Source organism: Melanotaenia boesemani, chromosome 2 (assembly GCF_017639745.1).
Source record: "Melanotaenia boesemani isolate fMelBoe1 chromosome 2, fMelBoe1.pri, whole genome shotgun sequence".
NCBI classification, from domain to species: domain Eukaryota; kingdom Metazoa; phylum Chordata; class Actinopteri; order Atheriniformes; family Melanotaeniidae; genus Melanotaenia; species Melanotaenia boesemani.
The window spans coordinates 26443682-26585526 of NC_055683.1; the positions used below are offsets into that span (position 1 = coordinate 26443682).

At 38.4% G+C, this 141845-nt stretch overlaps 9 protein-coding genes across 20 annotated transcripts; 7 read left to right on the top strand and 2 right to left on the bottom strand.

The window, feature by feature from the left end:
- Positions 1-1146: 1146 nt before the first annotated feature.
- Positions 1147-4398, bottom strand: cenpx (centromere protein X). Of its 2 annotated transcripts, XM_041997795.1 has the most exons (9): positions 4297-4398; positions 4133-4218; positions 3898-3993; positions 3658-3798; positions 2570-3492; positions 2034-2085; positions 1899-1952; positions 1734-1822; positions 1147-1339 (listed from the first exon to the last, which is right to left on the bottom strand). In XM_041997795.1, exons 5-9 carry the CDS (start codon positions 2603-2605, stop codon positions 1325-1327), a joined length of 246 nt encoding a protein of 81 aa, XP_041853729.1. In that variant the 5' UTR covers positions 2606-3492; positions 3658-3798; positions 3898-3993; positions 4133-4218; positions 4297-4398; the 3' UTR covers positions 1147-1324. The 2 variants fall into 2 exon arrangements, with proteins under 2 accessions (XP_041853729.1, XP_041853722.1); XM_041997788.1 differs by lacking the exons at positions 1147-1339; positions 1734-1822; positions 1899-1952; positions 2034-2085 and having other exon boundaries at positions 3107-3492; positions 4297-4393.
- Positions 4399-5263: 865 nt separating this feature from the next.
- Positions 5264-16871, bottom strand: LOC121647761 (transmembrane channel-like protein 6). 4 transcript variants are annotated; one of them, XM_041997456.1, is made up of 21 exons: positions 16598-16871; positions 16417-16476; positions 15947-16062; positions 15670-15798; positions 15451-15582; positions 15243-15360; positions 15048-15132; positions 14674-14949; positions 14373-14575; positions 14137-14281; positions 13624-13767; positions 12932-13086; positions 11958-12048; positions 10288-10385; positions 10115-10210; positions 9952-10027; positions 9740-9873; positions 9147-9323; positions 8936-9014; positions 5696-5781; positions 5266-5583 (listed from the first exon to the last, which is right to left on the bottom strand). In XM_041997456.1, the coding sequence occupies exons 2-20, from the start codon at positions 16470-16472 to the stop codon at positions 5701-5703; spliced, it is 2391 nt and encodes a 796-aa protein (XP_041853390.1). In that variant the 5' UTR covers positions 16473-16476; positions 16598-16871; the 3' UTR covers positions 5266-5583; positions 5696-5700. The 4 variants fall into 4 exon arrangements, with proteins under 4 accessions (XP_041853399.1, XP_041853390.1, XP_041853373.1 ...); XM_041997465.1 differs by having other exon boundaries at positions 5264-5583; positions 9011-9014; positions 16417-16871; XM_041997439.1 differs by having other exon boundaries at positions 5267-5583; positions 16417-16871.
- A 2197-nt stretch (positions 16872-19068) lies between these two features.
- On the top strand, positions 19069-22069 carry syngr2a (synaptogyrin 2a). The gene is made up of 4 exons (XM_041997715.1): positions 19069-19279; positions 20293-20530; positions 20620-20756; positions 20832-22069. Exons 1-4 carry the CDS (start codon positions 19181-19183, stop codon positions 21030-21032), a joined length of 675 nt encoding a protein of 224 aa, XP_041853649.1. The 5' UTR covers positions 19069-19180; the 3' UTR covers positions 21033-22069.
- A 630-nt stretch (positions 22070-22699) lies between these two features.
- Positions 22700-29330, top strand: cant1a (calcium activated nucleotidase 1a). 4 transcript variants are annotated; one of them, XM_041997540.1, is made up of 5 exons: positions 22703-22832; positions 25026-25155; positions 27345-28013; positions 28106-28309; positions 28395-29330. In XM_041997540.1, the coding sequence occupies exons 3-5, from the start codon at positions 27368-27370 to the stop codon at positions 28763-28765; spliced, it is 1221 nt and encodes a 406-aa protein (XP_041853474.1). In that variant the 5' UTR covers positions 22703-22832; positions 25026-25155; positions 27345-27367; the 3' UTR covers positions 28766-29330. The 4 variants fall into 4 exon arrangements, with proteins under 4 accessions (XP_041853456.1, XP_041853474.1, XP_041853448.1 ...); XM_041997522.1 differs by lacking the exon at positions 25026-25155 and having other exon boundaries at positions 22700-22832; XM_041997514.1 differs by lacking the exons at positions 22703-22832; positions 25026-25155 and adding an exon at positions 25528-25685.
- A 1241-nt stretch (positions 29331-30571) lies between these two features.
- LOC121647789 (galectin-3-binding protein A-like) lies at positions 30572-34127 on the top strand. The gene is made up of 6 exons (XM_041997490.1): positions 30572-30676; positions 30885-30988; positions 31215-31418; positions 31528-31680; positions 31804-32077; positions 32171-34127. The coding sequence occupies exons 2-6, from the start codon at positions 30907-30909 to the stop codon at positions 33270-33272; spliced, it is 1815 nt and encodes a 604-aa protein (XP_041853424.1). The 5' UTR covers positions 30572-30676; positions 30885-30906; the 3' UTR covers positions 33273-34127.
- A 6336-nt stretch (positions 34128-40463) lies between these two features.
- Positions 40464-46600, top strand: LOC121647911 (metalloproteinase inhibitor 2-like). Its single transcript, XM_041997729.1, has 5 exons — positions 40464-40847; positions 45635-45735; positions 45842-45950; positions 46076-46200; positions 46320-46600. The coding sequence occupies exons 1-5, from the start codon at positions 40718-40720 to the stop codon at positions 46515-46517; spliced, it is 663 nt and encodes a 220-aa protein (XP_041853663.1). The 5' UTR covers positions 40464-40717; the 3' UTR covers positions 46518-46600.
- Positions 46601-49175: 2575 nt separating this feature from the next.
- On the top strand, positions 49176-68426 carry usp36 (ubiquitin specific peptidase 36). 3 transcript variants are annotated; one of them, XR_006011885.1, is made up of 21 exons: positions 49176-49276; positions 53004-53269; positions 53368-53589; positions 55353-55463; positions 57927-58029; positions 58116-58183; positions 58695-58765; positions 58873-58955; positions 59058-59169; positions 59268-59408; positions 59506-59606; positions 59690-59828; positions 59945-60307; positions 61030-61254; positions 61669-61793; positions 61878-62558; positions 62868-63076; positions 63367-63379; positions 64263-64335; positions 64899-64983; positions 65822-65908. XR_006011885.1 is itself a non-coding variant. In XM_041997405.1 (20 exons), the coding sequence occupies exons 2-20, from the start codon at positions 53017-53019 to the stop codon at positions 66458-66460; spliced, it is 3444 nt and encodes a 1147-aa protein (XP_041853339.1). In that variant the 5' UTR covers positions 49176-49276; positions 53004-53016; the 3' UTR covers positions 66461-68426. The 3 variants fall into 3 exon arrangements, 2 of the variants coding, with proteins under 2 accessions (XP_041853339.1, XP_041853346.1); XM_041997405.1 differs by lacking the exons at positions 63367-63379; positions 64263-64335; positions 64899-64983 and adding exons at positions 66118-66233; positions 66329-68426 and having other exon boundaries at positions 65822-66010; XM_041997412.1 differs by lacking the exon at positions 64899-64983 and having other exon boundaries at positions 65822-65905.
- Positions 68427-69316: 890 nt separating this feature from the next.
- On the top strand, positions 69317-105906 carry cyth1a (cytohesin 1a). Of its 3 annotated transcripts, none has more exons than XM_041997583.1 (13): positions 69317-69513; positions 93622-93704; positions 95497-95561; positions 96772-96838; positions 96933-97051; positions 98208-98288; positions 98525-98637; positions 99474-99622; positions 99701-99813; positions 103040-103118; positions 103195-103263; positions 103428-103582; positions 104555-105906. In XM_041997583.1, exons 1-13 carry the CDS (start codon positions 69495-69497, stop codon positions 104631-104633), a joined length of 1191 nt encoding a protein of 396 aa, XP_041853517.1. In that variant the 5' UTR covers positions 69317-69494; the 3' UTR covers positions 104634-105906. The 3 variants fall into 3 exon arrangements, with proteins under 3 accessions (XP_041853517.1, XP_041853498.1, XP_041853507.1); XM_041997564.1 differs by lacking the exon at positions 69317-69513 and adding an exon at positions 75834-76162 and having other exon boundaries at positions 99701-99812; positions 103042-103118; XM_041997573.1 differs by lacking the exon at positions 69317-69513 and adding an exon at positions 82018-82273.
- A 12355-nt stretch (positions 105907-118261) lies between these two features.
- socs3a (suppressor of cytokine signaling 3a) lies at positions 118262-121058 on the top strand. The gene is made up of 2 exons (XM_041997739.1): positions 118262-118474; positions 118945-121058. Exon 2 carries the CDS (start codon positions 119065-119067, stop codon positions 119668-119670), a length of 606 nt encoding a protein of 201 aa, XP_041853673.1. The 5' UTR covers positions 118262-118474; positions 118945-119064; the 3' UTR covers positions 119671-121058.
- The last annotated feature ends 20787 nt before the right edge of the window (positions 121059-141845 follow it).

Below are 141845 nucleotides of genomic sequence, written 5' to 3' on the forward strand. Positions count from 1 at the left end.
CATGTATGTCAAAAAGAATCTAGAAAAAAAAAGAATCTAGAATTTTAGTTTTCAGATTTTTGTTTTTATTTTCTAACTTTAAATGGTTTTTTAATGGAATTTAGCATTTGAGCACAATAGTACTTATCATACGTACTGATACTAACAGTCATGAGGACACGTAACATTTATTTGTATCACTTATTTTTCGATTCTGCAAATTAAAACAGGAGGCAATGCATTGTATCCTGCTACCGATTATCAGTCCAACAAATTATTAGCTAAAGTTAGTTTTCTTCTCCAATAACACTCACATCATTATCAAACTAAACATCACTCAACCAAACTCAGCTGCTCCAGATGACCTGCTCTGAAAGTCACCCCTGGGAAAACTAATCCAGCCTGGGCCTTTCTAAAAAAGGTGCTGGGTCAAATTCCAGGTGCTGTGTCCTTGAGCATCTATTTGAGCCTGGATTCATGACTTTAGCTAAAGTTACTTCCAGCTGTATGTAAGCATGGCAAGTCACCCAAGGGCCGCACACAGAAATAGTGCAAGGTATTGTACAACTATGCTGACTCATAGTCAAGTCACTTTGGCCAAATACACCAGTGGTGGAAAACCAGCAGAGCCACTTGGGTTAGGAAACCCCACATTATCCTCTCCCTTGTAGGCCCAACTCCCCTCTTCTGTTGTGATGAAAGTAGAGAGAGCACCTCTGCTACTCGCCTCTTTTGTTTATTTACCTTGAAAATTACACCCTGCTCTTCTTGGACCATGTTCCAATGTGTTTTGTTGTGTTTCCTTTCAAACAGAATATCTATGCGTGTGGTCTCTGGCCATGTTTGGCTAACACGTGCACACATTGGTGCACACACTCTCTCATTCAGTTTTCCCCCTGTGCTAGAGATCCCCTTTGCCCTTCCCCCTACCTCTAACCAAACATCGCAGGACAGCAAAAGGGAACTTCAAAGTGGCCGGAGGGGGTACTCCTTTTTTCCTGGCACTTGTCATCATCTAAGGGACTGGCTGCTCCCCTTATTACTCTAATTGCTTCCAACTGCTCCTGGAGGCTTTGATGAAGGCGCCATGGAGCATGCTGGAAGCACCTGTTGTTGCACAGAGGAGCACAGGTGGCCCTTATTGGTGGAAGCAGTGGAGTAAGCTTGTGGAAAACATAGTTTCTTTTTATTTTCATGTAATCATAAATTTAACAAAGAATACAGAACAAGAATCCTACTGTAAATGTAGATATGGGTACATATGAAATTGTAATGAAATATTACACATCTGTAAAGCAAAAGAAAGTGGAGGAAATCAGCACTCTGACTCCATCTTGTGGTTGTGCTAAAAGTCCAGCAGCTGCAACAGAGAAGAGATGCAAAATGGTATCTTAATAAAAGCATGCTTTTTTCCCCTGAAAAGAACAGTTTATTTTCTAGGTTTAATTATGTTTACATAAAGGTTAGTAACAAATTTTTTCGTTTCCAAGTTTTGATGTACTGATGCACTTGTACGATCTGTCTCATGTCCACGCTACCTTCTATCACCATTTAACATGACAATATTAGCAGTTCAGCCATTGAGATTGTTAGTAAATTTTGTGAACATACATACATATGTGTGTGTGTGTGTGTGTGTGTGTGTGTGTGTATTATGTATGTAATAAAATGACTTAAATCTTATGCTCTAAGATAAAAAAAAAAATAAATGGTTCTTTTAAAAAAGTCAAAAATGAAAACGCTGTACTACATACAAGCTGAGGTAGGATCTTTTCAAAATGCTCAATCTCTACTTGGTCACAGTCCTCTGATTCAGCTTGTTTCAGTGATCTCACCACAGCCTCTGGGAACAAAACAAAATGATCATAATCATACAAGCATGTTACAAAATGTACAGAAACCCACTGATAACTCTTTACCTTGTACAAACACTTTCAACATCTCTGCCATGAGCAGTGCAGCATCACCACTTACTGTAATCACACAGAGATCTTTTAAGCCTTAGCATCACAAAAAAGCTAGTCATGACAACACAGTCCAGTTACCAAACTCACGTTTGGTTTTGTCCTCCTTGAAAGAGCTCGATAAGATTTTTTGTATGGTTTCCTGTATGCATAAATAGAGCAGAATGTGAAACACTTTTATAATGTGCCTTTTGCCAAGAAACTGGCCACATAAAATACTTGTTCTTCAATTTTAAAAACAAAGATATAATTGTGTTTACAACTGTCTAATTTATCTTCCTTTCACCTACCAATTTGCCTTCAGAATATTTAGAATTTTAGAATATCTTAGACATTTTCATTTGTTTGAAAAAAAAATGGTAATTGTAACGCGCGTTTATGAATAATTACGACGCACTCTTTAATTCGGCGTACATACTTGTGTATTAATCGACTAAATATACGAATATTTAATACGTTAATTTGTCGTCTAAAAAAACATGCATTTAACTCTTTGGGCTTGACGATGGCGTATAAACTATACGACGTAAGTAAAAGGAAGAGGCAAAGTTTGTTTTACATGTTCACAGAGAGAGACAACTAAGCGCTGACTAGCTTAGTAAAGGTTACAATGTTGTTGGTCCTACCTTTTTAAAGAAAATTTCTTCCTCGTTCTCCGCCATAGTTTGACGCTGGAGTGCAAGTTGGCGCTCTGCGCAGGGATTGGCTGTTAATATTTGACGTCACTACAACCGCCCTGTTTCGATTACGGCTTCCTATTTAATCTGAATCAGAAACACTTTAATAACTGCAGTGCAGTGCTCCTTAACACCAATAAACATATATAGACATGTATGTCTATACTTAAAACAATTACATACAGTGAGAAAGAAGGAAATAGAAAACAGAGAAATAAGAGTCCAAGTGAAATTAGAATAAGGTGCAAATAAAAAATGAAATAAAAATGAGTTTTTAAAAAAAAGTAAAAATGGTGGTGCTATGATTTGAATTGAATAAAAAATGTTTTAGTTCTCTCAGACTAATTTAATAATTACCTAGTTTCCCCACATACTATTTTCTGCTTAAATTATATTTGTGACTGTAGTTCATTACGTCTTCACATTTAATGAGATGTTCCTCCAAATGAAGACGTGCTTTAAGACAAACTAACGACAGTCCAAACAACTTGTTAAATCTATTTTTATTCTTAAGAACACAATTATGAGTCAACAATGTGGGCAATTTTTACACCTTTCAGCAGTGTTAGTGTGATTTTGTAAAGAAACAAGTCACGGTGTAGCCACCATTAGTGGCTGTGCAAAAGTCAGAACATGTGATTAGTCAATGGCATAAGCATGTTGTCAAAGTACATGCAGAATGCAACGTAGAAAACTTTCATAAAAAAGAACTGTGAAGTGCATAGTAAGTTTTTGTACACAGTTATATTGTATTTATTTTACTCATTCTCTAACCACTGTGCATCTTCTAGTATGTAGCCCAGACCCATGGAACGGCGTGGTGCAGCTTTAACAGGGACTGCATGCGTCTCAGTCTCTGATGTCTCCTCAATCTGCAGAAAAGATTTGCACATCAGCTGATGAGGGATACAGACCACAAATCACTGTTTAAAAATCAAATACTACTAATATATATTCTTGCAAGCTGATGATTTCTGTTTAATGTCCAGTATGAGAATACTCTTAACGGAAACAAAGAAACACCAACTTCTATTTACCTTTTCACAAACAACTCGTTTCACTATCACCTCTGTCCCCCCAATATCGTGAGGACCAGCCCAGTCTGCTCTGTCTGCTTCGTCCTCAGTAGAAAACCTCACAAAGGCACATGTCCTTTTTTTTGCAGATTTGGGGTATTTCTTGATTTGGGGACAAATGGAGAACAAAAATCTAAACTTTTTTAAACATCATCAAATTAGATAAAGTACTAATAAAAGCAATATTTTTTCAGTGCTTACCTCACACAATGTGACGGTGCCATATTCTCTAAAGTAAGCCTTTAAATATCCTTCATTTATGTTGGGATTTAAGTCTTTGATAAACAGTCCATGGTCCTGTTAAATGATAGAAAACCCACATGTAGCTATATTAGCAAAGATACTTAAATAAATTGAAAGAAATCATAATGATAATACTAATTAGGATGAGATTAAAAAGATCAAATTGATCCTCGGAGAGTTGAGGAAATCTCACCAGTGGTGTCTTTTGGAAATAATCAACCAAGTATTTTTTTGGAAGACGTAGAAACACTCTTCTATTAGGTTCTGTCTTAATGTTGTCTGGAAAAAAAATATATTTTTAGCACTGTAATGAGAAAATAATGAAATGTGAAATAAAGGACAACAGTTTTTACTTACCAGATGTCATGACTGACAAGCAGATGTAAGGCAGGCTCCCTCTTCAAAGTACTCCAATTCAAAGGAGAACAACTGCGTGTGGAGTGGGCTCCCATCCATGTTTATATACACTAACAAATCTCCTCCTACTTCAAGTTTAGTTTCTATTTCAAGTTCATTATAAGACGCTGTCTAGCTGAACCAACCAGTTCAGCAGCCAGCAAAGAAATTATTTGGAATTAGTGGACTGATTACATTTTTTTAGGAACAGTTCTACAAACCTGGTCTTTGAAAGTATGGAATTACTTGGTAATACATAGGAACAAGCCATTTTGGTTTTTGCCAGCCATTATAATCTGGAAGAGCTAATTGTCTAGATGAAGCAATACAGTTTAAGACATCATAGCATTTTTTTTTTTTTTTTAGCCAGTGAAATAGTTCATGTGAACCTGTGTCATCAGTTGCGTTGGGAGCTGCATCACAGTAGACAACTGCAAAAGTAAATTATATATAAACAAAAGGTTTTGAAAGCCAAATGTCTCCACAGGCCTATCTGATATGGTATTTCAGGTACTTGGAAATTTGTATGCATGCCACTATCTCAAGAATTCTATCTTTTTTCCAGACTTTTCCCAGTTTTCCCAATGAAAAACAACCTTCAAGATTACACGGGACTTTAAACGTGTCTGGCTCATTTAATCATCACTGATTTACTTTTTCCAAGACGGTCACGGTTAGAGAAGGAATGCCATTGGACCACATAGTTTGTTTTAGTCATCTTATGTTTTTTTTTTTTTTTTTGGAAATGATTGTAGTTGAGAGGTTGACAATATGTAGGAAAATCATTTCAACATTTTAAATTCTAGATGTCATATTAAAGTAACTTATTGTTTTTTGCTATTTACAGAAAAATAAGTTACTACTATCACAGTACAGGCTGTCATTTGTTGCACAAGTGACCTTGCCATGTTTTGGCTCATCAGTAGCGTTAATGTTCCCAGTCAGGTTTCCTCATTTCAAATACACAGCATGTGTTCAGAGAGATTTATTATATTTTCTTTTAATTCAACATATTTAAGAACATAGTTTACAAACTATACAAGAATTGTGAAAAAGCAAATGCAAATACCTTTGACACTTAACTACTAATGAACATTTTTTTTTTTTTATTATAGAGTCAGGTCCACTGCCAAATGATAAAAGGCTCAGAGAAATTCAAAGTAACCAATCAATTTCTTTTGCTTTCATTCTAGACACTTCTGCGTGTGATGAGATTCCATCTGGCATGTTTGATGCGATAAGATCTTTCTGTGGGGAGGAAAAAGGAAATGTTTTGTTTATGTAGGAGTTTTTTTTTTTTTTTTAATCTAGATGCATTTTTGTGTGACAGATGAGGTAATTAAAATAACAAGGAACCTACCTACCTTATCTCTGAGGAGAAGTCAAATCATTCTGAGTGTAAAGATATTGCAGTTGCGTGATGAGGAACTTTTTATCTTTGCCCTCCTGTATGACATTTAAAAAGAAAACAAATAAATGAACAATATACTTTAAGATTGGTATCAACATACTGCAGATGTGTCATGTATTTTAATGGCTCTAAGTTTTTAGTTGGTCAATACCTTTGGCAAAGATTTAAATATCTCAACAACTGGAGTGATTTTAATTTAAAATTCCCCTGGGGAAAAAAATTACTTCAATGCCTGGATCTCTAGGCAGATCCAGATAAATCCAGAGTCTACGTCTATGTCTTCCATGTTCAAAGTGTTTGCAGACTGCGCAGTCTAGCCTGCTCTCATTGGTCAGTCCATGAAGCCCCTCGCTGATTGGTTGTAGTGCCATGCGACAGCGACAAAAATTAAAAATTTTTCTATTTTCTTGGACAGAGATTTTCACCTCAATAAGCAGGTTCCATAGGAAATGAATGGAGAAGGAGTGATGTCGCCTCCCGTGTGTCGAGCCCATTAGAAGCTAGAGTAATGCCATCAAGCATATGTTGAGATAGTGTCTCTGGAAGGTTTTTAGGGCCAATAACCTTAGGGTTGCCGGAATTCAAAAGCAAAAATTTACAGGTGATCCAGGTCTTTATGTCCCTAAGGGTGCATTCAAGCTTCTGATTCCATTCCTAGTTCATTTGCATGCAAATTCTACTCTGTTTGGGCACGTGTCCAAACAAACTGATTTGGATCAAAGCAGCAGACAGGTCTGCCTACAAATACAGGTCTCAGTCTGTTTCAAGTGAACAAAATAAAGAAAGATGACAAAGCAAAAGGTGATTGTGGGTTCAATGCACGACATTGTAGATAAACACAACCAAAACATGTGCATGAAGTATGATAGACAGCTCTGGCCTCAAGAACGAGGTCAAAGTTCTGCCATGGTCCTTTCCCACTAGTACCAAATTAGGCCTACCTTAATTCAACTGACACTACACCACAGTGTTTTTTTTTTTGTTTTGTTTTTTTGTTTTTTTGGCAGGCATCTCAGTTTTAGTCTTAGTTTTAGTGTTCAGGACGAAAACACTTATTAGTTTTAGTCACATTTTAGTAATTTCTAAGTTTTATAGTTTTAGTTCAGTTTTAGTCAACGAAAACTCAAAAAGGTTGTGTTCTAGTTTTAGTCAAATAAAAAAAGTGTTTTTTAACAAATTAATTTAGGTCAATAATATGTATTAAAAAGTGGAATCAAGGTTGACAGGTTATAACGAGTAATGCAATTCATAAAACAAGTTAACCTTACTGCTTGTGCATAATAACCAGATCCTCTACCAGACTGATAGCTTTAGCTGAGACTTTCCCATCAACAGAAATGCAATGCTGCCATGCTGTACTTAACTGCTGTTGGGCAGAAACCTTTTATTTCTATATTTCACCTTTTCTCATAAATTGATGTCCCACTTCATCATACAAAAATAATTACAAAATTTAAAAGGAATGGTTTTAGACTTAAAAGGTTTCCCAACCAACAGCAAATACTTTCTGATCTACTTAGGGTCATGCATTACACATATAAAGTGCTAACCTTGGAATCAATTACTCCAAAAAAGCAAAGAGCAACAACATTCTTACTTTGGTAACTGTGGCTTAATTTCTGAGAATTTTCTGAAGTACAGTATTACACCCTGAACATACACACGACCAAAATAGGAAATAGGATGATAAACACATGTTGAACTTTACCTAGTCTGTCAGTGAAATTATGATAGATTATAGTTAAAATATGTCTATATGTCATTTCGTCACTTCCAACCACCAAACCCCTTGGTCGACGCTGCCGCCATGATTCATCTATGAATGAATAAACTGCTTGTCTACGTGCGCTGCACGTCTGGTGGTGGTGGCCAAGGTGTAGCAGCATTGCTGACTAACAGATTGCGCTCACAATAGGCAGAAATGTTGTGCATTTTTAATGTCGGACAATCAGCCCTTGAACATTTTCGTCTCATCAACGAAATCTTACAAACATCTTATGTTTTCGTCATCAGAGAGCCATTTTTAGCTCGTCACCGTCTCATTATCATGAAAAAAGGGTTTGTCAACAAAATAATTTCGTCATCGTCATCACTGACGAAAACAACACTGCCACACCACCCTGGTTTTGATTGTTCCCATTACAATAGAGGACAAATGAGGTCTCAATAAGTGTGGAAGGGGTCGTCTTAGTAAGGTGGCTAGTAAATATCGTGAAGTCATTTGTTTGCGACACACACGGAACAACAATGGAGGACGTCAAGCTTGTGATTTACGGGCAACATGCAGGGTCTACAACTTTGTGTTGGACCATGGTGATTGTTTTTGAAATGCTATCTCCGCTGCCATTGCTGCCAATGATGTTATCCACATTTGGGATTTTAAAAGATGGTGGGGTCGGGAGTTGCTGTCATGACTCATCCCATGAAGTCAAATTCTGGCCAATATTAGCCTGCTATCTTGACACATCACAATTTTCAGCCCGGCTCTGTACCTTTACAACCCTGATGGAGTAGGTGCAAAAATGTATCTACTCGTTCCTGGAAAAATCCTGATGGGAACACCTACAAATTGGGAGGGGTGGTGTTGTGCTGGGCTAAGTGGGTACCAGTGGGAAAGGGTCAATAGAAATATGGTAAAATTGAGACCACTAAGATTTGACGCAGCTTCCCAATCATACTGAGTCCAGTGGAATACCCTGGAGTGATTGCACCCCAATAACTAATTAGTTTCCGCAGGTTTTGCTGATAAGTAGAGCTGGATGTCATCAGCATAACAACAGAGGTGTACATTTGCTTTTGATATTGCCCAAATGAAGCATATTTAGAAAGAGATAGGTAAAAGCATAATTAAACAGTAAGTACCTCCACTGTAAAGAACAAGAGGATCAGATAATCTTGAGGGTATTTTGATGAAACTAAAGCTTGTAATCCTGAATCCACATGAATGTCACTCCATCTGACAATGCCATGCTATACCTTTAAGAGCTGGTTCAGAAGGTGCCAACTTTGTCAGTGAAGAAAACATAAGATCTTGAGCACACCTCTACACTGTGAAAGGGCTTTTATGGAGAAAACAGAATCACCTGGATCTCCTGACCTCATACCTACAAAATTTTTCAATATCTACTATTGTCAAACTGAATAGAGAGAGACTTCAGCACCTACTTTGAAAAACTTAGACATGCATACATTTTCTATTTGCTTTTCTAACCGCACAACGATTTTCCTTTGGCCATCAACAACTTGTGTGTGAAAATAGATCACCAGTCTGTAAGGGAGAAAACAAAGCAAACATGAGATCAAGAATAGAACAGAAGAATAGAACAATATCAGATCAAGAGACAGAAAATGAATCCCTTAAGAAGAAAAATGGAATAATATTTTGGTCATAACTACTTACAGAAGGACTCCAGTGGCCAAGAATAAAAAGAGTGGGTTTTCTATCAGGGAGTCATAGGCTTGGGTGAGCCACTGCAGAAATGTATGAGATTTCTTCAGCTCCTTGGCCCACAGCTGCCCTGACTCATACATTCTAGTTAGATTCCTGAAAGGACCACATGATGACGAGGGTTTAATCCTGGATGGTGACAGATAGGTAGATTTAGTTGATCTTTTTATACTTTCCAGTTTTCACAGCTTCTGTGCCAACTGCTAATCAGCTCACAGAAATCAGCATCTACAAACATTAAGCTGAGGATTGTCACATTAATGACCATCAATGCTAGATTATCAAATTAAATTATGTAGAGATATGACTTATACAGCTTGTTGATTGTGCACTTATGTACATAAAACAGTCTTTTATTCCAATGCTATTAGAAAAAGAAATATGAGCCATAAATAACTTCTTTTTCATTAATGTTTATTAAATTGTCATTGTGTTTAAATATTTTAGAAAGATTCATTTGTGGTGGTATGCCCACATGCTTCTGTAAGCATCACAGTCAAGAAAAAAAATAAATAAATAAAAAGGAAAAAAAGTATTGTACTCACATCCAAATTGTATACGTGACAGAGACAGCAGCACCAAGAAATGAAGGAAACCACAGAAGAGTGATGAACAGTGTTGACATCTGAGTGGCCCTCCAGGGCTTTTTGGATGCCTGACAGTTGAGCATCAAGCTAAACTGCAAACAAATTAGACAAGAATGTTTCTTGTAAAATTCAATGAATCACCATCAAGTGACAGAAAATGCTATACCAACCTTCTTCATGTAAAACAACACGAACAGCTTTATAATTTGAACTGCAGGCAGCAGTGGAGCAAACAATACACCAAGCCTGGAAATAAAAGACCATTTTTTTTTTCATGTTTATTCTTAAGTATGTGATATTTATGAAACAATGGAGTTAAATGAGCATATTTACCAAGTCAGAGTTTGTCCGTATATCAGCTCTAGCACATTATGAGCAATATCAAACACTGGCTTCCTGTTCCTTTTCAATATGTTCTTAGATATCAGCCTTTTGGGAAGATGGCAGTAAATGGTTTAGTGTAAACATTAAAACTAAGTTACATGGCTGATGAAGAATTAACTTGCCTCCATAAAAATTCCCCCAAAAGCGTGTAAAGCACTGTGACGATGAAGTCCATCAGGAGTAGCTGATAAAGTTCTTGGCCCACAAAATTCTCCCAACACTGAAAAATGAAATATAAATCTAAAGATGGGATATTGATAACATAACCAAAACAAATAAATTAAGTTTTCAAGCATTTTATGCTGAACTTTATAAATCAGAAGTAGTAGGTAATAAAACAGCCTGCTAAAATTACCTTGCTTATCTGAAGAAGAGGCAAAGAAATTGGTTGAACCTATATCATTAGAAGAATTACAACAATCTGAGAGAGAAGTGCAAGTAGGAAAATTACCTGGAATAGATGGGATTCAACCTGAATTTATTTTAACATTCTGGAATATTCTCAGTCTATTGCTTTTAAAAATGATACATTATTCTATAGAAAAGGGCTCAGGAACAGCGGCTCTACTCTGAGCCCCTCCAGGATCACCGAGCTTCTCACCCTATCTCTAAGGGTGATCCCGGCCATTCTGTGGAGAAAACTTATTTCGGCCGCTTGTATTCGCGATTTTGTTCTTTCAGTCACTACCCACAGTTCGTGACCATAGGTGAGGGTAGGGGCGTAGATCGACCGGTAAATCAAGAGCTTTGCCTTTTGGCTCAGCTTCTTCACTACGACAGACTGATGCAGAATCTGCATCACTGCAGATGCCGCACCAATCCGCCTGTAAATCTTCCGCTCCATCCTTCCCTCACTCGTGAACTAGACCCCAAGATACATGAACTCCTCCACTTGGGGCAGGACCCTATTGCAGACCCGGAGAGAGCACTCCACCGTTTTCCGGCTGAGGACCATGGTCTCGGACTTGGAGGTGCTGATTCTCATCCCAGCCGCTTCACACTCGGCTGCGAATCGCTTCAGTGAGAGCTGAAGATCACGGCCCGATGAAGCCAACAGAACCACATCATCCGCAAAGAGTAGAGACCCAATCCTGAGGCCACCAAACCAGATCCCCTCAACACCTCGGCTGCGCCTAGAAATTCTCTCCATAAAAGTTATGAACAGAACCGGTGACAAAGCAGCCTTGGCGGTGTCCAACCTGCACTGGAAACTATTTTGATTTACTGCCGGCAATGCGGACCAAGCTCTGACATCGGTCGTACAGGGACTGGACAGCTCGATTCAAGATGAGGTACAGCTAAATAATAATGTACGCTGGACTTAAATGATAAAATCTCAAATTAAATTAACTTTAAACATGCTTGCTTAAAGATCAGTAAATAACTAAAATAAAATAAATGCAAAGCAACAAAATATTCTACTTTGGCATATAGCAGCAGATAAAATTAAAGGCAAAATTGAAAGATGAATTTAAGATTGACTTTCCATTTTGCAGCTGTCCTAATTCCATTTATTCAATCAATATGTCTTGTTTTCTTTATTCATAATTATGATTAATTGTTTATGATTAATTGCCCAAGGTCCGAGGGGTAGGTTAGGTTGGGTGGGGGGTTTACAGTTTATGTTATAATTATTAATGCCATTGTTCTTTGTTGTGAAGAAAATATTAATAAAATATATGATCACAAACAAATGAAATAAACAAAAAGTGGGTTATTATTTGTGTCACATGCACTGTTAAATAGCACACAAAACTAGACTAAACAGACATGAAGGTTTCATAAATGTCACCTGAAAATGTGAATTTTCTTGTTGCTCTGCAATTCTCCCCAGCCAGCGGTAACACAGCACTCCAATAAGACTGACCTTCAACAACAGATTCCTAAGAAATTTAAGTCAAACACAAAACATTTCCATTACCAAAAACAGGTTGGAGACTCTGTCAATTACAAAACATGTCTGTCTTGTCAGTGTGGGACAAAAACTTTGCAAGCTAGCAGACAAAGAGTAAGAAAAAAAATAAATAAACAAACATTTCTAATGTGTTCTCTTTTAACTGTCTTTGTTTCAAATTATTCCTGAAGGTCCTGATTGTTAAGGGGGTTTATAGTGAAGTCACTGTTCATATGATATACTATCTTGGGGTTCACTGCTCATTTACTTTTTAGCTTCTACTTTTGCACAGTTAGTCATGAGACATTACTTGACTTATACCTAGATTAACTAAGCTGCTATTCTCTTTTTTTTTTTTTTTTTTTTTTTTAGGAGGAGATCATTAAATTTTCATCTGTGTTCCAGGTGAAATTGCTCTGACATAGTTACACATATCTTGATTCTGACACTTCTGTAGTGTTTTAGCTCTCTTTTCAAGACTAATATTATACATATAGCCCTTGTAGTTGTGCACATGTACTTAATTTATTTTGGGTAAGTCATTTTAAACAAGAGGCAAAAAAGATAGGTCTAGTCAAGAAGATGTTAATTTACTGAAGTATGGTATTTTTTACTTTAAAATAAAATTTTAAAGAAGGTTACAAGAGTATTATTTCTATGTAAATTATTTTAATATTCTATATGTTTTATAGATTAAATTTATTTAATTGACAAGGCTGGTTGTGAATTTGGGAACACACCAGCTATAAAATAATTACTATGCTAATTCATATGCTCATATATTCGTAAATTTAAAAAATCAATTTCCAATGGGATTATTACTGTATATATATTTGTTGAAGTCATAATTGTATTTTAATACCGCCTCTTACCTGAAGATGGAGACATACACGCGTGTTGCAGGTGAGTCGCTACTCTCTATCCAAGTACACAAGTTGAAGACACCAGGGAGTAAAACATTGAACCCCGACACCATTGCACCCAGCACCGGCAGTTTCAACTCCTCAGAACTGGGTTTGATGGTCTCCTGTGAAGGAAAAGAGAAAATATACCCATGAGACCTGCCAAGTACCAACTAACATGTGGCAACCAAAGTGAAGAGAAAATAATCTTAACTTACTGTTAGCCTGCAAACAAATGTGATAATTGTATTTTTGTTGAAAGGAGTTAAACATGAGTGCTGGGGTAAAAATCTTTTCATCAGATTCCTTATGAAAAAGCAGAGTGCTGCTGGTTTGGATTTACCATATTTTTCCAGATATTTGTTCCAGATGGAGACTAAAACTCTGATGCTCATCAAGCAAACATCCATCAGATCAACAAAAGCAAAACAACTTATCTTGTTCTGGTCACTGTCAGTATGTCAGAAGAGACATTTGTGGGGAAACTTTATGAAGAATTAAAACAGCAGACAAGAAATATGTTAAACACTTAGCAGGAAAGAAATAGCAGAAGTAAATGAATGTGGTAGGAAGTGTATTTTGTGGTAGAGGAGATAAGACTCAGTGGTTGTCAAATATATCCTTTTCTGTCACAGGGCAATTTCTGAAGTTTCCCCTCTTACTTCTGAAAGCATGTGAACTCCTGTCGCACCAAGTAAGATACTCGTCAGACATATTAACCATGCTATCCCATTGACGATAATGCAGCAGAATCTTTGCATGCAGCTCTTTTCCTCCTCTCCACTGATCATCTCAGACAGCTGTTCCTGTTAAAAGAGAAGTCTTTGAGAAGTTGGAACAGTTAAATAACCCTGATATTGCTGCATGTTGATGATATGCAGCACTGCACTTTTCTTCCTTTATTTTCTAAAGAACAGTTTTAAAAAGAATCTCCTAAACATGAAAAAAATCTCCTAAACATGAAAATGGTCATATGTGCAGACATGCACATGCTGAGAAGAATGCAGAAAAGGGAACACAAGGTGTTAACAGAATAAAAGAAAAAAAGAAGGCTGAGTGTGAAACTGTGAGCAAACATGTGAACTTGTAAAATAGTTCAGTCATTTAAAAAACATTCTACATTTAAAAAAAAATTCCATTTTAATATATCACATATTATTAAAGTAATTACTTACTTTAAGCTGAGTGCTGATTTTCTCACTGTGAAGTCTGACAGAAGATTTCTTGCTGACTTTAAAGTCCCAGGTGCAGAAAACCTTTTCAGCCAGATTCTCGTTAGACTTGAGGACACGAAAACTTTGCCCAAAGGACTTGGACATGCTGCAAGAGAACAATATGACCGTAAAAATAAGATACATAACTGATGTATTAAAGACAAATGAATGAACAATTAATGAGTTTGTTCTCCAACCTGTACACCAGGATGATGCAGATAATGAAAAAGGCAATGGCGATGGTGGATAAATAGGCTACAGGTATGCTGTACGGCACCATTTGTGACTCATCACTGCTGCAGATTTGACCATCAGTTGATTTCAAATGATCAGCCTGACAGGTTTTAATGGTGGCATTTGAGTAGTAACCATAAAACATCAAGCTCTGAGAAAAGTAACCCTGCAAAGGACAAGAAGTTGAAGACAAATCTGAATTAAATTAGTGCTGTAGAATTAAGCTTGTAAATACTGCCGAGGTTTAGCAAACAGCCACTTCACCTTGCCTGTGAGAAGTTCAAGGCCAGTAAAAGTGTTGAGGTGCAACTCAGGAGAAGGAGGAGGAGGAGGAGGAGGAGGGTAAATAGCTTGGGGGAAGATCAGAAACAGGCCATTGATAACAAAGAGGAGGAGATTCAAGAACAGGAGGGTGCGGAGAAATAGGAAATAGGAGAGTACTCCAGTTCCATAACGTCCGCTCAGCCTCTTCAGGGGTGAATACCACAGCTTGACAGAGCTGAGGACTGGGAAGCAGCTGAATGTGCAGTGACTCCAAGTCTGAGATGAAGAACAAGAGACAAGAGTAAATGTTACACAATAAGAAGCTGAGAAACAAAAGTTTCACACCCTTTAGGATAGAAACTGTTTGAACTCACCTTTGAAATGTATACGCAGAGGTAACAGTTGCACTGGCAATTTCTGTTGCGTGAACTTTCAGACACAGAACTGTAGACAAGATGTCTGCGGGGGGGTCAAATGGAGGTACAAGTGATAGCACATTGAAAGGTCACAAGATGCTTCTTACTGATCATACTGATTTTTATTTGGGCTACAAAATCTCCTGCCAGTACCTGATTTCCTTCTTGTCTGCCAGGCTAAGCGGCATTGCTCTCAGCTTACGTAGGCCCTCATTCATTGAAAGGCCCCGGAGTTCTGACACTAAGTGCTCCTTATCATTTTCAGCAAATCCTACACAGAAATATAAGCTCTTAGTTAAGTCATCATCACGTCAACTTACTGTATGTAGCAGTGCTACTTGGCTTAGCATCTCTGATTCACCTTCAGTACTCATTTCCTCCACCTCTGCCTGGAATCTGGAAGTATGGCAGGAGTCATGGGGGGAGATCTGGGCTGGAGGTGGCAGAGGTGAGCGTCTGGCTCGCACAGAAATGCCTGCATAAGTATGTAGCCCTGCATAGATGAGGAGATGTAAATGTAAAAGTTCACATGTGTGTACAAAAAAAGAAAATACTGTTGAACAAAGAGATTTTAACTCACCAGCTGTGCGACTTGGCATTGAGGAGAGCACTTTCAGTGTAGCAGCTGACCAGTTTTGTCTCTGCAGAGAGCTGCGTTTCCCTCTGATAACTATTTCTGACATTTCACTGCTACTAGTTGACTCACTGTCTGCAAGAGAGAGTTAAAAGTCTCAAAAAAACTATAATAATTGTGATTCAGCTGTTAATGTTCTTGGCTTATCACAATAAAAATAGCTAATTTACTCAAACAACCAGTTAAAGGAAATAAATTTTGCTGTATTACATCAGAATTTTACCTGAGTTTTCTGCAAATACATCCATCTCTATGGCTTGGGGATACCTCTGGACACAAACTGCTGGCTCTGTAAAGAGCCTGAAAGAGTCCTCACCTGGCTCATCTTCTCTTGTGTTCCTGCAAGGAGTAAATGACCCTAAAGTCTAAAGCATTTCAACCAAGCACCCTTTATGCAATGGCATGTGCATAAAGTATGTTAAATGTTTGTTTTTAATACCCCTATTTTCTAAAAACATGATTTACTTAAACCCCAGATGCTTTCAGTTTCCCCATCTTTAGAAGCAAAAGGATTCAAAATATTACTAAATATATTAAAATGGCTCTTTCCCATCATCTGCCTCTCTAGAAGCACAGAAAAGGGTTTTCTAATCAATCATAAGATTTCTTTTAAAGCCAATCCATTCCTTCAAATGTTCTGTGTAACTCACAGAATAAAACCAATTAACAAAAAAAGATTAAAAAAAAACTTACTCATAGTCAGAGTCCATGTCACAAATGTTGATACTGAAGCTCCCACTGTACGCCATGGCTCTATAGCAAATACACACCTTGATTCAGATTGTCTCTCATTCGCTCTTTTGTGGGGCAAAGGACAGTGACTTATCACTGACACTGAAACTAACTAAAGCTGTGAAAGCTGTCTGTTATTTACCCTCCCACAGAGTAATGCCACTTCTTAAAAGAGACGCAAGCGAAGGCTGCTTGATTTCCTGTGAAGCTGTAGGACAGAAAACACGTTATTTTTGGTCTTTATCACACAGCTGTTATGGGCATTAGCAACTTGATCACAAATTAAAAATGTGTCAGACAAAAAAGTATAAAAAAGTCAGATGCACATGAATGAAAAGTCAAATTAAAAATAGTAACAATCAAAAGACGTTAGTCTTCCAAATACACCATCCCATACTTCCTCTTTCTCTTGCACAGCTGAGCCTTATTTGCAATCAGAAAAATGGTGCATGACTAATGATGTGCAATATAAGCATCTCTCATTATTTTATGCAGTAAACAAATACACATGTGTAAATTATGTATAATAAACAAAATCATAATCATATTTTCAATTAAACAAGCACTGAATGCAGTTATTTTCTAGTGGCTCTGTAGAATAGCAGTCATAAGTGTTTGCTTTCCTCTAGTGGTCAGAATGTGAGACTGCAACAGCAAGTCCGAGACGAAGAGTTGAATTGTGGTTAATCTGAATACTGGAATCACACAAAAATGTGATTTGAGAAAAGCTATGGTTATTTCCTTTTCATGTATATTTACCATTTTTTTATTTAATCTAGAATGGATTGAGCCATCTACAGGTGATGTGCATTTGTGAAATAAGAGAAGGTGTAGATTTAAGTCATTAAAACTTTAAATTAAAATATCCCTTATTATAAAGAAGACTGATTTTGTCAGGTTAAACTGGGCCAAAAAAGATATTAAACTTTCAATGAAAAGTTTAAAATTTGTAACGTGCTTTTTTAGGTGAATGCAACACTCTTGAAAGAGCTAATTGTAATTGAACTGACCTATAATGGCTCAGTAATGGACACGTGGCAACACTTTGAGTATGGTTCCACCTAGTGGAGAATGACAGCGGTAAATGTGACCGTGGAATGTTTTAAAATGAGAATAAACTGATAATAAGCTCAACAACTGGGTGGCTTTTTTCGATAGAAATGTTCACAAACAATGAAATTTTGCTGCAAGTCTTTAATCTTTATGCAGGACAATGCATAATGCATCAAGCTTCTCTGCCACTTTGCTAGGCAACAATAGCCTCAAAGATTAGTGAACAACCCTTCTTAATAGGAGTTAATTGCAGTGAAGGACATTTTGAACTGATTGAAAACTTGTTAGAATCTGTAGAGGAAAGGCTCATGGCAGTTAAGAAAATTAATCAATCATTAAAGCTATGACCAAGATTTATTTAGTTGCCATTTATTTGCTGTTTCCTGAGACGTAGAAGTTCTTTCTTTTTTTTTTTTTTTTTTTTTTTTTTATGTGGTGAACAGGAATCTAGGACCTATCAGTCAAGTAATACTTGTGCAGTCTAAACTCCACTGTTTAAAGATGACATCCAGGCTGTGTTTAAGTACCAGCAGACAGTCCGCAGTCTGGTCTTGATCTTTATAAACTTTATCTAACATGTCACTGGAACTCAACATTGCCAAGACCAAGGAGCTGTGCTGTGGGGGTAAAAACAACTCTTTTTAGTTTTTAAATATATTGGAACTGAAAATCACACTTGCCTGTCCTTCAAACAACACGTTCACACAATCTACAAAAATCTTGGGGAAACTCTGTGATTTCTGTATCAGCAAGGATGTTTTAACTATGGTGTACAAATCAGTGACTGAAACCATACTCACCTTTAGTGTTTCCTCCTTGTTCAGCTACCTTACCATCAGACATAAAACTCAACTGTGTAATAATTAAGGCCAATAAAGTAATCAACTCACAACAAACACCTCTGTCTGAACTGTACCGCAGCTCTGTGATCAGGAACGCCATCCTGATCATCAAGGACCCATCCCACCCACTCTACATCGTCCTTCAGTTATTACATTCAGGTTACAAAGTCCCACTGCCCCAAAAAGACGTCTAAAAAAATCTTTCATTCCCTCTAACATAACTATCTTGAACAATACACACACACACACACACACACGCACACACACACACATATATATATATATATATATATATATTACCCTTTTTGTATGTTTAAAAGAGACTTTTTTTATAATATACTTGTTTTAAATGTTTTTCAAAATTTAAAAAATGTTTTGTTTTAAAGGTTCACAACATCATGTTTTGAGGAACCTCACCAGAAGCAATGTGATGAATGTTTGACATCTATTTATCCTGTTGATTCATATAGTTTCTCTTTTTTGTAATTTACGTCTGGGATTAACAAAGTATTTTATGTAGTTAACGGTATTTCTTCTTTCTACATTAATTCATCGTCAGTTACATTTTGAAGATGAGTGTTTTATGCAGGACACAACCATTAAGACCAAAAGCTATAACGACTAAATGAGGAGGAAGAAAGAACAACAGTAAACGAAAAACAGATTGTAAAGTTACTATCCTTTTCCGAGGTGTACTTGAACGCATCGTAGCAGGGGCGGTCTTTGAAAAGTTTTCAGGAAGTTGTTTAAAAAATCGGAACTTCCCGAACTGTCACAGTAACAGTGTAGAAATCGTCTTTAGTGTCAGATAGGCTTTTTAGTGTGTGAAAATGCAGGGCAGTGCTTATGGTGCCTCTTTTGCCGGCGGTGCCTTTGATATAGGGAGCTTTGTGAAAAGGCCTCAGACTATTTTGCGCTGCCTGAGCTGGGTGAGTCACTCCACTGAGACCTTACTGCTAGCATCAGTTAGCCAGCAACTGTCACATCACTTTCTCTTTAACAGCTGTGCGCTGCCAGGGTCCACATAAACATGTTAATGATGAATATTTTTAGCATTATGTGTTGCTAGGACGGAACATTAAGTGAGAAACAAACTATAAACTCTAAATGAAATGTCAGTTAAGTATATCAGGTACAATAATTAACACTAGCTTGTGGTAGCTAGCATGTCCACTGCTAAGTCACTGCAGGGCACCTACCACATGACCCAAACGCCTCCTAAAGATGGGAAATCACTCTTTTTAATTCACTTTTAAAACACTGGACCGAAAGGGGAGTAGAAGATATGGTTTTGTTTTCTGGATAAATAAATGTGTGCTCTACTTGTAAATACCAGGAAATGAAACTTTTCCAGCGTCACCTGTTGCTGTCGTCTTTGCAGAGGTGTCTGACAACACGCAGCATTAGAGTTGGGGGTTAAATTTAGTGGTACTTTACGGTAAAATTTAATACAGCATAGCGCAGAAAAAGAGAAGTAACTACGTTATAGTAGAGTATTTTTATAAAGTAAAAAAAAAACACAAAAGACTCAAGGTTTATTTTATATTATTTTAAATTTCAAACGTCTTAACTTGTGCAATGTGGATGTAGGACAGCCACAGTCAGACAGTTACTGATACGTTTTCTTATATATATATATATATATATAGATATATATATATAGATATATATATATGTATGGGGGGAGGGGGTCACCTGATGCAACTATTGGTATTAGAGCAGTGTTTTCTCTTACTTTGACCCCTCCACAACAGTGCTTAGAGATATTCACCAAAGTTCAATTGAATATTTGAAGTGAAATAAGCAATGAGATAAGCATGAAAACAGGGAAATGGTGGAAATAGTTTTTATAACACATTACTGCTGGATAAAGTTTTCATTGAAACTGGAGAGTTTTAACCACTTACTCCTGAACGTAACACTGTGTGTCCCTTCTCTGCAGTTATTTTCCATTGTGGTCTTTGCGTCCATCACAGCAGAAGGCTATGTCAACACAGAAAAAGGGGATAACGCTAAGTGCATGTTCAACGAAAACGACAGTGCTTGCAGCTTTGCGATGGGAATCGGAATCCTGGCTTTCTTGGCTTGTGTTGTTTTCCTAATCCTGGACGCCTACTTTCCAAAAATGAGCAATGTCAATGAGAGAAAATATATTGTCATTGGAGATTTGGTTTTCTCAGGTGAGAAATGATTCAGTTGACTGAAGTAAACTGAAGTAAATGCCATCTTAGTCCTCACCTTTTGCTTTTTTGCTTTCAAAACTGTGCAGCTGTTTGGACAGTCCTGTGGTTCATCTGCTTCTGCGTCCTGGCCAACCAGTGGTCCAAGACCAAAGGCACTGATAGTATCAGTGGCGATGCTGCACGGGCTGTCTTGACCTTCTCCTTCTTCTCAGTCTTCAGCTGGGTGAGCTTCTGATGACCTCCGTGTGTCACCAGTTGTGTAATAACTCCACTTAGTAACTTAAACTTTTCTTAACAGGGTTTGTTGTCCTACTTTGCGTATGGGAGGTATTGCCAAGGAGTGAGTGACTCTAACCAGGATTACACAGACCCGGCCACTGACCACACCACTCCATACCCACCTGCCCAGTATGCCAACAGCAGCGGCCCCATGGGCTATCAGCAGTCACCTTTCTCCAACCAGGATCGCCCAGGAGAGTACCAGCCACCATCTTACTGAAGGACTGAGATTCAGACACGTGAATCCAACTGTTTGTTTTTTGTTTTTTTTGTTTTTTTAAATAAAGACGAGTGCCAATAGTTTTCTTCACAATTCTGGGCTATTCTCCGCGCTCCCATTTTTCTCCCACAGAAGTTTTTTGTACATTTTTGGGTGCACTGATTCTTATTTTGCTGCATTATCACATCGTTGGGTAGATATTTGCTGTGTTGTTTGAATTTTCCCACAGGCGCCCTTTTTCATGGTCGGTGATTGTCTTGACATAAGAGGTAATAACGGTGCCAATGTTGTCTCTGTAGGAGTTTCAGTATCCATTTTGTTTAAACTTTGAGTGGGATTTAAAGGTTGTTAACATAAAAAGCAATGATAAAACAGGTTAGGAGTTCATTTTTTTTGGGTAACCACTTTAGCGTTTAAAATATGCTGATTTTTTTTACTTTATTTTTTAATGTACATGTTACGGTTCAGTAGGTTAAAGGCTTTTTCTCTTAATAATTTACAGCAAATTCAGAACTAACTTTTCTGTCTTCAGCAAATGTTTGATCACACAGCAAACCCATTTTTAATTAATGGGTTTTGTTATAACTACTGTGTTGCTTTTTTTTAATTAACCACTTAAAGCAGGCTTTTATGCACTGAAAACAGTTAATATCTCTTTGGCCATTAATGTTTTGATTCTGCTTGAGCTGTGGTTTAATTTTTGCAGTTGTGGTGTTTTTGATGTAGCCAGAACTATTCATTGTTTCTAAAGTTCAATATCCCTTTTTGAGGTTCACACAAATTTTTACACATTATTTTCAGAATTATTTTGATATTGTGATAAATCTATATTTATTATCTTACATTGTCTTATTAAATACAAAGGCACATGACAATCAAACTTTTTTCCCTCTATAGCACTTTTTCTTGTTTTTCCTCCTTCTTGGATTTCTAAAATTTCACTGTTTGACTTGGCTTTATAATTCCTCATTCAAGTGCCTAATGCTGTGTCTTGTATCAGCTGGGGTTTTTCCAAATAAAAGCTGTTCCGGTTCCAATCCTCTTTGTCAGCTCGTGATTTATATCCTCATTTGAAGACAAACGCACATTCTGTGTGGACTCCTTTGGCAAATATTTGATCTGGAATTGTGTTTGTGCATGTGAAGGAGCTTTAAGTGTGGAGCCTAATAGTCGTGTTTCACATATTGTAAGCATTACATTTAGGTTATTGAAACCATCATGCCAAGTAAAATGATCCGCCAAATAAAAGGAAAACCATTTAGCACTTGTACAACATCTACTGAATAAAAAAAAAATCCTGGTTTAATTGACAGCACAACTAACATGGCTTGTATCAATGTGGGTAATACATGAACCAAAGAAAATGCAAGTATTTGTCTTAACAGCAATAATATGTGCCATACAATAATTTTATACATGTTACTTGCACTTTCTTTTGCCTAAATAAGCTAGTTGACAACTAAAAAAATAAAATAGTTAATTTCGCTGGAGCCCCTGGATGAATACCATTGAGTGTATTTAGAATTTAGTCAAAAATGGTAAATAAAAAACTGCATTTGTTAAGGCTACGAATAAGTTCTCATATTTCCGACAGCAAATAAAGGCAGCATTGATATGTCTTCGCAATGACAGCACGCTGCCACGACGCGATGATGTCGTCATCAGCATACACAGGAAGAAATGGTCGTGTGTCCGGGTATCTCAAAGGGAGAGGGAAAAGAGTGATGGAGGATGAAAAATGACAACTGAGCTGCAACCACTACCGGACAACGGTAACCAGCTGAAGATCTAACATCCGAGGTGAGTTCGAAGCCACTCGGATCAGAAATATTTTCCGGTTACCTCTGAACGCAGCCATTTGTGAAGGCATCTGCGTGTTAACCTCTGACAGGACACGAACACGATCCGAATTCACTCATAGAGGCTTGTGTACCTTTAAACACGTACACTTTAAATCGTTACCTTTATTATTCACTCTGCTCTTCAGACTTCTTTTCTTAGATTAAACAAAAGTGTTGGAGCTCAGAGGTTTAGTGATTACATCTTAAAGGCAAGTAAATGAAGAGGGAAACCTCTCGGATACACATAAGGCCCCAAGGATATGCAGGATACCGGCGTTTCCTGTTCTGTCTTTTAAAGCACTTACTTTACTATTTTACAAGCCTCATACACTCCCTAGCTTTCCATCTGTTACCTTTGGAGCCCACCTCCCCAAATGGAGGCTTATTAGAAACATGAAATCTCAGAAGCTGCTTTCTTACACATGTATGAAAAAATATCTTGTTGATATAAATGTTTTTGTGAATACCACTTAGTTTGTATGCTATCCTGGATCTTTTCAAATTTGCTATGGGCAGATTCTTGTGGTTTCAAACTGAGGATCAGGACGCCAAAGTGGTTCAGACAGCATTTGCTCTCAAACGCCTATTTTATTTATTTTATTTTTTATTTAAAATTTTATTTGACAGGGACAAAAGAAGGGCTAATTCTCATCCTCCATAATTCTTGGCCAGATCTTACAAAGGCTCCCTGTAGTAATAATAATAATAATAATGATAATAATATAACAATTGTACATCAATTTAAAAGGTTAGGAGGGCAAAAAGACAGGAACAGAGATAATTATATTGTTAAAAAGGTTCTAAATCACATAGAAGGACAACAAAATCTAAAAAAGTTAGTCAGTAAACTAAAACTAATCAGAAGATGATAAATCAGACACACTTGATAAAAACATTATCAAAATTTACACACCACTGAGACAAAGCCATCAAACCACAAAGCAAGATAACCTCACAAAAAACTTTCCAATCAGCAAATCTGGTTTTAGGTGGGCCACTAGGGGTGTCTTGTGGTCTCACTCGGATACTGGAAGCCAATTCATTGGGACACGTAGGTTCCAGGGGCCTCATTTATAAACCTGGTGTACGTGTAAAAACTGGCGTACACCAATCATCGTTAACTTTTGGGATTTATAAAAACAAAACTTTGCAGGAGAATGTTCCTCCACGCCAACTCTGACCCTGCCATACGCACAAAATCTGGAGAAACTAACAAACAATGGTACATTTTTTTTCTTTAAGAACTGTGAGACATTTGTGCAAAATCAAATATTACCTTTCACATCACATGTTATATATTAAAGATATTTGCAAAAATGAATAAAGAGGCACATGATACTCCTAAGAGTGCATGTTCACAAAAAAAAAAGTCAGGGATGTTATTAATAAGGACCCTGATCTCAGTTGTGTCTGTACATATATATTTTATCATTTAAAATATAGAACTAAATTGCCGGCATCACCCGGTGCCTTTGGCGTGACTTGCCCTCTGACATGACATTGACAGCATCTGTTACCTGCTGCCGCCCCGCTGCCTTTCTGACACCGTCCAATAGAACATTTTTACGTTTTTTAACGTGGTCCATCTGGATCTTAGTCTCACATTCCCACGAAGCCCGCTTCCTTCCTCTTTTCCCCTCCTGAGCCAACATAGAAATGATATCGATGAATATTTATTAAGGTGTTAACCTGACTTTTATAGCCACCATAAGGGCGTGCGTGGCAAGGCGCTCCCTCATGTGCGCCAGCTTAAGAGTTGATTCTGATTTATGAACTGAAACAGGCGTGGGACGTTTGTGTGCAATTTTTTATAAATCTGGCAGTTTTTTCCTTTTTTCCCCACGTACACCACCTGCTGCTTTGTTACGCACAGTGTCATAAATGAAGGCCCAGGTCGGTTCACCATGAATGTGGGTCTGGTGCTTCGGACTCTTTCCTGAGCTGGTTTGATGTGGCAGGGCGGGCTGGGCTGCTGAATGATGAACCAGAATTTCCAGACATATGATAAGTGTGAATTTGAGGCTGTAAGTCAATATTTGCTATAAGATTGTTTCCACTGGTTTGTTAAACTGACCAAGGAGCAATAATTTTCTTCAATATGAACGTATAATGTCTAATCTTAATCAGCTTGTCTTTTCATATCATCCAACAGCCTGGTACTTGACACCTCTGCACTGTCGAATGTTATCAAGGGACACTATCTGAAACTTGAGGTGACTGCATGAAATACCTCTCTGAACTAAAGCCAAGGAGGGGTTAGTCAGTAATTAACCAATGACAAGGTAAAAACGTCTTCCAGCTCCTGTAGGTATCAGGTTTACTGTGTAACTACTCCTCCATGTATTTAAAAAAAATAAAAAGGCTGAACTCTGGCCTTGGTTGACTTAAAGGACTCAATGTACTGATTGCATCACAGCAGCACCCCTCTTATGTAAAATTTATGTTACTGTCATGACTAAGCATTTGCTGTTATCTTTTGTTCATTATGTACAGTCTCGCCATTATGCAGGTAGCGTTATTGTTCAGGTTTTCCCAACTCACAGCCACTTTGGGTTGCTGTTTATTAATGATAGCTCAATGAGCTGGGTTGGCCTCCTGCACCATTTGCCCCTTTGGACTGGATGATAATCCTCCAAGTGTAGGTAAAGTTCACAAGCATTGTACTCGAAGAGTTTCTAGTTATGGTTGTTCTGCTCATATGCACATAGCTGGTGAGCAGAAGGAGTGTTTGGAGCTCAGGACTGATTGTGGGGATATTGTGAGGTAGACTTAATGGCAAAAGTTGAGAATTCTGGCAGGAGGAGACGGAGAGGTAGGCACAATCCTTTTCAGTGTGTGTGTGAAGGTGATGCAAAAAAAAAAAAAAATGAGTGTAATTCAGAAATGTTCTCTTAGGAGTGTGAGCCCTGATTTTGAGGCCATAGTAGACTCCTTTTTTATTTATTTTATTTTTTGGCTCGAGGCCCTCATATGAAAGAGTCATTCAGTTCTTAGCCCCCTCTCAGGAAAAATCCACCATGTTTAGGTTGACTGTGAAGCTCCTGAAGTAAACCTGAGAGGTTGCCGTTAACGGTGTGGTACTAGATCCCGGAGTAGAATCGTGAGGTTAAGCGTTAACAGACCCCACTGCTGCAGTGTTTGAGTTTTGTTGCGATTTGTTGACTCAACTGAAAGCTTACATTAGTTTATTGGGTCTTTGAGTAAATGTCAGTGTATTTAAATCATTTTCTAGCTGCAGCTTGACACATGGAATTTTACATAAACTTTAATAAAAGTGCATAACTGAGCTAAAGCTGCTGCTTAAGATTAGATTTGTTTTCATCTGATGTGTTTAATTTAAAAAAAAATCTTTAAAACACTTAGAATTTCTTAGAGGTGAAAGTGACTTAATCATTAAAGCAATGCAGTAAAGTCTAGTACATGGATCTCAATCTCAAGTCCTTGAAGGGCCTCAAACAGCAAGCTTTCGGAGCAGGGAAGACCTGCAAGACTCTTGAAGACTGGAATTAAAGATTCCTGATCTAATGCAAGACAAAAGTAGATTCCAATAATTAGAAATATCCTTATGTTTGACAGATTTGCTTAAAAGGTTAGTGTGTTACTGCTGCAGTAATTATCATAAAAAGGACTGTAAATGTAACAATAGCACAGAAAACCTTGCTGGTGGTGTATTTCCAGTTAAACCTGTTCTTAGCCTCCACCTCCTCCACCTTCCAGAGTAGTGAGGTATACTAGTCAGGTAACATTCACCCCACCTAAAATCAGGCTTCTTCTTTCTTACTCCTTTTAGTTAGGATACACATACGCTTGCTTGTATGTCTATCATTGAACGATAGTTTTAGTTTGCTTTTCTTTAGTGTTTTTTTTTGTTTGTTTTTTTTTTCTTGGTTTTGTTTCTTCTTTTTTCCTTCTTCTTGTCCACCATCTTGTCTAAACCTGTTTCGTAGAACGAGAGGCTCATTCTGGAGAGTAAGTAATTCATGCTGTCATGCTGGACAAATCTGCTTTTTTTGAAAATCCCAAATGTTTCTGTTCAGCTGAATTTTCAAAGAATTTTAGCCACGCAAAGGTACAACTGTGGAAGGAAATATTTCAGGGGATAGCTTTCGTGTAAAACAGGTTTTAGGGCTATTTCCTTCATAGTGTACCAGTGGAAGTGTAGACTTGCCTTCTCTGTCTAGCCCGACTTTCTTTGGTCTGTTAGAAGAAAGAAAAAACTTTTACAACCCACTTTTAACACCAGATGACTGAGGGCAGATCATTCAGCTTCATTATTTCCTCCTCATGCTGCTAGAAGAGCTCTGATCAGTCAGGGTGTGTGGTTTAGAGAAGGTCTGAGAGAATCTGGTTGTGGGTCATTAGCAGTTAATTCTCTGGGTTGGAGACACCTTAAGCACAAGCTACTATGATCCCTTATCATTTTATGACGGCCTGTCGGCACTTCTCACTATCTTTCTCTGGTTTTCTGTAGGTCATGCCAGGCCTCTGTCCTCCATGCCTGCCTCCCCAGGCTACAGTCGACTGGAGCAAGATGAGTCTATGAACCCGCTGCGTATCTCTGTAGGAGGCCTCCCCATGCTGGCTTCCATGGCCAACACCACCGACCCTCGTTTCCGCCTCAAGTGGAGGCCCATTGTGGCTGTGGTGCTCTTCTTGGCTCTGATCCTGTTGATTTACGTGAACTTCAGCTCAGGCCTGCACTACCGCTCTTACATCTCACACAGCTGGAGAGCCAGCCACGGAGACACCCAGCAGTCCGATTCCCTTTACAACGACACCTACCCTCTCAGTCCACCTGAGCGCACACCACATGGCACGCGCTACCGTATCGGGGTCATCGCAGACCTGGACACAAACTCTCAAAGTGAAAAGAAGCTGACTTGGTTCAGCTACATGAGGCGGGGTTACCTGCTGGTGTCACAGAGTGGCGACAGGGTGGCAGTTGAATGGGATGCGGACAGGGTGGTTCTGGAGAGCCACCTATCGGAGAAAGGCAGAGGGATGGAGCTGTCTGAGCTGGTGGCGTTCAACGGAAAGCTCTACAGCGTCGATGACAGAACGGGGGTAGTCTACCATATAAATGAAAATAAGGCTGTGCCCTGGGTTATCTTGCCTGATGGTGATGGGAGCGTTGCCAAAGGTTTGTTTTTCCTACCTGTCAGTAGCAAATTAAAACAGTGGTGGACTATGACTTACCATAAAGTCCATTTTTAATGTGCTTTCTCGTGATAGGGTTCAAAGCTGAGTGGCTGGCAGTGAAGGATGAACACCTATATATTGGTGGTCTAGGAAAAGAGTGGACCACCACTGAGGGGGAGTTTGTCAACAACAACCCTGAGTGGGTGAAAGTAGTAGGCTTCAGAGGGGATGTACAACACGAGAACTGGGTTCCCAGGTACAGAGCTATGAAGTCTGCTGCAAGGATTGAGACACCAGGTGAGGACGCAGATTGTTTCTTACAACACCCTCTGCTTCTCTCTCTATGCTTTAAGCCTTACTCAGCTTCTCTGCATCTCCACAGGTTATTTCATTCATGAGTCTGCAGCCTGGAGCGACACCCTGCAGCGCTGGTTTTTCCTCCCTCGACGAGAAAGCAAAGAACGCTACGAGGAGACTGCAGACGAGCGTCGCGGTACAAACCTCGTCCTCAGCTGCTCGCCAGATTTTAGTGACATTCATGTAAGCCGGGTGGGCCCGCCTCTCCCCACTCATGGTTTCTCATCCTTCAAGTTTGTCCCGAACACGGACGACCAGATCATTCTGGCGCTCAAGTCAGAGGAAGACGCTGGAATAATCGCAACATACATCACAGCCTTTACACTTGATGGGCGCATCCTTTTACCTGAAACCAAGATCGGGGATGTGAAATATGAGGGCTTGGAGTTCATATAGAGGTCTCAGAGTCAGAGAGTTACTTTTGAGGTCACTGCACTGTGGTTCTAATTTGTTTACAATCTAGTCACCATTAAACCTACTGCACTTGTTGTTTCCTGTAAAACATATAATTCCATCCTTTAAAGGATCATCTTGAGTTCAAACAGAAGAACCCCAGCACAGAAACTGGAAAATATTGGCTACTTATGAGTTTTACTGCAAGTCAGACTCAGCAGTGCCATCGTGTTATGGTGGAACATCACCTTTTCAAGCCAAATGTGGGCTTCAGTAGTACTGTAATATTTCTTATAATGAATGTACATAGAACTGATTTATTATACTGTGATTAATTTTTTCCAGTAAAAGATGCATTTTCATGCCATTTTTTTGTCCCACCCCTTCCCTTTTTGGTCCATGTTGAACATCCTTCTCTGTACAACAGCGCTGTTTTTTTTTATGTCACCATGACATGAAGGGTGTTTTGATGAAGAAGGACAATGTGTGCAATGATTCTCTTTATTTTTGTGTTGTTTGTGGGGTGGTTTAGGGGAAAGGAACTGACAATAAAAGGATGATTACTTTTTTTCTGGGGCTTGACTTTTATTTCACGTCAAAAAAAAAAGATCAAACAGTATGGGGGGCTGAAACTAAAATAAAAATAAAATAAAAATTAAATACAGAAGAAAGAAATTGATATGCCAGTAAATAGTATTAAAAATATTTTTCCATTATTTTATTATTAAGAAGCCTATAAAACGTGAAATGAATTTTTATTGATATTGTCATTTTGAATGTTTTAATTTTGCATGAATACTTTTTGTAATAATTACTTTTCAATTTATACATTTATATCCTTCTTTATTTTGATGCCTGTATTTATATCTATATTTTCCTTTTACAATTTTTATATCCTCGAAATGGTTAATTTATATATTTTATTTTCACATTTTATTTATTTATTCATTTATTGACACTTTTTTAAAATTCACAGTCATGTTTACGTCATCATTTCCAATCCTGCATTTTCTTCCTATATTTCTTCAAGCACATTTATTTCTCTGTTTCCTTGTAGAGGTTTTGTATTAAATTCTTTCTCATGATGTAAATAAGGTGTTTCAAGGTCTTTCAAGGTGTATCTTGAGAGCAGATCTCAAGCTCAAACATCAGGGAGGACCAGGCAGTCCAGTCTGTCTGGCTCTGCTGCTTGTAGCCTCAGGAGCGAGATGAACTTTGAAAAGATAAATACAGGAAGTAAATGCAAAATTGAAAATAATGAGGACGTAAATATGACTGAATAAAAAAATAGTCTTAAGAATAAATAAAATAAAATGTCAAATGAGAATAAAATACAGAAATATATCATTTTGGGGATCAAAATCTAAAAGGAAAACATTATAGAAATAAATACAGGCATAAAAATAGAGGAGGAAAGACATTTTAAAAAGCAACAAACAGAAAATGACACGGAAAAGTAAATAAACAAGAGTATTAAAACAAAGTTATATAAAAACGGTTGAAAATGACAATAGAACTATAAATGTCACATTTTATTGGTTTCATAGTGGGAAAAATAACTTTTTTGTATTATTTATATCAGTTTGTTTATTGAGCCATTTATATATTTCTGTATTTAGTTTTGATTTTGTATTATACATCTTATTTTGTGTGAAACCAAGGTATTGTGATTTGGAGGGATTAAGTTTCAAATAGAGCAGCTGATCTTCACTGTCTCCAGATACCAGACAGTTGTGCAAGAGATTTGTCCTGTTTTCTCCAAAAATGAAACTTAAGGAAAGATGAGAAGTGGAAAAAGGGAAGCTTGTCGTTATATTTGACCCCCTCCTTTTCTGAACTGGACAAGTGAGGCTTGCGTGCACAGGGTAGGGAGCACATTTGAGGACAACACAACTCAAAACCAGAGGGAAGACGGTAGGTGGCTTTATTAAATGCAAGAATGCTTAAAAAAAGAAATACATTTTTTTAAAAGCAATAAAAAACAAAGCAAACATACAGTTTTATATTCAGCTTTTTTAAAGTAGTATATTTAATATATTTGGGGAAAAATTACTTAAAAGATTATTTTACAAAGTAAATGTCAACAGGCAGCGTTTGATTTTAACATTATTTTTTGAGTCAGATTCCTATACTGGTGGTTGAAAATGCTCACATATCGAAATCTAAACACTCTGGGGCTTCTGCTTCTGTGTGTATCTGGAAGCGCACTGAAGTTCAACTTGTTCAGTAAGTCATCAAAAATAAAATTTGTGTGTAAAATTTGAAAACCATTTGAAAATTTCTTGCAAATTTAATGATGCTTATACTGAAATACATACTATAAATATGCTAATCATTAATAAACTTGCATCTGCTGTAGTCTGATTGTAGAATTAATTATAAATTCTGAGTGAGCTTTAGGTTAAATCAATGATTAACATCTCTGTTGTCATGAACTTTGCTCCTCATACAGACAAAATCAATGATCGTCAAGAGGGTAATATAAGGTTGGTGGGTTCAAAGAGTGTTTCAGAGGGCCGTGTGGAGGTTTATCATGATGGAAAATGGGGAACAGTCTGTGACGATGAGTGGGACATAAATGAGGCTCAGGTTGTGTGTCGTCAGCTCAACTTTCCCGGAGCCAAATCTGTTGTCTTTGGGAAGGACTACGGACAAGGTACCCTTTAGTTCCATCAGATGGCAGTGTGGGGTTGTGACTTAAGTCCACCACTCCAGTTGTTCACTTTCTTTGTTTTATTTATTTATTTATTTATTTATTATCTCAGCACCTGGACCTATTTGGCTTGATGACATTGCTTGCAAAGGCACAGAAACCCAGCTTGTGTTATGTGAATTCAAAGGCTGGGGGGTAACTGACTGCAGCCACAAGGAGGATGTTGGAGTGATTTGTGAAACAGGAAGTAAGTTTAAACTTAGAAGTAAAATGGTCCCTTTATGTAAGACACATGATAAAAATTTAATGTAGTAAAAAATATATATGTCAGCACTGCATATTCCCATTTTTCTGTCAAATATGTATTTCAACATTCATGTGATTCCAGGCAATTCTACACACTCACTTGACCACAGCATCAGCCTGTCTGATGGATTCGGCCAAATCTTTGATAGCGGGATTGGCTGTGACTTCCAAATCTTTCTCCAGAGTCCCACTGGAAAAGAGCATGAAGATGGCACCCCAGAAATAATTGAGGAAACGATCTGTGCACACAAAATGTTCCTCTCACTGTTCCCATTCTTCGGTGCTTCTTCAGGGATGACGAACATCACTGTGAGTTTCAGCATTTCCTGCCAATCACACTTCACCTCTTTTATCAGGTATGCTGAAACTAGAGTGAAAGGCTTTGCTGCACATACAGAGGCTCTTTTTGAAAATAATCTAACCAATATTGTCAATCTGCTTCTTAACAGGTATTTTTACACCTATAAGATTGATGTGACCTCCTCCTCTGCAATGTGCCTCCATCAAATGGCTTCTAAGTTTGGAGTCAAGCAGCTGAAGGCGGACATAGGCCGGCTGTTCACTCAAATCCTCCCAGAAGACACCTCCTTTTCCACCCAGGTGTCTCTTTACCAATATGCAGTAGAGTCTGAGGACTTAATCCTTGAGGAAAACTGCATTCAGTTCTTTGCTTGGAACTACCAAAAACTGACCAGCTCTCCAGCGTGGACCAGCCTCTCTGTGGAACTCCTTCGGGCTCTTCTTACCCGCTCAGATTTGGTGGCACCAGATGAGTACTTTGTGCTTCAGACTGTGGAGAAATGGATCACAGAGAATGCTAGCTCCATCAGTTTGGAAACCCAGGCAGATCTGTTAAGTCACATTCGCTTCCCCATGATCCCCGCGGAGAAACTCTATGAATTAGAGTCCAACTCTCCACTTTACAATACTCATAAGAATATGTATCTTGAAAGGGTCTTGAAAGCATTTCACTTCAATGTTCTACTCTTTAACAATATTTTGACCAACCCAAAGTTTAAAAAAGAAGATCTTGACTACAAACCCAGGATCTACACTGCTACACCTTGGAGCATTGAGCTTGACTTCCCAAGAAAAATGTCATCAGATCAAGGACAACCAGTTCATCAATACTCTTCATACAACAGGCGTCGATATGATTATGGCTATGGCTACTATTATGCCACTGAGTCACCGTACATTAGATCCAACTCATTTGTAACTCCTGTTCATAACAGCTTGATCTTCCAGGGAAACACGACCACTTGGGAGGCGGAAATCCTCAGCACTATGAATGCATGTTCAAGGAAAGGTCTGAGGTGTGAGTCCGTTCCTGCAGCAAGGCTGGATCAGAGAAGTTACTACACTCCACAGAGCAACATCCTCTTTCGTAATCGCCTCTTGCTGATGTGCCAAAACAGATACATCTGTCAGGTTCAGGGTTTCAAAGACAACCTAGCCTATGTCTCTACAAATGGTACCCAGGCCTTTGCCTACCCCTGTCCTGATGATAACTACAAATACATATTTGTAGTGAGGCCAGAGTACATCTGATCCAACATGAAAGAAAATAATCACAAAACAGCATAATCAGGTACTTTTCCATTACATGGCATCATATGGCTTGCTTTTTCTTTGTTTGTTTTCCATTGTATGAAACCAATACTATCTTTTTTTTGTACTACCTCTGCTATGGTTCCAAACACTGCATAGCATTGATTGATCAGAGAGCCAACTCTCACCAACACACTTCCTTATTCCATTAAGTGGTTTAAAAGTCCAGCACCACATTTTGCTACATAAATTACAGATATTTGTGCACATGGATTTCATAGGCTACTATGAGCAAAACTAATGACTACATGAGCATGTTTGGATTTACAGACATTTTTTTTTTTACTCTGATGGAGCTGAGCTCTGCAGTGCTCTGTCGTTATGATCACTGCCAACAAATACCTAAACTCCTCTGAACTAAAACCCGGTTGCACACTCATTCAGTACAATAACCGCTCTGTACCTCTCTCTACTGCTGACTTGTCACTTTGGATAAAAGCATCTATTGAGTCAATGTAATGTAATATACACACACAGTTAATTTGTGCTTCTTGTCACACAGCGTCACACATGCAGCGCTGATGAACAACTGAAGATACCCACAATGAAACAGTACTGGCAAATGAAGCAGGGGAAAGATATACTGAGTCAAACATTGTATCATAAAATGGAAAAGAACACAAATTGTCAATTTTTTCTTCAATAGATTGCAATCAAATATTACAGCTATATTCCATTTAAGTGATTTGTTTTAATGATTCTTATAAATTGTGGAAAATGTTATCTGTCTTAATGAATATCTGTAGACTCCTTTCCTGCATATAAAGAAAACAAATAAAATGATTTTTAAAAGGATGTGGCACTTGTTATTTATTTACTTATTTATCCAGATATGAGCTACATAAAATCTACTAACTACTACTAGCTAGCTTTGGCTACACTACTAGCTACTACTAGCTAGCTTTGGCTACACTACTAGCCAAAGCTAGCTAGCTAACAAGTTGACCAGCTAGCTTCAGCATGATTGGAAAAAGGTTAATCGTGTTTGCTAATTGGAAAGTTTATCCACAGGGCCCAAAGAAGGACTCCTATCATTTTAATCTGTACAAAACAATTTTTTGAGTTTATAGCCTTGTGTAACAGTTTTGCATTTGCAACGTGTATAGCCTAGCCAAACTAGAGAGGAACTATACAGGCTGACATTTTCAAGAGACAAGTTAAAATGTCAAATTTATCATTGCACTTTATCTGAAACTTAATGCATGCAAGTTGTATCTTACTTTCAGAGAAGATATTGAGTGTGGACAAATTTGAGTTGACTAAGGATGATCACAATTTCCTCTTTATGAATCACAGAATCATTTCAGTGATCACACTATTGCCACACATCAGACTGTCTTCAGCACTCTTTACTTCTGCCTTGCACACACTCACGCTTTGATAACATGCAGGCCTACATGCCTGGACAGGTGGATTCATTTGTAGCATGCACTGACTCAGTGTCTGTCTGCAACTGCACCAAAGCAAGAGGTGCATTGCGTGATCAGTGCGTATATTTATAAATGACTCCACATGAATCTTCAACTTTCCCAGAGAAACTCATGGAAGTGGCTCAGTCAGAGAAAGGGAAAAGACTGTTGGATTTGTGCTTTAGTATGAATCATTCACAAGTATGGCAGGCTTATGTATTTCACTAGGAGGAAAAAATCTGAAATTTCATCACAGGCTTAGACATAATTGTTGGCTGCATGCTCTGTCTTGTGTCATTTCACCAAAAATGTTTTTTCCACAAGTCATGAAACATGTTATTTGTTTACCTCAGAATTTTGAAATTTCATTGTGTGGCTTTTAAGAATAATTCATCCTTTGAGTTCCAAAATTTCCCAAGTTATCATCAAGGCCGAAACAATACAAGCACATTGCTACAACAAATAATGCACTAGAATAGAGTTGGCAAGCCTGAGAAAAATTACATTTTTGGTGCTGTCCAAACAAATTTCTTCAAAGAGACAATAAACTGTTTAATTATCATGTGTCATCTTGTAGACATTATATAGAACAGTTAGACATATAAGTGAGAAAGAAAATCCAACAAATTGAGCAAGGAACATGGCAAAATACCTTCAAAAAGTTGCATCAGTTAGAATTTTTCACTTCAACAACCACATTACAATGTATCTTGTGAAACAGATTACTTTTAGCAATGGAAAGACAAGAAAAATTGTACTACATACCTTTCTAGCAGACAGAGAAATTAGCAACAAGTTGAAAAGCATAGGCAAGACTAGGCCAATTTATTTACATAGCCCATTTCACAGGGACAGACAATATGCTGTATGATCAAACTAAACAGACAAGAGAAAAAAATACAGTTTAAAATAATTAATAGACAAGATAACTAAAAAACAAATGCATGTGCAAGATTTTTTTTAATCAAGCTGAGCCATCAGTTCCTTTATTCTAGATATATTCTTCAGGTGGTAAAAGGCCGATTTGATTGATATTTTAATGTGGCTGTTAAAATTTAGTCCAAAATGACACAAAGATTTCTGGTTATCCATTGTTTTTAACATTGCTTACTGAAGCTTAGCTGTCATCTTGGGCTCTCAACTTTGGTATCAAACACAATGATTTCAGATTTATCTTAATTTAGTTGAAGAAAATTTTGGCACATCTAGGTATTGATTTGATTGAGGCACACACTTGAAGCTTTCTATGGGACCAGAGTCCCTGCTGAGGCAGTAATATAGAGCCAAGTGTCATCAGCATAATTATGATGAGATACTTTGTTTGTTTTCATAATTCACCAGAGCATGTACAAGCTGAACAAAATGGAGCTTTAGGGAACTCCACATCTTATCTTTGTTTGAGTAAATCTAGTTACCAATTAATATGAAATAGTCCCTGTCTTTCAAGAAGGATTCAAACCAATTCAAAACCAACCAAGATTCCCACCAAATCTTGCTGTTGGTCTAATATGATGTTATGATCAATAGTGCCCAAAGCAGCTTTGAGTTCAAGCAGAACCAAAACTGAATTTCTGTCGCTGTCGGTTACAACACATAACAATTATAAAGTACCAAGATATTTAAAGCTTTTTTAATAATTTTGGGCTGGCTTGGCTTATTGGGTAGATTGGTCGTCTTGTAGTCCGAGAGTTTCCGGTTCAGTCGAGCTCATGTCGTGGTGTCCCTGGGCGCCTTGCATGGCAGCTTCCGTCGTCAGTGTGTGAATGGGTGAATGTATAATGTAAAGTGCTTCAGGTATCGTTTCAGGTATAGGAAAGCACTATATAAATATTTATCATTTTTCTTAAAAGGTAAGGTTTAAGATGGGCCTGGAGTTGTTTGTTGCTGAGGTGTCAAAATTGCTCTTTTTTTTAGTAGTGATACCATCGTTGCCATTTTCCAAGTTTGTGGAAACAGCCTAACAAAAGAGAAGTGCTGATTATATACAGAAGGTCAGATGACATGCAACACTGTTTAATAAGGTTGCAGGGAAAATGCCAAGAGAGTAGGATAAAGACTTTAATTGTATAATTTCCTGTAATGTTTTTTGGTTGATTGGATTAAACATAAACAAAATATTATGGAAATTGCCACTTTGAATTATTTTAATCCAGTTTATATTTTAGAAGACATACAGACAGACAAACAGATAGAAAAATGCATATAATGAATATCAAGTGGAGGAAAAAGTTCTGAAACCATTTGTTAAGGGATGATGATTAGTGCAAACATTAATACTACACTTTGCTAAATTAGTTAGGAAATTAGTTTTTGCATACTTCAGTTACCATAAGATGTTTTTTTTTGTTTGTTTGTTTGTTTTTTTTGAAGAAATGTTTTACCTATGCTTTTTGGCAAGATGCATTATCACCACCAAAAAGTTCTTCATCATCACCAAATCTACTTTCAAGTCATAGAAAGAGAAAAGTGTCCAAATGCTACTTCACCCTCTAAAATGAGGAAAATTAATTACTGTTTAAGTGATCTCCTGAAAAGTAAGCCCATATCATCAATGACTGGCCTGCACCAGCCAAGTTCAACATCATCTCCAATTCAGATTCACGATGAATTTCTGCATATCACTTTTATCTAATTTTCCAGCCTTGACTTCCTACTTTAGCCCAATCTAAGCTTGTTTTTTTTTTTTTATTATTTTTTCATTTAAAATTAATTTTTCTTCAGCCAAATTCTCACAGTAAAACAGTCTGATGTTAACTCTTGTCCCATTGCTTGTTTATCTTTCTTTCTTTTCCTCACTTCCTCATAATAAAGTCCTCTTGCATTTCTTGCTGAATAAGTTGTGGTATGCATTCATTGTGATAATATCTATCACACTGGTGATATAACACTGATGATATCCAGTTGCTGGCATATTACATGGTAAATGGTAAATATTAATGTTCACCCTAAAATACGTTTTTAATCTTGTTTTGTAAATATTAGGGGGTCTTTGAGCCATGGTTGAAATTAAACACCATTGTCCTGTATTTTCTTTCTTTGTTAATATAAATATATAGTAGAAGAATATGTCTGTAATTTTTTTATAAGGGTCGATAGTCCTTCAAGGGTTAAATATCGGGCATGTCACATTTAGGTCGATCTATGTGTTGATGATGATCAGATGAGTTTTAACATTTGCACAACACCAATTGTGTTTAGGTTATTAATTATATCAAGGTCTGCCCACAGCATTACTGTAAGTCCCTGTTAACATAATTATCTGTAGTGGAAATCAGGGGTTAGGGTTAAGTCAAAGTGAAAGTTTTTGTAAAAGCATGTGTTACTCAAACAGCAATGACTCCATTGTGATTTTCTGATAGTCAGGAAACTCTGTGGGCATTTTCTGCAGACTAATGGTGACTAACTGGCACATTGTGACACCACCCTGTGGAAAGCTGAAACCATTTGACCTCAGAGTCTCCAGAGTTGTTTTTTTGTTCTTTGTTTTTTTTTCCTCCCTGATTTTAGGGTTTTTAAGCATATGTTTTCCATCTCCTTATTGTCCCTAAAGTTGATTGTTAATCCTGATTCACCAGTGATATGTGAATAGTTGCACTGATGAATGGAAAGATCTTGGGAAATACCACTGTACTGTGGCTCGGTGTACCACAGGGGATGGATAGTTGAAAAGTTGCATGGTGGTCAGGTCATATGCAATATGTGCAGGCAACCAGGCACAGGGGGTAGGTGGGCGTCAGAGGATGTGGGTCACTGCCACAGCACCCACCAATTCCCACAATGAGACCCTCTTTTTATGTTGTACCAGGCACTTCCTTTGGAGAGTATTCCTGGCCTTGCAAGTCTGTAATTTAGGGGATGGAGGTTCAGGCCTCTCTTAAGCACCTTTTTGGCATTTTTGGTAACTCAGCCGGGGGAGGGGGGGGCGAACTGTTGCTTACATTGCACTTTTCAGACCCCCCCCCCCCCCAAACAAATTAAAACCAAATGTGGATATCCAGCTCTTAACTAGAAAGGAAAAATTTGTTCTAAAGATAGAGTGGCAATGTGGGAAATCGCTCAGAATGATCATGCTTTGAGGTAATTTAAAATGTGCCCAGAAGCTGGGGACACATCACAGAGCACCACCTCAGCCAGCACCTCGGTGCAAAGGAAGCTAACTGTTTGAACAAGGGGCGGCAGGCTAAGCCCAAAAGAAGGCATCTGCTGTTTCCCGACTCTGGTAAACTGCAGAAGGAGACGGAAACATATTCCCACTTAATTTCATCTTGGATGTCTCACTTCCTTACTCGTTATTTGTCTCACGCCCAACATCTACGTTCTTGTGCCTGTTACGCCTTTTGTTTCTGGTAACTTGCACTCTGCTTACGAGACATACCAGCTTAATAAACGAACTACTGAAATTGTTTTTTTCTCTCCATCTGGCACCACTTTTACAACCCAGCTAAAGGCAAAGATAAAAACGGATACATTTCCTGTCAGAAAAAAAGGCACAAATTTGACTTTTTTCCTTCTTCGCTTGCATTCTCTTTATCTGTTTTTACTCAAACAACTAGCAAGAGACATGTGGAAAAGAAACCAGGAAAAACTGCTTAACTGTGGAAAAGAGTGGAAATAATTTTTAGAGTGTCCACATGACTGACAGTCAGTGGCCAAATATGATGTCAGGGAGTGAAGCGGCTAATTCCATTTATCATTTCAGTCCTTTTTTTTTTATCATTCATCAGCACTAATCACTTAACACACTATGCCCTCCCTGTGATCTGTCTTCTCTAAGCCAGAATCAACACATAAGACCACAAAGCCAAAACTCATGAGATCCTCAGCTTCCTGAGGTGGTAAAATTTCCTGTTAAAGAGCCATCTTCTGTGCATGAGTGACAAAGAGCTTAGGAATTTAACTGTACAGTAAAACTGCTTTCACAGAGTAATGGAATTTTGGAGAGTTCATACAGAGTAAATTGTTGACAGACTGAATCCATTAGGTGTGAAGGCATGATGTCACTCCTATTTTCTCTAACATTACTCCTACATACTTTCTCAGTGTTTCAGTTTTTACTGAAAGTGACTGTTCATGTAAACTCTCACTGAGACATGAATATCTATACAGAGAGGGATGAGTACGAGGTGGCATGATCTGTATTAGAAATGATGATTTAAGTTTAGCATAAATGTTAAAACTTGCAAAGCAACTACAGATTTTTATGTAAAAAAGATGTTGTAATAAGGAGATGCTATCCCTCAGAGCCAAAGGGGAATAAATATCATTAGTGACTTTAAAGGTATAATAATAAAGTTCTCAATTTCTTTTGCTAAGGTGTGTCATATAGCACATATCCAGTTTATTCATTCATTCATTTGGATCCAGTTTATTTATTTATTCGTTTATTTTTCCCTAAATAGTATGACACTTAGCCTTGTAACAAGAAAAGATATTCTGTAAGTAGTTTACTGAAATTTGGGATATTTCAGATAGGTCAATTTCAGTTTACAAAAGGCTCAATTCTTACATAAAAAAGGAAGAATAGATCCGTGAGTGTCTGGGTGTTCACCAGTCTACAAAATCTTTATTGGAAGGGGGGGCATTCAGTCGCTCATTTTGCATCATAGGTGAGTCAGACACTCAGTGACGAAGTTCTCCGGAATATGTGAAATGTAGGCAGCCCCTGACCCCGGATCGCTGCTCAAAACTCTGTTAAGCTCAGTGGGGGCGGGGCCATCTGCAGCAATAAAATGCGCCTCCTTCTCAGTGTGGAGGAAAACACATTTCAGGGTGAGTGTGTGCAGTCTGCTACAGGAATGATCTGTTGCTCGTGTCTTGTGCATCTTTGACAGCGGAGCCGTTTTCATTTAAAGCTTCTGATCCCCCTTTTGATAACATAACAAACTGCTCTACTGCACAATTTCTTTCATTTCCCTCCTGCACACATACTCGCTCACAAACACACGCACTGTCTCTTTTAGCTAAAACTTTTCAAAGATGACCTGGACGATGAACAGCTGTTTGGCCACTCTGGCCGTCTTGTTCCTCTGGCGAGTGGAAGAAATGGCAGAAGCTTGCAGCTGCTCCCCTACACATCCTCAGCAGGCATTTTGCAACTCAGATGTCGGTAAGTTGATTCACTAACAAAGATTCTACTGTAGTTTAGTTTAGTTGAGTGAGTGTTATCATCTATAGATGATGTGTTTTTTTGCTTTTTTTTTTTTTACTAAGAAACCAGAAAACTACTAGCTATTTCCTGTACATCTGTAAGGAGGAGATGGAATTTTCTTTCTCTCCACCTCCCTTTTAATCATCTGTTGAAACTCGTGAAGCTTAATAGACAGCATGTGAGCTGCATGTACTAAAATACTGTAACTCTCCATTTATAGGTTTGACTTTCACTGTCACGTTACTGTTCAGGAGATGAGTGGGTAGTTTAGTTTTTTTCATTGCCCTACTTATGTATAATTTTTAATAAGAACACTATATAATACTTGTAATATTTCTCAGTGGGGTGCTATGCAAAGTAACTAGCTCCCCTCAACATTAACTGAGTGGTCAGGATGTTTTGAAGCACATGTTGTATGCATGGCAATTTAAGTTAGATCTTCTCAAAGTTGCTAGAATATTTTGCCGTTTTTTTAGACCTTAAGCTAACAAGAGTCAACAGTGACCAGCTTGTTATTAAATTGAGGTTTTCTCAGGATCTTTTTTTCCCCCCCTTGCTTATGAGTTGCATGGGTGTGTGGCATTTATACAAAAGGTGGCTTATTCAAAGATTTTTCTTTGCCATGGAATAAATTTACTTGGAAGGATTACAAAACTTTGTTCTTCTGTTGGAGAATGGACCAAATTTTAATGTTTTGTTTTCATTTATTTAATTTATTTATTTTCATTGGCATTGCATGGTAGCAGATAGCAAATAACTTAAACATTTCTAAACCATTATATGAAAATAAATTAGCTCACCAACATGTTATTTTGTGCTTTTTTCCTCAGTATGGGAAACATTTTGGAGTTTCTTAATATTTTTAAGATGTTTTCTGTGGTGGAAAATCTGCTCGTGTCTTTGATAACAGGGAGAAACTTGGCAGTGTTTTCAGTAGTTAAAGCTGGCATTGCTAAAAAGGTAAAATGACACAAAGTGAAAGAGTGATGCCCACATGGCCTTGTTTTTGACACCTTTTGAGCTATTTCCCAAAGCAGACTGTGCAGAGCCATGACTAAGCCAAGGGGCTGGTAGTCTTCTGAACTTCCTGACTGATTAATTTCAAAGTCTGTAAGGTCAGGTCCAAACATGACTCTGACGCCTCTTCTTTCTACTTCAGCACCATGGATAGACCCTTTTACTAACAAATAACCAAGAAGTCAAAGGGTTCTGTCTTTCTTGCCAAGAGATTTATTGATTTTTTTTTTTTTTTATTTATTTATTTTTTCATCAGTGTAAGAGTCTGTGGAGATCTCTGCCGTGTCTTGCAGGAGAGTTGCTACTCCTTTTTATTGCTCATTTTGTTACTTTTTTTTATATAATGTTGTTGTCTCTTAAAAACTTTGCTTTTAATTCACATCTTCAGTCTGTATTTTAAGATCTGGGTTACCTCATCATTTAAAAAATTACCTAAAAGCACCAACTCAAATAGTTTTGAAAAGTGCATTACCCAAGTCACGAGTTGTCATGGTTACTGTGTTGCAGAGATGTCAGTTATTTGTGAACTTGCACAACTTTTCTACAACTGAAAATCCATAAGAAATCACCAGTTTTTGCAGTCACATACATGTAGAGTCAGTGGCTACTGCAAAGAAAATATTTTTATCAGACAGTGCCTTTTTGAGTGGATGCTCAATTTAGTTATTGCTAAATTTTAAACAGCTGTCTTGCAGATTTCCTGACACTTTGCACAGATGTAGGTATGTAGAGTCAACAGAAAATTATGCAAAATTAATTACTCCAATATCTTATGTAGTTTGTCCAAATGTGATCTTTTAAATGGAGAGGAACCAAGAACTGCAGAGTTTCCACATTGTAAAAGCATTGCATTGGTGTGTCACTTAAAGGTGAACCAGTGTGCTTATGGTGAACCATTTGTATTGGGCAGGAAAGATAAAGTAAAAAAAAAAAAAGAGGTTTTATTAAAAAAAAAAACAAAAAAAAACTAAGAGCACAGAAGTAAAAAGGAAGCAGACCGTGCTTTCTGCTGATTACTGTTTTTTCTAAGCTTCTCTCAGTAGTTGACTTTTTCTGGTGAAGTCTGACTCATTTCTCCCACCATTACCATAAACAAAATACGAGGTTTGGTTGAGATCTATTCTTTGAGTTCCATTTTTCTTATCAAAACAGAAGCAAAAGTCTTTCCTCTTAAAATAAAATCCATCCCTTGAGTCTTGGCTGAGGCAGAGGAATGTTATGCAGTCATATGCTGTCCTCATTATATGTTAGCTTTATACTTCAGTACTTTCAGCGATTAGAGGGTGTCTGTGCTGGCTTTTGCAAAAGAAGGAAAGTGAATCATGTCAGGCCTTGAAAGGCAAAATGGGCTTAATGTTGATTTCCAGGATAAACACAGCCCCACAGGCTGTTTTAACTGAGCTGACACTGAAAGCAGATTTGTTTTTTGTTTTGTTTTTTTTCTTCTGTTTAGATAGCCTGACTATGTGCAACAGCTGCTTTACACTCCTGCATCACTGGCAATAATGTGTTGCAGTGATCTGCTGAATCAGATTCAGTTTAGCCATCATGTGCAATCCAGAAATGAGAAATATTATGTACTTATTTATTTTATGCAGGCAATCAGCCTAAAGCAATCAGGCCTGACTCAGCAAAAATTCATTTTTAGCAGGTTCCTGCTCTGCAGAAACCAACATGCAATACATCTACAAAGACAATACTATCACACAATCATGAATGAGGTCATGTTATGCTCTTTTTATGATTCACTTTCTTCTACATGTAAAATGTTTACAAAGTTTTCTGTTTAAAACATCATGTTAGTGGCCTGGGCTTTTCTTCTTTTACAAAATTACCTTAGTGGCAAATTTAGAGCAAACACACGCTTGCGCTTTTTAATTTTGGATCAAACAAACTTGCATCATGTCAGGATGCTGACAAGATTATCCGCTTCTGCTGAGGGGTCCATTTCAATTTGTATTTAAGTCTTTCTTATTCAAACTCTGACCACTTTGTGGTTTCTCAGAGGAGAAAGGATATACAGGCTCTGCAATTACATGGCAAGCTTTTCCTTGTTTCCTCTTTGTTTTTTAAAGCACTCCCTTGACCACAGTAGCTCGTGCAAAGCGTGTTTATTATTTGAGTAACTGGAAAATTAAATGGCTCCCTTCGTTTTCAGTTTTGTGAAACTTGGTTTTTAAAGGGCTTTGTCAGCCTGTTCCATTTTAAAAAAATAAAAAAATAACATTGTGGGAGAACTAGGCATAAAGTTTATATCAGCAACAACACTGAGAATGTCACTGGAATTGGCATAGCTAAATTACAGTTTTCTATTTTTTTAATTATGGCTGGGATATATAGTTAATAGATATGAGATTATGTTATTTTTTTTCTTAACCTAAACTGAATGAAGCTCAGACCTCAAAGATTCCATGTTCTGTTTACTCACTCACACAATCCCCAAGTTGCAATGTTAGTTTATACTTTTATTTTTTACATATTTTCACCTGTCCCACTTTAAAAGCGATCTGTTTTTCTGCAAACTTGAGCAAAAGGGGATTACCACTAATCCTCTGCTCAGCCAGAGACTTTAAAGAGTTTCTCAGCACCTTGGTGTGTATCAGAGAGCGCAAAGGATTTGTAAGCTAGAAATTCTTGACTGGGACTGGTGTAGATTATCCTTCGGAGCTTTGATGATTCCACCGCTTCTCCCTGTCAGCTTGAATGTCTGTGACAGTACTGCAGTGCAGGTTTTGAAGTGCCTTCCTCTCTCTGTATTTGAAGTTTGTAATACATCTGCAGTGTGACGGCCACTCCTGTCTGTTTCCATGTTTGCTGAACGCAAAACATCACTCTTTCGCTTGTACACACAATATGTTGCTATCAAATTGGACAGCTTTGCACTGCTGCAGCTTTATAACTGTATAAATAGCCAATCTAAAGGTTAGTCTGGGTAAGGAAGCAGGTAAGTGAAGGTAAAAGACAGGTAGCAGCTGCCACTGTGAGAAAGCAAAGAGTGAAGTGTAACTTGAGAGGGAACATCTGGTTAGTATTAGCTCTGTTGCTAGGCTTCCACTTAAGATCTCAGTTTAATCTGTAAAACCTTTTCAGCTTGGCAGCATTATGAAGTTACAGTAAACCTTGCATCGTTCTGGTAATTCATAGGTGTTTAGTGCTCCTGTGAAAACAAAAAAACTGAAAAAACAGCTTTTTAAAAAAAATTTATTTACTGATGAGGATGCCCATTCAGCTGAACATTTTACACTTGGAACAGGTTTCTACTGTATCTCTGAATTTTTAAGCTGGATCTTCAGAGTGCAAGAGTCTCAAATAAAAGTAGGGAAGCATCATGGGAAAGAAAGGAGTCGATTTGCATGTCAGCACCTCTATCCAGACAGAGCGGCAGCCGGGCAGAGAGAGGCCTGGAGGCAAGCAGGAGATTTCTAGTTCAGCTTTTTCAAAGATTGCTGACTGGCTTCCTCCTGTGTCGGCCCAGGAACATGGGACCAGGCAGCGCACATTCCTCCCTCTGATTGCAGCTGATGAAACACTCATGTGCTTCTGTCTTCCCAGCACCTGACACATGCAATCTTTTTAGATTCAAGCCACAGCAATTTGCTGCGGCCAACTCGTGCATGCCAAATCTGGGCAAGACTCATATCAAATACAGACTGATCCACTTTGGCTTTTAACATAGCAGTGTATTCAAAAACAATCAATGTTCATTTATTTTTTAACTTTACTTCCAGTTATCAGAGCAAAAGTTGTTGGAGGGCAGGAAGTTGATGCTGGCAATGACATCTATGGAAATCCCATCAAACTGGTCAAATATGACATCAAACAGATCAAGGTATCAAATAATTCTTATTTATTTATTTCATGACCGCTTAAAAACTATCATGTACCATAAATCTGAACAGAAGTCTGGTTTTTTTTTTCTTTGTTTGAATGATCAGATGTTCAAAGGTCCCTCTAAGGATTTCGATGCTATCTACACCGCTTCCTCCTCTGCAGTGTGTGGAGTGACCCTGGAGACTGATGGCAAGAAAGAGTACCTTATCACAGGTACTACTTTTGTCATATTACAAACCATTCATTGTAAAATATTACAAATAATAGTCCTTAATGTGTGTTGTTATCAACTTTAACATCAACTTGTTGCTTCGTCCTCCTTCTCCACCCTATTGCAGGCAAGATGGAGACTGATGGAACATTGTACGTCACACTGTGTAACTTCATTGAGCCGTGGGAGGCCATGAGTGACACCCAGAAGAAGAACCTAGTTCAGCGCTATGAGACAGGCTGTGATTGCAAGGTAGAAAAGTTGGTTTGAATAGTACTAAGAGTTGGAATTCGTAGTAAAGTTAAAACTTTTCAAAGTGGTATTGTTTGGTTAACTTTTTTTTTTTTCTTCTCTTTGTCTTGAAACTTTAGATTACTCGCTGCATCTCAATCCCCTGCATGATCAGCGGCCCAGCAGAGTGCCTTTGGATAGACTGGGTGATTGACAAGAAAGTAAATGGAGAACAAGCGAAACACTATGCTTGTATCAAGAGGAGTGATGATTCATGTGCCTCGTACAGAGGTAGCGAACCACCCAAAAAGGAATTCCTGGACATCGAAGACCCATAACTCCACCACTGTTGAGAAGTCTGAAGACGTCTTCAGTTGAAATGTTTTAACATAAATATTAAAAACAGAAATGGAAATTTAAAGCATTATTTTTTTCTTTTTTTTCAAACAGCTGTTGTGTGGGCACTCCTTTGTGAGGAAAAGTTGTTTTTTTTTTATTATTGTTATTGCAGGTCTCATGTTTTTAATTAACAGTTTTGTGAACTCAGCACTTTCTGAAACTTTTTCCCCTAACTCCAAAGCACTTCCTTTTAAACCACTTTTCCACCTGAAAAAATGGATAATCATCAGATTTCCACAGTACTCTTCATGGTATCACTGCAGCGCAGCTTTCTGTGCTATTTATTTGTGAGCATTTCTATATTTTTTTCCCCTGCAACTGTAGCATTTAAAGTGAACTATAAGTCTTTAATGCATTAAATGCCATTTTTTTTTATATTGAAGTTATGTGAATCTGTATGGGTAACACAGCTTACAATCATTTGTGTCTGTGAGAGATTGATCAAAAGTAAAAGTGCCTCCTCTTGCCTGTTTCAGCCAGCTTCAGATTTTGTGCAGAATATGGAAATCCCTCCCTCTCTCTTTTTTTCTTTTTTGAATGACTTAATCAAACCCCATCAAAACAAACTGCCACCATCATTGACTTGGCTGTGCTATTGCTTTATTCAAATAATCTTAAAAGGACAAGAATGCACCTTGAACACAATTGTGACAACAGTATCTTTTACAGAAAATGATAGATTGGAAGAGAGGATTCCTTATATATATATATATATATATATGTGTGTATATATATGTATATGTGTATATATATGTGTGTATATATATATATATATATATAAATAAATAAAATAGTTAAGCTTATATCTTTATAATGCTGTAGTGCAGTGATTTTCAAACTGGGAGTCGGGACCCCCATAGGGGTCATGAGATAGTTTTAGGGGGTCACCAAATCATTTTAAGAAATGTATAGCCTAAATTTGTCATGAATTTAGAATTTTTATTTTTATTTTTTTTTACCAGGGCTGTCAAAATTACACTATCAATGAAAGAAATAAATCTTTGAAAATTAACACATTATTTTTTTCTAACAAAATTATGCATAAACAACAAAGTCAGTAGACCTGCCATATTAAAAATCCGAATTTGACATTATCTTTACGAAAGAAGCTGATTTGGGGCTTGTAGGTGCCTTGTTCCAGTGGTGAACCACCAAAAACCACTTTATCCTCCTTATTCATGAAGATTCTAACAGTTTTCCAGCCTTAAATTTAGAGAATGGCTGCAAGCTGACCCATTAGATAAATGACACAATTAATCACTAAGTTGTCACGTTGGGGTGGGGATCGTGAACACCAATGCATCTTATCTTTGGGGTTGTGTCTCAAAAAGTTTGAAAACCACTGCTGTGTAGGAGTATATTTTATTTAAGGCTTTATGATTCATCATTAATGGAAAAGCCCACATTTTTGTGCATTTTTGTGACAAATGACACCACTGTTATTTTATATGGAGAAGACCAATGATAGTAAGAGTATTGGCAAAGTGCATACATTATGTGTGCAGGAAAGGAGAAATTGTAGGATTGTTAGTTGTCTCACTGGCTGATCTTTTAGCATAGTGTAAAGAACATATTGTAAGAGACACTGAAATGTCAAACAAATGTCACAAAACCTGAGTGTAAAAAATGCTTAATTTGAAATGGTAATCAAGTATGATGTCTTGTGCTGGTTTAATATGGGACTTTGGAGATAAGATTTTTTTATGTATCTCCATCAGAAACATTTCTGTACACTTGACTATTAAATGCCCAACTCTTCTTTTTGGTGTGATTATTTTCACATCTATACTGGAAACAAGAATGAACCAGTCATTACAAAATCCAAATGACTGAATTCAGCAGAGAGTGTATTAGACAGTTTCGAAGAAAAGTTATAATCACAATACAGTGGCAAACTGCTGCCCCCTAGTGGAAATAATAGCATACGACACTCACAGATCCACGAGGCAGTCCATGTGCACAGATAAGTAGTTTATCAAACATAATACGTTCAGGGTAAGGATTAATAACGAGTCGGTTCAAATTCTAGTGCTTTAAATTATTGTAGGATTTTTTAACATTAAAAGAAACTACATGCAACCCTTTTACAAACTGTGTAGTTCTGTGAAATGTTGGATTTGAAATATATATATATATATATATATATATATATATATATATATATATATATATATATATATATATATTGAATCTCGGAATTTCATCTTTATTTGACGTCATGTTTAGTATTCCAGTATAGTGAAACAAATATATAGATTCAAGGGTGTAATGTGCTGATATTTTAGTGACTTTGGAATTTGGAAGAAATTTTGAAAACGCCTCAGGAAAGCGACTAAAATTCTTAAGAAATCACTTTAGTTTCAGTTCAGCTATGTAAATCTTGCATATATCGGCCTTCTTTGTTGCCACATTAATAACTGTTTAACATTAATCATACCGATTGCATCAATGGTAAACAGCGCTGCCTGAAAGTCACGTGTGGTTCTCTGGCGACAGCGCAACGTCACTTTAAGCGCCAATTGGTTGAATCTTTCTGTTACGGCATGACCTGTTCTGTGATTGGTCCACTATACCTGTCTGTTATTGCTGTTGCCGCCCTCTCATAATGCAGCATGGGCGAAAATACCAGTCTCGATAGCTTCAGCTGAGGGAGCAGACCTTTCTATTGATAAAATAATTTTGCCTGGTCGAACGCAAGGTGGGTATATAAACGCATGTTTCCATAAAAAATAATATTGGTTGTGTGTGTCCAAACTGCTGTCGTCAGACTGAAAGAGATAAGATAGTTGGAGATTGTAAGCCACCTGTATTCGGATATGCTAACCCCACATTGCAGCATTGAAGAAGACTGTCGCCACGTTAAGTTAGCTTGCGGGCTAATTGTCAATGCTGTTGTAAACCCTTTAGAGGCATATTGTGAAACAGTCGACAGTAGAAATGGTCAAAAATTGAGGACTTTAGAATTGTAGTGAATATAAATTGACTGTTTTTCGTTTAAAAAAATTAAGTATTCCAGGTCTAAAATGCTATGACCAAGGTTAGCAACCTAGCATGTAAGCTTTAATGACTGCTTCGTAATGTCTTCGAATCCAGCTGCTCAGGCGGCCAAGGGGGTGACGAAAAATTAAATGAACCACGCGAACTAAAAATCAGTGAAACAATGCAGCATGCTAGCTTTCTAAATAAACTAACTGGAAAAGATAACGGCAGCGGTGCTGCTTCAAGAACAGCGTATAAAGATCACCGTTTTTAGTTTCCGGTTAAAGAGTAGTTTTAAATGCATTGGGGTGCTTCTAAAAGCTTCTAAAGGATGTAGCCTTTTTTTGTAGGAGACTGTTGCTATTTCGATAGTAAGTAGGTAGTCCTCTTAACACTAGCATGGTTTGTTTCAGTAAACATTGCATAAGACAATAGCCATTATAATTTCTAAACAGTTGTAGGCCTGTTTCTATACTTCAACCTTAGAGCTAGACAGTCTGGCCTACTGTACATGAAACATCCAAAATCTCTGCACGTTCATTTACTGTTCTACATTTGCAAGTCATTTTCTAAATTAAGTTTTAAAACGCACACCACAATTTGGATAGAATCAGATTTTTTCTCAATGTCCAACTCAGACAGAAATCTCAATATTATTATTTATTATATGCCAGGAAATCCAAATGTATAAGAAAGTGTAAAAAGTGTTTTCTTGGAAATTATCAGCAAAATAGTTGCAGATTCGGTGTTTCATCCATTGTCATAATATAGTAATAAACAATTCATACTAGGTCTAATCCATATTCTACAATTAATATATTTATAATTTGTGGAAAATATATGCTCAATCTGTAATTTCATTTATTGTTTACATTACCTCAGATGGAAAGCTCATTGTTGTGATGTAATACAGGAGAGCAGAAAAAAATTTCAGGCTTAGTGGTTTGATCTTTGGCCCCTAGCAAAGTGTTTTTGTGCCAGACTCTGAATCCTAGTTTGCTCCAGGTGGCAGACAAGCACCCTGCATGACAGCTGCTCTGTTATTGGTACAATAACAATCAAAAACATTTTGAAAACTTGTTTAAGTTACACTTTTAACTTTAGCTATTCTTATTTTAATCAAATGTTAGCAATAATAAGATTTACTAGATATACTCAAACATTTCTATAAAACAGGTTACTGTATGCTGACAACATAGGCATGACTTACAACTGCTAGAAAGATAAAGAAAGAAAATAAATGTTTGGATCCATCCTAACTTGAACCATAGAAAATTCTTGTGTTTTTAGACACAATATGACTTGAGATTTTATAAAGCTACAATGTTTTTGTATGTGTTACATAAGAATTGCTTTTGATTTGTGGGTTATGACGTGCCTGTAAAGCTCTTCATGGACAGGCCTGTCAATCTGTTGTGTAAAAGATGTTAGACAATTTTGTTGAGTGAGTGGTGTGACATACCTTTTTCATCATACTATCTGCTCCACATGTATAAGACATCCTCCAAATCAGCATTGCAATAAAAACTATAAGCCTGTTGTCCTCAGTTGACCTGTCACAATTAACAACATAACATATTAATATTAATTGTAGTTATTTGGAATAACCATTTTTAAAAAATCTGTTTCCTTCATTTGCCTGCATTAACAGCCGGATGAAAAATATGTCCCATATCCACATTATTTTCCACCATTTGATAGAATTTATGCCTAATAGATGTGCAGAATATATTTAAAAAGCCTAAAATACAGAAAAACAGTTTTTTATAAGAAATGTACACCATTTGTTGAAAAGTTTATACTAAAGAAGTGGCATGAAAATATTTGTATGACTAGGAATTGTGAAGTAAAATTTAAGTGCAGCAGCCTTAGTCTCCATAGGTCTCTAAATAACAAGTTCTTAATAGTGGTACAGATAAAAATGGACAGTTGCTTACATAGCTGATGTGAATATTATGCTGCACAGTATAAAATAAGTGACTTGTTTTATTTTGATTCCCTGTTACTGAGCCTTCACATCAAACTTTTACATATCTGAATTTTAAAGGCATCACTTCGATAAGAGAATACTTTAGCTGGACTGTGTAAAGAAAATTTATGCAGTACTCAATGTGGGTAATTTTATATGACACACTATGTTGATATTTTGCTTTGTTTTACTGATCACACCGTAATCTTGCATTTAAACGTGGATATGAATAGTTAGCTTCAGGAAATATTGATTAAATTTATAAACATCACTACTGAGAAACAACTGTCTTCATTTTATACATGAAGAAAAAAGAACCAGACTCTCTAATGAGATGAACTGAAATGACTTATCCCTGTGAGTCATTACAAACACCAGCAAACAGTGGAAAGTTTCAGTGTGCTGTGTATTCAATATATGGTTAATTATTGCGATATAATCTGATTGAATGTCATGTTATGGTCCATGTATCTGCCTGGTATAGCAGTTGCATCCCTGCAGTTAGCTTCATCCCTGTGGGCTTCATCGTTCTTAGTAGTATCAGTATCAGCAGCATGGGAAGGTCAGTGTGTCCTTGTGCATACAATGCATGTGCAGCCCCCCTTCCTCTCTCTGACGTCACTGCCCACTCTGATTAGCGTGGAGATCTGTGCCTTTTGCTTCTTTTATTGTAGCCCTGAAACATCTACATCTCATGTTTTTATTATACAAAGGTTTGCACTTAAAGCATCTTAGTTACATGGGTAAATAGAGCAAATGGGAGCATGAATGAAGGATGACCGCGGGTTTCAGTCAGCAGCTCTGAACCTATATTTGTGGAAAAAGAAACAATCATTCACTTACTCTGATAGATCAGTGTTTGTTCTGGAAGGTACACGTTGTGTCTGCTCTCAAACTGTCTTTTTAGTTCACTCAGCCACTCTGTCTTTAAAGTAACACCAGACAAAAAGTGCACATGTTTTTATTATTTTAAAGCAGCTAATGCCTTCTGGGATTTCTTTTGGATACCTCGTATCACTCAAAAATAAAAAATACTCATGAAGTGTTTCTTTTTTTTTTTAATGTTTTGTTTAGGGGGACTTGACAGCAGCTGCTTGCATCTTTTGATGCACTCTAAATGCTCATCCTCTCTTATTCTATACAATCCCCAACCCTATGTTACATAACTGTGGGGACAGCTGCCAAGACTCAGCTGGCTCCTCAGATGCGCTTTGTCCTCATCACTTGTGAGGCAACGTCAAGAAATGCAGCCTGGAGAAGTTCCTATTGAAGCACGCCCAGACAAACATGTTGATAGGCACTTAATGTTTTTAGCTGAGAGACTAATTTAGGATTTGTTTGAACCAAAGATTTATTTATTTCCGGGCTTGTTAAGCACAAAGACAGTCAAAGCGCTGCAAGGTGATTTTTGAGCGGAGTGTTTATGTAAGAAGATGACACGTGCTTGTGAAGTTACAATGACCGTCTCTTTCTGCAGTGATGCCCCAACAATGCCGATAGTGGATAAACTCAAGGAGGCGTTAAAGCCTGGTCGAAAGGAGACGAGTGATGAGGGTGACCTCAACAAACTGTTGGCCTCTTCAGCCAAGAAGGTCCTTTTGCAAAAAATAGAGTTTGAGCCTGCCAGCAAGGGTTTCTCCTATCAACTGGACAGCCTGAAGAACAAATATGTGATCCTCAATCCCAGAACTGAGGGTGCTATGGGGCAGAAAGCTCCAGAACCTGCTCAAATAAAGAGGCAAGGTAAGCTCTCAAATATAGACATTTAACATGGTTTGATATTTTCAGTGTTTTCCCTTTTTGTCCTAAGATACTATCTTTGTGTGTTCCCTCTCCTTCAGTCTCAGAAAATGTGATTGGAGGTCAGAGTGATGGGATCCCAGCCCCTCAGAAGATGCTCTTTCCAGGGAACAAGCTTACTCTGAAATGGGAGCGTGTGTACAGGGTGGGAGCTGGCCTCCACAACCTTGGCAACACCTGTTTCCTCAACTCCACCGTGCAGTGTCTCACCTACACCCCTCCACTTGCCAACTACTTACTCTCAAAGGAGCACAGTCGTGCCTGTGAGTACTTAACTCGTGCACTTGAATGTTGTTTCCAGATTTACTATCATTTACCATTTACATGCATTCTTCTGAACACAACATGCACAGCTTAGAAAATAACTCTTAAAGGGCCCGTGTGTAGATAAGGACCAAACAGCTGTTTTTTCAATAACTTTCTCTTTTTTTTTTTTATGACATCAGTCTGATTTTAGATTTTTTTTTTATTCCAGTATGAATGAGACACATCAAAGACAAGTGATTAATTTGTTATTTATAGTGATGCTTATTTTTTTCATGAGAATATAAATTAATTATGATGTTAATATTCGCTTAGTAAGTGTTAGGTTTATGTACCTGTTTGAAAGAAATAAGTTCAGCAGTGGATTTTCAGCATACAGTGTAGTTGTCGCTGCTCAGAAACATCCTAGAAAAAGAAAGATCAAACAAATTTAGTTCACACATCTATATATGATGGGAAAATTGAGAACAATTTATTTATTATTTTAATCAAAGTCAGAACTCCATAAAAATAACAACACAATCCAAATGATGCAGCAAAAATATATGAATAAATATCAGGAAAAAAAAAAACATTAACAGCTTAATAAATGCATTATTTTAAAGCTGTATTAGTTTGTGCAGAGTCTTCATACAGTCTTAATAGTGTTGTCGGACTGTTTGCTCACTGTGGTGCAAAAAAAAAAACTAAACTAAAAAAAGCCACTTCAACCACTAGTTAGTGTCCTTATTTAATTACAGTCCTTTACTTCACAGTACTTGAGATGAGATCAAGTTAACAATAAAACAAACAAGTTAAGACTATCTACTTTTTAAAACTAAATTAATTAAAAATATTTTAAAAGATTAGCTTTTCTAATGTTTTTGTCTAAAGTCTACATTAAAAGGCATTAATATTTGACTGCAACTGAGAAGTTTGACTGAGAAGAGTAAACAAGTGCAGATTTCAAAGTGGCATTTAAATATAGATACACATGCAAATTAATATCTAACTATATCTAATTATATACTAAATTTTAAAATCGATTTAGTATCTGAGAATCGTGTTTTTTTTTAGTTTTTTTTTTTGACAACACTGTTTGTTGTCTTTGTTTGGAACTGCTACGGTTTAATTACTGCAAACCCAAATTACAGCCTAACTATAATAGCAGTCGGATTGTCTTTGTAGCACAGCTGAACTTAATGCCCCTTTCAACTTTTCCCTAACTCAGTGATGCTTTCCACTAACGGTAAGGAAATGTTTAGGAACAGAGAGATCAGTTGGAAATTATTGATTTTGAATATTTGGCTGTCCTCTATGTTACTTCTGTATTAGTGAAAACAGCTGATTGTTACAGTGACCACTCATGGGTTAATGTTTAGGTTAGTGGGCCTGCACAATATATGAAAAATGATTATTTCAATATTCATATGTGCAAATTCAATATCGCAAAGAGATTTTGACTCAAAATAGGAAAAGCATAGGTGTATTAATAAAGGCTGCATTCCAATTAGTGGAAGTTCTGCTGCTGTGCACATGTGCAGAAGTGGAATACAACCCTTGGTTACATACCCGAGATTGCATCATATATTGAAATGACCGTTTCCCTTTGGCAAGTCATCATCATTGCAGTATTTAACAAAAATACATATCACATGTTTTCCTAATACAATGCAGCCCCAGCTGTAGTTTTTCCTGTGCAGTAGTTTAAAATTCACTTAGGAAAAGAAAGAGTACTGATAGAAACATTATGCTTCCGTCCTCCCTCTTGTTTGTGTTTCAGGTCACCAGTCAGGTTTTTGCATGATCTGTGTAATGCAGAACCACATCATCCAAGCCTTTGCCAACACAGGCAACGCCATTAAGCCTGTCTCCTTCATCAGAGACCTCAAAAGTAAGACCACCTCCCTTCAGCACCACATGATTTTGTCTGTGCAGTTTGACTCATTAGATTGGAGCCAGATGGCGTCAGGAGTCAGTAGAACCTGAAGTTTGAATAAAGAGCGCCACAGTGACGCCACACTTGTCACTGTTTCCCATGTGACAACAACCACCAGTAACTGCAGTGCATAAGTGGAGCAGTGAGACTGCAGGTAGTGAATGAATATTTTTTTTTATCCACAGTATGGATGAGGTGTGAGCTGCACCTTGAAGCGCTGTGCTTTAGTCTCGTTGCAGCTTGGTCCCTTCCCTCCATACCTGCGTACTCTTTCCTTATATGCTGCTGCAATCATGTCTCCACCTTCTTGTGCCTCATTTTCTGGTCCTCCCTCCCTCGTTCATCTCCTCCCTCCCTCCTTCCCCAATGCCCTCTCTGTCTCCTTGTGACTGCGGGTTTAGAGGAGCAGCTTTAGCACAAAAATATTTGAGCTACCTGCCTCTCTTTTCATTCACCAGCACTCAGAAGTACTCTCTTGTGTTTACTTTTCTACACCCTGCTCATGTCTTCACCCAAAGCTAGAAATGTGGAGCTGTCTAAAGGCATATTGTATAAATTATGATCTTATTCACAGAAAAACATCCTAAAAATATAAATATAGCCTTAAATGAAAAGAGCTCACTGCAGCCGATTGTTGAATTGCCCCAGGACCACACAGCCAGGGTTTCATAAACTAAATTAAAGCACAGCACATAAATCAAATGCCCACAGATTTTATGTGCTCCAAGGAGATGTCGTCTTCTTCTTCTTCTTCTTCTTCTTCTTCTTGTTCTTCTTCTTCTTCTTCTTCTGACTGCCTGGAATTGCTTATAAGTGCATGGTGTCTTATTCCTTTTCCCACACCGATGTGACTCAGTTATCTCTGGTGCGTAAGGATGCTGTGCTGGAAATGTGGTGATGACCACATCAGAATTCTGCCAGCTTACAGTCTCTTTTTCCATTAGGAAATCACAAAGGGACTGCATTTGCTCTAATGCAAGACTGTCGCTGATGTTACTGACCATAAGCTTTTTAAAGGATCATCATTCAGCTGCATGCTTGAGATTGATGGGGTACTGATATTAGAGGTCAGCTTTAAGTAGCCATTAAAGACTCCTCTGTGAACTTCGGCATATATTGTCTGGATAAAAGTTAATTTATTTTACTTTACTGATATTCCAGCATGTAATATGTAGCATTTCACATAGTTCTCCTCGGTTAGACTGTTTGATTAGATTAGAATTTTTTTCTGAAGGAAGTTTGTTGGTCATTATTTACTACTAGGGCCGGGTTTAAAAAATCGATTGATTTGAATCGATTCAAATTTAATTAATCCAATATTGATTCATAAAACTTTGAGATCAGTTATTTATTTATTTTATTATTTTGACATATGATCTTAGCATATATACACACAACTGGTTGCCTGTGTCGCTTCCATTAAAAATCCGAGATAATGTCAGATTCAGATGTTTTCAATCACCAGTGTGGATTACATTCACCTGTAAACTATTAGCAGTGTATTACCGCTCACGTTAGCAGCTAACACTAAGACTGCGGATGCCCCCACATTCAGCAACAGGAAGTGTTATGTGTTAGTGTTATAAATGTTGCCACGCACATACATACTTCGAAATTAATCCATTATGCTAATTTAAAGTCACTTTTCCTCTGGAGCAGGTTTACACTTCGTCCTTTTATCAAAAATAAACAGTCTGTTTTTTTTATTTGATTTACATGACAGCATGTCATAGGTGCTGTCTCTATCTACGGCAGTGAGCGCACACACACAGGTGACCCCATTTCCATCAGTGGACGGAGTGCTCGCGTTGCAAAACACGTCAACCAGCTGAAAATCGGACAAAAAATGTGAGAGTTTAAAAAATTCTGTCAGGCAGCTGAAGATGGAAGCATCTTCTCCAGTAAGGAGCAGATGGAGCATTTCTCCTGTTCCAGTGTTACGCAGATAGCGGTCGTCGTGGGAACACGCACAGCTGAACAAGCTGAATCTATGTCGTATTACGGCTTAAAACGGATCCAGTATTCTTTGTAGAGTTTATTACCATCGTTACATAATAACACTGCATTGTTGTGGTATTTCAGAAATGCATGATGATAAAAAGTTATCTGAGAAGGTCTTTAATATTCAAGAAAAATAAGTGTTACACAATGAGCTGTAAACGAATGGATATCGAATCAAAACAGATTTAATCAAAATCAAATTGAAACGATTTAGGAAATCAGTGATGATACCCCAGGCCTTCATACTACATAACTAAAGGTTTGGGTAGTGTAATCAACATAATCCACTGAGCAATAAATAACATGCTGTCTTCAGTTTTTAAAAGATGTAACCTCACTCTTAAATGGCCTAAAACATTTAATTTCTTTCAAACTGAATTGGTAACAAAATCTAACTTGCACTTTTGTCTCCCACAGAAATTGCCAGACATTTTCGCTTCGGGAGCCAAGAGGATGCCCATGAGTTTTTGCGCTACACCATCGATGCCATGCAAAAAGCCTGTCTCAACGGCTACCCCAAGTTAGTCTTATTTTTTTTGTGTATACTGAATTTGTTGTTCTTATAATTTTGTGATTAACAGCCTTTTTTCTTTTTCCTCTTGTTAGGCTCGATAGGCAGACACAAGCCACAACACTGGTCCACCAGATCTTTGGAGGTTACCTCAGGTCAAGAGGTATCAACTTTTTTTTTCTCTATCATACAGATGTCAGCCTCCAGCACTGTGTAAAGTCTCACATTTGTTCTTTTTATATTGCATTATTAACCTATTTCTCCTGTAGACAAGCCATGTCACTGTCAAGGAAATGGCTCATTGGGTCTAATATTCTGAGATATACTTTAACCATGGTAGTGCTGTTTATCTGAGGCTTTTCCCAGCTACAAATGCCTCCATATTAAAAAAAATCCCACTGCCTGTTTGCTTATTAGTGTTTATGATCTTCTAAATTGTGTGCAAAAGCAATTCATGATATCAAGTTCGGATTAAGAAGCAAATTATAATCTCTACTGTATGAAGTGTCACATTGTCCTCTTAACTGGCAGTCAAGTCTGAAATGAGTGATTATTAAATGTGAAAGGATTTCCCCTTCAAGCTTTTTCTGACAAACATGTTTGGCTGCACAGGCTGCATCTATTTAGCATCATCCACAGAAGCCACACATATCTTTTTTCATCTCGTCTTTCAGTGAAGTGCTCCATTTGTAAAAGTGTGTCAGATACATACGACCCTTACCTGGACATTGCTGTGGAGATACGGGTATGTCGCACAATATTTATTTTTATGATAAAAAAAACTGATATTTTGAGTGAGTTTGGTGCAGCAACATCATGGTGATTTTCTGTTTTTTTCTTTTCATTTTGCAGCAAGCAGCAAACATAGTGCGAGCCCTGGAGCTGTTTGTTAAACCAGATGTTTTAAGTGGAGAGAATGCCTATATGTGCGCCAAGTGAGTTTAATTTATTTACTCTGAAAATATCCAAGAACTGATTATTTTTCAAAAGCAACATTTATTCAGATGTGAGATGATCTTGAATCCTTTTTTCCTCAGGTGCAAAAAGAAAGTGCCGGCCACCAAGCGTTTCACCGTCCATCGAACATCTAACGTGCTAACCCTTTCATTGAAGAGGTTTGCCAACTTCAGTGGAGGAAAAATAACAAAGGTCAGAGATGAATTCTCTGCTTGGTTGTTTTATAAAAGACATGCCATTCCTCTGCATTTCTTAACTTTCCCTCTCTCTCATCTATTTTTTTCTTCCAGGATGTAGGTTACCCAGAATTCCTGAACATTCGGCCCTACATGTCTCAGAGCTCCGGTGACCCTGTTATGTACGGCCTGTATGCTGTCCTGGTGCATTCTGGCTACAGCTGCCATGCTGGCCACTACTACTGTTACATAAAGGTGACTAAAATTATGCAATTTTAATATGTCTACTAACATTTAATATGCTTTTTCTGGGGGTTTACTTTGAATGTTTCTCATCCTTTGTCCATTCTAGGCGAGTAACGGGCAGTGGTACCAAATGAATGATTCGATGGTGCACTCGAGTAATATCAAAGTGGTCTTGAACCAGCAGGCTTATGTGCTTTTCTACCTGAGGTGAGATGTTGTTGCAAAAGATCAAAAGAGATGTCTTTCCCTCCTGGATTTATTATTAAAGTGGTTTCAATTACATGATCAAGGATCCCAGAGACAAAGAAGAATGCAGATGGGCAAACCACCAAGCAGGGGATGTTGCATTCTGGGAAGAATAGTGCTTCATCAGAGCAGATAAAGAGGGCCAACCTGAATGGACCTCTCTCCTCCCCGCAGGTCACAAAGGTAGAAGAAGAGCTTAGATTCAAGCTTAAAACATTGTTTGAAATTGTGAAACTGTTTATTTCTGCACCTTTTGATCAGTTGTTGTATTTCTAGTCAAACTCAACTCTGATTGACAGAAACTTGAGCCTGCACAGCTGCGCAAGATCCAGTCTATGGACGGTGGTTTGGGTTTACCCGTTTCCAGGAACGGTGTGAGCACTCAACCACAGCCCAGACTTTGCAACTGGACATCATCCTCCAATGGTTCATCCAAGCTGCTGGGTGGACCCACGGTTATCGAGGAACCTTTCAAGAAGGTGAAGAAGCCCTCACCCCAGAGCCAGGTGCAGCCTCGCAGCACCACGCCGACCCCTTCCAATAACGGGGTCAGCAGGACGGAGGGGGATAAAAAACAAAGTGGCGAGGGCAGAGGCATGGCACCTTCTACCTCATATAAGTCTTTGTCTGACTCGTCCTCTGCTGACACCACAGACTCAAAGGTACAGACGCCATAAAAAAACACAACTTAATTTATTTTAATCAAGACAACTCGGGCATCTGCTGTCTCAAAAATGTGCTGAAACTCAAAGTCAAGTGGAATATAAATCCTAAAGCTTTTAGCTAACCTCACAAATTTTATAGCCAGAACACTGTTTATCAAAGTATTAAATTATATTAACATTAATATAAAGGTAATTTATTATATGGGACACTGGTACTGAGGAGTATTTTCTAAGGCTGTGGATTTTTTAAAGTAAAGTACATGTAAAATCTAAAGTGGAATTCTATCTGATGTACAGTGTTAAATATCAAAAGCTGAAATCTTACCATGTTTATCTTTCAGCAGGAAAAAAAATGCATTCAGACTTACCAAATGTGTGAGTTTAGTTTTTATGCTTTGACTTTGTATATAACAATATTGTTTAAGTATGTCTTCTATGGCGGGTAAACGTAAAGAGGTATTTTTATTTTTTAATGTGGGATATTTACCTAAAATGCTGCAGCATCTACAATAGTTTTGGCCTGAATGTTTAGTCCAGTAGGTTGGCATCTGGACTTTAAACTTGTTCTGCTTATTTTACCTCTGGGTTTGTTTTTTTTTTTTTTTTTTTGTTTGTTTGTTTTTTGTTTTTTTCCCATGGGATTTAAGCAGGTGTATAACAGCCATTTTCAGTTCTGTAGAAGCACAAAGCGTATTCACAGCCCAAAATCTTTTGTACAGGACTCTGTTGGTCCCAAGAGTGCTCCAGTAGGAGAAACTCCCTCCACTCCTCGGAAAGGCTCCAGTGTCCTGGCTTCTCCAGCCAGGAGCGTGGAGCGCTCTCAGAGCACAGAGGAGCAGAAGACGGCAAAGATAAAACCACCCGCCATCAACAACATCACTTCTGAAACCACCAGCACCATGTCACCTCCACCTGCCAAGAAACTAGCCCTGTCAGCCAAGAAGGTAAACTTCTCCCCACAGTAGACAGACCACTTCCTGTTTTTGTGAAAGCTCGTGATAATTTGGATTCCAATTGTGTCACTCCTCTTTGCAACCCCAGATTTTAGTGTGTAGTTTTATGACAGCAAGTAAACTTCAATTTCAGCTAGTTTTTCTGCTTTGTGATGCGTTATTTCTCCAGTGTACCCGTCTAATCAACCACGTTAGCACTTGTCTTCCTTTTCTTTTGTTTCTCTTTTTTTCTAACCATTTCTAATTCTTCTCTGCCATACCCTTTCCTCTTTATTTTACTCCCTCCATCTTTTCCTGCAATCCCCTCAAATGTCCCCTTTTCCTCATGTGACTTTCCTTATTTTTGTCTCATTCATGGCTATTTTCTTTAGACCACCAAGTTTTTATTTATGTCGATAACTGCAGGCTCGCAGCCGGAGTCCGAGCAACATTGATGTTCTGCCCCATTCGCCACACCAGCTGTTCAGTGACCCCATGCATCAAAATCAGTTTAATCCTCTCACTGTTGCTACGCCCACTCCCACTTGCAGGTATGAAGCATAAGCTTGATTTTTTTTTTTTTTTTTGTTTGTTTTTTTTCTATCACTCTTAATCTTTTCTTGCTTTCTCTCCAGATTCAGCCCATTCCATTCAACTAAAGCTCAGTCATCACCTTCTATCCACTTCCTACAGCAATCTCCACAGAAACAGTCCCTTCTCTCCACACTGCAAAAACCAAATGCCAGCCTTTCTCATAAAACCAACGGGCTTCACAGCCCAGGCCCAAAGAGTCCCAAGACCTTCCATACCTTCAGCTCTGCGACTCAAGAGCCAGACTTAGGCTCTTCACCTGAAAAAGTCGGTCAGAAGAAGAAGAAGAAAAAGAAGCGACGGCATTCTGAGGTGGAAGGCGACACAGAGTCAGTTACACCCTCGGCTCCCTTCACACAGTCCAGCGCCATGGAGTCGGCAAGTGAGAAGAAGCGCAAGAAGAAAAAGAAAAAACGAAAGAGGGAGAGTGAAGATGGAGAGAAAATGAAAGAGAGGGATTGCGTCCCATCACATTTAGACACATCAAGTCAGGAGGAGGATTGGTGTCAGGGTGGCTTATGGAACCTAACATCTCATTTAGATGCCGAACTGTCGAAGCAAAAGCCTCAGTTATCTGCCACGAGCCCAACGCAGTGCGAATCAAATCAGAAAGAACAGGAGAAGGACTCTGCAAAGAAAAAAAGGAAGAAGAAGAAAAAGAAGAAAAAGATGATTCATCTAGAGAAAGCTCCACAGGAAACATCTGCATGCTCTGTACCAGAAAAGTAGGCAGAAGTTTATAATTCTGTTTTCATGTGGTCTTTTTATTTGAGTTATCTGGAGTAGCTGTTTGTTCACCTACTAAAGCTTGAAGCAAACTTGTGCTAAATACCGACTGCAGTGTGTGAAAGAAGTGCTTTCTTTACTGTGTTTTTATATATATATGACTCTTCATAAAGCAGTGTACATCAGGTATTCTTTTCAATGAATATTTTATTTGCTTAGGAAAGTGCAGGCTAAGCAGTTGCATTAGCTTCATGGCTTTTTAAACCTCTACTTTTATCCAATGCCCCCCCCCCACCCCCCCCCCACAGGAATCCTGAAATAACGACTGCAGACATTAGTAATGATAGGGGAGATTTGACAATATGTAAAAAGAAATTAAAAATGAAAAAGAAGAGGCTAAAAGAAGAAATGCAACTTCAAGAGGAGAGCAAGCCTGCTGATAATGAGCCTGTGACAGCTGACCGACCGTCCAAAAAGAACACCACAGAAAGCAATAAAACCGGCAAACCAAGCACAGGTATGTGAATGTGGACTTATTGTACATGTTTAGATATGCCAGGGAAACTTCAGTGAAGAGCGTGGAGCCCTGTAACAATGCTATTGTTGCACATTATGGTAGTAGAAATGTGCTGTGTTAACCTGCTGTTGCAAACAGTACATATTGTCAACACTGAAACATTTATGGTAACAATGAAAGGCATGTCTGCAAATGCATGCAGAACATGAACGTCATACATGGTCAACAGTCAGGTAAACCCAGAGATGATGCAAAGTGAATTTTTGTAAAAGATATACCATATTTTCCAGACTCGCTCTGGAGTTTAAAGGTCCCATATTATACACTTTATTCCCAATCTGAGACCATTCATTAATATCTAAATGAAATATTTCCGCCATGGTATGGACAAATCGACCCTCAGTTTGAGTGCAGCGGCTTCTCTTCACCTCCCTCTTTTTAGCAGCTTCAGAAATGTGCCGTTTATGGTGGGCGGAACCCTGGTGGAGCAGCTCAGCTGTTGGCTCCGCCCATCGCATCGCCCGTCATGAGGTGATTGACAGGTTAATATATTTTCAAGCTATCAGACTAATAAGGCCGAAACGATAAAATAACTGCCAGCTCTTACCTCTCCAGCTGTGTCACGGACAGTTGGTATTGAACCTGGCTTCAGCTTCAAACGGTTGGCGAAGCCTGCTTTCCATGGCCCCATGTTGTGGAAACAGTCCTCTTTGAAATGCTGGCCACAGACATGCAAAACCTTTGGAAGTTTTCCGGGTACATTTCCTCCAAAAATAAAATTAATCCACTCAGTCCTCGTGGGTTCAGTGGATGGAAGTAAAAAAACGTTTTCGTGTTCATTTATGCAGCCACAAACAGAACAGTGCTTCTGTCGCTTAGCCATGTCCGCTAACGAGGGTTGCCGAAGAGGGAAAAACACTGGGCGCTAGGTGATTTTTAGAGGGCGGGCTTTGAGAGCCGGTAGACGGGTCCATCGCTCTGTGGGGAGTGGTTATTGTCCCTTATGACGTCATAACGTACACGCTTTCAAACAAGCTCATTTCAGCGCTTACTTCCCTAGAGGTGGAGCAGGGGGGAGAGAGAGCGCCTGAAAGAGTTTCACACTTACGGGTCTCCTACACATGCGGGGGGACCAGTATGACTGTTCCAAAACCATTAAAAAGGGAATTTTGCATAATATGGGACCTTTAACTTGCATCAGTCATAAAATGTGTCATGAAGAGGAAAAATAAAAGTCACACTGGACTTAATCTGGAAAGGCAAGTTGTTTAACTGTACAATACCACAGGAAACAACAGGCTGAATGTGTGTCCAGTATGTTAATGTAACACCAGGGTTTCCTCCAGAATTATTTTTTTTAAACTGAGGGAGAACCATTCTCCTTATTACACTTTAATGATCAGCTGATTGAGATGCTGAGAAAGTATGAAAATGTGTACATCACATTTGGCAGTCTTTCTCAGTTGTCTTTAAGTTAATGTTTTAGTTCATTTTTCAATGGTACAGGAGCAGCATATACCATGGTTATCACAGGCCTAGAGCACCTCCTTGGCTGTAAACGGTCATGTTTACACCTTAGTTCATGTCAGTCAGTGTGAATTAACATTTAAAAGCATGTTAAATTTAAATAAGTCACACCTGACTAGAAGTGGCAGGACCAGCCAAACTATTAAAAAAAGTGTGACTTGTAGTGTTCAACCCTGCAGTAAGAAAGCCAACAGCCATGTAAATTGGCTGGTTGTTGAAATTAACTTACCAATGATACAAACATCTATATGTAAATACATTTATGATAATAACATTTATCTTTTTATCATTTCAGCCTCTACTGCAACATAAACGTGCAATAGTAATGTGAAAAATCTTAAAGGACCTCTGGTTGTATAAAGAGACAGCAGACTTGAGAAGTGGGTCAGTTTATTAATCTGGTGCCAATGACGGCAGAATCTCAGGCTAGTTCAGACTCCTTGAATGTGCAGGAGTCAGTCAACATTTCTTTTCAATCCTACTTTGTTCCTCCCCACAGCAAGAAAGACAAGGCAATTTGGCCCATCCCATCGCCACTGGCCTGGCCAGTCACTTCCTGTCAGTAGGACCCTGCCTGCAGCCTTTTTTCCTCCTGGTTAGACAGGAAATTTAGAATGGATTAGAGATATGTCAAGCAGCCTCCATCTCTCAGCAGCATTTAAAACATTGCTCCTCTCTACACTACTGACAGCAGTGTTGCAAGAGGAAATGGCTTCACTCCTCAGGAAGGGAGCAGTAATGATGATCCCTCAGTCAGACACAGATGGAATATCTCTGTGGGGTTTGGTGCAGTGAATTGAATTAAATGGCATTAAACATACAAACTATATCTACGCAGCACCAGTCAGTCCTGAGTGATTAATCCTTTCCTAAACAAACAACAAAGATCTAATATAAGTCGTCTCACGAGTCTCATTTTTCAATGGAAATAATGATCTGGCAGTGTCTGGTTTTTCTACAATATCATGTCCCCGTTCACCCAGTACTCTAGTCTTTTTTTCTTTTTTCTCTTTTTTGATTCATTCATTTATTTTTTCATTTTTAAAACAAACTTGAGGTTCTCAATTACTGAAATTACTCAAGTATCAAATTGAGTTATTTTACCCTAATTAGTCTGCAGCAACTTTTTGTTATTTTACTAAAAGATCATTTATTACTTTTTGTAAATTCTGATGAAGTCTCAGCTCTGTTTATTTCTGTTTTTCTGATGGTTTCCAGCCCCGGTAGTAGTGTGGGACAGCCAGGTGAAGGACGGCTACAAACGCAGCCAGGTGCCAGCAGCTGATGGAAGTGCATTAGGAGATGCCGTGAGACATGCAGCTCCTGTATCCTGGGATGGAAAAAAGACCAGTGAGGTGGTGGAAGAACTACTCAAGAATGCCACAGATAAGGCCTACGGAGCCAACGGTGAGAGACAAAGTGATGTTTGAGTCTGAAAATTTGCGTGATTGCCCCTTAAAAAAAAAAAAAAAAAAGGTTTTGAATACATAAACAAATTAATGCTTTTCGTTCAGTTCTCAGTTGGGATGGTGAAGTCTCTGCTATTAGCAGAGATGCCATTGAAGATGTTCGTAGTGCCATGTGTGATACTGTGATCGATGAGTGGGATGAAGACTTTGACAGGGGAAAGGTGAGGGGGAAAATAAACACAAGACGTCTTAATTTGTGGTTCTGTGAATCATTGTTTTCAGTGAGTTTCACCTGAATACCTTTTTAAATGTTCAGGTAAAGAAAGTGAAGAACTATAAAAGAGAGAAGTGGCGAAGTGGCAGCAGCATCTTCCAGAAGATCCAGGACAGGAAGAACAAGTGGTCAGTAACACCCACAGGGAAGAGAGTTTTTGGAGTTCGACGCTGAGAGTCAAGACTGCTGTTGTGGTCTTTCTGACTTGAAACCAAGACAATACTGTATACCACACTTCTGCTTCTTTTCTCTTTTTCCCCATCACTGTATTTTTTATTTACTTCAGTTTCTCAGAATTAAGAGTAAGATATGTGCCATGAATTGTACGCTGGCAGTCTGACCAGCAGCGCCTTCATATATGACATTAAATTGCATACTAAAACAGCCTCATTGACACTGGATTTGACATGTTAGAGCTCTGTTTAATCTGTCACAATGAGTGACCCAGTTTATTCGATATTTAACCGAAAACCCATACACATCCATGTCATGTTTACTGTACATCCTTTAAGCCTTAGTTATTGCTCTAAAAGCTATAATGAAATAAAATGCACCATAACTGTGAGGAGCTTGCCTGATTCAGAGCAAACTGCTGTATTTGCAGGCACAAAGGCTTGCAAGTTAGTGCAAAAGTGACCTTTGTTTTTTTTGTTTTTTTAATTTTTTTAAACCTTCTTATGTTATTCTATACCAAATTATAAAAATCCAAGTTCATTTATTCACTAACATCTATATTTTTAAGTTTCATAATATTTTTATTTTATACCCTTTTCTTCCCAATCTTGTTTTCATCTTACTGCAGCATCTGTGCCACATGGCTTTTGTTTAAGGACCAAATTTTGCCTGCATATTGTTGGTAAAATTGAGGTTTAATTTGCCACTTTCTGAATATGCATACTTACACAGCATAAAAAATGAGTTAGCTTAAAAATAGACTGCAATGAAACGGTCTAATTCATACAAGCCTTGACACATGTATATTTATGTGTGAATGATTGTTTTCAGATAGCTCCTAGTGCAAGGTGCATTTACAGTGTAGATTTTGGGGTTTTTAAAGGGGAACCGGAACCGGGGAAATTATTTTCTACAGTGCAGCTGTTAAACTGAGCATCACATCGGTTCTTCTTCACAAGCTTCCAGTCTGGGGATTGGACCTTTTCTTCATTCTCTGCAACAAACCTCCCCACAGACTTTTCCCCAGTGTACTGAAATAAAAAAGGGTTTGATTTTTACACATAAGGCACTGTGTCAGAAGGGGACTGCCACACAATTATTTCTTTTCCCTGTGTAATTTATTTTATTTTTTTATCTCTATGCAATTTTCTGGCCGTCATGCTGGTCATCTAGAAACTGGGCTGAGACTCAGGAACCCAAACCTCCTGTATTTAATCTTTACCTGTGTTGAGATCAAACCCCTGTTGTTTCATTTCATTGTTGGCCTTCTACCTGGACTACCATGTTGCATCTTGTACATCTTGTAGAAACTCTTTTATACCAAGTATTTTAGGTGTGGGAACCAAGGAAACATCCGCCACCAACTCTGGAAACAGATGCTTTGAAAATCAAATGTTGTAAGTAACAAACTGCTTTGCCACTGCAGAAGACTGTACAGTCCATCCTGTGCTACCTGTGTTTCCCTCAAATGCTGTAAAGATTTGCCCGTGCATTTCTTTTCATTCTAAAGATGTTGCCTTGAATTGGCTGTTAAAAAATTTAGGATTTAATGTTATAAATATGTAATTTAAGGAATAAAGACAGATCTTTAATTTGCTACTAATACTCAGATTAGTTAGTGAATGTTAACTCAAGAATTTATCAGAAAATGTGTTTGGTTTGTGTATAAGAGAGTTGTTTGTTTTCCCTTCGACACCTTCCCTGTGTCACTATTGTGTGTACAGTACAAGAGGTTACAGCAGCAAAAATTCTGTGGGACGTGTTTGTCGGCTGTGAAAACTGACTGTGACTCTGAAGGTGGCACAGAGGAACTCCAACCAGGGCGAATGGACAGTTCACATGTTTGCATTGATGATTCTGTATTTTGCACCACTTTTCTGAACCAGGAAAGAGAGCTTTCATAATGAAAGTGGCTCTTACATTATAGTTAATGAAAAAAGGTGCAATAAAGTTGTGACTTTTGTGAGTTGACTATTTTTTCTGCCTTGTTTTGCTTTTAACATTGCACAGTTATAGAATTGAGTTAATTTAGTTCTTTACAACAATGCAGATTAAAAAAAAAATCAGATTTCTTTTTAATTACAGAGAGCTACAGCAAGAAAGCTACCAAGCCCGTCTTATTTCAAGTGGGGGAAAATCATTACATATACTCCTGTATGTTTAAGTTGACCTTGTTATTGACTGTCTAGAAGTCTTAAAAGATTAAAAATGTTTATTCTAAAATATATTAATTTGGTTAGTGTTTTGATGAGAGGGTAGATAAGTTTGGACACCACTGCCCTGCTGTCTGTGATTGTTGATGGCAAACAGAATATCCTCACCAGCACCCTAGTTTGTTTAGCCCCCTCTCAAAGTTATATAGATCTCTTCTGATAGCCAACAGGAAACATCAGAATCGGCTTAATCTGCCTCTAATTTTAATTCATGAGTGGATATTAATTGTTCTATAACATGTGCAGAGGCAAGGTTTCTCTACTTGCTCATTCAGTTTAGTCCTTTATCACCTGGTAGCCGAATTTGGTCTTTTGCAGTTAAGACCTGCATTAAGAATTTTATAGAGATCACAAGTAATCTTAGGAGAAAAAAATTCATGTACTTTTTTTTTTTTTCTTTAGACTTAAAGTTGGAAGTTTTTTAAACCATCTTCTAGTGATTCAAATCGTGTTCTTATAACTCGTGCTTATGGGGACTGGGCGTAAATCTTACTTGTAAAACTACGGAGCAAAAGTTAACGCTGAGTTGATGCGTGACATCACATCAGGGACGGGAGGGGCTTTTCTGAATGCGCTTAAGCGACCGGCCAACGTCGGCAACACACTCGCTTCTGAACCTTAAACGGCAAGTAGACGCAAACAAAACAGCAACAAGCTGAAAAGTAACACGTCTAAGTGAACCTGCATCAGAGGAGCGGCTGGGAGGCGAGCGGAGGCGGTCGAAGAGACGAGGAAGGGAGGAGGGTTTCCGGATTGCTCCGGGCGCTCGGTGAGAGACATCCCCGGATAGCGAAGCCTGCGGCAGCATCAGGACCACCAGGATGGAGGGGGACAGTCACGGTTTGTTTCAATTATCAAACGCTTTAGGACACTAAGCGTATGTGCATGTTATTTTAGTACTAACGTGTGCGCGTTATGCTGTGCCAATCAGAGGTGCCAGTTTGTGGTCTGAGCTGTGATACTGCAAACAGTCTATTGGAGTTAAAACTGAGCTTGACTAAAACCTGGGTCTACTCCCGATTTATCACATTTTAATTAGAGTGTTTTCAAGTGAGGTGCATATACAGGATGTTGAGTTTTCATAAACTGAGTTAAAAAAAAAATCAGGTGGCCTCTGTGGTATTCACATGAGCTAGCCTATAAAAAGATGTGCATGTTGAATTATTGAGCATCACAGTACAGAAGTGACAGCATGGTGGACTCTGGATTTACTCTTAAAAACAAATGCAATGAGAAACAAAAAACTTGCATCATCCAAACTGAGCTGATGTCACTCTGAGGCATGTTGGCTTATTATATGACAGTTTTCCAAACAGCCTCATTGCTATTAAATAAACAGTCTACTGGAAATTCAAACCTGACATCATCGATAGGATGACTTTCCTGATGATGTCAGGCCGTGATGAGCCCACTGATGGCTCAGTGAAGACTATGAGGCTTCGTCTCAATTATTTAGCAATTTAGAGTTTTTGCAAGCTTAATGCATCTCAAAATAGATGCTTCAGCTATGGCCTCATTTTAAGATTTCATTTAATGCTCTGGTTAAAAGAGGGAAATAATCAACACTTCTTTTCACAAATAAGAATAAACTAAGTGAAATTTAGGGAGATGTGTTTTTCTCAGATAACAGATTTCCACATACATACTTGTGTGTGTGTGTGTCTTCTTCTCTGCTACTGTATAAACAACAAGCCAACCAGCTACAGTATGTTTGGGATTATGAATGACAGCATATACAGCATATTTTCTCTTGGCTCCAGTACAGGATGATTCTTCATTTGCAGGCTTGGTCCCTTTCTATTTGCAAAGCAACATGAGGAATCAGTTGGCGATTATATAATTTCCAGAGAAAGTGTGAAGTGCGAGAAAACTGAAGCTCTCAGGATGTTGAAATCACTCTGTCCCTGACACCCTCCTTTGTCAGATCTGAATGAGTAAGTGCAACTCCTATTATCTCTTCTGCCCCTGCACCATGACTGCTTAGCATATTTAAAGTTTGACAAGGAGAGAGCATGGAAGTAACACTCAAGACTCACATTTAAAACTTCACAAAGCTGTTTTTTTTTTGCAGTTTACACTAAAGCAAGACTTACGTTACAAATGTGCTAGTTGATGTTTGCAAAATGCATATGGATAATCTGTTCATTTTACAGCCTGGTAGACATAAATGTGCAGTCACTGTCTAAAATCTATGAGAGGATTATTATACTATGTTTTTGGACTCTCCTAATGTTGCCAGGTGCTGGTGCCCCCAAAGCTTTTATCTTGGCCTTTGTTGGGTGCGGCTCTATGTCAAGACTCACTTCAAAGGCTTCGAGCTGCAGGGTGTCGAAATGTCTTTATCTTTTTCGTGCATTTTACATCTACCTGCACCTCTTCGTGCAGCATGCTTTATCTTTGCATAACAAAATGTGCACCTACAAAGGAAATTGCATCTGTTTTATAGGCGAGATCTTCTCTGTGGGTATGTGTGGTTACTGTGGTTATGGGTGTAATCTCTTTCAGTTTGATCCTTCCTCTTTGGCTAAATGACTGGCACATGAAAAATATAGATTCTTCTCCTGGCCTGTAATATGATGCCCTCCTACTGTCACAGTCTATCTTTGTGATAAGAAAGGTTTTCTCCAGCTCTGGGCTCCTCTAACATTCAAACATGCTCAGACTTTCACAGCAACAACAAAACCTCAGGGGACTCATGCAGACACATCTTGTGGGAAAAAATGTGGGACATGAAAATTCAAAAGATTTGAAGCTTCAAAGCTGAGGTGAAGTTTATCTAATCTTTCTCAATCATACTAGATAAAACCCTAAAAATAAACTTGCTCATCATCAGGAATTAAGCTGAGTGATGGAACCAGATAAAAACAATCCCTTTGTTTTCCATTTATAAATCTAAACCAATCACAAAGAAATGCAGATAAAGACAAGCAGACTAAAGCAGAATATTTAAGCTTTAAGGCAGCTGAAATTACAATTAGTAAGATGTTGTAAAGCTCCTCTAGTTAATATTTGGGTGTAAAAGCTTTATCCTTTGTGATGAGCGTATATTGTTAGGTGCATCAGCAGAAGTGCCGGTTCTGCCTCCTCTCAGCCAGTTGTTAGTCACCAGAGGAGATGCTAACATTCAGCTGGTGTGTAGGAGTTCCTCCAACACAGATCAGTGAGCTACTGTAGATTTTATACTCAGCTGGGGAAAGTTCTCTTCCTACATTCACTGATAGACAAATGCATGGCTGGTTTTCATCAGAACCTCTTATAGACAGACTACTGATGCAGCTGAGAGTTTTCTACATGTAATATTTGCTCATGAATGTTGTTATAAGATGTTCAGCCCACTTAATCATTGCTGGATTAAAGTTCAGTCTGCTGAACTCCAGAAGTCTTTTAGAGTGCTTGTTGTTGCATGCCACATCCACCTGGTGGCATATGCAGCTCAAGAAAGCTGATTTTTGTTTCCGGTCCAGTTCAACTAAAGGCTGTCACACTGGACCCAGAATTACAACAGACCTTAGTCACCACTGTTTCAGCTAAGTGGTGATGTTTGTCTCACAGTGCAGCTACCCATGACTCATTAAGGTGTGTCCACATCATGAGCAGAGATGCCAGTAACGCGTTACAGTAATCTGACTACATATTTTAACAAAATATAATCTAACGCGTTAGGATGTCCTACAATGTAATCAAATTACCGTTACTCTTCATATTCTTCCTGCGTTACTTCGGCACTCCCCACTCCTTTCACATATGATTTGAAATTAAGCGCCGTGGACGAAAGTGTATTTATCTAACTCAACACACCTTCTCATTAACGGTGGTACAGAAATTTTATGTACTCGTAAGCATGCAGCTACCTTTCTTCGCTGAAACTTGACCTTTTTTAAATCGACAAACACAAATCATTCACTGCACATGACTTTAGAAAAAAATATGATATAGAAACCTATTACCCTGGTGCATGATGGGAGGTCCGCCTCTCCACTTCCCTCATCAGAACCTATTCCAAACCGAATTGATTTTTTTTTTTTTAATAAGTCCGTTACTATTTCATTATTTTCTCATGTGTAAACTTAAAACATAATGCAGATTTGTCTTATGCTTAACGAGAGATGTTGCTTTATTTTATTGTTATTCATTTGAATTAATGTATATGATGGTAGGGAAGAAGCACTGAATGATTTACAAAGTTAATAAGAGACTGACTATGTTCATAGAAGGTGAAAAACAATTAAAAGTTACAAGTTGCAAAACATTGTAAAGTCACCATTCGTAACTAATGCACTTTCAGTAAAGTATATGCGAAAAAAAATCGATTGTCATTTTTTTGTTTGGGGGGTTTTAACTAATAAAGTAACTAGTAATCTAACTTAGTTACTTCTAAACCTTAGTAATCAGTAAAGTAACTAGATTACTTTTTAAAGAAGTAATCAGTAATCAGTGGTCAGATTACTTTTTCAAGTAATCTGTGGCATCACTGATCATGAGTTACCTTTAATGTGAAACCCCTTTACCCCTTCTATCTGCAAATAGGCTGCAGAATCAATTACCTTTAGCAACAACTTTTTAAAAGGTTGGGCTTTGGGGAGTTTATTGTGAATATGGCATGAAAGTGAGCAGACAGACTTTTGAATTTTTTGTTTCACCTGAGGCTGAACTAAAGCTATAATTATTAAAAACTATGTGGTTTAAAATCAGTTCACATTAGATTAGTTGGGCAACTTTGGGCTGATCTGTATATGGCCTCTAAAAGCTTCACATAGACTTAGAGTCAACTTGACAGTTGATTGTAATATCTATATTTGTTATAATCTTAATTCTGATTCTTATACTCTTAAGAGAGCTGTAATTTGCTGACGCTTTTTTTGAGCAGTATGCACCCTAGAAAAACGAGAAGTGTTACTGCTGACTGCTGCTCCAGTGACAGGGTTGTCCTTACGGGTGATGTGCAGCTGCAGCATTTAAAGTTGTCATGACTGATGTTGCATTTACACGTTCGGGTAGGTCCGAAGCATCGACCCTGTGGCAATGAGCTGGGTGCTGCTTGTTAGAGCAAAAGTGATGTCATAGACATGCAAACTCTACATATATAAATGTCATCCTCACTAGCTGCCACCTAACAGGGAGTTGCGGCCATGCCATCCATGCCAGAAAGATGACTGAAAGAGATGGATGATTTGAAGAATAGATTAATGACTGACACTGGAAGAGGAAGGCAGTTGTGAAGGAGCAAAACACACTTTGCATAACTGACAAGTGGACTAAATCAGAATAGCAGGCAATGCAATGCCAGGTCATGACCGAAGGTAACCGCTTTAGCTTTGCAAGAGGAAGTAAAAAAAATCCAAAAATGAAAAAAAATTCTTGCTGACCATGAGCATATCTGTCACAAACTCAGTCCTGTTTGTTTAGTTTGGAGTGTGTTAGTGAACGCCTGTGTGCCAAGTCCCTAACATGTGATTGTGATGGGATAATTCGTTCACTAAGAGTGGTAATGATCGAATCAATACAAATTACTTGTGATATTTTGCCCAGAAGCAAGTCTTTTTCTTCTGCCCTGTTGCCAAGCAACAGTATAATCTTGATTTTTTTTTATTTCTTTTTTTATTTTTCTTTCCTTGATAAACCTTTTGAAGCTAAAAACTATAAGCCTATATCATAGTGGCTATAAGCTCAATGCAACAGAGGATAGAGATGAATTGTGTTCATCAGAATTCAGCAGTTTATAGGGATTCTGTGTAAAAATCGTTACCACATTTATGTTTTCATTCACCTGGATTTTCTATTTGTGTTCACAGATGGTTAGGTTGAAGTGTGGCTCCTAATAAAGTAGCAAAAGGGTGTATGTGAGAAAGAAAGAGAGAGCAGAAGGGCGATGAGACGACAGCATGAAAAGAGGAACAGGGGCGAAAGCAGAAGTGATTTCAGCATCCCAGCAAGTTGCACGATCTAATTGATGGGAAGAGAAAGTAGGTGCGTATGTGAGATTTTCCAGGGAGTGGAAAAGTCATCTAACTGGTGGGAATCAAACTGACTCGAGGAAGCAGGACCTCACACTTGGAGCATGTGTGTCTGAGTGACTGTAAACAGCCACACTGGGGAGTCTGGGATTCTGCAACTTCCCTTTCTACCATCTCAGGCTGGGTCATGAAGGGGAAGTAAAAGCTGTTACATTCCAGTCTTGGTTTTGTCGTTCTTCAAGGGCAAGGACAGAAGGTTGGTCTGGTTGGCACAAGACGCCCCTTAAATCTGACTCCCAACCCCCTCAGATGCCACTTCTAGAATAGACTATCTAATTATAACAAATATTTTGTATACCTTTACCTGGGTAAATCTCAGTTGTCCAAGTACAACTGAATGCAGCTTGTAATAAACTTCTGTAAGTTGTTCTATGCTGTTCTACATCAACACTACCAGTTTCTTGATCATAATGCACAATTTTTATAGCATCATTTCTCCAACTGCCTACATGGCTAATATTTGTCTGTCCAAACTGTTTACTGGGGACTTTTCATCAACATGGATGACAGCTTATTTATCTTCTTCTCTCCCAAAACCTTAACTGGTGGGTCCAAGTACAGATTTGTTAGCCCTACCCAGCTGTCATGGGGTCTGTTTTGATTGATAAAGACAGGTGTAACACGGTAACCAGTAGCTTTTAGCCCATTTTAATCATCTTGTTACCTTGACAAAGCAAACTTTGCTTTCTCGAGATAACGAGATAAATTATCCTGCTTAATGAGAAAGTGGTCCTTGTTTTTTTTAGAGATAACAAGAAAATTAACTCATTATCCCGAGACAACTGTTTAAAAGAAGAATTTTTCAGCACAGCCACTCTCGGCTTCTGTAACAAACCCTCTAATTTATCTATGCTACCCATTTCCAGGTCTGTGCCCCCTTAGCCCCTCAACAATAATGTTCTAGACTCGCACCTGGTGTTCTGACCGCTTGTTCTCGACTCACCCGGGCAGAACTTTTTCCCGTGTGGTGTCCGACAAGTATTAGGCCTCTGTGATTGGTCCGAAATTTGAAGTGGGCGTGGTTAATGAGACAGGCGTGAAGCGTCCGAGTTGGCATTTACGCTTTTTCCGCTGACGCAAAAGATTCAAGAAGGTTGAACGGATTGCGTAAGGAACAGCTGTTCGAGGCGGTGAGGAAGTATGAAAATCTGTATAACGCATACAAGGCATATAAAGAAACGGACACCGCCTCGCGCAAGCTTCCGCCCCGACACGGTTTCCCGTGAAGTATGAAATAACCGTGTCAGAACTTTGTTGTTGCTGTTGTCACCTCGAGACAACCAGTATGTCTCTGTTCATGCGGAGTATGTGACGAACTTAACGCAGCATCTTTACACGGAGGCGCGCGCACCTTTAAACGCAGATACAGAGATTCCTCTGTAGAGCCGGAGCCATGGGGACAGTGAGCGAACTATGCATCTCGAGCTTTCAGGCTTTCTTGCGTCCAGAAGTTCCCACACCCCAACAAACACCAGGTAAAGTCATAGTTGTTAACCTTGAGTCTCATGCGGTGTTGTTAACATGTCTGTCACTGAAACCTAAAATCAATCATTTTGATCTGTAAGATAACTTGTTGATTGACTACATGCACGTGCAACCACCGGCATGAACACATGACTTTATCAGAGATGGAAACTGTCGGACGGAAATAGAAGCAGCTTATTGTGGTGCTAAATGAGAGCTGGTGAAGCAACTCTCATTTAGCACCACATAAACCTTTGCCCTAAACACATACCAGTAGAGTGTGAACTGATGCCATTATAATATAGAGCAGATCTAACCTCTGTGTGCATGATAACATGTAGCAGACCCTCATGTGTGACAACTCTTAAACTCCATCATTCTCTCATTCTCATCTCTATGATAAAGAGCTAAACTTGGATAAAAAAGAGCTAAACTTGGATAAATATCTTCTTGGTGCTTTCCAGCTTATTTACAGATGGAGGACCAAGATGTAGAGCTGTAATAACAATATGTATGTGCCTTGTTTTGGATTAGTTGTTAAGTGTTGTAGTTGTGTTAAATTTCACTGCAGGGTGGTGCACATGTATCCAGTGGGAGTGTTTAAACTCTGTGTTGGCGTGACTAGGAGAGCTTTGTTAGGTTATGGTGAATCAGCTGACTGAGTGTGTACCAAGGGGACGTGGTGCTGTCTCAGTGAATTTTAAAACTCCTGAATCAGCATCGGGGTTGTGCATGAGAAAAGGTGATTTCTTTTTATTTTTTTATGGCTTTGAATTTTGAAGTGAAAACATCATCTAGATTTTTTTTGCTCTTAGAAATGTGATGATGTCTGAGTTTCAGGGATTTTTTTTTGCCAACAAAACTGAAAGACTGTCAGGTCTTTTCAGTGACTCACTGTAGAATTAATACAATGTTGTCATTTGAATATTCAGCTTTTTCTCAAATACGTGGGCTGGGAATGAAGTTATATAATGCCACGCACCTGTGCTGTGTCACATTTTAGCTTAAGCCATGATTGCATCCATTAAAAATGGGGTCCCTTGTGGTGTGATGAGGTCGTGCTGTAAGTGAATCATACAAATGATTCATGTGTGACTCATCATCATTTGTATCAGCGATAATATTATATCATTTAAAATGCATTCAGGCAAGACACAGTTCTTGCTGTGAAAGTTGGAAAGAGCAAACATAACCATGAAGGTTAAAAAAAAGTTCACTGAATGACCTCATGCAGTAACGTCTTATTTTACAAAGGAAGTAAAAATCAGTGTCCCAGTCTTTTCTTTCACTTCCCCTCTCATGTAATGAAATAACAATGTAAATGAGTTTGTCCATGTCCTTTCTTTGTCACTGTAAGTCCAACACAGCTCAACCTGCTTTGTTAATCTTCCCATTTCAGAGAATGAGTGTGATATGGGCCATTGTACTGCTTACAGCAGATATGATAGTGATATAGCCAAGTAATACCAGCACAGTTACCATCTGCGCTGTGAGACGGGTGCACCCAGGACTTGCAGGGATTCTTGTGAGCTGCAGGGGCATCTCAAGACACTGATTTGTACTGATGCACAAATAATGCTGTCAGCAGCAGCGAGAGTTGGAGAATTTTTGCCTCATCAGCTTTTTTTTTTGCTTTTTTTTTCATCAGTATTTGTTTTTCACTGCGATGCTGTGTTTGGAACCTCTTTGGACAGTTTTTGACAATTTACCTCACATTATTTTTTTTTATTAAACTTTATTATTTACATTGCTGTGCACAGGTTAGACAGAAATTATGTTCTCACTTTATTGTTCACTTGTTGTTTTCCAATAAATGTTAAATGTCAAAATGACTATATATTTTACTCGTTTGTAATCCTTGCAACGAATAATTGAAAGACTTTTTATGCTTATGTGCACAGTACTACATATCAGGGCTACTTAATTCGGTCCTCCAAGGGCCGCAACACTGCAGGTTGTCAATGTGTCCCTGCTCCAACACACCTGACTTAAATTAATGAGTCATTGTACAGAACTTCATAAGCTGTTGGATCCATTTAATTTTATTCAGGTGTGTTGGAGCAGTGACACATTGACAGCCTGCAGGACTGTAGCCCTTGTGGGACTGAATTGAAAAGCCTTGCCATAAATGTAGACAGATCTTTCTTGTGAAACAAAGCAAAGAAACATGCTGTTCTGTTAATGTTCAGTTTGACATTTTTTTAGATGTTGAATGGAACAGGAGGAGGAGTGTACGGGAATCTGGATAATTTCCTCTCATCTTTGGCAAAATGAAATCCTTCAGTTGGCATGAAACTATTTTGATTAATTCAATGAAATCAACAGATAAAGAGGCACAGTTTGGTTTGTGCTTCAGTGTTGTTTTTACTGTAAATATGTCGCAGTTGATATATGTTGCCACCAGACTTGCAAGGTCTTTGTAACGGTACAGAATCCATCTGCAAAAAGCAAATTGTTTTAGTTTGTAAGTAAAACTTGTGAGTTGTTTTTATTAAAGGCGAATAATTGCTGGGTTAGCTGGTAATTGTGGGTGTAGGTGTGATCATTCTATTGAGATGAGCTCTCAGCAGCTTTAGCAATAGCTCTCTGTATTTCACACCCTTTCTAAATACCTTTTACACAACTATTAGCTACGTACTTATGACCCAATACCTGTGTACTTCTGTATATTTGTGTCATGGAGGTAAGTTATGCTATAAGATGTTTTGAGATTATATTTAAGTTAATTGCAATGTGATTTTCTGTGCTTTTCTTACTCATGTAAGCTCCAGTAATAATGCAGTTAGATAAATCCCCCAATTTTAGGTCTGTCCTCCCTCTCAACCAGAAAATTATAGGATATACTGATCACAAAGTCTCATTACCACCACCTACACCTACAGATACAGAGCAATGGTTTCAAAATCAGGTTGTGTAGTGAGTCATGCATGGGGCAGCATAGTTTCAGACTGAGCTAATGCCAAGGAATGTCTGCAATGCTTGCAGTAATCTTCATGGTAACAGGTCTATTTTTCATGCCTGGTGTTAACTTGTTTCTCAAGCAGCTGATTTTGTGTTAATGGATTTAGTTTGTAAGCTATAGACAGAGAGACAAAAAGAAGGAAGAATGCCAGTGTTTTAACATCCTTGCTAATTATTTTATTACTTTTGATCAATAGAGTATCTTTCTGAAATAATAAACTGACACACCATAATTTCTCCTTGGGAATTAATAAAGTGCAATTCCAGTTAATTATCCTAAAGATACTTCTAATGTTTGAAAATACTCGGCAGATATATATGAATGGTGGCCTTTTGGTCATTTATGTTTTAGTGATTTCTGTCCAAATGGTTTAAGTTTAATTTAATATGATTTTTTTCTTTTTCCTGCAGGTTAACTTGCAGTTGCAAAAATGATCAGCAGGGGTCACTGTTGGCATCAATTTTCATTGGATAGACAGAGAACATGTTCTCTGGGGACAATATTTAAAACAAAAATAAAAAATAGGAACAAACTATACATGTTTCTTTGGAGATAGATAGAGAACTCCTGTTTTATTAGATTCAGCTGTTACTCACAAACACAATGTAATCCAACTAATTTTAGGTGGTTTTTTGGTGAAGTTTAGATACTTCAGAAATAATTCAGAAATCAAAGCTCGTTGGGGATTCCCATGCTGCTGCAAGGTCTCAGACAACACTTTATTTTTTCTACAACCAGCATTTAGTGTATTCTTGTTTTTTCCAGGAACAGTGGAAAGGTGTTACCACATGATCTCAGTGTCACAGTTCCAGGTTTTACTGCCTCCAACTACAAGGTGTTCCTTAAGTTGATTTAAATGAAGTGCACTTGTAAAGGCAAAATCATTGACTAATCCTAAAAAAAAAATAAAAAAATAAAAGAGTTATATTTAAGGAATCCCTCCAGGTCATTTAATTTTCTATCCAGCTGCATTCTTTCACCATGTTTGAACAAAACCCTCTTTACACTTAATGCAGAATTATGTTGATGTGATGCTTGCATAAACACTCTATTAACATCACATTTATTTGGGAGTTGGATCTGTGTGAAGCTCAGGAAGCTGCAGACAACAGTACACTTCCTGTGTTGATGTCAACTCGTGATCTTCTTATTTAAAGGCCAAATAGATCTCTGGTTTAATTTGTCTTGAGATCTTAAGCACAGATGTACAGCTCTGCTCGGGGGAATGGATGAACTAGAGACAATGAAACAAAACTTTGTGTGAGTAGAGTTCATTTTACACAGGCTGCATTGTCAGTTGTTGACTTTGTGCCACACAATTGAGACATTCATGGGCCACAGCTTAAGGATGCCATGCTGTGCTTTAGTATTGTCCTCAGACTGGGTGAATGGGTTGACACAATTAGATTCCTCCGGAGCAGCACCTCTATCCATCACATAAATGGAGAGAAGAAACATAACAGAGAGGACCCATTTTCTACCTCTACCTGGCCTCATATTGGCTGTGTGAGCTGTGTGAGCTGTGTGAGCTGCATTCCTGCGTTATTCATGAACAGACAAGGACAGGCTCAGCACTTTCCAATCAAAATACAGTGGTGCAAGCGCAACAGACCAGCTTATTCACTAATAAGAAGGTGGAAAGCCCTCACAATTTTCCCTTAAGAATAACAGACAAGAAATGTTTCTCTAACAGAATAAAACACACCAAACTTGGTTACAGGCAAAATAAAATGTGTATACTATGTGTTTATGGCTGTGATGAAGCACTGTTGTAAGGCTGAAGTTATGCCAGGCATATATGTCACCACTACAGAGACAGCTACTGGTGAATAATACTGAGCTAAATCTTAAAGCTATGTAATAACTTGCATAAGTCTTTGGATAAACTTGGAATCATCCCTGTTATTAAAATAAATAAATAAATAAAGGAATACATACATAAGTAAAACAAATGCAGCAGCATTACTTCTTCAAAACCATTCAGGGTGATGGGGTTTCAAAAACAATAGTTTTATAATGTTTCTCTTATTGGATTAGGCTGTTTATTGAGTTATAAAATTCAACAGGTGTTCAAATGTGTTAAGTATTATGTGCCATATCTGCCCAAACACAGGTGTTGCTAAGTGTTTTAAACGACGGTTTACATTTTGTTTCTGAGGTAAAAGTTTGACTGCACCCTCATCTGCTCTCGGCGGATGTGGTCACAACACGAAGAGCGAGATCAGCAGTAGTGAACTGCTCCGTCAGTATCGCTCGATCCCTGCCCCCACTTCATCCCGTCCCATCTGTGTGTGTGTGTGTGTGCGCGCTTGGGTGTGTGAGGAACCCCAGGCAACAGGCTGCCTACGCGAGCACGTCGGTACTGATGTTAGCTACGCGTTTTACGTAAAGTTGGTGAAAACGAGACCGCCACCGGAAGTAGAAAGGGCTTATCTTCTAATAATCATCACAACAAAGTTTCCCCTAATTCCTTTATCTTTTCTATTGTGAAGTAGATTGTATACTTTATTTTTCTAAAATTGTCTTTTGAATACACACAACTCAGAATTTAACTTCAGCTTGGAGTTTACATGTTCAAACTGCAGAATCACATAGTCATGATTCAGTTCAGTAATTATCCTCAAGAAAATTAAAACATACTCCATGCTTAAGAAAATCAACACATTTTAAATAAATTTTTTTGTAAAATTGTATTCTAAACAATGTGTAAAAATAGCCCAGTTATCACTAAAGTTATATATATATATATATATATATATATATATATATATATATATATATATATATATATATATATATATATATATATATATATATAATGTGTGTGAGTGTTTCTTTTGTTGTGAAAGGGAAATCGGAAGTACCTTCTTTACGTCCTGTTGGACTTGACAGCAGCTCGCGCTCCGGAGGGCAGCCTGATTAAAGTTCGAGCAGTCTTTACACCACTCCCTTGTTCTGACGGCAGAAACAACATTAATTGCTGAGGCAATCATTACGCTGCACATCTAGTTTATTTAGAGGTTAATAATTTTGAAAGTCAACAAATTGTCGCCGGTTGTTTGCTGTTAAAGTTTTGGCTCGAGGAAACCTCCGAAAACTATTTCTTTTGCGGACTTGTGAGACGCCGACAGCATGGTGTTGAAATCTGAAGACGGCGTAGGTGAGTGAAATTGGAAAGGAAGGACATTTTTACTTTGCTAGATATGTTAAACGGTTTCTAAGCGAAGTTTGTTGTTGAAACACGTCGATATGTTGAGTTTTTATAGGCTCGGTAGAAGTAAATCTCCAAATGTCTGGACTGTGCTGGATCGCTTGTCTGGCCTTGTTTACAGTCTTTATGTAAGTAGTAATACTGGGCCAACTTATCACTGCTGCTTTACTAACTCGGGAAGCCATATCCAGTCTAGGGGAAAAAAAAAAAAAAAAAAAAAAAGTAGGATGGTGTTATTCACGCTGATTCTCCCAGTTAAATGGTTAGATTTCCACATTTTCTAAACTTAAAACAAGAGTTAACTATGTTTTAGAATTGGTGTGTCTTTTCTATTCCACACAAGACTAGTTTAACAACATGTTTTTAGATTAAATCAGGACATGTTTGAACAGCTCGAGGCTCCTTGAAGGCCCCTAGTCTAAATTTTCACTGAATACTGAGCAACAGGTGTGACAGCAGACATCTCCTGTGTGTCAAATGTTTACACTTGAAGTACTTCCCAGGTTAAATGATCATATTGCCTCAGAAGCCCACAGCTCTGATATAACTGTGGTGCATATTGCTTGTTGTTCTGGCTAGGATTATAATAGTGTGTTGGTGTGTGGTAATATTGACTGAGAGTGTGCAGCCTATGATATGAAACAGAAGGCCTTTGTTGCTTAGCTTGATTCTTTTATCTCCTTAGCTTGGTTAGCCAGGCAGCATTAATTAGCACCCTTGCGTCACTATTAATCATGTTGGATAACAGAAAAAGTCTGGCTGGTTGGTCTGTTGTAAGGTACAGCTCCTTTGTTCTACTGAATTTCTTTTCCTCAGTGGTCCTGTCTGAGCCTGGCTGGCATACAGCTGCCTTGTATTTACAGGCGATGAGAGAAAGAGAAGTCAATACTTTTAAAGTCCATTTGTCTGTGCCACTTAGAGGTGGGTGGTCTGGGAAGTTAAAGTAGTTGTCAGTAATGGTTCCCTAATGAGCGGTGCTGAAAGCTCTAATGGGCCATGTGGTACGGTGTACCCTGCCTGGCACTAATGCCCTGGTAGTTTGATAATCGTCATCATCTTCCCATAATCACATTGCAGCCTCCTTTCTGCATCAGTTGTAGTCCTCCTCTCCACTCAGGCCATCATTCATTCTGGATAGTTACTGCTATAATGGAAAATTGCCTTAACATTGCAGAGCAGTGACATATTGTTTTATGTTTCATATTTGGGAGCTCAGCAATACTTAGTTGATCGTGTTGCTGACATTTTCTGAGAGGAAAACATGGATATACTATATTTGACAACATCAACATGTCTGTTGTTAAAACAAGTATTTTCTTAATGTTTTAAGAATACTCGCTAAAAGATCAACATGTGAGAAACCTCAACGGTCCAGTGCTAAGAAAGCCTCAGATTACGTAATATAATCCTGAAAATAGCCTGATCTGAAAGACTTTGGGAGTTGAGCCCCAAAAAAGGTTTTAGGCACAATAAGTTTTTATATTCTACTCCAATTTCCACATCCCAAATCAGAGCTCTTATGACATCTTGACTTATTTATTTAAAAGAAAAAAACAGTCTCATACTGTTTTACACCTTCTACACAAAAAAATAAACAATTTCTGTAATTGGTTTTAGTATTTAGGTTATATGTAAGACACAAAATATACAGAATTATTTCTTAAATTCTACCTTAACATGATTATTATCTCAAAGTGGGAATTACAAGCTCTGTAGGCCACATTTTTGCAGATGAAGTCTTGACTCCGGCTTAAATTTAGTAGCATCTGTCATGAATTTACCTGCCAAGATTTAAACATCACTGCATTTACTGTTAACACCTGGTTAATTTGTGCAGCCTTGTGGACACCAACAAATTAATCATTATGCAGACCTGATAAAAGTAAAGTCCACCTGTATCTGTTTTTTTTAGTCAGAAATGGTATAAGTTGCAGATGCACCTAAGTTTTGCTTTGCTATCTTCAGGAATTTAAATCGCTCAATGTCACATCTGTATTATTCTTTCAGTCCCACACCTTTCTGCCTACAGTTTATTACTGCACTCTTCCTTCCCAGCATTCGTAGATATGTTTTTCAGGTTTGTCAGTAACAGGTAGAGACATGCCTTTTTTTTCTTTTTCTTTATAAGAGACCAAACTTTGAACATTCCTGTTGATAAGATCTGGAAATTCAAAATAGTGGCATGTGAAAGCATTTAAAAGGAGTTCTCTAAATTATTGATCAAACAGGAGATGAGACTTTAATTAGGCAGTTCAACATGATTGTTGAACATTTGAGACCTGTGTTCTGAGCTGTTCAGAGTTAAACAGACATGCAGGGATTCAGTAACAAAGCTGAAAGCCAGGAAGGAGAAAGAAAAGGCATTTTATTTCTGTTTCCTGAGTATTTGGTCAAACCTAAACTTTCGCTTCTCAACTCATCAAAGACGACATCTTAAAAACAGGAAGCGTAGCGTTCAAAAACATCTTGACAGGAAATGACATCCCGCAAGGGTGAAAATTTCTTGGAAAAAGACAGACAGATACAAACAAAGACACGGAAAGTGTAGCTCCATAAATATGGAAATTGAAAACGAAAAAGACCTTTGGCTCTTCCAACTTTCCCATGATGGTTTGATTGGCAAGAGAGGATGTTGACAGTAGGACAGTCCTGATAAGAATCAAGGCTAGCAGCATCAGAGGACAAAGACATGCACTGTGGGAAGAAGTAGCACTTCCGCTTTTGAGGAAACCGTTCTGAAGCTTCCACAGTGGCTAATCAAAACAATGTCAATAAAACATAAAGCGGATTATTAAAGAAAGTTGCTTCTTTGTGTTCATGTTGATGCATGGTTCATGTGTGTTTGTGCAAGCTGCTGCAGTATGTTTATGCTGCTGAGCCATCTGTGTGTTTGCTTTAGACTGGAGCTGCATGGTGGCAGGCCTTGCTATACATTCATTAGCTCCAGTCCTCACACTCCCACCCACCCACCCACGTCCTCTGGTCACATTCCTGTGCAGCAGCTTCAACACCAAACTATGTCGATGTGATGTTGACGGGGTCGCAGGATCATTTCTGTTTGAGCTGCCTTTTCTGACAATTCTGTAGCTTTCCTTACGGTTAGAGGAAAATATCATTTGTTTATTTCTTTTAAATGAAAGTGCTTTAAAACATAATGCAAAATTGTCTTTAACTTGTCATGAAGTACTGATTACTTTTACCTAACCAGAGCTAAAATAATTCTCAAAATGAAACAACTTCCTCTTTGTTTATGCTTTTCAAAACTCATGTGCACAAGCAGCTTGGATTGTCAGCTTTTTGGTATAACAGCTACACCACTGCACTGACAGACTGGGCTGCATTCAAATGAATGTGGGGGAGCGGTTTCAGAATCACAGTCACTGTTGGTCTACATGCACCCTTTAGCCCTTTGATGGGGGGTCACAACTTGATATTTCTTCATTTTAAAGGGGTCACAAGCTAAAACTACACTCTGCATTAAATAGCTGATTTATACATATTTAGTTTACTTATTCTGATATTTTAGCTCATACCTTGTTCTGTGATGTACATTTTAGAGTAATATTGATACTAAAAATAACATGACCAACAATAGGAATATTTGAGCCTTGTACACTTATTAAAATGCTTAACTTTATATTTGATTTCCTGTTCATGCCTTGAGACATCTATTTGTCTGGTAAAATGCACCTTTGTCTCCTCTGACACATTATTTGAGGTTGAGTCTTTATTGTTCCCTTAACTTTTTTTTTTTAGATTTTCCGTAGACTGCTGTTATAACTATATAAACACCCCACCTAATGCAGGATATAATGGCACACTCTGTTAGAGCTGTAACTCAACATGTAAGCATAAACAAGGTGGAAAAGGCTCTTTTACTGTGAGGCAGCAGAGTTCAGCCAGCACAGCAGAGATCTCCAGGTTGACTCATCCGTCTCTAATCAGACATGAGGCAAGCTCTCACTGCTGCAGACGCTCCCAGGCCAACTGCACACTCATAGTAAAAACACAGACTACGAGGAGGAATGCTGGGAGCCTTGCTCAATCTCATGAGTATCATTTGAATCTGGATAACACTCATGCACTAGTCTTAACAAAACACACAGTTGTTTCCAGCACAGACTCCTTTGTTAGAATGTCAGAATGACTGGCCACTTGACAGGTCAGGAGAGGAATGACCTGGCTTGAAGTGTGACTCCTAATAACAGCTCATACAAGAGCTTATGACTTCCTCACTCTGGGAAATGACTGGAAGAATAAAACAAATCTATATTAAGTTATTTGTCTTTATGCAAAATTTTTCTTGTTGTAGATAACAATTTCTAGACATCAAGCACACTGTGTCTTCGCTGGTTGGTAAAAAAATTGTTTACTACTGTAATCTGTTTATTAATAGTATGAAAATATGAGTTATCACTAACTTTGTCACAATTATAAAAGATGTGATGAAAGTCACAAAGTACAATTTTCTAAAAATAAAACAAATGTGAGCAGACATCTTTGCTACATCTGCCTGTCTTTGCCTATACTGTAGCTGTGGTGCACATGTTTATTTCTGTGAGAAAGAAAAAGGCAAAGAAAGAAATGACCACTGGGTGGAGCCTCCATGTTGATGGTAGAGACAGCGAAGAGCATGCTGAGAGGAGGGAGGGAGGGAGGTAGTGAGTAAGGCTTCTTCCTAAATGGTCTGTCGGTGTCGGCGTGCTGCAAGCAGGCTGATAGCTGTGCTGTACCGCTGAGAAACCTCAACAGTATCTCTCTCCCTGCCTGGAGGAGCAGATTCCTTCCCTCTGCGCTTGACATGTGGATGTCTGCCTCACTTAGGATCTAAGAAAAGCTGAAGGCTGTGTCTATATATTTTTGTATATATGTAGAAATCAAGGTGGACTAAAAACAAGAGGAGCTCTCAAGAAGTAAAGAAAAGTAACTGGAGAATTTCTCATTCAGGTTAGCACTAAATTTGGTTTATTAATTCTTTTTGTGTAACTTGTGTTTGGGACTTTGGTCTGATTTGATTATGTGATTGCCTCTTGCTACACTTAAACAGTGTTAGTGTTAAATCAGTGCCGCTGGAGATCATGCACGCTGTACCATTTTTAAAAAAATACTTCTCTGTGGGATGTCTTGTCATCCCTTCAGCATGGCTTGTTGCACAGTGAAGGCTGATCAATGGAGCTGTTCTGACTGACACTTAAAATGACTGAGACTTGGTGTAGCAGGCCAGTAACTGGGCTGCAGGGTTCTAGAGGTAAAGCCTTCATATAAGTTAGATTCATTTTTAGGTTGCAAGGATTTCCAGCTAACAAATGTCCAAGGAAGTCAAAGTAAAGCCAAACTTCTCAGCTTTGTAGAAGAATGAGGCTGCTTGTAGACACAAAGGCAGAGCTGTCACTGTCCCACCACTCTTCCCACTGTCTCTGTGTTCTCCTGCCATTCGCCTTCCCACGCCTCCCTGGTCAAACACAGTGCTCCTTTTCCTCTCTAATTCCTCTCCTCACCTTCTCCTACCAGGTCAGGTTGGATGCTTCTAGGATGTTTGATCCTGGTGCTTTTCAGTCTGGTTATGGGTGTGTTTGTTTGTGATGCCGAGTATTTGGAGGTTATAGATGAATGAGTTCTTTTGGATGACCACATTAAAGGATGGAATGTCTTTACATCCTTTACTCTGCTTTGTTGTGAGATTTTAATACAGAAGTTGAGTATGTGTCTGTGTGTGGTTTCAAATAGAAATGAGAGAGAGCACTCTTAGGATTTACTTTAGTAATGAGATGCAGTCACAGATGATAGGTCAGCAGATTATATGGTCATATTTTAAGTCTTTTTTTGTGTTAAGCAGCCAAAAGCTGGAAAGAGTATTAAATAGACCTCTGTGTACTGCTGTGTGTAGGGTTTTGCCCATCCCAGCAAGCACTATTGATTGTGTTTTGCGCTGAATGCATCAAACCTTATTATGAAGTAGACTGCTTCTTGTTACTGTTGGGGCAGTTATTGGTTTTGGCACGGGGGTCGATTGATTGGAGCCTACAGGGACTTTTGGGGGAGGAGGGTGCCTTTTTAGTAAGTTTTGTAAAGGGATTAAATGTGTTGCTGTACAGACAATGTCATAGAGCAGCAAAACACATTTAAGGAAAAGGCCCAGAGAAGCAGTTGGAGGGTGGCTTGATGAACTGATATTCTCTTTCTTTCCAATATTTGTACCTTTTAATTTCCTTTTTTAAGCTAAACTTAGTATTAAAATATAACAGAGAAGGGCATAAATGGGATAGAGCAGGAAGAGGAGCTGGGTAATCAAGCCTAATGGAAAGTGCACAGGGGTCAGAGGGTGTTCAACAATATAAAAGGGGAAAATAAACTGTAGACAGTATGAATGATGTGAGGGGAGCAATTGTTCCTCTCTGTCTGCTTTTTTATGCTTTTTTCACTCTGTGCACTTCATTCAAATGTACTCAAAATATAAACACACTCACACATGGCTGTGTATCTCATTGTATATTCCCTCCGTCAGCAGATTAATGGTAGCCTTGCAATATAAACATATTCACTGATGTCTCCATATAAATGTGAACCACCACAACATTGTGTTTAAGTGTAAAATAGCCCACATTTTCAGTCCTGTAACACTTTTTAATTAGAATCCTAATTGTTTTGCTAACCCCTCATTTGGTGTATTGTGACTATGCAAACAAATTCTGATTTGAATCAAAGAAGCGACTCGGTCCGCCTACAAACGCAGGTCTCGGTCTGTTTCAAGTGAACCAAATACAGGAAGCGGACCACAAAACAAAGTACATTCTGGGTTCAGCGCACGGCATCATTGGTAAACACAACTAAAATGCACACACGCATGTGCAGCTCCCGATGGGAGAAATAGCTTGTGGTCGGACATGGAAGAACTTGATAAAAGTTCTGATAGAGTTCTGATTAACCCTAGACAGCTAAGATCTGATGCAGCTCCATATTTAGCTGTTTTGTACTAGAAACCAAAGTTGTTCTGTGTTAATCGATAGATGAACAAGTTTCCTTCTTCGTTGTGTGTCTCATCTTCTCCTTCTGTAACTGATGGTGCAGCTCCGCCTCTAGCGGAGGGTGGAACACATTATTTAAAAGGTCAGATTCGTTAGAGAAGTGCAGCATGAATGCACTCTTGCTCCGGAAGAATATTGCCCCCCACCCCCAAACTGAACCAAGCCCCAAATCTGACTAAGTCTAGCAGACTATTCTGGTGTTAATACTTTTTTTTCCCCTTTTGATCCCTAAGTGCTGGGAGAACTCCCTAATTTGGGTCACGTCTGCAGGGAGGGGACTGAGAAGTCCTATAAGCATGGAGAATTCTAATTTCCTTACTTTCCAAGGAGAATTCTTCAGTGATCTGTGTGGAAATGAGATGTCTGCCTTTTTTTTTTTTTTGCTAGTATGGCAATCAAGATGTGTATTAGTGGGCTCTGCCGCTGTGGGAGAAGGAACTATAATTGGTATCTCCCTTGATGTCACCTCCTTGGTTCCATCACTGACCCAACCCTGGCTAAAAACAGCTTTGTCCTTCTAGGAACCCTTCAGATACTCTTAGAAGCAAGAGTAAAGGCATATATGCAGTCAAGATGTTCATGACAAATGTGATTTAGGGTTCAATTAAGCATTTTTCGGCGAGTAAAAAAAACAAACATACATCAAAAGCGCAAAAGAAAGTACGGAAAGAGAAATGTAGATTGGGGTTTAGAGCAGGCAGAGTGCAGCAATGCTGAAGAAGACATCGTCAGTCTCAAGGGGAAAGTATTGATTGTTTCAAGTCATAAATTTGGATTTAACAGCATTTGTAAAAAATGTAGGGGCCAAGACAAACCTTGAAATATTCCAGATAAGTTATAGAACATGAGCATATTGATCAGTCCTTAAACAGATTTCCATATCAATTTGCAATATCTTGGTCTCAGCAAGGTCTTCTGTAAATACTTAATCATTGCTAATAGTAAGAGTAGTTTTTATTGAAAATGCTCTTTTATTTTAAGTTAAATTTACAGTAGGGCTGGGCAATATATCAAGATTTTTAAATATATTGAAACGTATTTTTCATTTATTTTGTTTTAGGAGCATTTAATTTAATATGAAGCTACTTTAATTTCAGTCAACTGTTTTAATGCACATGTGCTGCTGATTCTTAATAAAAGTGTATTGAGCACTGAAGGCTGTAAATTAGAACTGTCTCTTTGGATCGAGATATATATCGTATATCGTGATTCAGGTAAAAAATATCGAGATATCAGATTTGGTTCATATCGCCCAGCCCTAATTTACAGATTTGTTTTCTTATATCTTTGTTTTAATAAGCTCTGTAGTTGAAACTAAATAAATCTAAATAAAGAGTTTTTGTTTGATTATGTTTTGATAGATTGTAGGGTTGTGATGTGAAACAAAGAACAAGCTGCTGAATCCTTATAATGTGCCAGCCTGAGGCGTCATGTGAGCACATGTGACTGTACCCTGGTCTGTGTGCACAGATGCATTCATGCCTTCATCTGCATACACACCTATGGAAGTAATTCCCTTAAATAATCTGTTTTCCAGACAGCGCAAGTCCCTCTAGGGATGAAGATGTAGCCTGTCTGTTTTTCTTTCATTCTTTGAAAATCACCACTTGCAGGCTCACCCAATTCTTCATCTGAAAAACTCATGAAGTCAGAATTACAAATACATAAAGAAACGAAGAGTACACAGTTTAAATGTGTAGAGGAAACACCAAATGCTCTCTTCAACACCTCTTCAATCTGTGCTTATTCTCTCTTTTCTTCATTTGTCTTTTTACCTCCTTGTTTTTTCATTTTATTCTGTTTCTTCTGATGACAGACACTTTTCATTGTCAGGTTTTTACAGAATGAGTTAATCAGCAGTCCACGACAGGGGAGAAATGAATGGCTTTCAGTATTTGCTAAAGTGAATGGTTTTCCCCTCACCTGCTGTGCTCTGGAAAATGCCACCCACTCGGTGCCCACCTTTGGCACAGTTGTGGTTAGGGCCTTTCCCTTCCCTGATGTAGTCTTGCTTATTTTGGGTGGAGTTAGAAAGGCCAGTTTCTCGACTAATTCTGATCACATTGGTGAAGTAAGGTGATCTTTTTAAAAAGGAAACTGGCTGTCATGTTGCACGTGTTCTACTGATCTTTCACAAACTCTTTGGGCACCTAAATAAGGCAAGTGAATAGATTTCATCCTTTAATAATCACTTTGCTCTGTTTTTTTTTATATCTCCTTGGAGATAAATTATAGTCTTCAGCTTTTTTTATTCTCAGTTCTTCCACTTTGTGGTTTTCCTTTTAGCTAGGAATGCTGTGGTTGTTTTGTGTTGGTCTATGCTGTCCTGCGTTGTGTGGTGTGACTCCCCTGAGTGTCGCCAGCAGCCCAACGTTGCATCATGTTTCCAGGAAGAGAAATGGACTGAACCAGACTGAAATGGACTCTGCTTCAGACTCTTCCTCCCTGTTTCTCTTACTTGTGCCGTTCAGCAGGATTATTCTGGAATTACTCAAGGTGACATGAACCTCTGCAGTCAATCAGACACCAGCAGGAGGAATAAATACACAGATGTTCAAGCAATCTTAGATTTATCAGTGCTTCCAAAACATTGATGCCCTCATTGATATTAATGCTCCTAAGGGAACAAGAAGAAAAAGTCACATCCATGTGTATTTTGGTGTCTCTCTGCTCAGCACCATCCTCTCAACTCCCCCATGTAAGCAAGAGGGTTTGTGCAGATTTAACCATAGTTTCCATGGATACCCAAACATTTGGATCTTGCTGAATCACAAGTGATGCTGTAGGCAGGAAAGTATAATGCGTATAAAGGGCATCCAACCTCGAGTGGACTTCTGTGTTCCTCCAGCTGTCTGAAAATGAGATGGGAAAACAGCATTGTTTTGTTTTGGTGCTCTGCAGCAGCCTGTCGTAAGACTCCTGTTTCTTTTTGCTTCCATTGTCTATTATCTCTGTTAAATATTAACAGGCATTCCAGGGAATGTCATGGGTATTTGCCCCAAGATTTTCAGGCTTATATGCCTTCTTTAATTGATAAAGTGCGTGTGTGGGCACAGTTAACCAAATCATTTCTGGATCAGTGGCAGTCCATGCTCTAGTTGTATTGATTGTTGTGCCAAATGTTTGGTGTTTCTGATCTTCATCCACTGACCAAAACACGAGAGAATTTTAGAGTTAGTGATATAAGACACAGTGCTGAAGATTTCTCTGTCTTTGGTTTCCATTACTCTATAACCGTTGCTTTGTTAAACGTTTCTAGACATCCACTGAGTCAACCGTATGCTCAAGCCCTTTAACCTTTAAACTTTGCTGCTGTGTTAATGAAAAAAAGTAACAGAGGTCAGGTCAGGACAGTGCTCATGCTTGGTTACTGGGGAAATCTGAAAAAGGGCCTCACATGATAAACATGATTCTTGTTAAGTTATTTTAACTATTTCAGGTGTTGACCCAGAAGTACTTGGAGGCAAAGCATTCAAATAATTGGTGTCAGATGCTGTTCAGCTAATGACTAAAACTATGAAACATTTAACTTGGAATAATAATATAGATTGATTCTATTGTAATAACCTTTTGTGCACCTCAGACAGCAAACCTGCTTGCACATATTTGTTTTAAGTGTAGATTTCTATAGATATTTCTTAGTTCACGTGTCCCTGATCGATTACTCTGCACTTCACTATGGGTTTATAAAGGGTTTCGTATTTAAGTGAACAGTTCCAAACAATAAAATCAGTCTCTTCTTGACTGCTTGCTGTTTTCTTTTTACCCTTTTATTTAATGTAAGAAAAAGTTTAGTGATTTAAACTAAATTAAATTAAGACTGTGCTTGGACTACTGTTAAGTTGTGCTTGATGATACTGATGATGTCTGTGTTTTCAGTGCTGGTAGGGTATTTAAACACATTGTCTTTCAACCTCGACACTTATCAACCCTCAGTGGTTGGCACAGATCAAGCTAATTATAACTATTTATTGTGTGCATGACAGGAGCACTGACAGCACTTTGAGACGTCACATTTGCCGTTCTGGTACTGATGCTCCGAGCGTCTTGCCTGACCTGAGCATTTTCATTAAGTCACTGAAAAGTTAATTTCTCTTCAGATTCTGCCTGGCTGCTGCAGGCTTGGGTCTCCATGCCTGGGTGTCTTTTGATTTTAAGAAATCTTATTAGGTATCAGTGCACTGAAACACCCCTTGGCATATGCTTCAGGAATAGGTGCACTGACGAGAGTAATGGTGCTAACCCTTCATCTTCCCTTTTATCTCTCTCCAGTGCCAGACGACCTCACTCCAGAGGAGCAGCAAGAGCTGGAGAATATCCGCCGGCGCAAGCAAGAGCTGCTGGAGGACATTCAGGTAATACTGAAAGAAGATTAACGTCGATATGCATGCTCACATCTGAGAGTACATGAACAGAAAAAGCTGCAATAAGCGCTGTGGAAGACTGTTGTGAACCAGAAAGAGGTTACAAAACAGTAATAGTTGCCAGAATGGGATATACATATTGTCTTACTTGAGATTTAGTGGCTTTGTGGGTGAAAGGGTGTGCTTTAATTCCTGTTTTTAAGGAATCTTTTGAACAGACCACTCCAAGTGGAATGTGAGGTATTTCCTACCAAGTGCTCACTTCCTTTGCAAATAATTTCTAGTCATTGTTTATCCATTTGTGTTCTGTAGATGTGCTGTGTCAACAAAAGCGAGACCTGTGTTTATGGATGTATCTTATCTCTTTTGGGTGTTTGATTTAAATGAAGCTTTAAATGTAAAAATGTCAAATGCAAACGACTCAACAGACAGAAAGAATATAAGGTTTCTGTAAAAGTGTGTATGAAAGCAGTCAGTGAAATATTGCTTCTGATATCCAGGCAGAGCTCTGGATTCAAATCAGCTCTGCCAAATTTCCCTAAAGTGGTTTATCTGATTCCTGTCCATGACCTGTGGTGATTTATTTTTTGACTGAGGATTGGATCCCAGAGCACAGCTGCTTATTCTAGATAGATGCTCAGGTTAGTGCTGTCACTCAGTAACCAGCACTAGTGAAATATCCCCCACTTGGGAGTCAGACTGTTAGTGACGTGACTTCCACATGGCCTGATGGACTCTGGAGGCTTGATCCATCACCTCATTGTTTTGAGCCTGGGACGCCACACTTCTGACCACCACTGCTGCTTCTGTCCTCCACTCCTCACCTCCTCAGGGGTCTGCATACTGACCCCACTTCTCATTTGTGACTCCCACACCCTCCTCTGCTGGTCCTGCATGTCAAGGCTTCCCACTGCAACCCCCTTCTTTTCAGTATGAGCACAGCCTTTGTTTATGGAGGCAAGCATTTGAGGAATGTGTTGTGATTGCACAGTCCTTGAAAAGACAGATGTTCCCTTTGTGCTTTGGTCTGTGGTGAGTTAGTATTTTGCAAAAGAAATCATACACCAACACTGGAGCAGCGTATGAATGAGGGGACTTGATAATAATGAACTTTGTCACATAACACTAGCATAATTTTTCTGTATACAAAATTTTTCTTATCCTACACCCTTTTATTCCATGCTTACGTCAAGATGATGTCACCCTCCGCAACCTTTTCCATTCCCAATACTCTTACAGTGCCAGACTGGCACCAGCAGGGTAGCCTGATTGACTAAATCTGCCTTTATGGCCATTAATCACTAAAAAGCCACATAAAATATAATCCACTTATACGCTTTCTTACTCCATTTGTATCGAGGTTATTCTCTAATGTGCTCTGACCAGTGATATTCCGATTGAGATTGAGAGGATTGCTGGGGTGAGCACATAAGTAAATTCAAATTGTCTGGTATGAGTCACTGTTAATGTTTAGTTTAAAGAGGAGGGGAAAGCTGAATGTGCAGCATTGTTTGAAACAAGAAGCGAACTGCTCTCTTTGTTGATCTCTTAGCTCTAATAAGTATTTATGTAATAATAGAACACCTGCCCTACAACCAAACAGATGATTCGGCCTCTCCCTCCTTTTTCTTTTTTCTTTTTCAGAAAATATTATATGAATGCTTTGCTTGTTTGTGTTTGTTACACCCTTCCGCACGTCTCTGTAGTGTCAGTTATCATATAATTCACTCATTTTCTTGTGATACTTATAACATTTTAACATAAATACTTGTTGTCTTTGCAGCGGCTGAAGGATGAGATAGCAGAAGTGACCAATGAGATTGAAAACCTGGGGTCCACTGAGGAGAGGTAAGAAAACTGAACCGGACTTCTCTCTCTGTTTTCCCTAAACTGGCTCGTTGCTTCCTTGCTATTGACTTAGCAAAATGAAGCTGTCAATTATTCATGTTTGATGGCCAAGTCGAGCCTTCCATCACACCAAATACCCTCCCCAAATTGGTTTAGCTTTTAAGGCAGTTTAAATGTTTTATCAGGCACACCCCCATGATGGGAGGCCTCATTGAATAATGCAGTGGGTGTGCTGGCAGAAGCAGACAATAGATGGTCTCAGGAGAGAGACAGCTTGAGTTTGGTGTACTCAAGTGAATAGGGATCCTATCAGCTTATTGAGATGATCTGAAAAACTTCACTTGCATTTGAAACCCATTAGGAGTCTGGGCACCTTCTAGTCATTTATTTTTTGAAAAAAATTTATTTATGTGATCCATTGTTGAAAATAATAAGTGGTCATTTGTGCTATCGCTATTTAGATGAGTGCTGAACTTTGGTTGATAAAATGCAAAGGAATGTGTGTGTGAAGGAATCAGTGGGAGGAATTTGTGACATCTCATCAACTGGGAATGTAACCATGGTGATAGCAGACTGTTAGGATGCACTTTGAACCCTGAATAATTCAAGCCCTGAGAAATGAGACGTTCCCACGTGTGTCTCAACACATTACCATCTCACTTGATCAACACCTTGTCATCACGTCTTCTCCAGCCCTGGCCAAAAAATGGAAATGTTGTGCTTAGAGACTGTTAAAGTGAATATATTCACTGCAGTGGTGTGGTACTTTTGTTTAATACATGACTTTATGACTAATGAGAAGCCAAAAATGACAAAAGCTACAGACTGAATCCTGTAAAATAGAAGTTATTGATGCTTTTTGTTTAAATTAACTTGACTTATTACTGTAACATAGAAGCCCGATTCTGGTACTGATATTTGAGGACCCATTATATTGTGCAGTAAGCTAATATTTTCTGATTGTTATCCATTGGTATAATGAATACCAATGATGAAAATTTGTAGTATTTTGCATAATTTTCCTGACATATCATTGATCAAATGAGTCCTTTTGTAACCAATCGCCAGATAAATTAATAACAAATGATTAGTTATTCTTTCATCACAAGATCACATTGAAATTAGCAGCAAATTATTATAGAATAGTTTCCATTTCCAACCTTATGGCCATGTTCAAGCACGACTAACAGTGTACATTCTCACTCCACAGGAAAAACATGCAGAGGAATAAGCAGGTGGCCATGGGCCGCAAGAAATTTAACATGGACCCCAAAAAGGTAGGTAAAAGTTAATTATGGTTCTTCAGAAATAAGAAATGTCCCACATTTTTTCATGAGAAGGATGTAAACTGGGACCCATTCTTTTCCTCAGGGGATCCAGTTCCTCATCGAGAATGACTTGCTGAAGAATACCAGTGGCGACATCGCTCAATTCCTCTACAAAGGCGAAGGCCTCAACAAAACAGCTATTGGAGATTACCTTGGAGAGAGGTCAGGAAAAAGTGTTAATGTTTTATCTTACTCTCTTTTATACTCTTGATAGTCATCTGTGTGGTTGATAAAAGCTTTAAATGGAGAGTGCATACTTTCCTTATTACGGTTTCCTCTTGGTCAGACACACACCCATCCTTTTGCAAACATTTGCTTATTGGTTCCACATTTAAACTATCCTCTCTAGACAATGTCTGTTTTTCAATAGCCTCCATCTGTCTTTGATTATCTTACTCATTCACAAGTACCAACAGACTCACAGCTCTGGAACGCATGTGTTTGAGAGCAATTAAGGATTTTACCGTAGAGCAAAGATGATCCGTGTTAGTGAACACACAATACAGAGAATAATGAACTCGATATCCAGCCGGCACTGCCTGGGTGCTACATTGTAGGCAGTGCTTTTGTTGCAGTCAGGGTGTGGTCTTCTGGAAGGTCTGACCAGGAAATGGAGCTGATGGACTCTCTGCTGGATTTCTACCAAGCTTTCTAAGTGTTTGTGATTCTGTAAGGAGGGGTTAACAGCAAGGGAGTCTTAAGATCCGACTGGTCATTTGTCCACTGAAAATGTTGGTGACTGGATATGACTCTTTAGCTCCATAGAGCCTTCCCCTGATCCCACAAGACAGATCATTTACTCTGAAGAACTTAAAGGTTGGGGATGATCTCATGATCTAGATTAGATGATGAATTAGAGGGAGGGGGGGGGGCTCCATTGTATCAGACCTCTTAAGCCTGTTTTAGCCAGATCACAAACCTGATACGTCCACAGACTCTGACATCTGTGCATCAGATGAGACAACCATCACTGCACGAGCATGGTTAAGTCTTCCTTGACAACAATGCAGTCTTAGATGAAAATTAAGATCCTGGAAACATTCATATGTCTGTTTTGCTTGTTTCTATATTTTACCTTTTAAGTAAAGATTTAAAATATTAGTAAAGTTTTGTTACTTTTATTCTATTGTAATTGTTGTCTTTCTCTTATATGATATGAAATTTAACATTTATATCAACACTATTTAAACATCTTTTTTTTATCATTGATGCTGAAAGTAATAATTTTTGCCTTTTTATCTGGTTATTCTTCTGGACTTTTGTCATGATAACTGTCAAAATACATTTTAGAAGTTTTGCTGTCCTTTGTCCCTCCTAGAGATGACTTCAATGTCCAAGTTCTCCATGCTTTTGTTGAGCTTCATGAATTCACAGATCTCAACCTGGTGCAAGCCTTGAGGTAAAACATCTTCTTGTTATCTCTGATATACTCAACTTAGCTTGCTATTTGTTGCTTGGCATCCAGTTTCAACGTAAATCGGCTGATTTATTTAGATTTTTTTTAAGTTGCCTCATTTGCAACTTGCAAGGATGCAGCTGTCAGTTTCTGTCTCCTGTCTGAGAAGAGAAAATTATTCTTCTTTTTAATTGTGGAAGTGAGACTGCTGCCTACTATAGAGTTGTTTCTCATGACAGACAGTTTCTGTGGAGCTTTCGGTTGCCAGGAGAGGCCCAGAAGATCGACCGCATGATGGAGGCCTTTGCTCAGCGTTACTGCCAATGCAACCCTGGTGTTTTCCAGTCCACAGGTACTGTCATCAAGTCACACAGCTGTACAGCTTGTAGCGTTGTCGTTAAAGTATAAACAGTTAAACAGGATAAAATTGATGAGCTTTATCTTGTGTTTTTTACAAAATTACTTGAACCGATTAGAATCACAATTAGTTTGCTTAATAATTCAGAAAAGCTGCCGTTAGTTACTGTGGTTTTGCTTTTTGATTAAAACGTCTGCAGAGAGGCGGGAGAGACAGTGGCAGTGAGATAAAGCATCCGTTTAATGTATTTGGGCAAAACACCCAAGTGTCTTGAGTGTGAGAACCTCTGAATATCTCATTTATATTTTGCTAAAAGGTATTGGAAAATGAAAAGAGCCCTTGAAGTGGATAATTTTCCACGTTGCTGAAATGTCATGGCAGGTCATTTTTAAAGCATTATATCTCAGCTGCTTTATTTAGCAGACACAAAGTCTGCTATGTGTCTTACTTTTGGGAAATGATGCTCCTAACAGACATTCCAACATGGATTCAGATGGATATGAATATTACATGGAACCTCTCAAGCCTAACAGTGCTTATAAAGTGCTGCTGTGTCAGCCCTGCCTTTAAGCCAATGCATGTGTTTCTGCTGTACACGTGCAGAAACACACATGCATTTTTAACTGCCCACGTGTAGTCTGCCCACTCTCTCTGCTAATGAAGCTACTTCTGTCTGCTGCTCTCTGCTGTGGTCCCAAAAGTGCAGTGCTCTCAGCTCAGTTCATTTACATTCATATTTAAACAGAACATTAAACACTGGCACCATTTTTATGATAAACTGCAACCTTTAACACTTCTGTAAACCTCGCCTGTCTGAATGTCTGTTACAGACACCTGTTACATCCTCTCATTTGCCATCATCATGCTAAACACCAGCCTCCACAATCCAAATGTGAAGGACAAGCCAACTGTGGAACGGTTCATCTCCATGAACAGAGGCATAAATGATGGAGGAGACTTGCCTGAAGACCTGCTCAGGGTGAATAGCATTTCTAGACTTTGCTACTAGTGGCCTTCTGCATTTTGTCTAATCTGAAACGTTATCTCCTTAATGCAGAATCTGTATGACAGCATCAAGAATGAACCTTTTAAAATTCCAGAAGACGACGGCAATGACCTCACACACACTTTCTTCAACCCAGACAGAGAGGGCTGGCTGCTGAAACTGGGTGAGTGACAGTATGGGCACAAACTGTAATGAGAGCAATGTCATTATTATGTCTGTTCCTATGAAAGAATTTGTTGTCTGTATTGTAGTGTATGTTTGGGGATTACAAGTGTCTCCCCTGTGGTCAGTAGCCTCTGTGTGTGTGTGTGTGTGTGTGTGTGTGTGTGCGTGCGTGTTTTAAAGTGCCTGTGAGCATGTGTGAATAGGTGTACACACTCGACCTGAGACATCTGAAGATGCTTTAATGTATTATAAATGTGGTCTTGAAATCAGACCACCACATGTGGAGGCTTTTGAATTATTCAAGACACACACAGACGCATGCACACATTTACTGACTTTTAAAAACTTGTAGATGGCATGTATTTGCAAACTTAAGCAAAACTATCATGTTTGAAAGCTGATTTGATATTCATCAGATCTTCAGTTTTCCAGCGTATTTGCATTATATCTGAACTCTGTAACACTTCAGGGGCATCTTTGCCCCGATCATTTCCAAATAAGCTCATTTTCAGACACATACATATTTCTGTCATTGGAAATTTTCCACAGAAGCCCACCCTGTAAGATCATTCATTGGACAGAAAATCACAATCCTAGCTGCCACAATTCTCCATCTTCTGTTTCCTCTGAGATTTCTCTCTGTTGTACAGATTCATAATAAATAAAAAAAATCTGTATTTATAAATGAAAAATTAATCTTATGATCAGTATGAATCTGTACAACTGACTGTACAAATGGAAGAAAGAATAATTATTTCTCCAATAACTGCTAACATACAGATTTGAGTAAAACAATCGGGGTAGAAGGTGAATTACTTGATAAAACAGAACCTGAACCAAGTTGAGGTGATATTTCATGCAGTGCGTTACAGTAGCAGACCTCCCTCTTGTGGACAGATAAAGAACATTTTAATAATGACAGCTGTAAAGCACTGCATTAAAGCCTTAATGGAAGCACAATTAAAAGGACTATGGTGCTTTAATTCCTTATCATTTAATTTGATTTATGTTTTCTTTTCTTCGTTTGTTTGTTTGTTCCCATGATTTTGGCTGTTGTCTTTCCTCAGGAGGTATGTACACCTGCTCTTTCCCAACGCTAGTCCATCTCTCAGCTCTCAGGTGCTTTCGGTGGTCTGCCATGCTTTTGTTCTCTTTCTCATAATTGTTTAATTCCATTTGAACGGGGTTTTTTTGGTCTGTAGACTGCTTTTTGTCTCTCCATTGACCCATTTGAACTTCAGATGTTTGTCTTTTCAGTGTCTCATTGACCTGGTGGTTTGTCCACACCTTTATCTTTTGTCTTGCACCGGGTACATTAGTTGCTCGTGGGCTTGACTCGGAACTGCTGCTTTGTGACCAATCTACTGAGCAGCTTGACCCTTTTTTTTCTCTGAATGCTCAGGTGGTCACTCTCTTTGATCTTATTATTTAGAAGCTGCATCATACCACTTTTCCATCCAGCGAGCACAGGACTTTTGGAATTGATCATGAACCAATTACCTATTTCATAGTTGTGTTTTGCCTTGTGCTTGCATGGAAAGGGAATAATGCATCTTTTTTTTTTAAATCACTGTAGCTCTGCTATCCTTATCTCATGCCAAAAATGGAGTTGAAGGGTAACAGTGTGGCTGTGGCCTGTTGTGGTGCTGGACTGGATTGGACCAAATTGTGGGAGAAGAAGATGGGCAAAGGAATATGCATACAGGGAGTTAGCGTTGTTCAAATGATTTTTTGCATTTTAATTCTATTTTGAAAGTACACCTGTTTAGTAATTTGCCTTTGTAATATTTCAAATTAAATGATAAAAAAGCCTCCCAGCCTTTACATCCATCCTCCCACAGTCCCGTCTTGCATGGGTTGCTCGCTCCAGTCTGGCCCAGCATCATCCCTGCAACAATTTACTGGGTAGTCTCGCCATGTCCCCAGATTTTGTTGTATGGGAACTCTTTTTCTCAGAGTGACAGGAAGTGATGTAATAATTAAACCAATCACAACTTTGAACCAGGCCAATCAAGTCTTAGGCCATCAGCTGTGTGATTCTGCCATCATGTCTGCGTTACCTGTTGGTCTGCTTTTACAACACGCCGATGCGTTGGTATGTGGCAAGCAGCCACAAATCTCCATCTTTGTTACTTCTCAGTGGTGTGTAGATACTAAGTGTAGATTCAAGTATGTGACATATCATGATGTCTGTGATATGATGGGATATCATATACAGTGCCACTGCTGTTATATGATAATAGAAGTGTGCTTTTTCATGTTCGTACAGAAACACTCTTAAAAAATTCTTTAAAAAGTGCAGCTTTTTACTAACACTGGTGGTGGGGTAGTCCAGTCTAGACGAGGCTTATGTTCCTATGCCATGATTAGAACAGCTCTCCCCTGTAGCTTAGGGAAAACTCGGTATATATGTCTGAGAAATTACAGGAAACAGGAAATTCTAGTCTGAGATGCCTTCAGAGAAGCCCAGGATTGCTCCAGGACTGGGCTTCCTGTCATATTCAATTTATTGGCATCCCATCCTCCCAGAATTAAACTGCCATCTGCCTGTGTGATCAGGTTTCCCCTCATAGGAAGGATGGGTGACAATAGGGCTAAAAGGTCAAACACAGATCAGCAAGCACCCAGTTAACCAAAGACCTCTCTGTGGATGTTACTGAGACCAGAGCTTAATTTTCAGTCACTCCTTACTTTCCAAATTCAGCTCTTATCTACTAATTTGAGTGCTCTCAGCATATATAACTGCCTTCATTGGGTTAAGTTAAGGGTTGTTCATTAAGTTCAGCGAGAGCAACGCACATCGAAACACATACTTAGTATTGATTCTGGCTTTCTAGATGTATCTGAGTCAGCAAACGTGAAGACAATTGGGCTAAATGAGGAGAGTTTCAAGGCCCTGAAAATGTAATTAAAGGAGACGTAGTTTAAATTGCTTAATATCTTCATATCATTCACATAGTCTCCATATTAACTGAACACGTTTAAGTTAATTCATTTTTGAATGTTTGTAAAAATGAATCTTTTAAGTCGTTTGAAAGGGGAAAAGGAAGATGGTTACAAAGCCAAGGAAGTGCTGTTAAGAGGAGTCCTCTGGAGCCGTCATCTGTCTGTCTGCACATACATCTGTCTGTCTGTCTGCTGCTGGACCCGGTGCTTTGGTGCTCGTTCCTCTCTCCTTTTCTGCTGCTTTTGTTGAGCTGCTCTGAAAGTGGCTGTTTGCTCCACAGGGGGGCGAGTAAAAACCTGGAAGAGGAGGTGGTTCATCCTCACAGACAACTGTCTTTACTACTTTGAGTACACCACAGTAAGTACTTTTTTTTACAGTTTCAACTCATTGTTTTTCAGCACAATATCGTTTACCTGTTTTTACATTTCTGCAGGACAAAGAGCCCCGAGGAATCATCCCACTGGAGAACCTAAGCATCAAAGAGGTGGAGGATAAGAAGCCTGTATGTACAGCGCCCTCTCCTGGTTCATTATAGATTTGCACGCAGTCGGATCAGATTTACATTTTGTGGCAGTTTTGATCAGTTTTTTTCATTCAGCTTTCCTGTAAATTAAATAAATATGTCTTTCCTGTAATTTCTGACCTTTATATATTTTATATTTGCAGAACTGCTTTGAGCTTTTTATCCCCGACAATAAGGATCAGGTGATAAAAGCGTGCAAAACTGAGGCTGACGGACGGGTTGTCGAGGGCAACCACACCTTCTACCGCATTTCTGCCCCCACTGCTGAAGAGAAAGATGAATGGATGAACAGCATTAAGTAAATGCTTTTTTCTTTTTCTTTAATTTCTAATTTCATTATGACACAATGTACATTTATTTTGATGCAAAGCTCAGCAGCAGATCAGATGTTTTATGTTAAACGTAAATCATAACATCTACTTTTTTTGCAAACTGGAAGCATTAAATATTTGCTGGATTTTTTTTTAAGTGTTTCTTAAAGCCAGAAGTAGATAACTATCATTGCAGTAGAGAAAATTAAAATGAGCATGTCGGCCTCCAGAGAACTAGTTGGGCTGTTTGATTTCTGTCATACCTTTTAGTACTGAGATGTCTTTTATTTGTTGTTTGGATCAACTGCAGTTCCATCCAAGTCTTTACTTTTACTTCTTAGACACCAATCAAGGTGTGCAACAGTCATCCAGGAACCTGAGCCCATCTAGACTCTTAGCGGCTTATTATTAGTAATCTAATTACCTTTGTCAGACTTTTGTGCGTCCCTACATAAATTCCCTGCAAAACAACTACTTAGCAGCCAGGTTATCCATGAGGTGACCTGCTTCAAGGGGAGGGTTTGACTGGTAGCAGAACCTTGGTATAGAGCATTTACACTTTGAGGAAGTTAAGGACTTGGCATGAAAACAAATAACACAATGATTTACAGAAATTGATTTAAATAGTTTTTAATCTTCTCTATTAAAAAGTCTGAATTTGTTATTCACTGGTCATCTGCTTTTAATTCTAAAAGATAAAAACTGGATATAACAAAGTAAGTTGATTATTTTTAGAAAGTTCTCTTAAGTTTCTAAGGAAAGAAAAAAAACTATAGATAACTGCATAAATAATATTTGGAAGCTATCTGGAAATCCTGGTTTATTTCTAATACCCAAACTGGAAAAATTAACCACTTAGGAGCAGATTCACTAACATTTTAATGCTGTATGAGTGCATCAGTTTGCACGAGTGATTCCAGTGTTTCTTTGTCTGAAATTCTCTCTGTATTTGCCCACAGAGCTGCCATCAGTAGGGACCCCTTCTACGAAATGTTGGCTGCCAGGAAGCAGAAAGTGTCATCCATGAAGAGGCACTAGAACTGCTCAGCTCTCCTGACATTGCACTTGAATGAGCAGGGGATTTGCTTGCTCTGTCTGGGCTAGTGCAGATTCCACGGTTAAGGTCTGCCTCAGAACTTTCTAAAGGATTGCTTAAGGACACATCCCAGGACAGGCTTTTGGACTCCACGGGAAGCATGCCAGGGTTTTTAGTTCCGAGTCAGGGTTAAAGCCTTTCTTACCTCCTCTCTGAATGTCCCCTTTCACTCACAGCTTTGTATGTTCTTTTTTTCTTAGGCAGGGAGGGAATTTGCTGTTAATCTGAGCAAAATCCTGCTTGAAGATGCTTTAAAAAGAACAGTCTCTTTAGACTTTGTACAAACAGATGACATGCAAACACTCCTGCAGGCGCCCGTTGCACTCATCGTTCTTACTCAGCAGGTCTGACCGAGTGTGGCACCCCAACCAAAATATTCCTCATTGTCTGAAAGAAAAGCCATGAGCTTTTCAGATGTGCTTTAATATGTTTTGGTATTATGTGTCTATTTTTACAGCTTTTACTATTTAATCCTCCTCCTTGTTGGTTAGCTTTTGTAAAATAAAATGGTCTTTCAGCAGATGCTGCAGAGAGGCCATATTGGTAGGAAGGTGGGAGAAATTTGCCAACTGATAGATCTTTTATAGAAATAAAGAAAACAAACACTTTTCTGTTACAAAGAAAAAAGAGTTGCCACTCAGGAGATTGCTTTAAAAAAAAAAGAACTCAGTTTGCTTGTCGGGTTGACTGGGATCATCAGGTGCTCGACAAATGCTCATCTTAGACTGAATTAATTGTGTAAATGTGAATCTGAAGTGTCTGTCTGGATGGGGGTCTCCGTGTTGGATTTAAGTCTCAAAGCTTACATCCTGAAGACTCTAGAGATTCAACTTGAGGATTAATGTCTATAAAAAGATGAGCATCTTTATCACCTTGGGCTTCTGAGGTCTTAGGATGTCTGGAAAACACAAGTGTAGCCCCCCTTATAGTTTCCTCCCCACACATTTCTATCCTTGTTTGTCTCAAACACAAGATCACTTACTATTATTGTATCATACAAAAAAAAACTTTAAATGTTTAGAAAACTTCCTTTACTGCTGCACAGTGCCTGGCGCTCTACTGTAGATTAAGTGTGATGAGAATTGCTGCTGGTTAGCGAGTGTGATTTTTTTTTTCTCTCTCTCTCTCTTTATAGATTTTCCTTCACAAGCCAAGTTTTTCTTTGTGTCTGCCTTTCATACCCATGCTCCATTTAGTTTCCTTTTTAATTGTAAACACAAACACATCGACCTCACTAACCATTGTACAGTACTGTATGCTTCAGGTTGTCTACGACATGTTCTGGAGGCTTTCAAGGACTATTGAACTGATGCCTGTAAAAGAGCCGGTCGATGTGAGTTAATACAGACTTGTTTTTAGGAATGTACTGTGACAAGCCAGTAAAGAGGGGTCAGATGGCTGGACCACTCACATTGCAGTTGACTCTTGTTTCATGCGTCATTGTCGTGCATAATCATCACACCCCTGCTTGCTCAGTTTCCTGCTTCTCTTCCTCTCTGTGTCTCATGGTGCACTGCTCCAAGAGAATTTAGCAAAACAATCAGAATTCTCAACAGTATTGGTTTATTTATCAAAGTTGTATATATTTAAATGTATATTAGGTATTTTGTCCTTATTTTTTTTTTATTAGTTTTGCCAGTTTTCATTTGGTATTCAGTTATATTTTATTTTAGGTTTGTATCATTGCCATTTAATCAATTTGAAATAAAGCCTTGTTTGTCTCAACTCTGACTTTTGGAGTGTGTTTACACAGCTTCAAACTAATGTTGGGCCTATGATACAGTTTTAAAAGTACACCAGTAGATGGCAGCATGTAATAAAGCATTGTTCTGCAAACTAAAGCATAGCAACACACATTGCTGGTCAACTGCAGTTTTACCAAATCAATCACAAATTAACTTGTGGGTTAAGTTCAGTCTGTCTGCTGTATGTCCATGAACACTGAATACTAGGTCCATTTGAGGCCAGCTTTGAAATTGAATCAAGCCCCATCCCTTCTGACAGGACTTTTCCTTAGTGTGCATTACTCCAACCACATTTACCCCTTTTTTCATGTATTTTTTATAAACCGGCCCTTTCCAGTGACTGCTGAAACCCAGCCTTTATTCATGGCTGCATTTCATGTTATTTCACATGCTTGCTTTTTAAAGTATTTATGGCACAAATGTCGGGTCAGCGGGGAAAAGGTCGATATTTACAAGTGAATATGTATCATATTCAATGATGCCTGGAAAAGCAATCAATAGAAATGACTTTCTCAATAGAACAGGCGTGCAGGAAACGAGAGGGCATGAGTATAACACTGTGATGGAGCACATGCTAGAAATAATGAAGAATAGAGGAAAATACACATGCATACTTGGTTTTATGTTAATGTCCACTAAGCTTTAGTTGTGTTTCTAATAAATGGCTAATTTGAAGAAATTACACAAATGTAATTAGTGCACTAAAGTTGCTGTCATTCTCTATTAACATGGAGTAGAGGTGGTAATTTGACTAAACAGAGTATATTCTCAGACTATTTCATTGTTTTCCATTATTCTTTTTTGTTTATCAGTCTACATACAATTCTATTCTCTGCAACGAAGAGGAAGTGCAGCTTTTTGAGGGTTTTGTTAATTCATCAACATCCTCCCCAGATGTTATCTTTCAGTGTGGAAACCAGCCCATTGGGTTTAAAGCGTTATTCCTGCAAAACCAGTATGGTGTCAAGGTACGGATCTGGTGAAGGAAGAAAAGACTAGTGTTGCTGCATTTAAAGCACTCACAAGTGCAGTTTTCTAAAAATCCAGAGGTTTTCTAAATTTGACTGCTCATTAAAACTACCCTATGCCTTTGCAGATATGGGTCACATTACTCAAGGACACGGTGGTAGAGTGGTTGGGTAGAAACCAGTCCACATTAAAAGGTACCTGACAGCCAGCTGTGGGAAAAAAACAAATCCTCTTATCTGATGAAACAATCTGAGTTATCTGGCACAAATACTTTAACAATTCCCTAAAGCATGTTTGAAGCAGACTGAGCACCACCTCATTAACACCACTCCTAATATTAAACATGATAGCTGCATTATTCTTGTGGGAATGTTTTTCTGCAACATTAGCTGGGGGAAGGGGGAGGGGAGGGAAAGTTTAAAAAAAATAGGGCAGGCCTATTTGAAAACCTTTTCTGAAGTGCAGGGGCAAAGGTGTACATTTCAGCTGAGTGAAACCTAAATAACATGCAGAGGTGGCTTTGGGTAAAGTTAGTGAATAGTGGCCCAGTAAGAGCCTGAAGCTTAACCAACTTAAAATACTCATGCACTTACACTTCAACAACGCTAATAATAAATCATCGGACTTGAAAGTGCTCCTTCTTCTGAATTTACTTAGAACAAATAGATGGGAATGGGAAGTTCAGTCTTATAAAAAATTACAAAATACTTGAGTATCCTCTACATATTTATGGAGGGAAGTTTAACTGGAAATCACACAGATTTGCTTGACACAACAGAAACTGAAAAACTGAAAAGGATTTGAAAGCTTTCACTTAGCGCTGTTCATCGGCATGTGCAAATATCTTTCTGCTGTTAAGAATGTTGGTCATTTGTTGTGTTAATTGTGCACCCCTACCTTTTTAAAGAAACAAATACATTTCTGTTCCTGCTGAACATTCGCATTAAAGTGCTTAACTGTGCTTTAGAAGAAACATCCTGTAGTGAGAAAGTCCAATTTTGAGCACTTACTGTCTTGAATACCAGAGTTTATTCAGGTTGAAACATGTCTATCTGAGCAGTAGAAAACAATAAAACTAAGGCCAATCAAAAGCCATTTAATCCATCAAAGATTACACTCTTTTTTTTTCCCATTCTTTCCCAGCAACTCTAGCTTATGACTAAAATAAAATCTAAATGAACCTTTCTTTTGTATAATATATTCCTCTAGACCATTACATACAGTTTTTATTTGAGAACGTGAGCACAAATTATGAAATAATTTGCTCCAAATGTGCACTGAAAAGACGTGACAGAAAGGCATTTACGAAACAAGATTCCTGATTTGCATCTTTCTGTTTGCTTTTTAAATGAAAATATTATTGTTGAAAAAGTAAAATGAATGGGAAATTGCCAGTAATCGTCTTTGTGTAACTACGTCTGAACATTTTGCATTGCAAAACAGGATGGTAATGAGGTTCGTGAGACTTACAGAGCAGAGTTAAGGAGGTGTCCATGACTGATGGGAAATGAGAGGCATGTTACCACAGGAAGAGAAAAAAAAGTGTGAAAGTGTGGTTGTGAAGCAGCAGCAGAGGCAGGGAAGTCTTTGTTTTTAATTACCTGCACTGTTCTCACAGAAATGGTCGATAAACAGACACATAAGAAAAAAAAAAATCTTTTTTTTTCTTTTTTTCCCCTTTGTGTGTGTGCATGCACACGTGCGTGTAAGTGTTTATGTATGTAAGCTGAGGTAGAGCTCTTTGTGAGTGAGACCAAGAACATGAGATGTAGAAAAAGAGTTTTTATCAGTCCTGTACATGGTGTACTGAAAGAAGATCCAAGGAACAAACTGTCCCCAGGGGGATTTATTGGAGTCAAATATTCTTTTAAAACTACAGAATAAGTAGGGTATAAGTTATCTGAGCTCTTTGCTCTGAAACATGCAAGGCCTTGCCACTCAGTTGGGTTATCATTGCAGGCCTGTCTGGTGGACTCGCTTCTCTGTGGTTCATGAAGAAGGGAAGGCCCAGCCCTACAGCAGCTCTTATACGCCTCCTTCTCCTCCCATAAGTGGAGACATGTGAGACCAGTCAGGCTCCACTTAGGCCCAGACTATTTCCCAGAAGCAGCCAAGTCCTCCCCCTGCACACTGCTACGGGAGAGGGTTGCACCCCATGGTGTCCGGGCGTGACCTCAGCTGTGATGAGAAAAGCCTTTCTTGTATGGGGTCATGCAGGCAAAGAATGTTACAAACAGAAAGGCATGCACACATGCAATCAGTGCCATACACACACAAAAAAACAAAAAAAAACAAAAAAAAACAAAACAAAAAGCAACACAGACTGGTGGACGGTTTCTGCATGAACCAGTTCATAGCTGCACAAAATTTACTCAAACAGTTTTTCTGCTTTCCAGCTGTGCACACCGTTAAGTTGGTATTTTCAGACTGTCATGTGAATCATTTGAGCTGTCAAAGCCCATCACATCTCAAATGTTACAGCACTCATGTCTATGCAAAACCAGATAACATAAACTACATCTGTATTGGACTACTCTTACATCTTATTATCAAGAATGCCTTCAGATGCTCCATCTTGGAGCATTTTAGGCATATTTCTGAATTTTATGTGCTGCACTGGCAGATGTATAGTTGCTTTACTGGAAGTATTAATGCTGCTCAGATCATTTCAGGAATCTCCTGCTCTGCGAGGAGACACAGAATTTGTCCCCGGGCAAAGATTTCTGAGAAGGGGAGTTTAAAAGCAGCCACAACAAAGTCTGTTATTCACATCCCCCTCCCCCACTACTATCTCCCTTCCTATATTTCTGTCTGACATGCTATCACATATCCATGCAAACACTAATTTTACAGTATTGTTGTTCTGCAGCAGCAAGACGTTTAGAACAGTAATACTTAAACGTAGTAAAATATGGCTTGTATTTATTGTAAGGAGTAAATCTTATGAAGATGTGGAATGTATGATTTACCAGTTCAGTTCAAAATATTTTTTATGCCACAGGCATGCAGTGTTTTGCTGGAGTTTTGCTTGCATATAAAATAATGCAAATCATCTAATAAACTGTGACTGGGGCAGGACATAAACTACTGACGAATAGGTTCATTTTAGTTTTCATTGGAAGTCATGCAAATATATCTGACTTTTTCATAATGAAAATGTAAAACTGAGCAGGAGATGCTTGGTCATAAAACCATTTAAACCTGTGTTTGAAATAAACAAAGCCCAGGACTATTAATGTATTAATGTTCTCCTGTTAACAGTGTTTCCTGTTAATTCGTAACACATATTCCCTAATCCACATAATTATTGGATTAAGGCGGAAACAATGTAAACAGTGATAAAACAAACAGGTTTTCTTCTTCTGTTAACAGTCTTTGGCATTGATAATGTGTTATAAGCTGTTATCTGTTGCCAGAGAAAAGAACCATAACAAACTTACCACAAAGACAGCATATTAGCTGCAGTTACTGGCACTGCTGGATTACAACAGAGAAATGATGCAGCCACCTTAGGTCTTGATCTGAATTTTTGTTCCTGACTGGAATCAGTGCAAGAAATTGAATTTAACTGAGTCGAATTGAATTGAAGGCTAGACACTGTCTGCGTGTTACATTAATTCAGTTTACAGGAAAAAAGATCTTTTTGTTTACAGTTTTTTCTTTTTTTTGGGTTGTAAACTTGCTGATGCAGGGTAACATAGCAACGGCGTATAAGACAGAATGTTGTTTGTCCCTGTGGGAAAATGGGAATGTGTGTTTTTTTTTTTTTTTTTTTTTCTGCACATTTGTTGAAATGTGGGTGGTTCTCCTTCTGGGAAGTCAAGTTTTTTTTTCTGTTTTCTGTGGTGTGAAAAGAAGCACATTTTGTCCTGGGGGATTTTTTTCATCTTTATCCCATGTCCCATCCTGTTTATTATCTCATCTTGATAGTTGCTTACTGCACAGCTTAATAATTACAAGGACACAGCATTGCAGAAGTCTCAGATGAGAAACATTGGAATCTGGATAAGCTGGAGTGACTTCTGGTTAGTTTGTTTACATGCAGACTGAAGTCAGGACAAGCTGTACCTTCCTTCCAAGATTTTTAAGATTGGGAAAACGAGGGAATAGGAAGCAGTGGTTTGGAGTTGCTACAGAAGAATTTCCTGTCTGGGAGTGTCCCTCTAGAAGAGAACAAAAGGAAATGCCTTGCAGAAAAAGACAGGGTGGGGTGGCATGGAGAGGGGCAGCAGAGCTCTTTCTTGATCTCTGACCCAGAACTTAATTATTCTTATTATTTATTACTGTGATTAAGACTTTGGTTGCACTTTAAATATATCAAAAACTTGCAACATCTTAGGACTAAAGGATCTAAACTTTATTGCATAAAATAAATACATCCCATGTCAGAAATACTTGAGTATTTCAGGGAAGCCATGCTGACAGGACCTCCCTCTGCTTGGCCTCTTGGAGACACAGAGTTGTTGTTTATGAAAGCCAAAACCTCAAAGAGAAGGATTTACATTTCCACAAAGCAGTGCAGAGGAGGAAATGTGGAATTATTGAAGATTCTGAGAAACAAAGTGAACGGGCTTGTAAGGGAAGAAGGAACATAGAGAACATAGAGGAAGACAGAACATAGAGGTACTGAATGATAATGTCATCACATGACACCAGCTGCATACAGGAACAGGAACACACCTGCAGCAGTAACAATAGGCTCCATTCAACACAAACGGTGGTGTGTAGTCAGTCTACAGTCCCATGGTATGACATCATTTTGTCTGCCATGGAGAGATTTTGTGCAAGGTCATTGAAAACCATGTTATAAACACATATGGCGTAATTTAGCCCCCATGATCAAAGAGTATATCTGGGTGTCTGATTGATGTATCTTTGACCATCCAACATCTGGGACTGAGTCAGTCCTTTTAAACAATGTGCCGTGTGAAGGAAAACGTGACTTGTCAAGTAGTGAAAATAAAGATTTGAAAAGTTTTCCTTCTGAAATTACAGGAGATCTTTTAGGTGAGTACCCTTTAATTCAACTAAATGTCTCTATTGCCTGTATGGCACATATCACTTGGTATGAGCACCCTTACCAGAACAGTAACCACAAAACCGGAATGTGAGCGTGCATCACATACACACTAAATCTGTACAAAAATGTCTGGTTTACTGGCATTGAGCTGGCTAAAATGACCTCTGTGTTAGAAAGGAAGTGTGTTCTTCTGCATTTGAATACATTGATGCAAATGGTTTACCAGAGTATCATCTTGTTTGCATATAAATACTGTATGCTTATAAGTATGCACATATTGATTACACTCTCAGCTTGTACCAAGGCGTTTTCTGTAAACAGCATTCCATCAGCCAACCTGCTATTATAGTGTAGCCAGATTTATTACAAGCTGGCCGATGACATCACCCAGCTATTTCTGGGATTTGTGGGAATCAAAGTCCATATCTAAGATCCACATTATACCATTGGCTCCATTTGTCTCCAAGCATCTGATACTGATAAACGAACAGTGATGGCAGAAGCAGGCAAGCTGAGATAGGCGGGCAGCACTGCATCAGTCATGTTATCTGCACTGATATGATCTGAATGTTCGCAGCAGCTCATCATGATCTGGACACTGGCTGCTGGTGGGAATGTGACTGATGTGCACACTGCAGAGGCAGCACATATACCATCATGATGGCATGGCCTCACATGCTTAGTTCAGTAGGAAAGTTTAGAGATGAAAGACGTGCAGATTTAAATCTTGGAAGTGATGGTTCCGCACAAGATGTTGATGATCTGTCCCTTCAGTCTGCACACAGCTCAGTCACTAAAAGAAATGAAAGAAATTACGGAACTTTTTGGATATTTACTTTTAATTTTTAAATTTAATTTCATCAAGTCTACAATTGACGCACTGCAAAAATTGTAGATTGCAACCTAAGAAATTCAGAGAAACTATTGGAGTCAGACAATGAACCCTCACAAGAACCCTTTTCAGATCTACATTTACTTCCTGTACATACAGGCACTGGTATTCTTATTTTTTATATATATTTTTGCTTTTTCTCCACATGCAAACACAATTTTTGAGCACTGAAATCAAACTTTTTGAAAAACACCTATCAGGGTGGAGCTGTTCACTTTTACTTTCCAGTGGATGCATGTTTTTTTTTTTTTTTTATAAACATTTTTTAAATGCCTGTGTTTATGTGAATCATGACCATTTACAAAACTATTTCTACAACATTTACACTCTAAAATCTTTGCCTGTAATCCCATGAAAGTAGAAACTGAAATGTGTTTTGCTCCAGATAGGCTGAGATACACACTAGTAGTTCTTGTTCTATGAATTCAAACTTTCCAGTAAGTATCGAAGTCACGTGCTGAGCAACCACTTCTAACACAACGTGACTTGCAGTGGAACATAAAGACACAATGACTGCCAGTCCCAGAAGTCTTTTGTTACGTGCATGACTTCTAACTTCTCCCTCAATGCTCTGACTATGCAGTTCTAATGGCTGAGTAACATGTTCCCAGACTCTGAGAAACAGAGTGCATATTTCCTGGATCTATTCTTACCCATTAAGATCTCACAATGGTCATTGTCATTTTGTGCAAGTTAAATGTGATTTGGAGAGAAAGGGTTTTAGAAATTCTAATGTAGGTGTCTCAGGGGTTAATCCCATAATTTGGACTGCATGAAAAGATTGAAGATCCAACCTTAGGGCTAAAATGGAAACTGAGCCTTGCTCCTTAAAATGAAATGTTTCATGACAATTTTAGACATTCCTTTAATTTTCTCATGGGGTTATCACATTAAAATAAACACAGTTAAATAAATGGCCTATCTCCTTTTTTCAGATTTTATAATAGTAGAGCAGTGACTGAGACAGAAAGGTCGACAGGGCTAGGAGCAAATATAGCAAAGTACATCAGGAAGTGAATAAGATTATTTACTTATCAAGTAGTTTATTATTATTATTATTATTATTATTATTATTATTATTATTGTTATTTAAAGTTTAATCTTTCTTGAACCTTTTTTAAAAGATAATATTTTATGCAATATTTGGATTAAATAGCTAAATAGACTGAAAATAGGTAAAGGAATCTGAACTGTAGCGTACATGGGACCGGCAAATATTAGCGGTTAATTTTGTTGATGTGAAGCGATAAAGTTGAATTGTGCTCTGTTCTGCTTTTAGCTTTTCCCAGAAGACATCTGTTGCAGCCACAAATAGACACCATATGACATACAAAAGAACGATGAATGCTACATGGAAGTCAGCCAAAATAAGCAGATTGTTCATTTATGAACGCCAAGTGGAGATAAACCTTGAGAGGGGGTTCCGAGTTGATCTTGTGTGTATGTGGCTTGAGAGGAGCTGGTTTCTAGTGTTCAGGTGCAGGAAATTACAAGAGAGAAAGCAAAAAGATGAAGAACTACAGAAAGACATGGGGGTTAGGAAAAAAATATTGTTGAGTAAATAAACTTACCAAATATATAAATAAAAAGTATGGAGGCAGATTTTGTTATGCAAAGTACCAGTGCACGGTGTTAAGTTGTACTGAATGTGCATTCTTTCTTTCACTGGCTGTTCTCAGATGATTTTGATGCCTTTTACCTGTTATGTGTTCTAGTTGTAATTTGGCTACTTTGTGTGAAGGGTGATTATGTCTGCAGGCTTTGACTGCTTGAAGAGAGAAACTATTGCAGAATCTCGCAGTCTGGGTCCTGATGCTTCAGAACCTCCATCTGTGGGAGGGGTGTGTGGGGTCCTTTTATGATAATAGAGGCTCTGCATACACAGCAAGGTTGGAACATGTCCCGAATGGAGGGAGAGGAACATCAGCATTCCTCTTAGCTGTCCTTTCTATTCGTTTAAGGCTCTTAGGTTGCAGTGTTGTACAGGTTGTGCCCAGGTAACTGTAACTGAGGCTTGTTACGTCAACCTGACAAGCACATGAACAATTGCTAAGTTCTGCAAAACAACCTTTGTGTTATTTCTTGTTTTTCACGTGTCCCCAGGACTACATTTTGACATGACGATGTGCAATTGTACACACAGATCTCAAACAATTTCAGCTTTTTAACAGCCAGATTCTGTGCATAGATCACAATTAGAAGTGTGTAAATAATAACTGACTTTTATGACAAAGTATTCTTTATTAATCTGTTTTGTTTTACTTTTATTAGCGTTTCTATGGCTCACATGGTGAAAGAACTGGTAATTATAATTAAAAAGTATTCTTTCCAGTTATGATTCAATAGTAATAATAATGGCATTGTGCAATCAGTGTGACGGATAACATCTCATCAACTCTCCTGAACAAAATGTTCATAAGAGAATTCCTAACATCCTTCTATGGAGACTAATCCACAATGTTCCTAACCAACAAATGGAATTTCTGTTGTGAAATTCGTGTGAATTTGTTTTGAACAAATTCCTTTTATCTTTGGATGATTGGATTCTTAAGAAAAATGGTGTGATGGAGGTTGTGGCATTCACAATTCACAAGAATACACAGAGCATGGCTTTCACCTCGCCTCAGACAGATGGAACGTGGGACAGTCACAGCAGGAATTTATCAGTAATTAGTAATTTCACAGAAGTATCTCACAAAGAAGGAAGTTTTATAGTTCAAATTCTAAAAGGCAAACAGGTTCTGAGTTAAAACAAATGGGACTGTATAGACAGGAAGTGTTATTACACAGGACAGCACTGAGCTAACAGGAATTAGATCCACTGATATACCACGTCACAGCTTATCAGTTCAAGTTCCCCTGTAACAGATCTGAATGATATAAGGTTTGTTTGGATCTGGAAGGAAGAGCATACTGTTTCCTCTTACAATCATATGGCAGATGATGTTTGACCATTACATTTACCTTTATTCTTGCTTCATGCTGAACACAACATGACTTTGTTCAGCTGCAGAAACAATAGTCAGCCCTTTGTAACTGCAAGCAAAACAAACATTGACCTGGTAAGCGAATTTTTGCTTGACCAAGCAATTCAGAAATATTTTGTCTAATAATATCTCTATACTTCCCACTGCTCTTTCTGGCCAAGAGATGTTTTTTTTTTTTGTTTCGTCCCCGGTGGGTTTACAGGAACTGTGATTTTTCTGAGTCAGTGTGGGAAAATTTAAACAGCTGCCTTTTCCACAAAACGGTGGTTTGAACCAGCAAGCTTTATTTTAAAAGGCCATGTTGCTTACATTAAATCTTTTTGTAACTTTAAACTTTTTAGTGTCGCCTATAGAGTAGCCTATAAGCAGACAATATGCTTTTTGGAAAGAAATGCTGGTATAAACAAAGGAGTGTTTGAAGCTGGCTGTGGTAAGCTTACTGGTAATTTTCCTTCCACTGACTATTATTATTTACCCAGGGGAGACCTTGGATGCCACATAGTTGACTGATGACACAATAACTTTTCTGGAAACAAGTTGACAAGCCCATCCTAGCAACTCCACACCCCCCAGCTAACTGATGATCTGTATTAAACATCACCTGACTCACTTCTGAGGGCCACAGCTGGCTCTTACCAAGGACAATCAGCTGCCCATGTGGTCTTCTTTTTTATTTCAGCTTTCAGTGAGCTCCACTGGAAAAAAAAAACAAAAAACAAAAAACAGGAGATATGATTTGTATCTACTGTGGGCAGATTTTCAGGCTTTCTTCTACAGGCCCCAGCTTTGAAGAGTGATTAAAGTCAGCAACAATCAGAAATGATCCCATAGCCAGAGGACTAATCTGTTGTACGATAACCACCTGAATCGGTTGCCTGTCATGGCTGAGTCAGCAGGATGGAAGTTAAGATAGTATGACCACTCTGTCAGTCACACTAATGTTGCTAAATACAGGCATCACTGCAAATGCTACTGCCTTTATACGGCAGTATACTAATATTAAATTATTAGGAAGTGATGATAAAAGAACATTTTCTGACAAGATCATGGTCAGGAGGGGAGTTAAGGTCAGTCACATGGGTTATCTAATAAAATTTCTTTTTTTTGTCACTTTGTGCAAATTCGAAAACCAGTCTTATTATTCTTCCTTCAATTAACTAAAATGTATTACCTATTTTCTTCTCATAATCTTTTTACACACACCTTTGTGTGTCTGGAAGAAAAAAAAAAAGGAAAAAGTACCTGTCTTAAATTCTGTTTCAGGATGAGTTGTGTTAATTGTGACAGACTGTAAAAGTAGAAGCAATAAAGTGCTACAGTTTTGATGAGTTACATGGAAACGCTCCTTCAGTGTGGAGCTCTGGTGAGGATACTTAAAAATCTCAGAGTAATATTAGAACCTTCAAAACAGTCGTAAAATATGGCCAAACAGTGCAGGGGAATCAGATATTAAACAAAGCAGTTATGATTAAACAAAAACACGTTGCCCTTGGTTACAGGCCATCGCAATTTCCCCTAAATCTGGCGCCCTCTATGGGAAGCATGTTGCATGTATGCATGTGAGCTGCTGTTACTATGAAATTCTCAGAATTGATTACATAAACTGTCCCAGGCACTGATGAATCATTACCTCGTACTAAACACTGAAAGCAGAACTTTAATCAGCAAAGCAAAGAAAGAATAATGACCTGATTATTTCTTTTTTTGTCTTAAATATTGATCTATCATTAAAAGAAGTGTTTAGACAGCAGGTTATAAAGGTAAGTAAGTATTGCTTGGAACCCCTTAACTTGGTTTAGCGGAGAACAGTGAGGGGGAGGGCACTTCTCATAGCAGGAATCCTGAAAGAAAAAAAAAGAAAAACAAAAAAAGCTTCCTGTCAATCTGCCAAGAGAGTCGCTTTACTGGAAAGAGGAGGAGTCTCGTGTGATTACATATAAATCCTCTCCACCTCCTACTTCATTTATGATGCTCAGCTCAGTTGGAAAGGACACCGGCTGTTAAGCTCACAGCGGCAACTCTGCAAATCTCAAGCTTTTTGCCCCCCCAAAATATTTCTAAAGAAAAGTAAACAAGCTTTCAGCAGTCTCATCAGACGCGGGACAACTGTGAAAAGCCTCTATCCGACGCATCTGGATTTAAATCAAAAAGCCTGGAGAGCCATTGAAAGGTGAGGATTGGTCTTTGTTCACTTAATACTTATCATCAGGGTGGTGCAAACATGCGTAAAGTCTTGTCTGGGATGTTTGCTTAAGTGAGGTAAATTGTTTAGAGAGCCAGTCACGGAATTCAAATTACGCAATGAAGATTACGCCGCTTTTTTACTGGAACTGACCGTGGTGGCTCATTCCCCAGGGTCGATTTCAAGAAAAAGTTTTCCAGAAATGGCTGTAACTCAGAAAGAGCCATTTGAGTCAAACACTCAGTCAATACCAAAACGTAAGAGTTGGGTGGCATTTTTTTTCAGTTTTTTTCCTCCTTTATTTGTTTAAAGGTTTTGCCTCCATCATCATCATCGGAGATGATGGAAAGCTAATCTGACTAAAAAAAAAGTTTCCAATAGAGCTGTAGGAGTTTAAGATTGTTATATTGACCCTTACTTTAGACTCATGTATTTTCTTCCATCTTTCTGTTTTTCAGGCATTTCATCTCCGAACAGACTGAGAGCTGAACTCTTCTTCTGAACCTCTGATTCTGCTCCTTTCTGGTTTGTGTGGCACCCAGTGCTCCCCAGACTGCCTTAAAAGCGGGCATAGCGCCATGATCATTTACAGCAAGTTTGACTCCGCAATGAGCAGCTGCCCCTTGGACTCAAACATACGACTGTCTTACCGTTACAAAACCTTCACCTCAAAGATTGAATACACAATGATCCTCATCACTCTTGAGAAGCTCAAGCAGAGTGGTTTCTACTGGAGTACCATCACCGGCAAGCAAGCCAACGCTCTGCTGGCGAATGAACCTACCGGTACATTCCTCATCCGGGACAGCTCTGATAATGGACATCTGTTTACCCTCAGCGTCAAGACAGTGTCAGGCACAAAGAACCTGCGTATCCAGTTACACGGAACATCTTTTTGCCTGCAGACAGACCCTAAAAACATTAACTCTGTTCCTCACTTTGACTGTGTTCTGAAGCTAGTTCAATACTACATGCCTCAAAGCAAAGGGAATGCTGTCTATTACATTTGCTCTGGGGGGGAGAAGATCCCTCTGGAGCTCATCAGACCTCTCTCTTCTTCTTTGTCCAGCTTGCAGCATCTTTGCAGGAAAACAGTTAATGGCAATTTGGACATTTCTTCTAAAAGGGACCAACTTCCTGTCACTCTTAAGGACTTCCTCCAGGAGTATGACGCCTCTGTCTAGAGTTGTTGGACTATTGCTCTTGAAGGGGCAAAGGCTTAAGTACAACAAAGCCGGACGGTGCCAGTAAAGCTGCATGTGAGGACAAGCACTGTGTCATGAGAGTAAGGATGCAGCAGACGCAGTATCGAGCTTGTGAAAAGGAGCAGATTTGTACTCAGAGGCAGGCAGCACAGGCAGAAATGTTGCCATCAGTTTCTTAAAGTTTCTTTAAGAGACACTGGGTCAAAAAAAGCAGCATTTCGGTCGGGTGTTATGCAAATCCCTGCGGTACTTTGGTGCCTCATTGATGACGTACAGCTTAGTAAAAACTGAAGTGAGATCCACAGTCAGCTGTCTACATGGTGATGACAGAGTTCTTCTGCTGCTGATAACACACGGCTGCCAAGCACAGAAGCCTTAGACGAGGAACCATTGATCAGAGCTAGACTGACTCTTGCGATCAGACTGGCGTTCCCCCCCTGCATGATAATCTCAGAAACATTTTAGACACATACTTCTCACATAATGGGATTTCCAACCAAACGTTCCTTGGAACCTTGGCTTCATACATTGGAAATGTTAGAGTACAAATAAGTGGACACTGAGAGCTTCTTGGCCACATTTGTTTAATAGCCAGCATTTAATCTTATAAACTGAATGTTATAAGATATTCTGAGAGCAGAAACACAATATGTTTTTTTCTTGTTTTACATTGAATTACAGGAGGGGTTTATGCCAAATTTGCCAGCCAACATGACTGAATATTAAAGGGTGTTACATGAGAAAGTAGTTTCCCTGCTGTGTTATACCAATAGAGTGAACCCTTGTGTAGCTTCATTTGAGAACTATATCCTAAGACAGTGGTTTCCAAACTGGAGGGCCTGGCCCCTAGGGGGTCCAGAGTTATGACTGTGTGGGCCCAACTAGACTAAAGGAAAAATTTTCATTCTGACCAGATCATTTTAAAGCCAAACAGTTTTATTTGCTGCAGTTTTTTTAAAAATATGTTCCAATGTTCTTATTGGGGTGTATGTGGTAGCGGTGGTAAAATGGAGGTCCTGCAGAAAAAGTTTGGGCACCACTGTCCTAAGAGAAGTTGTAGTATTCATGGTACATCCAAGAACATCAGTGCCTGCAAGTGAATGTATTACACATGGAGTCTGTCTTTTCTTAATAAGGAGAGCATTCAAAGGTGTCTCATTCTCCTTAAAACCATGTTTACATTATTAAATGGTAACTCTGTTATTGAGCTATCTTTTATAAAGATGTATTCTTGTCAGCCAAACCAATGGCTGTAGCTTGAAGTGATCTGAGAAGTTTGACAAAGCAAGCAGACTGATACATTGCACTTATTTATATTTGTTTAAGCATTTTGTTAATTTATAATAAAAAAAAATGATATTTTTCTACTAAATGACCTTTCATTGTTTCATGTGCTTCTTTCAATGACAGCTTATTTTGCATTATTTGACTGACTAGTACAGTTAGTTTTAGTCTTTATGTAAATACGCTTACATGAATGTATCAGTAAGTCAAGTTTACATCATTTTTAGTTTTAGTATCTTGCTACAGAGGTCAGGCCACAAGTTCACAGATCTGAGTTTGTGATTTCCCCTAAATTTTACTAAGCACCACCTTTAACCTAGATGGGAAACCACAGTTCTACATGAGTACAGTTTTAAAGATGCAACATGTCTCTATTCATTATCAAATTTTAAAAGCTTTTAAATTTCCCCTTTCAGGGCAAGTTCTTATTAAAGATACTACAGTCTAAAATTTTACTATTTTTATTTCCTCTAACACAGAAGCCAAACCAACTAAAATACACCAGAAGTTTACAGTAATAATTTAGTCTTCTAGAGAAGTAGCAGCTGAAACCTTTGTTCCTGCATGACTCATTGGATTCTTTATAAGTGTTGGTGTGACCTAACAGGCTTGCACATGAACAAATAACACAATGAGGTAGTCTGTCTTTATCATGACCGGGTGTTCTTTAGATTCTCTGAAATGTTTCCAGCAACAGGTGAAAGTATGGCAGCATTTGCACCTCACCACAAATTCAGACACATGGCATGCATTGTTTTGTGTGCTGCACCTTATCAAGTCATCAAGCTGTTGTGCAGCTGCCTCTCTGGAACTTTATGCACTTCCATTGAAGACAAGGTGCCTTGTGTAGTGTTTGTTCATGACGTCAGATGACAGACAACACTTCCAATCAGGAAGCTGTTATATTCTCTCTCTGCACAGTAAATTCTGTCTGGTTTTTCCTGCTGTGTGTTCTGGTTTAGGTTATTTTTGGAAGAACACATCCTCCTTTCCCTTGTGAAAGCTCCCTGGTGTTCATGTATTTGCATATAGACCTAAAAATTACCTCCATTTTTCTATGTTTATTTATTTGGCAAATTCAAAATTGATGGATCTGTCATCAGTTGTACAATTGCCCATACAGTCTTATAACAGATCATTAAGACCTGCTGTTAGTGGTTTAATTGACCCCAAACATACAGATATAATTAATTTGGCCCCTGAAAGATAAGGAAGTAAAGCGACGCTCTTGACACCCTTGTATTTTGAGTTGTACCTTCCTTACAGCAACCTCAGTGAAAACAGACGCTCCCGGTCTCTACAGCCAGGAACACATTCCTGTTTATAGCCAGCTTATGGAATGATGGGTTAACAGTGCATTTGCTTTAAACCCCTTATATGGCATAATTACAGGAAAGAGCTCCTATTTTACTATTTCCAAAGTACTTTAAGCTTTTTTTCTCCACCAACTGGGATCAGTGAAGAGGTTTTAAACACATAAAGGGGTCCCTACTTTCATCTGTGCGTGAAGTTTTTTTTTTTAGGACTATGCTAATAAACTAACATGGTTTTAATTAAAAACAGCCATCCCCCTTCACAAACGACAGTTAATTTCTCAGAGGAAAATGCTGAACTTATTTGGGAATTATTTGTTTCCCTGCTATATATGGTAACCCAAACAATTGTTTCCTTGGAATCAATTTGCCAGAATTCGAAACGACCTGAATCATTTTACTGATTTACTTCGAAGAGCTAAAGCTATGATGAAAACGCTCTTATGATGCAGGATTACTGAATAAGTGCAGGCTACTGTAAAATGACAGCAAAACATTTTTGCTTCTTAGTAAGACTGAGCTCTGAGTTTACATGTTTTAAAAGAGAAATGACAAGGAAGAGTAGAAACAAACAACCTGAATGATTCAATCTAGTTGGTAATGCTTTTACACGATTGTGGTTTCTGCTAAATAGTTTATCTCTTTGTGATCTCAGCTCTGGTAGTGTTTTAAGAATATTAATGGCCAGGTGTTAAAACGTTTATAAATGTTTTAATGTAAATTTCAGAGGTTGAAATTAGTCTTCTGTAGAGGGCTATTAAAAGCATACTGACTTGGCATGTTGCTCAAGAGAAATTCTTTGGCAATCTCTGATTATGTGATTCTACAGAAGAAGCTGATGCCGGCCACTGTCTGTTAGTCATAAATTCATTCTCATGCTCACACCTCCAACCAACTTCTGCATGTAAAGCGGCAATTTGAAGCCACCACACCAGCTTTCAGGGCTTTCTCAGGAACAACCCACATGATCGCTACAGCTGCAATCAAACCTGTTACACAACACAAAAGACATCACAGATAAGATTAAAGAAGGGCTTTATAGGCTCTTTAACTCATGCAAATTGTGCATAATTAGATGTATGTCACTGCAAACTAGATTTCTTGTTTTTTATTGAACCTATAAGAATGTTTCAGGACAAGGTTTCATCAATTTGACCAAAGGTTCTTATTTATTATGCAAAAATATTGTTAATATTGTTGTTTTGAAATATTTAAAAAAATCACTTAAAATAGGCTTGTTACTTTACTTTAAAATCCATGTTTGGGTCTTAATACACAGATTGTATATTGTATTTTTTTTCAGTTACCTAAGCATGATGTCCTAAAATTCACCCAGACTGAATTATTCTGGCTCAATGTATCAAACTGATTAGAAATCTAACCTGCCTTCTGGGAAAATCCTTGCACATCAGCATCAATGTAATTATGAGACGCAGCTGGAGTTGTATGATCTTCATAGTCTTCAGATCTGATGTACTAAATGATCACATTCGCCAAAGTACAAACGAAATCTGCGAAACAAGAGATGGCATGTTTTCTGTCATTTATATTTTTCAGTTTAGAAAAAAAACACAATAAAACTGTAGGCATATAAAGGCAAGGTCAATTACAAATACCAGTTTCAGCCAAAATAGGAAACACTCAAATTCCAAAAACAATAAGATCAGCAAACTTTTATAATAGTTACCCTGGTTTAAGCTGAATAGAGGAACTAGTAATGTTCTATTTTTCTTAAACTCAGTCTGTACAAACTAATGGAAGTCTAAACAGCCAAATACTTACACACTTGTGGTTGTTGGTGAAGTGTGTGGAGGTTTGGTTCTACCTAGTTACCTAAGCTACCTAGTTAGTAATTATGCACATAAATAAATACATACATGTCATGGCAGTTTTAGTGATTGCTCAACTCTGTTTCATTGATGTTGTAGTTTGGCAGATTGCTAAGGTGTAAATTACCTCAAATAATCCTCTGGTGTGTGTATGTTGTGACAAGTCCAAATGTGAATATTTCACAGCCAGAACCTACAGGTGTTGTGACCTGATTATAAGTTGCTGAAGCATAAAGCAGGGCCATGAGCATGGGTTGGAGCCTAGTGCTTTCCCTGTTAGCTGCCACTATGTTATTTTAATAAAAATGAAGTTAGGTTCCCTGATGAAAAAAAAGCAGAAGGTTATAGATGAAGTCGTGCAAGTCATTTTCCTGAAATATAGAGAATGCCCGACATGCTATTGTTCTAGTTTGGGATTTTTAGATGAGTATTTACTAAACTTTGATTGTTCTTCATGTTTGATATTTAAAGTCACTTTCTATTGTGTCTGTAATGTTTTACTTCCTGTGTTTGTCCTGGACCTGCTTTATATGTTTGCACTTTTGACCAAACATTTCTGATGGCAGGGTAAAAACTGGAGACTAAAATACTTCCTAGAGCAGTGATTTCCAACCTGGGGCCCATGATACAGAGTACAGAGGGGGACCCCCAGGGTCCACACCCTTGGTGGCATGAAAGGGATTAGCTTTTGGGGACCCCTAGAGGACAGCATCCTGTACATTCAAGGGTTTATTTCTGGTTTCCTTTTCATTGTTGCTTGGAAAATTGTAGGTAACAAAAGTCAGAGATAACCATATCAGGGTTTAACCAACCCTAATGTTTTTTAAGTATAGATTAAAAATTTATAAAAAACAATATAGCACAGACAAAAAATTATAATATAGCACAGGCAGGTGTCTGTGCTATATTATTGTGTCTCTTATCAATCAATGTAACACAGCTTAACAAGATCCTATAATGAAGGTGCTTTCATCTCTATTTTCTTTAATGCAGACACTCAAACAAACAAAACAGAAATAAAAAAAAAAAAAAAAAAAAAAAAAAAAATCACATTCAGAGCAAGTTCTAAAGGTTCTGTGATCTTTTTAGAGGCTTGTTTTAAGAACTGTGGTATATATAGCCAGCTGTTTACTGATGTTTACAAGTCTTTTTGTAATGGTGCATTCCAATGCTGGACTTGTAAATTTAACCAATCACAGACACTCATGTCGTAAAGATTAGTCACTCTCTACAGTTGTCTTGGCCAATTAAAGTTATGTACAGATGCTTCCTATCTTGCTAGGAACACTCTGACTCTAACGTAGAGGGTCAAAAAGACTTTAAAAGAGGTCTATGAACCACCTACATATGCAGTCCCTGCTGTCAGGAGACAAAAAACTAGGGAAATGTCCTCCTCCTATAGTTGCTTGCTGTCCAACAGCACCTAAAGGGTACTCTTTTTTGGCATTTTTAGAACAGTAATGAAACAGTGATCCCACCCTCCCTCTTGGGTCTTATTTTATCCTCTCAGTCTCTCTGTCTCTTATTCCTGGTTGTTGGTGGCTGTCGTTAATTTTTTTACTCTGTAAAGCATTTTGTGTTGTTTTTATGCTTTAAAAGTATGCATAATTTAGAGCTGTCCACTTTTCTTTTCACACCTGACAATTACCTCATGCTCACACAAGCAAGATACACTTTTCCAATGCTATTTTTAAATTATGTTAACATAAAAAGAAACTCACTAACTTTTGAGTCCTGAAAGAAGCTGCATATATTGCAGTGTGTATGTGAGGAGGTGGGATATTTCACTCCTCTGCTCTCTATGACCTCAGCACATGCACATACTCACTGCACTGTGGCAGGCCTTGACTACATTGTGGAGAAACAAGCCTGATTCCCGCTAGTCTTTCCAGTCTCTCAGCCTGTTTACAATTCCGCAACTGCTGGTTGCCATGGAGCTGTACTCAATGAGCTCCAGATGCCAGATGCTTGAGCCAACCAGAGAGAGGCTGTGAGTCATCCCAACCCGCAAATCCCTCCCCTTGAGTCTCTTCTCCAACTCACTCACCCTGTTCTTCCTTCAAGTCTCCAGATTTACTGCACTTCCCAACATTCTGCTTTAGTCCTTGGTTGCCATGATACAATAAATCTCCACTTCAATCTTCAGGTTATTCTTTCAACCTGAATCCCTAGCCACTTCAGCAGCTTTTGGCAGACTATTATCTGTACTCTGCTTTGCTTCTAGGAAGGAGGGTTTCCCAGTAGTGAGGAGCAAAACAGATGAAGCTGGATGAGAGATTGCTACAGAATTAGATCTTGTTTATAAGACATTGTCATTGATAAATAGTAGTGCATGAACATAGCTCGCAATTCTCAGAACTTTTTCAACAAGCCACATGTTTAAGAACATAATGCAGAAGAAAGATTGCAACTCTGCTTAACCTGAATACAATGTTAGCACCATACATTAATGGAAAGTAAGTTGACGTATATAATTCCATTTATGTTATGAAGACTTTCTTTTTTGCAATGAAAATAATACTTTAATCTGCACAAAGCAACATTTAGGAAATGGATATTGTGACTGTGTGCATTGCCACACACATACATGCATGCTATAGCTAGCCAGCAGGTGCTAGTCTGACTCAGTACAACAGTACTACTAATCAGCTACGTTAATCTGCACATGTAAATCAAAAGAAACAAAAAACAAAAAAAAAAAAACAGAAAACAATGTCTTTACTTGACAAGATAATTTACTATAAAGATGTTTATCATCTCTGGTTTTGCTTTCAATTAAAAAAAAGGACATGTAATTACAGAAATTTATCCAGTTTAAACAAGTCACTGATACTTTTTCTTTCTTTTCAACATTTCCAGAAACTAAACTGATGTGCGATGCAACTGCCAGGCAGGTGTCGAATATAAACATAATCAGCTGAAGAGAAATCCCAAACAGCCCTGATGCACTGCTGGGAAACACCCCCTGAGTCACTTGAGACAACCTATTGTGAAATAACATATCACTTGTGAATGGTTATTGCACAAGATACATAGACATCTGCCTTTAGTAACAGTGCAGGTAAACACTTGCACTCTAGAGACCTTATAAGATGCATGAAATTTTTAATTAGTGATCAAACAAAACCAAATGGATAAAGTGAGCTGGAAAACCACGTGGTTTCTAGTAAGTGTGCCGCTGTACTCAGCTCTGGTGATACCCTGACTCACTTCCTGGTTATCTTATCACATAGGGAAATACTTCAAACATGTATTATACATTCAAATTATTTCATTATAATACAGCCAATACACTTTTAAATTTCCATGTTGTTAAAAAAAGATGGAAAATCATATTGGTCCAGGCCAAAATATTTTGGGATGGCAACCGTGTGTTGTCTCTAGGACAGTTTCGTAACAATACTGAAAGTTTACGTGTGTCTCTCAGTGGAACAGGCGTCACTGTCTATTAGCAGACTTGTTCTACATTGTGAGTCACGCTATTATTAGGTCATGTAAGGTCAGGAAACCTTAGAAATGGAATAAGGAACAAGTAATTAGATTTTTGGGGTGTTTCTACTTGCCGCCTGGATCCAGGAGTTTTTAAAAGAATTCTTTACTATGGGGAGTGATGGATAATTTTGCCATCAGAACTTCTAACTCAAAAATAATGCTCATATCATTACAATGGCTTAGCTGAGTGCTTCTAGTTAATAAACTTAGTACGCTGATGCTACAGCTCTCTTCACTCATTTCAGCAGAACAAGTTGTCAGTGTGATAACTAAGTGTAAACTGTGCGTACAGATGTTTCCCCAGTTAAATTTCTCACATTGATGTAAATGGGATTTTTGGTTTAATAACAGTACTATATGATATATTATTCCAGTATGTAGAGAGATAAATTGTTTAGTTCTGATTATTCAGTTAGTAACAGCATTGTGTGTTCCCAAAATCTGACACTGCCAAAGCAGAGAAAACTCAGTAGTTTTGCCAACTATAGTTTCTCAACAGTTTCCAGTATTTTTAACAATCCACAAATTTCCTCTTACACTTTTGAGTATCAACTCAGCCAAACCTAAAGAGGAAATCCCATTCTGTTTGACATTTAACACCACCCACACCACCCTAGATGAGAGTAGAACACACCTACAGCTGCTTGTCTAGCAGCAATGTACCATATCAAAGAGAAAGCAGCAGCTGGCAGACAAACAGTCATCACCCAGGGCGTGACGAGCTTGTTTCTCAGAAATTTCCTCTGAGCTTGAGTCTTGCTGTTATGGCTTGTAATAGATTATCAGATATCAGATTAATCTATGCTGAGTTCTTTGTTTCTTCAAACGTGCCCAAATGTACTGCACTGATCAGCAGTCTGTTGAGATATGCTATGTGCTATGTATTGCTCTGAAAATCACTCATGCATCATATAGATAATATATACCTAAAAAGAAGCAAACAATTTTAAACACATTAATGTCAGTCATTGTTAGCATAGCTATTAAGCTTAGCTTATGTTAAGTCTCCCTCACATGTGCTGTCCTCCTTTTGGAAATTCTCACTTTATCACCACATTCGCAGCTGAAACCATCTGGCAGATGCCTGCAGGCTTTCAAGCTGACCAAACTCTTTATTATATCTGGTGATAAGGAAGAATACCTGCTCTTTCCTGGCACACCATGGCACAAAGACTATCATCTCTCTATATGGCATATAATAAAAGTAACAGCATGTGAAGTGAATTTTACTAGAAGCACGATACCTTATCTACACTCTTATCAGGTGGATTATATATTATGTCATTCTTTTCTGGAAATTATCAAATGTTTCTGCTAAATTCACCAGACCGTCAAGCTTCCTGATAGAAATGAGTGTTCATTAAATGATGGGTCATCTCTGTGTTTGTCAGCCCAGAAAAGGATAATCAGACCCAAATAAAGCTATATGGTCAACACAGTCATTCCTTTTTGTTTTTTTTTAAGGATCCTGATGGCCTCTCTGGAGCACTGGGTTCCATTACTTCAGCTAAGGCATGATAAAGAAAACTATTGAAAGTCAGATTTGAATTTGAATTATATATATATTATTGTTATTATATTATTTGAAGGAAATTATTGTTAAAATTATTTAAACAAAAATCAGTTTTCTGACTGTGCCAGTTATCAGAGGGAGATAGATAAAACAGTATGTGCCTGTTGGTGTATGCCTGCATAGTATTTAGATTTATAAAGAGTTTTATAATATATGGACAAAAAGCAGAAATGTGAGATTAGTCAACAAATCTTTCCTGTAACTGAGCCTATCAAGTGACTTGAGATGATGCTGTGTGACCCTGTCTAGTGTCGAGATGATGCATCAGCAAAGAATGTGCTCACTTACTGGCTCACACAAACATATGAATATAATATGAAGACAACGCCATTTAACATGAGAGGACATTCAGTGCGTAAGCATGAACTGTTGTGCAAACAATGGCAGAAGACAGCTGGATCACTACTTTGACATTTTACATCATAGCCTATTGTGAGATCTTTCCACCAGTTAATGTGCATAACAGGAAAAACTGAACAAACCATGGAAACACTGAGGAAATGGGTTCTATCAATACAAACAAGTCCCATTGCAGTGGACTTGCATTTTTTTTATGGATATATTTAAATTCTTTCCTGTTCTTGTTTGTGCTTTGACACAAATCTGTGCAAAAATCTTGTGAGTTCCAGAGAGGCCATCTTCTTAAAGAATATTATTTTATCAACTGTTTCAGGGTTTTAACCTGATCTGATCTGAGGTGTTTTCTTTTGTTTAATGGCAGGTCCTTACTTGTGTTTTTGAAAATTTTTGCAGCTCAGAAGTCTTGCACGATGAGGTTTGAACACCCAAGCACAAACTTTGGCTTTTTTCTCTCCCCTTCCAAAAGTACAACAGAGTTTACCATAATGTTTTTGGGCAGTACTACTTTCTCCTTAGTTAAGCACATCAAGTCACGGCAGAGGCACTTCCAGATAAATTCCCCTGCTTTTATATGAGAATAGGCAGAAAAAATGTAATGGTGTTATATTTCTATAAAGGAATAAAAGTGCACACAAACCTCTTCACTGTGTTTTCAGGAGAAAATTCCTGTCAGAACATGAAAGATATAGCAGAAAAAAACAAAGTACTGCCCTGGAGAAGTACACTGTAACCCAGATCCCTTACATCAAAGCAAGCTGCACAATGAATACTGCAGAAACAGCTCCGCTTCCATGGAATGCAAGCCAGGCTTAGAGGGAACAGTCAGACACTGTTCACTGTTTGCCGTGTTGCAGCAGGTCACCCACAGTCCACACACTGATTACAGAATGTCCCACCGTTAACTCGTACTCATAACTCAATTTTATAAGTCATGATTGTAAAGGTTAGTTTTGTCCTGAAAGGCCTGAAAAGGAAATAGAATATGGTTTCTTTTGTTTGTTTGTTTTTTTTTTAGTTCAGTGCTTTATTATTGATGGTAAAAACCCCATGAGAAATGCTTTTAGAAGATGTTTACTTTTGGGTTTTCAACCAGAAAGGCTGTCAGGTGAGATAAAGAGTGACAAAGTCCACCTGAACAGCAGGCTGCAGGGGATGGACGTAAAGTGCAGAATGGACAGATGACGGTAGTTTTATTCTAATCTGTATCAACTTCATTTTGACTTAACATTATTTTGTCAATATTATTAACAGTTTATCTGCAGCTATGTGTGAGAAGGATGTTCTTTGGGTTAAAATAAAGCCTGAGAAGACACAATTCATAAGAAAAGAGAACTGCTCCCAGGGACATATTAAATGGGATTGAAAATATTTGCAAATTATAAGGATTAATCCAACTAATTATTAAATAGAGTTTGATAAAATGAGGCAGAACAACTTTTAAGTGCAAGGAATAAAAAAACTTGAAGTGCTGTAGTAAATAAAACTCAGTTTATGCATTAACAAGATGAAGAGCTAAGCTGAGTTTCCAAATAAATTTTACAAGGAGATGTTTAATCTAATCTATCTTGTACATGAAGGAGAGATGTGCTGAGTCAAGTAAACAGACTTCTTTTGTTGCTTTAAAGTAGTAAAGAATAATTAAAAACTGTGCTGTATAGAATTATTGGACACCCAGCTTGTATTTTGTTTTCGTGCCAATTTTGTCATTGTAAATGATGAAAGTTAATTAATTCATCACCTAATTATTTAAGACATACTTGCAAATCCCCGTGCAAATCTGCTGAAAGTTACAGAAAACGTAACAATTTTATTTGAAGTTTAAATAAAATCACAATTTTTGCCTAACAGCTTAAAAGGAAGTAGAGAGGAACAGGAGAACCTGTTTAATAAACACCTGCTTTGTGGTCTTACAAATACTTGGTTTCTATGGTATCTGTCCCATGTAGCCAGAACGGCTTCCATTCAGCCTTTTCAATTTGAACCTGAGCACATTGACAGATTACTCTACTTTAGGGGATTTGTGTTTTGTTTTGGTCATATATTTGTTTTCAATTTAACTGCTTGGTTCAGATATAATTTTTGAAGATATAATGATGAAGAGGACAGGGTGGACCAAAATATCTGCTGTTTATGTAGCAGTTACTTGCCAATGCCAACTCATTTACTTAGCTTTCTGTCAGCAGCTGACAGATACAGATAGCATTAGATAAAAAATATTTTAATATAGACTGGAGGTGTGTGTAACACATTATATAGTAAAATATTCTAAAAATAGTAACTCCCACAAAACAAGTTGTTTCCATTTGATTGTGCCAACATATATCTGATGCCTAACAACCAACAAAAATGTTTGTGCTTTGGACTGCCCTTGTCAGCCTCCATGACCAGGAAAGTCCTGGCCTTCTACCAAATTGGTGCGAAATTAAAGGCTAAATAAGTAGCATTTTTTCTGTAAAAATAATTTGTTCTCGTTTGTTGTGAGGGATAAAAGGAAGCTTCCCAATAAACAATCTGTCTTTCTACATCAACAATGTCTTTGTCAAGCTTGTTTCCTTTCAAAATAAAAGTTACGTGACGAAATAACTTTGGTGCATTGTGTAGCTCTTTCCTACTTCCTGGTTCCTTAACCAATCATATGCGACTTCCCAAAGTTGCCAAACAACAGCACAGCTTTTGATATTTTATGTCGGCAGAAAAAGCAGCAGCGTGCAGGTATGGAAGCTAATGAAAGAAGCGGACTAGAAATAGTTTCAGGAAAAACCTAAAAAGCCTCGGCATTATGCTAAAAAAGCAAACAACCAAAAACTAAATAAAACGAGGATCAATATTGAAGAATCTTTTGAAAGGTGGAGAAAGCTGGCAACTCTTCTCCTACTCCATACACCTTTTCCTAGCATGTTAGGGAACTGTTAACATGGTAAGTAACATGGTAAAAAGTCCAGCTGAGAATGTGAAATGTTGATATACCTAGTTAGCATTTTTTGCTAGCATGCTAACGTGTTAGCATGTTAGCTAACCTGCTAGGCAATATGGTAAAGGGCTACCTGAGAAAGGGAAATTTTGATATACCTAGTTAGCATTTTTTGCTAGCATGCTAACTTGTTAGCATGTTAGCTAATGTGCTAACATGTTAGGCAATATGGTAAAGGGCTACCTGAGAAAGGGAAATTTTGATAAACCTAGTTAGCATTTTGTGCTAGCATGCTAACTTGTTAGCATGTTAGCTAACGTGCTAACATGCTAGGTGATTTGGCAAAGGGCTAGATGAGAAAAGGACATTTTATTATACCTAGTTAGCAATTTTTGCTAGCATGCTAATTTGCTAGCTAACATGCTATGTTACCATGGCAACAGATCTTGTAATGTGTTAAGGACCCAACAAGTATGAATCCTGTCAAGTTTGGTGCAGTTCCCATGTATTCCTATGGAGATATGAGCAAACCGTGTTTCATGGCTAGAAGGCATTTTTCCGTCGGTTGCCACGGTAACACGCTTTCTGCTATTAGAAAGATTTGAATAGCGTTTGGTCCCCAACTTGTCAGGAATCTTCCCACCAAGTTTGGAGTCACTCGCACGAATCCCCTCAGACTAGTTCGTTCAAATACGATCTGTGTAAAGTGCAAAAAATAGGAAAAAAATGGCAGTAGACGCCAAGATGGCGGGCACTCCATTGCCATGGCAACAGATGTTCGATTGACTTTTTGCTCGAATAGCGGTGTTACATGTGTGTGCTGAGTTTCGTCTTCCTACGTCGAAATAGACGTCGGGACCCCATTCATTTGGGGACTTAATTTTTTTCTAGGTGGCGCTGTTGAGCCACTTTTGGATTGAAGTGTATGCGGACCTTGGAATATTGCAATTTTCGCTGGGCTTGACGTGTGTGCCAAGTTTCACAACTTTTCATGGGTGTTAAGGGGGTCATATTTGGGCTCAAAGTTCTTAGAAGGAGGAGGAGAACAAACATTTCAACAACAATAGGGTCCTTCCATACTTCGTATGGCTCGGACCCTAATGATGTTTTGGCCCACTGAATAGTGTGTTTGTCCTTATAAACCTATGAAATTACTATCAAATTAATTTAATAAATGAGACTAAGGGAAGCCACTGCTTGGCATTTGTTGATTAATGTAGCTTTTGTTTCCACTCTTTTATACTAACATAAATTAGAGCGTGAAATTAGCGCTAGCATTGCAAAGCATAGCAACTTACTGTGTGTGAATTATCTTCGCTTGGCATCATGATGTTTGCTGGCGCTATGTTCTCCGTCCTCCGTAGACTGTATATAAAAGAGCCATCCTCTCTCAAATTTTAGGTGGGTTGTTCACAGTGATGTCCAATGGTGGACGCTCAGCGACTGTGACAGGAGAAGTGGGCATCCAGCATCTCCTGTCTTTGACATTTCTCCCCGTGTTTTTTGTTTTCCAGCTTGATGCATTTTGGCACCTGAAGAAGTGTTGACATGGCACTTCGTTTATAGCCGCCAGCCCTTTAGCTCCTTTAGTAGCTGTGGTCAACAAAATGACTTAAATGCATCAGAAGAGAAGTATCGAGAACATAAAAGCAGGTCCTTAGGAAGTATTGGCCTTCCACAGAGTGAAAATTGCAACCAAGGGCACCACAGTGGAGTATTGCTGATGGACATGCACTGTTCAGGTGTAAAAGGAAATCTAGCCACAAAAAAGTCACAATTGCCTTTGCTTTTTTGTCATCTTCTTGCTTTGAGCACGACCAATTTACATCATTGTCCCACAATGCATTGCACAAGTAAGATATTGGCTTCATCCGTAGTTTAGAACAGGTAGTGCATAATACCATTTTTAATTTATTGGTGTTTTCATGTGTTGCTAACAATGAATTTAAGTAGAACGGGGCAACAACAAACTATTAAGGCAAACAAGTTCTATCAGTCACGGTTCCCTTTAAAAAAGGGAAAATGAGGTTATAATACAACCTGAAGGTGTGAAAGGTTAAAATTGTCTCAGTTTGACATAAATGTTCAAATTCTTGCAGAGCAGTTCTGTAGACTTAGTTTGGAGGTAAAGTTTTACATGTGAAGTAAATGGCTAATTATCAATAACTGAGCTAAGCAACTGTTGCAGATTTTCTCAGTGATGTGCATTGTAACCAACCTCCATCTTGCATCCTACCTATACTGTGAGTTCTCTCCAGCCAGTAAACGACAGTCTTATCTTGACTCTAGTCTTATTTCTTGCTCTGTTCCTTTCTTTCATTATTTTCTCGCTTCCTCCAATAATGTCTTCTTGCATTTCTTTGATGCATCAGACATGGTGCTTGCTGAAAACAGCCGGTGTATTGATATCCAATCCAGCTTGCCAACGCGTAACATGGTGCGTAAAGTGAAACTCAGCTATAAATTCATGCATGTCCTGGAAGAAAAGTTGTGAAGTGCAGTTTCAAGCCTCGTGATGTCGGCACAGCTCCATAGTAAATGTCACTGTGCAATCAAACGATTTAGGAACGTGGAGTTTTAAGGTTGGAAAGTTGCATAGTGTGTCTTTAAATGGGCTTATTTGAAAAAACAAACAAACAAAAAATTAAAGAAAAACAAAACAAGTTTTAACCTCAGTGTGTTACCAAGATCAGTAATCAGTGTAAGGGTGGGGTTTCTGTTTTAGCCATTCTATGGTGTTTGGGTCTGTGGGAAAAAAACTATATGATTACAAATTTTTTTTAGACTAATGGCACTTTATGCTCGACGCAGATAATAGATACACAGAAGATGGACAGTTTCGTCATACGTCCCTGCCCTCATACTTCTATGTGTTTTTTACGTTTCCTTGGGTAATAAATCAGTTCATCCACAAGGGGGCAGTATCGAGTTTACAGTTCATTTCCGCGTTTTGAGCTCGGCTGGTAGCTGTAATGCACCGCTATAAAGTTGTTTACAACCATCCAAAAACACCAAAAGAAAAGGAAGAAGAAAATCACAAAGAAGACACAGTTTCTCTAAACTTTTCTTCTTCATCTGCTTCTTCTTCTTCTTCTGCGGGTGCTTCTTATTTGGCGGGTCTACGTCATATTCTTCCATATCCTCTTCTTCTCTGGTTTGTTCCTTTCGCTGCCTTAGCGATTTCCAGTTGTATAGCTCCGTCTTCAGCGTCAAGCAACAGATAACTAAGCTCCCTGACAATGGACCAAATTATGCATGTAACCGACGCATACTGATGGACGAAACTGTCCGTCAGTCTGCATATTGATCTTCTGCGTCAAACGTAAATAGACCTTAAGACTCACTGGCCTTGGCTCATTTACATTACACACAGGAAGTTGGAGTCCACTGGACCCAGACTAATAAAAGTGTAGAAAGAATGTTGTTCTTGCCCAAGGTTGAAACATTTGTAAGACCTTCTGCTCTCACATTACCCTCACATTACCCTCTCTCAAATCTTCATTTTTATTCTCAGCTGCAAATTGCTGGTGGGGATGCAAAAAATATAGCTTTGGCTGCATTGTTCCTTATCACAACTGATGAAATGTCTCCTAGCAGCATCTGATTTTAGAAAAGAGTGAAGCTTTTGATGATAAAGAGGAAGATTCACAATATGAGGATCACATCTCTGAAAATCAGTGTCTGAAAGAGGTTGAGATTGAGCAACAGCTACTTCCAAAACAAAAGAGTCACTGAATCAGCCCATCAACAGCTAGCCAGTGAAAGAACATTGATGTAAAAAAAATAAATAAATAAATAAATTGAATGCTGAGAGACACCCCAATGTGATAAGGATTCAGTCAGGGCTAACATGTCACTTACTCGTGCAGGACATCACATCTTTTGAGATTTTTATAGAAGTTTCCATTTAGAAAAAGGAAGGTGTGTTTTTGGAGAGGTAGAAGGAGATGCTCTAAACATGCTTTTGTTGTGGAGGAGAGGAGTACAGGAAGCAGTGACAATGGCAGCACAGAGTGTAAAAGGAGACAAACAAGATCAACTACACAAACTTCTTTCATATGCTTGAACTCAATAAATCTGGGAATACAGTACCACAGGAAAGCAGATGAAGTGGCATCATCTGAAGAGCAGATGAGAAAACCATCAGCAGTCACAGGTGATTTGCATGAGCCATCAGCATTTAGTAGTCACACCCAAGGAAAGGCAGGGGTAGGAGACAAACCAACCACACAAGAAAACCCCCACAAAACCCAACAGCCCTCTTAGTGGTTCCTGGCCTTGATGGAGTTTTGAAGTCCAAAGAGGAATCCACAAAATCCCAGTGGAATGCAGAAACTGGCAGAGAACTTCTCTGTACAGTAATGTCTGTCTAAGACCCTCAGGCTCTGGAGTCATCATTAGAATGATTCTGGAGAATGCTGGACCGTCCTCCTGAACAAGAGAATCATTATCTGCACTGTAAAATCTAACTAGTTGGCTTTACTTTAAAAAGTATGCAAACTTGTTGCCTCAAATAAAATAAGTTTTTGTTCATTTGAGTGATTGAGTACAATTAACTAAAATGGTTGTAGTTCTTCTAACTTTTACAAACTTGACCAATTTGATTTTGCTGTAAGCTCATCAGATTCTGGAAGAAACTTGATTTGAAACATTTCAATAACTTAAAATGTTGGTTTTATTTTAAACAAACATGATGATTTCATCTCCATCTTACTTAAAGTAATGGACGAAGTCAAAGTTATTCTTACTTTGCAGAAGGAAGTTGGTGTGGGCGGGGTTTCTAAACTAACGTCAGACCACAGAGGCCTCTGTGACGGTGCAGCAGCTGCAACTGATGTTAAACAAAGGGATGACCAGTAACTAGAAAGCGGAACATCTCTGTACACTAAAACCAAGATGAAAGTTGGATTGTTGCTGATATGAGGTCAATATAAAGACCAGAACATGTTTTCCTGTCTGTTTAGCTGAGTACTGGTTTCCTCACACCAGGAGCTTTGGAGGTAGAGACCAACAACAGTGACATGGGATGTTTCTTTTAATTTTTTTTTTCTTTTTAAACATTTTATTATTCCTAAATAATACAAAACAAAAAGATAAATGAAAACTAAGTAAGAACATCTGAGACATTTTAGCTTGGATGATTGGAAACTGGACATGACAGTTTGTTTAAGATATTTTACATCTGTGAGTCTAACCCCAGGTAGCCTGGTAAACTTAACTGCCACCTTCAGTCACTTTGCTCTGTAGCTTCTCATCGACCACAGACTCTCTTACTCATGGCACAACAGCCCACATGTACATCCACGCATGTGAGCATGTTCACTCACAACGGAGCTGCACTGGCTGGGCTGAAGGATGGAGATGCATCTGTGCAGGTGCAGGGCTGATGTTACTGGGTGTCAGGTCACACTATGTTGCAGCCAGATTAGCTCTGTGTGTGCTCTGTGTGTGTGTGATATTTTTGTTAGAGAAATGGGATGTGATATGGGTAATAAATTCTCAAATAAACAGTTGGAACTCTGCAGCTTTTTGAAGAAAGTAAAGAGTAGAAATCATATTTGAAAATTAAAATTGTGTTCTACAAAGGCCAACTCTCATTCTGACTTACACAGCATTTGTGTTTAACTGGTTATCGCTAGTTAACTAGCTATCCTTAGTTAGTGCTAGTACACATCATTGAACATTGTATCTGGTTGTATAAATGATCAGTTTCATTTTACAGCACCGTAACAGAGAAACTAGTTCACCAGGAGAACCTCTGTCAGCTTCACGGGAAAGTTCAGATCTGAAAGTTTCCCCGGTTTCTGTTTGACTTTGATGCACAGTATAAATCCAGAAATATGATTGTTTGAATTTGATCAGACAAAGATATTTATCCTATCGTTATACAGGGATGGACAGGAGCTGTGTTTCTTTTTATGTGTTCTTAATTTTTGTCGTTTTACTAAAAAAAAAAAAAAAAAAAAAAAGAAAGTGATGATTGCAGGTTTTTGTTGTAATAAATAAAACTTTTTTATGCTTAAGATTTGATTATTTAATGTATTTTGGACACAATAAACTAATAAAATATGTTAAGGTGGAAAAACCATCAGACGATGGCAAGGTTGTGCTGATAAAGTGATGGCAAACATAGATATGGGAAACATTTTTTCTATCTGTTAAGTAAGCCACACTTTGAAAGCATTAAAGCAGCCAACATAGTCCCAGAGTTCTCAGGCTATCAGGGCTTTGATGAGTTACCCTTGCATTCTAAGTCAAAGTTTAAATGTCAGTTCTGATGATACACACCTTTTACTAGCTGCCATAACTACAATAAATATTATCATTGTCTTAAATGATTATATCTAATCATTATCACTCTTGCTCTAGATCAGTGTTTTTCCATCCAGATCCTCAAAACCCACAGCTCTTCATCTAGTCAAGGTAACCCTACTTAAACACACCTGAATTAAATGAATGGCTTGTTAACAGGCTGCAACAAACTTGATGGAGAAATTCATTAATCTGAATCAGGTGTGTTGTGAGACATGCAGGGCAGTGGGTCGTGTAGACCTGGACTGAGAAGCAGTAGTTCTCAAACGTATTTCAGTACTGTACCCTTGTGAAATCATTTCCAGCTGAGTCACTGACCAGGGTAAAATATTTTTGAGAATATGTTATCTTCCCAAACATAATGTGAGAAACACATGTGATTCATGATTAAACACAGCTGACCCACATTTTTATTCTCTGATGTTTTATTTATCTCCTGTACCTCCTGCAGTACTCTGTCCAAACCTCATTTGATAACCAATATGTTTATAGCCAGGAAGGCTGAATGATTTCATTGTTGTTGAACATGATATTTTATTTTATTTTATTTTATTTTATTTCTCTTTTGAGCAATGTAATGTTAAACATTTCATTTTTAATTGCTCTGTGGTGGGAAGAGGGAGACATAACAAGGGAAGAGTAAAGGTAGAGAGGAAGGAGCAGTCAGGTGAAGAAGAAAGAAGTGAAGGCATCAGGAGAAGGAGATGAACTGAAGACCATACTGTTTTCCCATCTTTTTTTTTTAACTTCAAACACTTGATATGATATCTGACATTAGATGTAATGTCATACATCATCATACATTATGGAATACTGTATTTTAACATGCAAGCACAGGTGTCATCAGTTGAACACAACAACTCAAAATTGATCACAGTTGTGGCTCATGATGTGAAGGAACATTCATAAGCCAGTTCAGATAGCACTGGTTTATGAGGCACTACGATGGATAGAAATCTGAGAGGAGGAGGAGTTTGCGTGGTTCACTGTGTCCACCATAATCTAATGATTTAGATAAGAGAACAGATAATTAGGGCCGTCAAATATTTAAAAATTTTAATCAGATTAATCACATCCTTCAAATGAATTATTCATGATTAGTCACAACTTTCAAATTGATCATGATTAATCACCATTCGCAAGATTTTACATGCCTGAAAGTTGCCCATTTTTACTGTTTTACATCAACGGAAAGAGCCAATGCTTACAAATATTTACTGTTAAATGACCTTCCCTTGGGTGAACATCCAATGGTCAGTAAATGCAGCATGTAATGTACTTATATATGTTGTTCTAAATCATCTCTACCATGTTTTAGATCATAATTCAGAATTCATATACTATCATCTCATCAACCGTCTCCATGATGAAAATTTTTGTCATAAAACCACCAGATGTGACGACTGAAGTTAAACAGCAAACACTGATGCAGAAACTCTGATAAAACATTTTGCTTTTATCATTGAAGTTTGAGTGTTTGTGCAGCAGTGATAAAAGTCCTACAGCAGCATCACCCAAAGTAAACACCTGTTGATGAAACAGATCAGCCATCATGATTCATGAGAATTGAGGGAAAAAGCAGCTGCTGCACAGAGACAACCAGAGATCCTCTAGAGCAGACATGTCGGTGCAAAACGCAGGACAAGTTCACTAAAGATCGCCTCCCCACGTCCTGCCATCATAACAGAGAAATGACGGACGTATGGGGCTTGTCATGCTGCATTACAGTATGTAAATGTTGACAGCAATTACAGTAAGAATATACTTTATACTGTACGACAGTGTCCCACAGTATACTGTAAGTAAATATATGTTTCAGTACATCACTGTGCAAATGAACTATAGGATTGTAATAGTCTGTTTGTAGGCCTAGTATTCCACATAAATTTTTGTAACTGCATGTTCTCTTTATGTAGAATTGAAAGACTGCCACATGGGGGTGGGAGGACAGGTATGCTCTCCCCACACCAAGAGACCCTAATTGTTGATATGGTCTGTAAGTACGCCAATTAACTGTGTGAAATTCAGCAGAAAATCATTGAGGACCATGTAAATTTTGAGGGTATCAACAGTGTCAGCCTCTCTCCTGTTGATTGTGTTCTCAAGCGCAACAGACTGCGCATGAAACTGCTGTACAGATGCCCTTTGATCCCAGCAAATATTCCAATATGTACAGGTTGGTATATACCCAGACACATTCTGTGTTGATTACTGTAAGTAGTCATTTACTGTAGTGGCCTAAATAACTTTTTCTGTATCACTTACAAAGCTTTATCAATTTCTATAGAAACTCGATGCAAAGACCCCATGAATACATCTAAATAGGTGAAGCTGGGTTTACAGAAATCTCACCAAAAGGAGAAGGAGGTCGTAGTGTAGGCCAACGGGCCACTGTTGTCCCTGGGCAGAGTGGTTGTCCACCATTATGCCAACCTGGGACCCTACAACACTCACCTGCTCATTTTCCTCAATCACATGCGAGATACTCTGTTAGGGCAGCAGGATGAGCATCCCATCTATGTTGTTGTTGTTTGGGACAATGTGAGTTTTCAGAGAGCCCTCCAGGTTAGAGAGTGGTTCAATATGAACCAAGGTTTTATCAATCTTTGCCTTCCACCATACCCGCCTTTCCTGAACCCCACTGAAAAATTCTTCTCCTCATGGCGGTGGAAGGTATGAACGCCAACCTTACACCAGGGTACTAGCCATGGAACTAGCCTGTGGTGACAGGTGTGGAGGCATGCCAAGCCTGGATACGACATGCCAGGATTTTTTAACCTTGTTGCCTGGCCAGACAAATTGGCCTGTGATGTGTGTGAAGTCCTAAATCCTGACCCAGTACAGAGAAATGATGCTGTTGCTGAGTATTGCACTTCTCATTAGTATGTTTGTACTTTATTTTTACATAGGCAGACTGTATACAAGCGCCAAATGCACAGATTATTTATTTTGCAACATGCATTTAGCCTACAGTGAACCATAAACATTTATTTCTACAGCATTGTGTTTTCTATTTTTCTGTGTAGTGTTTAGTGACTGCTCAGTGATATTTAATTTTGATTGACTCAGAGCACGACTTG

Bases quoted from the DNA above. Each gene is read 5' to 3' on its own strand.
- LOC121647911 (XM_041997729.1), top strand. From the start codon at position 40,718: ATGACCTGGACGATGAACAGCTGTTTGGCCACTCTGGCCGTCTTGTTC. The intron at 45,736-45,841 runs GTATCAAATAAT...TTGAATGATCAG, and splicing joins ATGACATCAAACAGATCAAG to ATGTTCAAAGGTCCCTCTAA. The intron at 46,201-46,319 runs GTAGAAAAGTTG...TTGAAACTTTAG, and splicing joins AGACAGGCTGTGATTGCAAG to ATTACTCGCTGCATCTCAAT.
- LOC121647761 (XM_041997456.1), bottom strand. From the start codon at position 16,472: ATGGCGTACAGTGGGAGCTTCAGTATCAACATTTGTGACATGGACTCT. The intron at 13,768-14,136 runs GTAAGTAATTAC...CTCTTTTAACAG, and splicing joins AAATCAGCACTCAGCTTAAA to GAACAGCTGTCTGAGATGAT. The intron at 10,386-11,957 runs GTGACATTTATG...TTCATTTTTCAG, and splicing joins AAGAAAATTCACATTTTCAG to TGTTGGGAGAATTTTGTGGG.
- LOC121647789 (XM_041997490.1), top strand. From the start codon at position 30,907: ATGCTCACATATCGAAATCTAAACACTCTGGGGCTTCTGCTTCTGTGT. The intron at 31,419-31,527 runs GTACCCTTTAGT...TTATTATCTCAG, and splicing joins TGGGAAGGACTACGGACAAG to CACCTGGACCTATTTGGCTT. The intron at 31,681-31,803 runs GTAAAATGGTCC...ATGTGATTCCAG, and splicing joins AAGTAAGTTTAAACTTAGAA to GCAATTCTACACACTCACTT.
- cenpx (XM_041997788.1), bottom strand. The intron at 3,799-3,897 runs GTAAGCACTGAA...CCCCAAATCAAG, and splicing joins GCACCGTCACATTGTGTGAG to AAATACCCCAAATCTGCAAA. The intron at 3,493-3,657 runs GTAAATAGAAGT...TCTTTTCTGCAG, and splicing joins AACGAGTTGTTTGTGAAAAG to ATTGAGGAGACATCAGAGAC.
- cyth1a (XM_041997564.1), top strand. From the start codon at position 76,081: ATGGGGACAGTGAGCGAACTATGCATCTCGAGCTTTCAGGCTTTCTTG. The intron at 97,052-98,207 runs GTCAGGAAAAAG...TGTCCCTCCTAG, and splicing joins GGAGATTACCTTGGAGAGAG to AGATGACTTCAATGTCCAAG. The intron at 99,813-103,041 runs GTGAGTGACAGT...TTTGCTCCACAG, and splicing joins GGGCTGGCTGCTGAAACTGG to GGGGGCGAGTAAAAACCTGG.
- syngr2a (XM_041997715.1), top strand. From the start codon at position 19,181: ATGCAGGGCAGTGCTTATGGTGCCTCTTTTGCCGGCGGTGCCTTTGAT. The intron at 19,280-20,292 runs GTGAGTCACTCC...CCTTCTCTGCAG, and splicing joins TTTTGCGCTGCCTGAGCTGG to TTATTTTCCATTGTGGTCTT. The intron at 20,757-20,831 runs GTGAGCTTCTGA...TTTTCTTAACAG, and splicing joins TCTTCTCAGTCTTCAGCTGG to GGTTTGTTGTCCTACTTTGC.
- cant1a (XM_041997514.1), top strand. From the start codon at position 25,646: ATGGCAAAAGTTGAGAATTCTGGCAGGAGGAGACGGAGAG. The intron at 25,686-27,344 runs GTAGGCACAATC...GGTTTTCTGTAG, and splicing joins TGGCAGGAGGAGACGGAGAG to GTCATGCCAGGCCTCTGTCC. The intron at 28,310-28,394 runs GTGAGGACGCAG...GCATCTCCACAG, and splicing joins TGCAAGGATTGAGACACCAG to GTTATTTCATTCATGAGTCT.
- usp36 (XM_041997405.1), top strand. From the start codon at position 53,017: ATGCCGATAGTGGATAAACTCAAGGAGGCGTTAAAGCCTGGTCGAAAG. The intron at 55,464-57,926 runs GTAAGACCACCT...TGTCTCCCACAG, and splicing joins CTTCATCAGAGACCTCAAAA to AAATTGCCAGACATTTTCGC. The intron at 59,607-59,689 runs GTGAGATGTTGT...TACATGATCAAG, and splicing joins TATGTGCTTTTCTACCTGAG to GATCCCAGAGACAAAGAAGA.
- socs3a (XM_041997739.1), top strand. From the start codon at position 119,065: ATGATCATTTACAGCAAGTTTGACTCCGCAATGAGCAGCTGCCCCTTG.